Source organism: Pyrus communis, chromosome 1 (genome assembly GCF_041283825.1).
Source record: "Pyrus communis isolate YQ-2024b chromosome 1, ASM4128382v1, whole genome shotgun sequence".
NCBI classification, from domain to species: domain Eukaryota; kingdom Viridiplantae; phylum Streptophyta; class Magnoliopsida; order Rosales; family Rosaceae; genus Pyrus; species Pyrus communis.
Genome location: NC_142565.1, coordinates 17242237 through 17375496, shown reverse-complemented (window position 1 = coordinate 17375496; position 133260 = coordinate 17242237). Strand labels below are relative to the sequence as shown.

General features: G+C 39.1%; 4 protein-coding genes, 4 long non-coding RNA genes, 1 other non-coding gene and 2 pseudogenes across 11 annotated transcripts; 9 read left to right on the top strand and 2 right to left on the bottom strand.

Annotated features, from left to right (window-relative positions):
• Positions 1–13400: 13400 nt before the first annotated feature.
• Positions 13401–14789, top strand: LOC137719900 (receptor-like protein EIX2; annotated as a pseudogene).
• A 3210-nt stretch (positions 14790–17999) lies between these two features.
• On the top strand, positions 18000–19557 carry LOC137721051 (uncharacterized). 2 transcript variants are annotated; one of them, XM_068460171.2, is made up of 5 exons: positions 18000–18436; positions 18620–18670; positions 18792–18925; positions 19048–19139; positions 19242–19557. In XM_068460171.2, exons 1-5 carry the CDS (start codon positions 18017–18019, stop codon positions 19412–19414), a joined length of 870 nt encoding a protein of 289 aa, XP_068316272.2. In that variant the 5' UTR covers positions 18000–18016; the 3' UTR covers positions 19415–19557. The 2 variants fall into 2 exon arrangements, with proteins under 2 accessions (XP_068316272.2, XP_068316273.2); XM_068460172.2 differs by having other exon boundaries at positions 18004–18436; positions 19253–19557.
• A 17305-nt stretch (positions 19558–36862) lies between these two features.
• LOC137721215 (uncharacterized) lies at positions 36863–40889 on the bottom strand. Its single transcript, XM_088699324.1, has 2 exons — positions 40453–40889; positions 36863–37461 (listed from the first exon to the last, which is right to left on the bottom strand). Exons 1-2 carry the CDS (start codon positions 40696–40698, stop codon positions 37234–37236), a joined length of 474 nt encoding a protein of 157 aa, XP_088555450.1. The 5' UTR covers positions 40699–40889; the 3' UTR covers positions 36863–37233.
• Positions 40890–76596: 35707 nt separating this feature from the next.
• On the top strand, positions 76597–86371 carry LOC137719452 (4-alpha-glucanotransferase, chloroplastic/amyloplastic-like; annotated as a pseudogene). The gene is made up of 14 exons (XR_015966042.1): positions 76597–77279; positions 77582–77670; positions 77763–77823; positions 78754–78832; positions 79387–79523; positions 80162–80320; positions 80416–80492; positions 84481–84620; positions 84705–84736; positions 84831–84905; positions 85532–85604; positions 85712–85800; positions 85890–85934; positions 86060–86371. The product of XR_015966042.1 is annotated as a 4-alpha-glucanotransferase, chloroplastic/amyloplastic-like (transcript).
• LOC148699284 (uncharacterized) lies at positions 80637–82553 on the top strand. Its single transcript, XR_015966069.1, has 2 exons — positions 80637–81539; positions 81683–82553. It is a non-coding gene; the product is annotated as an uncharacterized LOC148699284 (long non-coding RNA).
• A 1663-nt stretch (positions 86372–88034) lies between the features above and the next one.
• LOC148699283 (uncharacterized) lies at positions 88035–89406 on the top strand. The gene is made up of 2 exons (XR_015966058.1): positions 88035–89032; positions 89108–89406. It is a non-coding gene; the product is annotated as an uncharacterized LOC148699283 (long non-coding RNA).
• A 224-nt stretch (positions 89407–89630) lies between these two features.
• Positions 89631–89711, bottom strand: TRNAL-AAG (transfer RNA leucine (anticodon AAG)). The gene has a single exon. It is a non-coding gene; the product is annotated as a tRNA-Leu (tRNA).
• Positions 89712–95183: 5472 nt separating this feature from the next.
• On the top strand, positions 95184–97944 carry LOC148699282 (uncharacterized). The gene is made up of 4 exons (XR_015966031.1): positions 95184–95332; positions 97316–97374; positions 97469–97537; positions 97576–97944. It is a non-coding gene; the product is annotated as an uncharacterized LOC148699282 (long non-coding RNA).
• A 949-nt stretch (positions 97945–98893) lies between these two features.
• LOC137719653 (uncharacterized protein At2g39910-like) lies at positions 98894–111626 on the top strand. Its single transcript, XM_088695138.1, has 7 exons — positions 98894–99133; positions 110220–110303; positions 110441–110631; positions 110706–110718; positions 110800–110930; positions 111072–111173; positions 111273–111626. The coding sequence occupies exons 1-7, from the start codon at positions 98894–98896 to the stop codon at positions 111406–111408; spliced, it is 897 nt and encodes a 298-aa protein (XP_088551264.1). The 3' UTR covers positions 111409–111626.
• Positions 111627–122830: 11204 nt separating this feature from the next.
• Positions 122831–129502, top strand: LOC148699281 (uncharacterized). Its single transcript, XM_088695086.1, has 4 exons — positions 122831–122980; positions 123824–123894; positions 124196–124769; positions 129491–129502. Exons 3-4 carry the CDS (start codon positions 124200–124202, stop codon positions 129500–129502), a joined length of 582 nt encoding a protein of 193 aa, XP_088551212.1. The 5' UTR covers positions 122831–122980; positions 123824–123894; positions 124196–124199.
• Positions 129503–130063: 561 nt separating this feature from the next.
• On the top strand, positions 130064–131200 carry LOC148699280 (uncharacterized). The gene is made up of 2 exons (XR_015955661.1): positions 130064–130191; positions 131035–131200. It is a non-coding gene; the product is annotated as an uncharacterized LOC148699280 (long non-coding RNA).
• The last annotated feature ends 2060 nt before the right edge of the window (positions 131201–133260 follow it).

The window sequence follows — 133260 nt, the reverse complement described above, 5'->3', positions numbered from 1 at the left end:
AACCCTAAACTCATTAATACAATTATTAGTTTGTACATGTGTTTTTGTTTCATTTGTTACAAGATTTTTGTGTTTATAGTCTACTGTTAACCTTTTTTTGGCATATTGTCGATTAGCACTGTAAATCTTAGTCATATTTTCATACACTTATAAACAGATGCGTTGCCACGTGGTATCACGATTTATAAGTATTACTTTCACTTGTAAATTAGAGACCTTAAGTTTGTATATTGTGAATGACGAATTTTCGTGTTTAAAGTCTATTGTTAGCTTTTTTTTTTTGGCATACTGTCAATTAGCACCGTAAATCTTAGTTATATTTTCATACACTTGTAAGCAGATGCGCTGCCACGTAGTATTACAGTTTATAAGTATTACTTTCACTTGTAAGTTAAAGACCTTAAATTTGTATATTGTGAATGACGAGTTCACAATTAATTTACTACTCCGCATTTTAGTATATAAAAAAATTTAAATGTATTAGGTTCGATTCACAAGGTCTCAATGTTAACGACTTCACATTACTCTAGTGACCTTAATTGTCATTTCACAAAATAAAAGTAGTATTTTCCTTCTTCTTTTTTCCCACATGACGTAACACATGAAATATTGATCGGATCCTTCCCTATCAAGTTACGAACAAACCATCACCAAATAATGGTCCTATGGCCAGGAAGATCTTCGCCCAATCCTTTTTGTGAGAATTCTGGTGATCATTCAATCATATTCGTTTATCGTATATCGTGTGGTGAGAAATTATTATAATTTTTTATTTAAAATTAGAAAAATTGACTGCACAATATACGATAAACGAATGTGATTGGAGGATCTTATAATCCTCACAAAGAGAATTCAACGAGGATTCTCTCTCGGTCTCATGGACCCTTTTGCTATGGGATACAAAACTCCACGCGGCCATAAAAATTAATTTTCATTTATTTGTTTAAAGTTTTGATTTTGCTACAAATATTTTTGGGTTATGATTTAAGAACGATTAATCATTAATATATCTATTTCTTAATACATTTGTCATTTACAATTAAAAAGAAAGTATCATTTTTGGCCATAGCTATGTGACCGTTACCCGATAAATATACTAAATAAATATAAATACTGTATTCAGGCCATGAAATTTAAACCTAGTTACAATACTGATAGCAGGATGATAATCTTCTTTGAATTCTCTTTACAAGGATCTTAAGAATTCTTAGATCATATCCGTTCATTGCACATCATACGGTCAACTTTTATTAGATACTATTAGTGTTTAATTTTAAATAAAAAATTCAAAATGATTATCGATCACACAATATAAGATAACCGATAAGATGTGAGGATCTCTAGAGGATTTGGATAGGATTCAAATCCCTTACAACATTCATCATCTAATGATTAAATATAAAAAGCATGTGGCTTTACTACAATGGTGAAAAAGTGTTAAACTTTTATATGACAGCGTGAGTTCAAATCTCGTTAATAGTTAATATTTAATTTAATAAAATGTATTATTTAACCAAAAAAAAAAAAATATAAAAAAAATTAAAAAAGAAAAAAAAGTCCACGTCATTGTCATGGATCGAGTTACGGCCGCAACCCTCGCTTTAGAAAACAAAGAGAACAACAACGTCCACTCACCGGCGCAGTTTTAACGCCGCACAGTTTAGAAAGACCCACCATGTCAGTGTAGACATCGAAATTTCAGTAAAATAAATGTTAACCAATGTATTAAAATTACAACATTTATTTACTTCACCAACCTCACACACTTACTTCACCTACAACATCCACTTACTTCACCTACAACCTCCACTCACTTCACATACAACCTCCACTTACTTCACCTACAACCTCCACTCACTTCACCAAAAAAATGAATGGTGGTGATTCACTCTCAAAACCTATAAATAGGCTTCTCCATCAAGAGGAATAAAAACCAATTCACAAATACATTTCTCTACTCCCAAAATGGAAGAGAATACTCCCCACACAGGGGGGACCAAAATCTTGAAGCCTTAAAGTTCTAAAGCTCTCAAGAAAATCCCGAAGGATCAAGAAAGCACTCTTCGTTCTTCGTCAAATCCTCCTTCAAGATCAAGCCCCAACGGCCCTTGAAGAACTCCCACCAACTCAAGATCAAGCCCCGACGGCCCCTTGAAGAAAATGTTCATCATTCATCATCCGTTCATCCTAAGATCAAGCCCCAACGGCCCTTTGGATCAACAACCTCAACAAATCCACACATCCAATCGTTCTTCAAGACTAAGCCCAAAAGCCCTTGAAGATCTGCTCATCCATCAACTTTCAAGATCAAGCCCAAAAGCCCTTGAAGAAATCCATACACCCATTCTTCAAGATCAAGCCCAACGCCCCTTGAAGATTCATTCATCAACTGTTCATCTTAAGATCAAGCCCCAATGGCCCTTTGGATCAACAACCTCAACAAACCCATACACTCATTCTTCAAGATCAAGCCCAACGCCCTTTGAAGATCCGTTCATCAACTGTTCATCCTTAGATCAAGCCCCGACGACCCTTTGGATCAACAACTCATCCACAAACCTACAGCCTACGAAGATAGAATCAGAGGACCAAATTTGAGAGAGATCGTAACCCCAAAATCATTAAAAAAAAAATTATTTTTGTACACGTATTCTTATTTCTTGTTTCAGGAATTTTTCGTGTTCACAAATTTGGCACGCCCGATGGGACATCTCTACCTCTCATCTCTATCCTCAAATCAAGCATGATATTCCACGTGATTGATGCAAGAACTTCCTACAGCTTGCTCTTAGGAAGACCTTGGATCCACGCAAATGGGGTAGTGCCGTCCACCCTTTACCAATGCCTAAAATTTTACCGAGAAGGAGTGAAGGTGATCCAAGGTGACACCAAGCCATTCACCGAAGCCGAATCACACTTTGCAGACGCCAAGTTCTACATGGACGAAGACATGGTACCCGAAGCTCTTCCGGAAGAGATCAAATCCACGGGCAAAGCAGCACCTAAAAAGCAGGAGTGGCAAGCCATGCCTAAAAAGCAAAAAGAGCAGGCCGTGCCATCTTCAAGCAAAGACGGTGACGAGTTTGCTAAACCTGCAACAACCAAAGGGAGTAGGATGCCGTCAGAAGGACCGAACGCACCCATATTCCGGTATATCCCGATGTCAAGAAGAAAGAATGGTCAATCTCCATTCGAAACTGGAACAAGAAAAGCCGACACACAGTGGCACATGGATAATGTAAAGTTGCTCAAGACGAATGCAGTTTTGCCTCTGACACAGCTAGGGGGTGCTAAGGCCGCAAGACTACCACAAGGCTTCATAAAAGCTCTACCAAAGAAGGTGGAATCAAGCTTTCTTCCAACCAAGAGGACCGAGGAAGGTTTCGACCCAAACGCCTACAAACTCATGTCAAAGGCCGGGTACGACTTCGCTTCTTCTGAGGCGGCTGGAAAGAAGGTTTCAAACACTGTCAATGACAAAGAACGTGACCTCACCAAAACTCAAAAGAAGTTGAAGGAGCATGGTTACGGAGTTGACAACAACAAAGCCGGACTTGGCTTCACACCAAATGCACCCGTGAAGATTTCAAGCAAAGTGAAGAAAGCTAGCGCTCAACACATCAGCGTGAGCATTGAACAAGACCAAAAAGAGCCTAAACCCGCCCCTCGGACGTCGGTCTTCGATAGGATGAGCCATTCAAGCTCCAGAATTTCAGTGCTTAATCGCATTGGTAGTCAAGACCGAACCTCTGTCTTCAAGAGGCTTAACGCGCCAACATCCCAAAGCTCTGTTTTTGAAAGGTTGTTAAAGCTTAAGAAACAAAGCAACACAGCTATCTCTCCTCTGCGACGATCAACTTCGGAAAGATTTGAAGATAATGAGAAGCCTTTTGGAAAGAGGAAGACAACACCAAAGGAAGAAAAGTTCGATGGGTTAGCAGAAAAAGGCGACGTTCGAAGCTTGATTCTTTCAAGGATGAAGCGCCAAGAAATCCTAGAGATCGACATCAAAAACTCCTCGTTCGCACGAGCCTAAAAGGTGACAACAAACGTTCCTTGCCTGCACGAGTTGAAACTGCAAACGGCACCAAAAGCTCCTTGTCTGCACGAGTTGAAATTGCAAACGATACCAAAAGCTCCTCGTTCGCACGAGCCTAAAAGGTGACAACAAACGTTCCTTGCCTGCACGAGTTGAAACTGCAAACGGCACTAAACGTTCCTTACCTGCATGAGCTGAAACTGCAAACGGCACCAAAAGCTCCTTGTCTGCACGAGTTGAAACTGCAAACGACACCAAAAGCTCCTCGTTCGCACGAGCCTAAGAGGTGACAACAAACGTTCCTTGCCTGCACGAGCTGAAACTGCAAACGGCACCAAACGCTCCTTGCCTGCATGAGCTGAAACTGCAAACGGCACCAAAAGCTCCTTGCTTGCACGAGCTGAAACTGCAAACGGCACCAAAAGCTCCTTGCCTGCACGAGTTGAAACTGCAAACGACACCAAAAGCTCCTCGTTCGCACGAGCCTAAAAGGTGACAACAAACGCTCCTTGCCTGCATGAGCTGAAACTGCAAACGGCACCAAAAGCTCCTTGTCTGCACGAGTTGAAACTGCAAACGACACCAAAAGCTCCTCGTTCGCACGAGCCTAAAAGGTGACAACAAACGTTTTGAAATTGCAAACGGCACCAAACGCTCCTTGCCTGCACGAGCTGAAACTGCAAACGGCACCAAAAGCTCATTGCCTGCACTAGTTGAAACTGCAAACGACACCAAAAGCTCCTTGTCTGCACGAGTTGAAACTGCAAACGACACCAAAAGCTCCTCGTTCGCACGAGCCTAAAAGGTGACAACAAACGCTCCTTGCCTGCATGAGCTGAAACTGCAAACGGCACCAAAAGCTCCTCGTTCGCACGAGCCTAAAAGGTGACAACAAACGTTCCTTGACTGCACGAGCTGAAACTGCAAACGGCACCAAAAGCTCCTTGCCTGCACGAGCTGAAACTACAAACGGCACCGAAAGCTCCTCGTTCGCACGAGCCTAAAAGGTGACAATCAAACGCTCCTGGCCCGCAAGAGCATAAAATGTGTACGGCAAAATCATTATCAAAATCACCAAAAAAAAAAAAAAAGAAAGGAAATAACACATCTTGGTGATATATACGTACTGAATAAAATAAAGCATGTCCATTGATCTCTAAGAAATTACAAGTGCGTACAAAACAAAAAAAAAAAAAAACAAAAAGATGGAGCTTTCACAAAGGTTGTTCACGTGAAGCCCCACTACTTGGCAAAACTCCAGGAGCGAGAGGCATCGAAGATAGATCATTCGAGGCCTCAATACTTGGTGGAACGCTAGATGACGCAGGAAAAATGTGCCTCTGGAAGAAAGCCGCAAGCCTTTGACGGTCACTTTGAATTCGACCTTTAGATTCTTGCAGCTGATCAAGCTTCCTCTTCATGCTCGTCGAATAATTATTTGCAAGCACGTGCAAACCTCTATTCTCGCGCTTAAGCTGTTGGATCTCTTGTTTAAGATTTTCCACCTCCGCCATCAATGATTCAACTTGACGGGATCGAGCAAGTAGGCGTTGGCCCATGTTGGACACGGAGCCTGCACACTGAACACTGAGAGCTAGGGACTCTTGAACGGCCAACTCATCGGACCGTCCTGAAAGCAGCCTACTATCTCTAGGAGTGAGGAGGTTCCTAGCTACTATTGTAGTTGTTGTTGCATCCTTCATCACAGAGTCTTCACCTGTAAGAGGGCCACTAGAAGATAAGAAAGACGGGCACCATACATTACCCTGACGCGGCGCACCCGTATCACTGCTGAGACTCAAATCTAAGCAAATGTTAGATGGGTTAACCATTTTCAAAGGTGTTAAAAGAGAAGGGTTGGATGAAGTAAAATCTCAAAGGGCCGTTAAAACAAAATACACCGGAGACGATTTTCACGAATGGGCAATCTTCAAAGTGTGCATGTTGGAGGTGATCGATACCTCTATAAAAATAGAGGCGACACAACCACCGATTCAAAAAAATTGAAGAGACACCACTCTTCAAATCTTAAAAGCCGGATTTTCCTGCGTAAAGTTCGGCAACGCTCTTCAGACACAATCTCGGCTTTTCAAATAACACGTGCAACTTTGTCAAAGATCTCTGACAAAGTTGAAAACGCGTGGAGGTCATTATCCCAACTACCACACTTTTGCCGACAAGCGTGGGTGACAAAGCCGCATCCGCACTACTACTTGCCATTAAAATTTCTATATATGTCAACATTCATGGCAAGGCATACATCCAAAAACGCATGACTCTTCTTCTCGGCCGAGAATGTAGCTGCAACCAAACCTCTCAACATGCTCAGTTTTCTTCTTCCCTTGAAAACACCTATTCAACCAAGTCTTCAAAAGAAAAAGTATCTCATATCATCAAGGGCGAAAGCAAAGGTATCTCATATCATGCTTTTTCCCTGTCTTTTCCTTTGCCCTTGTTCTTGCCTCCAAGACAAGGAGAAAGAAAGCAATCAGTCGAAACCCGAAATCAAAATTCTGATCTGGAACTGATTGCCTAGAACCTTTGCCTGGTTGCTTACCTAGCGTTGCTCTCGAGTGCTCGTCTTCAACTGTTGGTGAGTCTTGAATTCCCTCAGCGCAGACTTCAGGACAGGCGACGAAGTGTCGGCTCTTTACATTGAAGCTGCCAAGCATAGATGAATTGCTGAGAAGTGATGCCTTGAAAGACCATTTAAAGGCAAAGGGTTGCGCACCACCTCGACTATGTAAAAGAAACAAGCAGAGAAAAATGCGGTACAAGGAGCTGGAACAAACAGCTGGAGCACGACGCCTTCCCCTGCAGCATCATCCAGACAGAAGAGTTTAAGTCAAATCCAAGCTCGACATCATTGTTCTAATCAAAGAGCTCGAGAAGCCTCAACAACCCTCCGCTGGCGCCGTCACCAAAGAGTAAAGCCTCGCCGCGCGACGCCGTTAAATCGTCAACACTTCTTCAAAAAGCAAAAGTATCTCATATCATGCTTTCTCCATGTCCTTCCCTTTGTCCTTGTTCTTACTCGCAGGGCAAAGAGAAAAAGAGCAATCAGCCGGCACTTGGAGTCAGTCTTCCGATCTGGAACCGACTACCTGGAATCTATTCCCTGGTTGCTTACCTAGCGTTGCTCTCGAGTAGTCATCTTCAACGGTTGATACACTTCCAGAGAAGGGACCACATCTGCTTGGAGAACAGCTAAGACGAGTGACAATGAAACATCAATCTTGTGGATCGTCAGCAAACGCAACAACTGCATATGCTGAGTCATCCTCTAACCCTCTTCAAATATGAATTGGAAAGATGAACAAAGAAACAGGTCATCACATCCACCTCGTGCTTGCCTGCCATGTGTCTGAATCCTGAAACCGCTCATGGTCCTATTTTCACTCAAGATCAAGCCTCGATGGCCCTTGAAGAAATCGCAAGTCCGATTCAAAATCAAGTGTTCACCACCCTTGAATCAAATTCAACTCCAGATAAAAGGAGTAAGTTCAGACCTTCGGGGGAGACCAAAAGAATCCTCCAGCCCAGTTCAAGATTAAGCCTGTGGAAAATCAACGATTGGAGGAAACCAGAAAATCTTCCAGTCGAACTCAAGATCAAGCCTCGATGGCCCTTGAAGAAATCACAAGTCCGATTCAAAATCAAGTGTTCACCACCCTTGAATCAAATTCAACTCCAGATAAAAGGAGTAAGTTCAGACCTTCGGGGGAGACCAAAAGAATCCTCCAGCCCAGTTCAAGATTAAGCCTGTGGAAAATCAATGATTGGAGGAAACCAGAAAATCTTCCAGTCGAACTCAAGATCAAGCCTCGATGGCCCTTGAAGAAATCACAAGTCCGATTCAAAATCAAGTGTTCACCACCCTTGAATCAAATTCAACTCCAGATAAAAGGAGTTAAGTTCAGACATTCGAGGGAGACCAAAAGAATCCTCCAGCCCAGTTCAAGATTAAGCCTGTGGAAAATCAACGATTGGAGGAAACCAGAAAATCTTCCAGTCGAACTCAAAATCAAGCCTCGATGGCCCTTGAAGAAATCACAAGTCCGATTCAAAATCAAGTGTTCACCACCCTTGAATCAAATTCAACTCCAGATAAAAGGAGTAAGTTCAGACCTTCGGGGGAGACCAAAAGAATCCTCCAGCCCAATTCAAGATTAAGCCTGTGGAAAATCAACGATTGGAGGAAACCAGAAAATCTTCCAGTCGAACTCAAGATCAAGCCTCGATGACCCTTAAAGAAATCACAAGTCCGATTCAAAATCAAGTGTTCACCACCCTTGAATCAAATTCAACTCCAGATAAAAGGAGTAAGTTCAGACCTTCGGGGGAGACCAAAAGAATCCTCCAGCCCAGTTCAAGATTAAGCCTGTGGAAAATCAACGATTGGAGGAAACTAGAAAATCTTCCAGTTGAACTCAAGATCAAGCCTCGATGGCCCTTGAAGAAATTTCCAGCCCAATTCAAGATCAAGCCTCGACGGCCCTTGGGTTGACATCTACATTAAGGGACTTCAAAACGCATCTTCTACACGAGACAAGCACATGTCTACGACGCGCCTTGAAGTGGGGGCATTTGTAGACATCGAAATTTCAATAAAATAAATGTTAACCAATGTATTAAAATTACAACATTTATTTACTTCACCAACCTCACACACTTACTTCACCTACAACATCCACTTACTTCACCTACAACCTCCACTCACTTCACCTACAACCTCCACTTACTTCACCTACAACCTCCACTCACTTCACCAAAAAAATGAATGGTGGTGATTCACTCTCAAAACCTATAAATAGGCTTCTCCATCAAGAGGAATAAAAACCAATTCACAAATACATTTCTTTACTCCCAAAATGGAAGAGAATACTCCCCACATAGGGGGGACCAAAATCTTGAAGCCTTAAAGTTCTAAAGCTCTCAAGAAAATCCCGAAGGATCAAGAAAGCACTCTTTGTTCTTCGTCAAATCCTCCTTCAAGATCAAGCCCCAACGGCCCTTGAAGAACTCCCACCAACTCAAGATCAAGCCCCGACGGCCCCTTGAAGAAAGTGTTCATCATTCATCATCCGTTCATCCTAAGATCAAGCCCCAACGGCCCTTTGGATCAACAACCTCAACAAATCCACACATCCAATCATTCTTCAAGACTAAGCCCAAAAGCCCTTGAAGATCTGCTCATCCATCAACCTTCAAGATCAAGCCCAAAAGCCCTTGAAGAAATCCATACACCCATTCTTCAAGATCAAGCCCAACGCCCCTTGAAGATCCATTCATCAACTGTTCATCCTAAGATCAAGCTCCAACGGCCCTTTGGATCAACAACCTCAACAAACCCATACACCCATTCTTCAAGATCAAGCCCAATGCCCCTTGAAGATCCGTTCATCAATTGTTCATCCTTAGATCAAGCCCCGACGGCCCTTTGGATCAACAACTCATCCACAAACCTACACCCTACGAAGATAGAATCAGATGACCAAATTTGAGAGAGATCGTAACCCCAAAATCATTAAAAAAAAAATATTATTTTTGTACACGTATTCTTGTTTCTTGTTTCAGGAAATTTTCGTGTTCACAGTCAGCAGCCGGTTACTCCAGCAGGTGCTGGACACGTGTCGGTCAATACATCATTTCGTGTAGGCCTGGCAAACGGGTCGTGTCTATCGTGTTCGTGTCGTTTTCGTGTAACACCTATTATCTTAACGGGTCGTGTCGTGTCACACCCGTTATCTTAACTGGTCCTTAACAGGTCGTGTCACTTTACCCCCTGATCCGTTATGACCCGTTAAGAAAAAAAAATATTTTTTTAAAATTTGCACATACCACACATTGCCACATAAATATTACTTCAAAACATTAAAACATTTCTCGTTCAAGTACTATATCTACACTCGAAAATCCAAGCATATACAAACAATTTTGACGGTTTGGATCATTGAAATTAGTTTTGGAGAATTCGTAAAACGATAGATTGACTAACACTTAGAGTTTATTTATACTTTCATTAAGTATAACATAAGATTTTGTGGTATCCACTTGTATAAATATTTTAAATTGAAGATCGAATTCATTCATTGTATTCATATAGGGTCAAGGAGTGTAGTTATAAAAAATCATCAAAATCGGAGTTAAAATAACCATTAAATCGTGATTTTTCGTTTATAACCGTTGAAAAGCTTTGTCTCGTTACTTGATCTCTGAATGTTTATTTTTTTTTTGTGATTTTTTGCTGATGTGATCTCCAAGCATATACAACAATTTTGACGGTTTGGATCGTTGAAATTAGTTTTGGAGAATTCGTAAAACGATAGATTGACTAACACTTTGAGTTTATTTATACTTTTATTAAGTATAACATAAGATTTTGTGGTATCCACTTGTGTAAATATTTTAAATTGAAGATCGAATTCATTCATTGTATTCATATAGGGTCAAGGAGTGTAGTTATAAAAAATCATCAAAATCGGAGTTAAAATAACCGTTAAATCGTGATTTTTCGTTTATAACCGTTGAAAAGCTTTGTCCCGTTACTTGATCTTTGAATGTTTTTTTTTTGTGATTTTTTGTTGATGTGATCTCCAAGCATATACAAACAATTTTGACGGTTTGGATCGTTGAAATTAGTTTTGGAGAATTCGTAAAACGATAGATTGACTAACACTTAGAGTTTATTTATACTTTCATTAAGTATAACATAAGATTTTGTGGTATCCACTTGTGTAAATATTTTAAATTGAAGATCGAATTCATTCATTGTATTCATATAGGGTCAAGGAGTGTAGTTATAAAAAATCATCAAAATCAGAGTTAAAATAACCGTTAAATCGTGATTTTTCGTTTATAACCGTTGAAAAGCTTTGTCCCGTTACTTGATCTCTGAATGTTTTTTTTTTTGTGATTTTTTTGCTGATGTGATCTCCAAGCATATACAAACAATTTTGACGGTTTGGATCGTTGAAATTAGTTTTGGAGAATTCGTAAAACGATAGATTGACTAACACTGGACAGGTGCATGCATAATAGCTTCCAGTGCATCAGTCTTGGTGGCATAGGTCTCGTCTGCAAGGATCACAAGTCTCCTAGAAGACACAATGCTCAAGCTTACCACCTGAGAGTTCATAGTAATACATAGGTGTTTGCCATCTATCATCCCTGAGTCCACCAAATATATAGCACCACTGCAAAAATCATTTACATCCACGACTCCCCTTTTTTCCAGCAGCATTTTGCAATGTTCTCTTCCATAACCAATTCTTCCACAATCGTAAAGCATTAAAGTAATAATTCTTTTGTTACTGAAATATGCCAACATTAAAGCCATGGACTCAATGGCAGCCATCAATTTTATAGGTTCTTTTGAGCCTCCCACCAAATTGACCACATAATGCATCCCAATAATTCCAAGAATAATAATTAACAAGTAGCATAATGCATATATAAGCTTCACACTAAACCATTGTTGCCCAGGCATCAAATAAGGATTCAACAATGGAAATACTTTTGACAATGTTAAATGCATATTGTCAAACAACTTCAGAAACATCCACAACCTTAGCAAAAACTCTTATGGATTTGGATGATTTGGTGAAGAGGTGATTTTTCAATTGCTTCACTGTTTTAGCACTATTTACAACTGAGATTGCAATAAGATCAACACCTCCAAAGATTTTGAATTCAATGTCACGCCAATCCAGAGTATACCGAGTTAGGAGCTCATAGTTCCTCTTGACCAGCTTAAGTCTATGATCAAGCCACTGAAATTGCACTAACTCTTCATCATCTTTTGCTATGCAACCAAGTCCTTTAGGAGTATCAAGAGCAACCTTTTTTAACCTCAAAACCCATATTATCAGCACGCAACTCTTGCATTCTTTCCTTTATTGCTAGCTTTGTGTTATTATAAGATTTCCCAGTAACGGCGGGCAATGTGGGTACAGAAGAAACCGTAATCATATGCCTTGCCAATTCAGCCATGTATTGGGGAATAAAGCTCTCTTGTTCAATGGGAACATTTGTACCAACAATAAGGAACATAACTACAGTAATATTAGCTCCATTATGCTCCTTGGACCAATTTTCTTCATTATTTGTTTCCAAATTGAAATTAGAACAGTGGAGCTGGATGGCAAGACAACCAAGTTGCTTAACTAAGGCTTTCTTTTTGTACCGCTCAATCTCATAAAGCAATGCCCCTCTTATGTTGCTATACACTACTAACAAGTGCAAAAGTCTTTGAACATTGAAAAGATTATCCATGTGCTTGCCCTCCTTGCACTGAAGATAGAGCTTCAGCTTTACAGCTTGAGCCAATGCATCTCCGAGATCCCATACTGGCCGAAAGTTGAGGTTACTAGTGAACGACACAGGGAAATTAGCATGTAGATCGACAGTTAAGGAACCAATATTGATTTCCTGGTAATCCTTGAGAGAGAATATGAATTCAAAATAGGTGCCCATAGTGCATTCACCTTGTCTCTTGGACTTTTCATCAAAATCATGAAATAAGATTGAAGCAATTGGTAGTGCTATCCATCTAACCCCCACATTCTCAATTGCCTTCGCAACATGATCGAACTCCACATTTTGAAATTGGGAAAGGTCATCCTCAACTTGTGGTCCACTTGTAGCATATTGGTGAAAAGTAGCAGAGATACCTTGATTTTGACTTACTAAAAGCTCAACAACAAATGTGCAGCCACAGGAATTCCAGATACAACTACTGTTCTCGAAATTGTAGATATCTTTCCAGTGAGATATTTCCATTTGGTCTTCACTCCCTTTCTCAGACATTTTCTCAAACACTTCCAATGCATAAAAATCTTCCTTCACAAATTTTCCCACAAGATACCAATTAACCTATCCAAATTTATCTTTTAGGTATGCATTATAGTTATCATTCAAAAGAAAAGAGAATTTAGCCTCCGAATTTGTTGAAATGATACTCAATTTAAGAACTACCTTAGGCCCAATTTTCGTAGTATCGGAGAACAAAGGCTTATGGAGTAGTTGCGGGCCAGAGGTCATTGTCTTCGATTCCGGAAGAAAAACTGTAGATGCAGCGGAGTTGTTCGAGTGTGGCTTGACGATTGAATTTGCCAGTGCTCGCAACATCGGTGAAGATGAAAGCAATGGCGGAATGGAATGGTCGTGGATTGTCGATGGAATTCGCAGTGGGTTGCGGTCGCCATTTGGAGATTTGTGGTGAATGACCTCGATCGATTCAACTTCCTCGGAACACATCGAAGCTGGATCAAAATCTCCCACGACGCCGAGAGCCAAGTCACGGCGTAACTAAGTAAGGCCACTGCAGATTTCTTCGAGTACAGGATTCACAGCCTTATGAATGGCGGCGAGTGTAGAAGCCACAACTTCGCAGACCACAACATGCACCGAAGCTTCGAAGGAGTCAATTGCTGCTGAGAGGCGCGCATCCATGGCAGGAAGACAGGTCGAGTGGGCGTGTATAGGAGGGAAACCAGGATTCGAGAAGGATGATACCATTGATACAACCCAATTCTCAATTCCCTTAATCAACCTGCAAGTAGCACAAGAAAGCTATGGAAGAAGAGAGAAGGAGAGATGGAGGAGCAGAGCTCCAAATATTTTTGTATTTAATATCTTTTTTATCAAATTTACCACTGGGCAAAGCCATTACACATTGGACTATTTATAGTACTCAGAACCCCCACTACCAGCTAGCAGAATCTAACAAACTTTCCTAATTGTCTGTAATAGTCTCATTTAACTAACGAATACAATGACTAACTATGATTAAGCTAATCAGGGTCATAACACAATGAAACTCAACAACAATGGATTCATGGGAGAATTGCCATCCTCATTAAAAAATTGCACAGAGCTAAGAGTTCTTGATGTGGAAGAAAATAAATTGTCAGGATTGGTACCTGATTGATTAGGGGTTAGCCTTTCAAATTTGGCCATCTTTATCCTTCGATCTAATCACTTCAACGAAAACATGTCGTCACAACTATGTAATCTAACACGCATTCAACTTTTGAATTTCTCTATGAATGACATCTTTGGAACTATACTCAAATGCTTCAACAATTTTACTACTTTGGCTAAAAAGGGAAATTCAAGCTCAACCATCTCTAGCTCATCTACAGGCATGACTGTAGAATATATACCAAATGATGGATCCTCAATATTGAAAGAAAAACTTTATGAGGATGAAGCATCATTAATATGGAAAGGGAAACTGTCCGTATACAAAAGTACTTTGGGACTTCTAATTAGTCTTGATCTTTCAAGCAATAGACTAACCCGGGAGATCCCTTGTGAAATAACTGAGCTTGTTGGATTGGTTTCTTTAAATCTGTCGAGAAACCGTTTAACAGGTCAACTAACTCCAGAGATCGAAAGGTTGCAATCGTTAGATTCTCTTGATCAATCAAGAAACCAAATATATGGTAAAATTCCAACAAGTGTATCTCAGATACATGGTCTCGGTGTGTTGGACTTGTCAAATAACAATTTGTCTGGCAAAATTCCAATTGTAACCGTCTTTGTGAATAAAGAAGATGAGGATGGACTTATAACGCAAGGATTTTACATCAGTATGGCGATCGGGTTTGTTGTTGGATTTTGGGGTGTTTGTGGCACATTGATATTTAACAGGTCATAGAGATATGCATACTTGAAGTTCTTAAATGTTGTAAACGATTGGGTTTACATAAGGGTGGAGTTGATCAAAAAACAGAGAATGCTTTGATATAGGCAGGGTAAGTACAGTCACACATGTATTACAAATACAGACCTACATCATCATTTTCTCATTTCTGTCATGATTAAACTTTTTTCCAGTGAAATATTGTCTTTAATCCCTCCTAACGACTGATGTTGTTTTACCTGCACTTTTTAAGATCATGCATATCTTTGTGACACTCCTACATCCGCCATCCAGTTGGAGACGGAGATTGGTGACTGCACGTTTAAAGTTATGATGGACAACTGTTAGTGTAAAATGCCTCCGTAATAAGAGAGCATTGCTCGAAACAAATAATTTGTACTTGATTTTGTGGCCTTGTATGTGCTGTGTTGTTATCTAGCTTTGTCTTCGGGGGCTGGGTAAGGACCTTGTACTGTTATTTGTAAGAACTTTTTAATTGTTATTTGTAAGACTTGGTACTTCTATGAAATGTTTTATTTCACATTAATTCTTGTATCAATGTCGACACTTGCACAATATATTTTGAAAAAAAAAAAAAAAAAAAAAAAAAAAACAATACAATGTTCTACAGAAAAGCCTATCTAGGATAGCATCTCCTGAAAATTTTCTCTGCCGTTTTGTTCCAGGGTTGTGTTTTTATGCAAAAACCTGTCAAATTTATTGATTGATGTATGTAAGACATAATTAGTCAAATCACCCTTACAACCAAATCTTTCATAGTAAAACCCACAGAAACTCAAATTGAAGGAAAAAAAATTCACAGTACTAGCTCTAACTAATTTTTAAGTGTGAGACTTAAAATAGAGTTTTACCATTTAGTATTACGGTCTAATTGTACATTACAACTGAAGATCAAGCTGCTAATGATCCCTAATCGTGTACAACTGCGACTGAGATTAACGTGAGACCGCTAGCAAGGGCCTCTTAAGTTGTTTTTCGGGACCATGTCCATAGGAATGCTGGAGGTTTCGTCTGAAAAATCTCGCATGCGATTAATCCCAAAATAGTTGATATTCTAGCTGCTTGTGAGGGTCTTCGACTGGCATCTCAAAGAAACTGGCAGCAAGTTATCCTAGAGTGTGATGTACTTCAGGTTGTTCAAGCTATTGGCAACCTTAACTATGACACCTCTGTTGATGGATTGTTAATTGAGGATATTAAGTCAAGTTTACGGGGTTTTGAATCCGTTAGAGTTCACCAAGTTCGTCGAACCGCTAATTATGCGGCACATAGAATGGTCAAGTTGACCTTATTTTCTAATTTTTCTAGTTTTTGGTTTGAGGAACCTCCGGATCTTCTCTGGGATTCCCTCCTCCAAGATTGTATGCTTTCTTCAACTTATGAATAAAATTAGCAATCGTTTCCTCTTCAAAAACAAAAAAAAAAAAAAAAAAAAAAAAAAAAAATCCAAAATTTGTGAAGAATAGCAAAATGGTAAATAAATCAAAATCAGCCTATTTTTACTGTAGCTTATGAAAGGCGTCAATTCTTCCCCAACTTTAGACTATAGTAATGATACATGTAATACCTATTTTAAAAAATAAATGAATTAAAATAATTCTTAAGATGTATAATTGGTGCGTTAATGGAACTCACACAATAAAATAATTAAAAAGTTAATTGACATCACCTTTTTTCATAGCGTCCCCAAATGAGATGTCAAAATCCTATGTGGAATGCCATTATGCATATTTGCCATAAAAAAATCTTTCCAATCGAAATGTTATTTACTGATTGGATTTGAAGGTTTTGAGATTAGAGTATCTCCAAAGGAGATGTCAAATTTTAAACATAAAATTTGAATTTGACAGCTTATGTGGTATTTTGACATCTTTCAAAATTTTGCTCTCCATCCTGTCAAATTAAATATTATATTATTACACTATTTTCTTTTCTTTTTATTTATTAAACTATTATTTTATGCCCCTCCTTTCTAAACTTTTCCTATCATCTTCGTCGCCACCGAGTCTTCCCTCTCGTCCACCCTCTCGTCCACCCTCTCACCTTCTCTTCCTTCCAATCATTCACCATCTTCGTCCTCGAAGTCTTTGGGACGCCTTTCTTCGAACAACTTCAGTGCAACAACTCGGCCTACCAACCCTTACTCTGGACCTCCCAATCGACGACCCAGAACGTGATTTGTTCAAATCCAACGGCAGGGACGCTGTCGTTGCTTGGTTTGTGCTGTTTTTCCCAAATTACTCACCAATCCCGCATTTTCCAAAACCCAATTTGCAACCATCCCCAAAGATTAATGATGCAACACCAAATGCAGAGGGGGCAAACCCGTCGTCTCAATTACCTGCCCCAACACCTTACCAATCTCATCAGGACCCATTTCAATTGGCCTCACAACCTTGTGCTTAGAAACCCGAGCTTCGATTTCTTCATATGGAATCTGCCCTGTTTCAATTATCTGATCAAATGCCCAAAGCAAACCCTTTTCCTGAATTTCACCATACACATTCCAAAACCTCCCTAAAATCCCACTTTCCCCCTCTCCAACCTCCACCACTGATTTGTCCGAAAACCCGTTTCCGGGCAAATCAAACGCAACTGCACAAGCCACTTTCGACAATTCAATTGAAAAAATATAAAATTTGGCATAAAACTTCAACTTATCACATTAACCATCAATTTTAATTTGACATCAAAAGATTCAATAAAAGTACGCCATGTGGTAATAAAAATAAAATAATTTTATAAAATGAAAAAAAAATATAAAAGTACAATTAATTTATGAAAATAAAAGCAAAACGTGGAAGAAAATAAAAAGAAACCTCCGTCACCCTCCACCAGTCCTTCCGCACGAACCGCACCGTCCGGCAACCCCACTCCTCCACACGACTACACCCCAATCCCATTGGTTGATTGGGATGAAGTCCTCGACATTGGGCGCGTGAGAGAGAGATGAAGAAAGAAAAGAAGGGTTGGTGGTGGTTGTGGAGATGGTGACTCTGATGGGCTTTCATTGTTTAGTTTTCTAGGTTTCAATTTTTTTTTTTCCTAAAATACAAAATTGCTAGTATACTGGAATAGATATGAAAAGACTAATGTGCCCGCCCTTCAATTTAACAGAATATGAACGAATTCAGATAATAGGGGGTTAATTCGCTAATTTCAAAATATTCAGATCCTTAATTTACTAAACAAATAACTGCGGGGTTAATTTCAATTAGGGTGTTAATTCAGAAGGTCGAATGGCTGTTTTGTTTACCCAAAAAATTGGGCATAAACGGAGTGCCCAAGAAGAAACTCTTAGTGTTGAAATGACAAAAAGCCCCTTGTGCCTAACCGGAAATTGCGAGGGCAGAGTGACCCTGAGGCCGCTCTGTCATCTCTTTCTCATAGGAGAGAGACAGAGTAGAGAGAGAGAAGCAATGGCAATGTTCGTGGGTGAGAAATTGCAGCTGACGAGTAACCCTAGGATTAACCAAGACGCCAACCACAGCCTGGAGGGCAACATAAACCCTCGCCGTCTGCCCCACCATCTCAGGCTGCCGCCTCGACGGCCCAGCTCACTGCCCGTCCAGTCGCAGTATGTTAACGGAGCATCTGGGCCGTCAGTTTCATCGCTTTACACTGAAACTCTCGGATCTCCATCACTTTCTCAGACTTCACTTCTTCACCTCCCTCAGTGGAACCTCACCCACCGCCGCATCGTCTTCCTCAATGTCGTTGCTTGCGCAGTAACTCTCTCTCTCTCTCTAAGTTCATATATTTATGCTTTTGGAAGCGTAATTCCGCTCTGAGTTAACCTTAATCTGCACAAGCAAACCTAAAAATTTCTCTGCAATTATTTGTCCTTGAATTTACAGCAATTGGTGGGTTTTTCTCATTGAGTAACATTTTGATTTTTGTGTTCTGAATAGGTAGCAGTTTCCGCAACGTGGCTCTTCTGCTCTGCTATCCCCGCCCTACTGGTTCGTAATCTTTGAATGCTCGATGGTTTTAATTAGTATTGGCAATTGGAAAATCGGGTATTGTTTTTTTTGTGCAATCGTTGTTAGTAAAGTGACTTTTGCAATGTGGTTGTTTCTGAAGGCTTTCAAGAAGGCAGCTCAATCACTTGAAAAACTGATGGATGTTATGAGGGAAGAGCTTCCCGACACATTAACTGCTGTTCGTTTATCCGGAATGGAGATTAGTGAGCTCACTATGGAGCTCAGCGATCTTGGGTTGGCATTGCTATTCCAACGCTCTTATGTCGTTGTCTTATGATGAATGAAATCTATCACTTGTTTAATGTTCTTTAAAAAGACATTCCCTGTGGACTCATTCGGTTTTGTTTGTTGTCCAGACAGGAAATTACACAAGGCGTTAGAAGTTCCACTCGAGCTGTTCGCGTGGCGGAGGAGAGGTTGCGCCGCTTGAAAAACATGGCTCCATCAGGTTATCCATGTTTTCTATAGTTTCCTTTTGTTGTTGTTTAAAAAGTGAGTTTTCAATTTGGTCTTGGAGCAGTGGATGTAAAATTCATCTTTACTTGCTTAGCATCGGTGCAGGTAGTAAGTCAGAAAACTGAGGTGCCAGGGCCCATTTTGGCTAAAACTGCAAGAGGCATACGGGAGGGGATCCTGAATGGTCGTGCTCTATGGCAAATGTTTTTCACTCTTACCCGGTTTTCTAGGTTGGCACTTAACTATTTAACAAATCGAACTAAGTAGTAGGGTAGATCACAACACATGCAAGAGCATCACGGTGAGCCGCATCAAATTTTTGTGAATGTACATAACTTTTCACATTTTCATTTTTCAGTTTAATAATTTAGGCTTTTTTTTTTTTAACTTAATGAGGATTTTCCGTTTCAGAGTGTTGCTTCAAGATAGACATCCTTTGATTTGCTTCTTGCTTTGTGCTGTTACTGTTAGTACCTCGTAGATTTGTATGAGAACACCTCCGCAATGCTTTCTACTTGACCAAATAACATCATCTCCTTGTTATAAACTCCCCCCTAATACTTAACAGCTTAATTAAAGTTGGTGAATTCAAAGTGTGCAATGTTATAATCTGATTTTATTTTGTGCTGTGATTGCTGATTAATTTTGGGCATTAGGTACATAACGTATTGATTTATTCTGAATATAGAATTGTGCCCAAATTGTAAAGTGTGCAATGTTATGATCTGATTTTATTTTGGAATTGAGACATTAGAGCTTAGTTCGTTTGGATGAGGGAATTTAAACTTGCATGGAACTTAGGGTAAATTTTTTGAGTATGCAATACATTTGAGTAGTTCATTGGTAGTGTTCCTGTCGTTTAATTTTAACAATTGAGGATAAAGTTGTTAGTAATTTGAAACGTAGCGTTAAGGGTCAGTGTGTTGTATATCCAGGGCTAGAACGAAAACTAGATTGAAAATATAGTTGAATGTGAGGTTGCTAGATTTAATATATGTAATGGTACCATATTACTGAAGAGATTGGATACTCTAGGAATCATAAGACATGAACCAAAAGTAAGTTGCGGTTAATGTCAATATCAGAGTGCCTTGACTCGCTCAAGGAGACGAGGAAGTGGTCAATGTGATTCTAGAATGCAAGAAGGATATATGTGGAGGAATACTTTGAGAAATCTTCAAACGCTGAACATTTGCTATTGGAGAAGAAAGCGTAGCTGTGAAGCTAGTGATAGATGAGATCAAGAAAAAGCTTGATGTGTTTGTGGAAACCATTGATAATATCATATAAGGAAGGCAAGGACAGTGATTCTGCAGAGAATAATTAGGCATCCTGACCAATGAAATACCCTTTCAGTATGTGTTTCTGATCACTGTTATCTTCCTGGTGGTCTATTAGTCAAACATATGCACCATGCTAAAGCTAACTGTCCTCTTCCTGGTGGTCTATCACTGTTATCATACTGAAATACCCCTTCAGTATGTGTTTCTGATCACTGTCCTCGTCCTTCAAAACCGTTTTTTCCCTGTTCATTGCATTTGGAATTCAATTACAAGTTGTTGGTGTAATGAAGCATGCATTTATTTGTTAATCTTTCATAATCCAGATGTAAGTTTTCCCAAAAAATTTCTTCGAAAGTTGGTTTGTTAGATCCTTTATAATCCAGATGTATTTTGAAAGGGCGTTAGGGTTAGGGTTAGGGTTAGTAATTTGTGAAGAAATTGAATGCGGGTTTGGAAGAAGAGAGTGTAGACGTTGAAGAGAGAGAAGAGAGGAGAGAAGGAATTAACTCGTTTACATACGAGGGTAACTTGGGCATTTTAAGATGTAGGAAATTTTCGTTTTTTGTTCGATTGTTGTGCATGTCATGTGCATGCTGTGTGCATATTCAAAAAATCCTATTTATGTCCTAAGATTAAGAAGTCTTATTTCAAGATATTTTCCAAAATTCTATGGTGCTCTAGGCGTTTTTTACCCAACATCTAACGGTTAAAATGCTAGTGAGCAAGGGCTTTTTTTTTTTTTTTTTTTTTTTTTGGAAACTGGAAATATTCATAACCAGGACCGAAGCCAAAAACACAGGGAGCCCTACCAGGAGGCAACAACTAGAGAAAACAAACAGAAAGCAGTGAAGAGGGGAACAAAGGCTAAAGACACGGCACCAAGTGCAAAGCGTCGCCCTCTACACTACCAAAAAACAATTACGGAGGATGGTTAACCAATGTAGACGGGAGGCCATCCTTGTTCAAAATATGCACCAACGAAGATGGGGGATGGTTAACCAATGTAGAAACGCATATTTTCCCTGTTACTTCTCGACACCAAACGGTTTGGTTGAATAAAGTCGAGTCGTATCGTTCACACCAGCGGTCTGCAGGGCTGGTCATTTGGAAATGGGGAAAGAAAAGAGTAGAGACCGACATTGAGATTCTGACTTGCAAACTTGCAAGAGATAAAGCACCAACTAAAACAAAACAATTAGGCTTAAATGTTATAATGGTCTCTGTGTTTTAGTCAATGTATTAATTTAGTCCCTGTATTTTCAATTTGGGCAATTTGATCCTTGTGTTTATTTTCGTTAGTCAATTAAGGACATTTTCATCTAATTTCTGTAAAAAGATTTATAAACTACTATAAACTTATTTATAAAATTATGTATTTGATTTATTAAAAGAAAAATTATTCTTCTCTCAACTTCCCGACCTCCTTCCTAAAAGTACCCCCTTTCTTTTCTATGTCACAACCTTAATTTTTTTTTTTTTTTCAGATTGAAAGTTTTATCTCTTATGTCTTTTTTCTCATTGATTTGCATTTTTCTGTAAAGAAAAAGAGTAATTATATCTCTTATAATTTTTCTTATGAATTTTTTAACATAGATTGAATGAAATCTTATTAATTGGTTAACATAGACAAACATGATGACTAAATTAGCCAAATAAATAACACGATGACTAAATTAACCATATAACTATAACACATGAATCATTTTGACAATTAAGCCAAACACTTAAGTACAAATCTCATCAAAGACTTCGACCGCCGGCATAATCCCCTAAACAGTTATTGGTTTCCGTGACCATTACCATGTTTTTTCCTCGTGGAATTTTAAAACTCTTTTTTTTTTTTTTTAACAATTAAACTTTCGATTTCCTCGCAGCCTCACATTCTTGTACCACTACCCGTTCGTTCACATGTTGACACATCTAGTTATGATCAAAGAAATTGACAAAAATAGTATCGTAACAACATTGAAATTTCATGATCAGAATCAAAAAAATTAAATGGTTTTGCCTTGAGTTTAGCCTTTGATAGAAATATATGTATACGTAGTACCACTTTTTTAACACAATTTTTAAAGCACATTTTTGTAAGACTCACTTCATAATTTATTTTAACAATCTGAACCGTCTATTTTTTAGCATATCATTCATAGATCATCCTTGCAAAAAATTAGATGAAATCCAAAACTATTAAGGTATTCATTTGTAGTTAACAAAAATAGAAGAATACGGTTTTACAAAGAAATTCTAAAGCTTTAACCCAACGGTCGTATGATTTTAGATTTTGGTGATTTTTAGTAGATATGATCTTTGAGTGAAGACTGAAAAATAATATACGCTCTAGTACTACAATCACGTGAAGACTGGCGCTATGCGCAACACATATAAGTAGGAGTTGCCTATGGCAACCTGTACGACAAGACTGAAACCTACAATGGATCCAAATTAGGTGTACGGTGCGATGTGCACATACACGTGAAAGACTGGCCCTGGCCCAGGTAAGTACCAACACCAATGCAGCAAATGATGAGCAAATAACATTCATATAGTCATGCCACAGCCATTTAACAATTCTAATCAATATCGTACTGTTCATGACCATAAATATAATTAAGGCATCTCCTCATTGTAAGCTTACTTTTGCCCATAGGATTATTTCATCATTTCCCAACAATAAGGTGTTTCTTGTAAACATTAATTTAATCATGGCAATCGCATGAAGAATATAGTAATGGTTGTATATATGGAAACTAACCAATATATATATATATATATATATATATAAAAAGAAAAGACCCATTCACAGATCATGTCGTTGAATCGAACCCGCCTTGTAGATTCAAGAGTCATTGCGATGCATTTCGCCTAAAAACGAAACCATTTAGGTAAATGTAAAGTGGTAATGAAATTACGTGTTTTCGTACAAAGTACGGATAATAAAGGAACTATCCTAAAATGGTCTAATTTTGGAAAACGGAAGGCGGATTCGGAATCAGCGCGTTCAAATACGTTAAGGAGGGTCCCTGTCAAATTTTACAAAAAGTCAACGGTTAACCCTAAAAGTCAACCGATGTATGTATTATTTGGGACAACTCACTAATCAATATAGGCCCACTAAGCCCTACATAGTCTTTAGTAATACTGATTTTAATATTTAAGATCAATTCGTAGCATATTGTCCAAAAGTCAAGTCTTTATCAAAGGTGAGGTCCACAACCCTACACAAGTCAATCTGGAACATCCGCCCATGGATTTCTGATTCGTAACTTCCCAAAGTCAACACTATGCTTCTAGAACAACATACTAAAACTTCTTTACGATCCAACGATTGGATCTCCGCCAATCGCAAATTCAAGTGGCGGTCAATGTTAGATTTTACAAACTTTAGAAATTCAATTTGGGAAGATCTGTACGTCAAATTCCTGATCCATAAGTTTCTAATGTCATAAATATTACGTACTATCACATATTAAAGTTTGGTGCCAATCCAACGGTTGGATCGTCCATTCATATAATAACCAAGTAGCGGCCAACTAGGTTGTCCACACGAAACTATATTCAAACATCAAGATTTCACTAAATGGATGTCAATTATGGAATCAAGGCATCAAATTAACCTAGGATGGTCAGGTGGGGTCTCGGTCCACGCGTCACTGGACACAGCGGCCAACCGCCCCAACTCACCGAAAAAAATCAACTATTTCAAAAAATTACCAAATTTCACATAAATGAAGATCTCAATTAGTAGAGCAAGTTTTATACTTGTGGCCAAGTTCAATTTGGCTAGAAAAATCCCCAATTTCACTCAAATTCGCTGGAAACCCTAGAAATGGGTGGCTTCGATCCATCACCTCCGGTACTCCGCCCTACTCAAACATGTTTGGGCTTTGTTCTTGACCTCTAGCGGAGTGTTTTGGTGGTGGTAATTGGATGAAATCATTTCAGAATTGGTGGATCTTGGGCAAGGGTTTCTGCAGCACCCACGAGTTCAAACTTCGTGAAATCGTAACCAATTCTTGTCGATTTTGGCTAGAATGGGATGATGGGATGTTGTGATGAGGTTTAGTGGTGATGGGAGGTTGAGGAAAGCCAAAAAAATGGGTGGAAAACCGTCGGGAAAGTTGCCGGAACTCGGGTCAGGTCGCGGGTCTTCAAAGGGATCCGATTCCCTCTTTTTTTTTCTTTTCTCTCCTTTCCCTTCCCTTATCTTGTTTTTGATTGGGCAGCCCCCCAATCCCTCCTTTTCTCTCATCTCCCTTTCATCTCAGCCGTCCATCTCTCTCCTTTCTCTTATTTCCTTTCATCCCAGCCACACACATGGCACATCACATTGCTCCCAAAAATCTGGAGCCTAGAGTGAAGGTTAAATTTACTACTAGAGTGAAGGTTAAATTTACTAGAATGCCCCCAACTTTAAATGTTAGTAATTCCTTCGTTATAGCTCCAAATTACGTTCCGTTTACACTCACGTGCTCATATCGACAAGTACTGCGCAAATATGCTAAAAGAATGAGTCATACATCTCTCTAAACAATGGTCAACGGAAGTCAAAATCCTTGCCTCTAGGGGCATTTTCATCAATTCACACTTTTAAAATTTATATTATTGTAAAATTAAGGACGGGTTGTCGCAATCTACCCACCTTAAAAAAATTTCATCCCTGACATTTGAAATAATTTGCTATACAAAAAATATCCAAATTAGAAGGAAAATACATAAAGAAGAAATCAAGCAGCAGTTGTATAAAAGAGAACGTCATTCCATCGCGATCGGAGTGCAATGATTCCTCTTTCATACCCCCAAACTCCTACTTTCCTTCTCATTCAGCACAAAACCATAGTATAATATCTTTAGAAAAGCATAAGGTCAAATATATATATATATATATATATATATATAATAACAAGTCATCAAATATACATATATAATATCGTGAGAAATTTAAAATTAGTTGTACTGAAATCCAAACTGAACATAGAAAAATTTCACACGTACTCCGAAGATATGTATGTAGTAAATTTGGGTTAAGCCCAAATAAAAAAATAAGTAAACTAACGTAAACGACCTAATTGTCCCCTTGCTTAATGAATCTAACATATAAGTTATTGATACTACGGTCTGCAACCCGCAATACCGACAACTCATTGTTGTCCTTAAAAACAAGCAACAAATTCCTGAGGGTGCAATATTACCATCATGCCCCCCATTGGGAAATACACATACAACGCCTGATCAAAGCCTCAACCGTGCTCAAGCACTACCCTCTCGGGCAACATCGTTAATATTATAAAATTTTCTATATTGTAATCTTGATCATTCAAATGCTTGTTCATAATACTCCTCTGTTAAACATATGCTATACATAAAATCTCCATAGTACGTCTCAACAGCGTCATACCCAAAATAAAAAATTGTAACCATAGTTACAAGCAACTAAAATAAAGATAACTATATGTTACAACCGTGCTAATTGTAGAACAGACAAAATGCTATATGTCCACTAAGGTCTGGATAGTTCGTTCAGATTGGTCGTTAGTCTGAGGATAAAAATGTGATACTGGACAAAAACTTAGTACTCATAACCTTCAAAAAGGCTTCCCAAGACTTGGAAATAAAACGCGTGCCACAGGAAGATACCATAGTGACATGCACACCAAGTAGTCAAACAATGTAGTTCACAATGCCTTAGCGAGCAGCTTTATATTGAATTATTCTCGAATTTAGTGAAAAACTGTGTTGAGAAGGCTAAAAGAACAATCAAGAATCTGAGGGTCAAAACAAGTCTATTATATCTTAAAGTACAAGATAACTGGATTGAATGCATAACACCTCACTACAAGCGTAGTTTCCGAAATATTCAATCACCAACGGTAAAAGTTTGTTTAGTAGGGTATTTGTTGGGTGATTGAAGAATTACTTATCACAACTACGTTTTAATATCCGAGCAATTCTTTTAGATGGTTTCTCTATTTCAAGAATAAAACAAAGTGTAGTAGGGTAGACACATACCCAAGGTTGGCTGGAATGCCTTCCAACACATAGGGGTAAATATGGAATTACAGTCAAAGTAAATGCTGATCGAAACACTAGAAAATCCGATAAATTCAAGAATGAGCAATTTTACGAAGAGTTCAAAAATGTTGTCAATCTGGACCAAAGGAAAGTGATTTGACTTGTCAAGTCGATCTATAAATATTGAAACAACATTATAATCTCCACATGTATAAGATGTCTTGTACTGGGAATTTACGGTGACATCTCCCCATCTCAATTTGGATACAAGAAGTGATTATAACCACTTAAACTATTTCTTGAAAATTTGGAAATAACGTCAAAATCGATACTCTTGAATCCCAACTAGAATGGGATAGGACAAGCTAAGGATATTCAAGGGTAGATATGTCTTTTGCTGCAGTAATTCGCAATTACGTTTGCACAACCGGGGTAATACACGATAGTACGATTGTAGTCGTTGATTTAGTTCTTCCATCGTTGTTGTCAGAAGTTTCAAGAGAAAGTGCATTTGAGAAGTTTGTGAGATTGGTGAAGGTTCTAAACACGTTTCTCCACAGAAAAGTGTTATCTGATTTTTGAATGAAGAAGATGATTGTTGACTCTAGGTCATGTATATGATGGTTCATTTCGAACGGTTCTAACCATTGGAAAATATAAGTGATACTCTGTCATGCTGCCCCTACACAGCTGAAACATTCAAAGAACACGTCATCATGGATTTCGAAAATGATCAATGTCAACAAAAGGTGTAAAACAAAGGTGAGATGAGACAATAGTTCAGTTGTCAGAAACTTTATTCATATCCAACATCACAAAGCAAGCTAACTTTCCTCAGTCAATGAGTGAGGAAAAACACCATAGCCGACAGATCGCTAACAAATTGTCGATAAAATCGACAAGACCAAAGATATCTCGAATTTCATAACACTTCGTGAGAAGTTCAACTTTCTTCCGTTACAACCTTTTGGGAAAAAGAAAAGAATATCATCTACTAAGATCACGTCTCCCAAGAAAAGTACCAATTTGAACAACTAACATTCGAGAAATTTGGTATAAAGTTGATTGTCAGTACTTAGGAAGTTTGATCTCGCTGCTGAAGTAGTTGGAAAAGTCGTTTGTAAGACTACAACGAATTCAACAACTACGGAAGAAAACTCAAGTTCCAAAAGTGGTCGGGTAGACCATTAATTCGAAGTATGGGTTAACGATTTTTAAACGTCACCCGATGCAGTTGCTAGAATCTAGGTACGACCTTAAGATTTGGCCTTTTGCCTTCGCGGTTAGGTTTGAGGTTCCCTAGTGAAGTGTTGGGTTGGATAATTCCTAATCAATAAGCTTTTGTAACTAAGCTCTCTTAATGATGTTGGAGTTGTTCGAAAGATACAAGGAAAATTGGTGTGGTACAAGAAAGTTGATAGATGGTGTACTTCACTTCACATTTGGTGATATCTTAGGTAAAATTTGAAGAAATGATGCCAGAGATGTATGTCCTTGAAATGTAACGACCCATCCCTAAAAATTATGATTTTTATAATTTTTAAATGTGAATTTACGGAAATGCCCTTCGAGGCAAAGACATGGACTTTTGTTGACCGTCTTGTCACATCATGTAAGGTTCATTTTCTTGGAATATCCTCATAGTACTCATCGTTACGGATGCGTGGGCGCAAACAGAACACAATTTGGAGTTATAATGAAGGAGATATTAACGTTTAAAGTTGGGGGCATTTTAGTAAATTAATTATTTCTAGAAAGCTCCAGATTTTTCAGCTTAATCTCGAAAACCATGTGTGTGGCCCAGATTTAAAGACAGAAAGGATAGGTGGTGGAGATGGAGTATAAAGTAGAGAAAGGAGGGAGGAACCGGACTAATCATAAAATGAGAGATGAGAGGGTGACCAATCAAAGAAGAAAGAAATGAGGGGAAAGAAGGGAGGTGCAGAGTACCCAACCAATTCGATCCGTACACCCATGACAACCCAGTTTCAAACTGGTGGAATTTTCCTGCGATAATCATCCAATTTTCAAGCAATTTTCACCCATTCACCACCACCAAACCTCATCACCACACCCCCAATATCCATTTCTAGCTAGAATCAACACGGATTGGTTGAGATTCACGAAGAAATACTCATGGGTGACGCGGAAGCCATTGCCCGAGATCCACCAATCTTGAAACGTTTTCCTTCAATTACCACCACCAAAACACTCCTCAAGAGGTCAGGATCAAAGCCCAATCAATGGTTGGAGCGTCAGAGTTGATTTGAGGACGAATCAAGAACACTCAAATTCTATGGTTCTGATAGGTTTTAGAGAAATTGAGGCTTTCCCAGCCAAATTGGACTTAGTCACAGGTATGAAAGTTGCTCCACTCACTAAGATCTTCATTTTTGTGAAGTTTGAAATTTTTTAGAAATAGTTGAATTTTCAGCCGAGTCGGGGCGGCTGATCGCCACCAGCGGTGGCGCGTGCGGCAGTGCGTGGCCAGGGGGCCGTCGATGCCATTTTTAGGATAGATTAGATGCCTTTAGTTCAGTTCTGATAATTTTATGACGTAGGTTGATCGTTAGAACCTAAATTCTCTACGATACGTTAATAGGTCATTATATGAATCGACGATCCAACTGTTGGATCGTAATGAAACTTTAGGATGTTGCTCTTGAAGCATAATGTGGACCTTTGGAAGTAACGGATCGGAAATCCATGATGCGGACCTTCCGAATCGATTTACGAAGGGATGTGTTTTATGTAAATTATGTATTCTATCGATAAGAATTCTGAGATGAAGTTTGATAATTGTTCTAGGCGCCGATCGTTCGAGACGTCTCGATATTCATGCTAGGGAGTGTAGCATGGACCTCAGGTGAGTGGGCTTTTGGTTTTCTATATATATATATATATACGTTTCCCAGAAACTGTTTTAAATGGAATTTCATTTAAAATGCCATGTCATATTTGCTTTACGTTTTAGCATTTGCATAATATTGCATGATGCTACGGAGGCCTAGGTAAGTTCAGGTAAGTACATATTGATGGTATGGTTGCATGATAGTTGGTTATGAGTTGATGCACATAAAGCTCATTGTCCTACACCCTGGTGTTAGTGCTCCACCCGAGGCTAGGGCCTAGCCTTCACGTGATCGTTCACCTCCCGCACCGCACACTCACCTTGGATCCAAGGTAGGTGCCAACCTGTCATACAGACCATATTAGGTGGTTTCGACTCGTGTGCAGGTTTAAAGTCATACAGGTCACATTAGGTGACTCCGGTTGGATTGATGGGCAATAGGTTCAGCCGTACAGGTCACATTAGGTGACTCCGGCTGGCATATCATTTTTACATTGATTTATATCACCTGACTTACATATTTACCGCTGAGATACTTGACATGGCATATATACTTTGATTTACACTGTTTTTTAACAAGATTTTTAAATACGTATGTATTACTATTTTCTGGGAAAATTATAAGGTTTTATGGTGAGGGGTTAATATGTTTAGAAAGAGAAATGCATTTTCAAAAGCTTTGTTCTTACCCACTCATGTTTTTTGTTTTTGTGCCCCTTTAGGTTTTAGCTGCTGAAAGTTTTTATCGACAAGGATTCTTGGCGAATCTCAGTATAGATGGCTACCTCTGAGGGTATGATCCTTACCCACACTACTGTACTTTACTTATGCTCTAACGTTGCGTGTGAAATGAGTTCATTCCCGCTCACAGCGCACTCTTATCTTTAGACATTATTAGGTTTAAATTTATTCACATTTTCCACATCACTATACTTTATGGCTTCGTCATCTTCCAGGTGTCGGCCAATACAGCTCGATTCGGAGTCCTAGTAGACATTTTGGGTCGGGCTGTGTCATGAAATGTACCATACTTCCTTTCACTATGCCATGTGCTAATAGATCTTCACAGCTGTCTCAATATTCAATTCGCTTTTACAGCAGAAACTAATTTGTGCTTCAACTAAAATTTGCTTGTGGAAGTAATCGAAAAGATGACTGATCGAAGTGGTTTTGGTTACCTAAGTGGGAAAATATGGTTAAAGACAACTACAAGTTTATGGTCCTCCTACAAGGCTTGTTCCTAAGTTTCCACGATTTTACTTTCTTCAGCTTAGGTTGTCACTTCTAATCAGTCTATCAGTCGCGCCGCTAATTAACACAATTATGATATTTTGATATTGTTTGTTACCTTGAAATTGTAAACCAGCGTTCTGGCATAAAGGTATCACTCCCAAATACCAGTACATGTACCCGGTATCAGAAATCATACCACCTGAATACTGGTTGAAAATTCCAGAATATCGGCTGATGTCGTTAATTAGTAGCGCCACTATAGGCTGATTATAGGTTAGAGCCCGCTCTAGTGGATGGTTTTGGACGATTGGTAATGAACTGGTCCGGTGAGGTTGTTTCATTGATTCTAGGGAAAAAGAATACTTACTACTTCGGGGATTTCTACTGCCCGTAAGTATAACAACTCGTACACCTATGCCTGTTCTCGTCGAAATGACGAGTACATCACCAAAAGAAATTCGGGAAACTAGTATTGGTTGGTACGTCCTAAGGCTGGAAAAGGAATTTGCTAATAATCTACTTTAGGACGGGATTAAACGTAACTCGATCTTCCTCCTGAAGATTCAAAATTATAACTAATGTACTTGAGAAGATTAGTGATATCGAGGACCAAAAGTGATTTTCTCCTGGATGTTCCCCCCATCGAGTGCTCACTTTAGTACCAGGTTGTCGCTCAAGACAATTTTGGAATCTTAACGAAGTAAACTTTTGTAGGAATTCTAATCGATGGTGTGCTATCAGATGCTATCGTGGAATCAAAACTATCCTTGGTTCCTAACTTGGAATGGTTGGTAGAAATAACTAGATGGTAGTGGGATTGATTGGTAAAACTCTGGTGGCACACAATTATCGATACATTAGCCTTGCTTCAGGGCCATCAACTTGCCTCAATTCAGGATTTTTCCTTGGCAGGGAGATTATTCATTTAAAATTTAGAGGAGGCTGCCAAAATGTTCCTCTAAAAGGTCGATAAGTTGACCAAGTCACTCAAAACTTAGAAAAAGCTAACATATTTTTCGTGCTTGACAAGGTGGCAAGATTCGAACATTAGGCTCAAGAACCGAGAACGCTTACATCATGCGTGTGATGAACGCAATACTGCCCAAACTTATGCTCTGATACCAAACTGACACACTCCAACTCGAAATGTCCACTTGGACTCTGAACCGAGCCATGCTGGCCGATACCTAGAAGGTGACGAAGCCATAAAGTGTAATGATGTGGAAAATGTGTATAAACTTAAACCTAAAGGTGCCTAAGTAATAGAGTACGCAGTGAGAGGAAATGAACCCATTTCACACATGATGTTAAAGCATAAGTACATAATAGTAAGATAGGGTAAGAATTATACCATTGAAGGTAATCGTCTACACCAAGATTTGCCAAGAATCCTCGTCGACATGTAAGCTCAGCAATAAAACTTGGAGGGGTGAAAAACAAGGGTAAGTGGGCCTAGAAACAAATCTTTGTAAAAACCTTTTCGAAAACATAATAACCCCTCGCTATAAAACATGTATAGTTTCCAAAATACACATACTACGTATGGTAAGAAAATATTTACCGTAGCCTGCAAAATCTCAAGAATTCATTACGGCACAATATCTCGTCAATAAGGGCATGACATCCATAATCACAAAATCTCACATAAGCAACATATTATATCGGGTGCTCATCGACACATGCTAACACACGAGTTCATGCAGAGGTATTCTGACATGAACAGGACTGAGTGTAATAATAATATGTGCTCTAGTACTACAATCACATGAAAACTGGCGCTATGCACAGTACATACGAGTCGGAGTTGCCTATGGAAACCTGTAAGACAGGACTGGCACATACAATGGATCCAAAGTGAGCGTACAGTGCGATGTGCACATACAGGTGAAAGACTGGCCCTAGCCCGGGCGAGTACCAACACCAGTGTAGCAAACGATGAGTAGATAACATCAATATAGTCGCGCCACAACCATTCAACAATTCTAATCAATATCGTACTTTTCATGACAATAAATATAATCAAGGTATCTCCTCATAATAAGCTTACATGTGCATCCCGTAGGATTATTTCATCATTAACCAATAATAAGGTATTTCTTATAAACATTAATTTAATCATGGCAATCGCATAAAGAATTTATTAATGCTTGTATATATGAAAACTAACCTATATATATATATAAAGAAAAGACCCACTCACAGATATGTAAATATAACGTGCTAATGAAATTATGCGTTTTCGTACAAAGTACGGCTAATAAAGGAACTATCCTAAAATGGTCAAATTTCAAAAAACGGGCGGCGAATTCGGAATCAACGCGTCGAAATACGCTAATTTTGCAAAAAGTCAACGGTTAATCCTAAAAGTCAACCAATGTATATATTATCTGGGACAACTCACTAATCAATATAGGCCTGCTAAACCCTACATAGTCTCTAGTAATTCGAATTTTAATATTTAAGATCAATTTGTAGCATATTGTCCAAAAGTCAAGTCTTTATCAAAGGTGAGGTCCACAACCCTACATAAGTCAATTTGGAACATCCGCACATGGATTTCCAATCCATATCTTCCCAAAGTCCACACTATGCTTCTAGAACAACATACTAAAACGTTTTTACGATGCAACGGTTAGATCTTCGCCAATTGCAAATTCAAGTGGCAGTCAACATTAGATTTTACAAACTTTAGAAATTCAATTCGGGAAGATCCATAAGTCGGATTCCTGATCCGTAAGTTCCTAATGTCAAAAAATATTATGTACTATCATGTATTAAAGTTTGGTACAGATCTAACGGTCGGATCGTTCATTCATATAATAATCAAATGGCGGCCAACTAGGCGGTCCACTACGAAACTATATTAAAACATTAGGATTTCACTAAACGGATGTGAATTATGGAATTGGGTCATCAAATTAGTCTAGGATGGTCATGTAGGGTCTCAGCCCTCGCGCCGCCGTACGCAACGGCCAGCCGCCCCGACTCGCTGGAAAAATCAACTATTTCCAAAAATTACCAAATTTCATAGAAATGAAGATCTCAATGAGTAGAGTAAGTTTTATGCCTGTGTCGAAGTCCAATTTGGTCGGGAAAATCCCTAATTTCACTCACACTCGCCAGAAACCAAAGAAATTGGTGGCTTCAATCCATCACCTCTGGTGCTCCGCCGCACTCAAACCTGTTTGGGCTTTGTTCCTGACCTCTAGAGGAGTGTTTTGGTGGTGGTAATTGAATGGAATCGTTTCAAAATTGGTGGATCTCGGGCAAGGGTTTTCGTGGCACCCACAGGTTCAAACTTCGTGAAATCTTAACCTATTCTTGTTGATTTTGGCTAGAATGGGATGATGGGATGTTGTGATGGTGGTGATGGGAGGTTGAGGAAAGCCAGAAGAATGGATGGAAAACCATTGGGACAGTCGTCGAAACTTGGGTCAGGTCGCGGGTTTTCAAAGGGATCCGATTCCCTTTTTTTTTTTTTTTTTTTTTTTTTCTTTTCTCTCCTTTCCCCTCCCTTCTCTTGTTTCTGATTGGGTAGCCCCCCAATCCCTCATTTTCTTTCATGTCCCTTTCATCTCAGTTGTCCATCTCTCTCATTTCTCTTCTTACCTTTCATCCCAACCACACACGTGACACATCACATTGCTCCTGAAAATTTGGAGCCTTCTAGAGTAAAGGTTAAATTTACTAGAATGCCCCAAATTACGTTAGTAACTCATTCGTTATAACTTCAAATTACATTTCGTTTACGTTTACACGCTCGTATCGACGAGTACTACGCAAATATGCTAAAAGAATGAGTCATACGTCTCTCTAAACAATAGTCAACAGAAGTCAAAATCCTTGCCCCTAGGAGCATTTTCATCAATTCACACTTTTAAAATTTATATTATCGCAAAATTAGGGACGGGTTGTCACACATTATGAAGTGAGCCCCCAAAAAATGTGTCATAAGTTGTGTAAAAAAAAGGGTGTCACGTATCCATTCCCATGAGTCACACATTAATTATAGGAGTAATGCTAGGGAGATCACATGTTTATACAATATTATATATCATCCGATGTGGCATGTGCACTTCACTTGCCATATCAGATGTGGTCTCCTTAGCATTTTCCTAAAGTTATACAAACGAGTGTAGAGAAATCTTGCTACATGGCTATACCTTAATGCTTAAGTGGTAGTTATATAATGCTAGGGAGACTAAATTTATACACATAATTTGCAAATTAAATGATGTGTCACCAATAAAAATGAGCATGTTCATCAATGCTTAAGTAATAATCTAAGGATAATGCTAGGGAGACCAAATTTTACACCAAATTTGCAAACCAAATAATGCGTCACCAATAGGAAATAAGCACATTAATCAACACTTAAGTACTAATCCAATCATCAACATCCACATTATTTTGTTTACAAAATTTGGTTTCCCTAGTATTTATCAACTTCCATATTATTTATTTTACAAAATTTAGTCTCCCTAGTACTACTTGAAAAACAAAGAAGAAGCAGCAACTAGTCTGTGCATTTATATGTTATAATATTATATTTTACAAAATGAGAGATGCTATTAGCACTCTAAAAGCTTCATCATGCATGCACTCCATATCTATTTTCTCATTCATGTGTATATAAATGAGTATTTACATAAAACTAAGGCCTAAAGAATTAGATTAATAAAAATATATAAAAAAAAAAAAAAAAGGTAAAGCAATATATGTTAACGCTCAAATCTGGAGAAGCTAACAAAGATCAGTATGGTTGTGTGTCAATCCTTAGGGGTCTCAGTGTTGGATTGATAAGAAGTGAACATCAACGTTTAAGTGGTTCACCCCCTCAAAATTGGGCTACGTCCACTGAATCTCTTGTATATATTGTGTTTGTACCATACTTGACCAATCCCAAAACTACCAAGCACCGGTCAACTTCATACCTTTAAGGATCCACTGAAGGGTTCATGATAAGGCACCCTTACCGAAGCACAAGAGTTTACCTCCAACCAGGAGGTCAATCACAGCTTGACACATGTCAACATCAAAATAAAGCTCATAGATCCTTACTAGGTGACCGGAGCAACCGAGCGAAGGTTACAAACTTGACACTTTACGTTGTTTTGAAGTTTTCACTGATTTTGTGCATCAACATATTGAATAAAAGGTTACAAATAGCTCTCAGTTCAATACAGTCTATTTTCTCTTTTAATTTGTCTGACTTTCTCTTTTAATTCGTCTAACCCGTTCTAAAGAGTACTCGTCCTCTTTGTATAGGCCCTCAATGTACCCCAAGTCTCTGGGTTTGAGTCTTCCTCTGTCTTTGCACTAATGTGCCAAATACGTAGACTTGACCTGCTAGCTGCCCCTCCATTCTTTAGTTGACCCGTGAAAACTAAGTGACATCCGTTCAAGTCCACTTGCATGTTTTCTTGAACCACGCGTACCAAGCACCTTGCTCAGCCTCTGGGGTTGGTGGGAATCCACACTCGAGTCCTTAATCTATCAGCCTTTACATCCCTCATAGGCTTTTGTTCTATTTAATAGCCGCCACGTACCCTAGAGTTGATGCCTGAGTATGTATGTCCTTAGAACTCCACGTTGTAAAATTATCAATACACCAACTTGCTCCCGATGATTGGAAAGTACTTTATGAGGAAGCGCTCGGTTTCGTTGTTGGCAAACAATCTAGACCCCGAGCGATCATCTGTAGCGTTCAGGATCATCCTTCCCAATCTTGTTGGGCCTTGGCCTTTCTTCCTTTGGACCAGTGTTCATTTCGGCCTCTTTGCGGTCAAAAAGGACCCCGCATTAACAATATAGTCGATTCCATTTAGTTTGGACATGCTCTTTGCAAGTAAAAGCAAAAGCTAAAATCGGTTCTGTGGGTTCAATTTTGTTTGGGTTCGAGTTTGACTGAATTTTTGTCACCTCGATTTTTTTTCTGGAGTTTTTTTCATTCAGTTTAGCCCAATTTCTTAGCTTTTATGGCCACCCAACTTATTTGTTGTGCATACACATACAACGAACAAGAACCTCTTCTTCTTTTTTTATTTATTTAACAAACGATATTATTACATTAAGTGGGAGGAGTTGGGTTTAGCCTCACAATAAGATAGCAATAATTTAGTTTAAATTCGCCTTTGGCGAAAATCGAACCTAAGACCTGTCGCTTACAAATGAAGATGAATACCATTAGACCATAATACTAAGTGGTAAACATGAACTTTTTTAAGATGCATATAAAATTAGGTTACATAGAAAATAGGGTTGACTCGAAGTAAGATTTAAATTACATGTCTTACTCAAGACACATGCTTTGTTCGCCTTTTAACTTGGGGCCAGCTCTGCTTGAATTTGTTCACTTCTGATTAGAAAAGATTAATTATTTGGTAGCACAATCTGGATGACAAATTAGCTATACATCATGTTAGTGGAGGCTCAAAGGTAAACTCTAAACACAACTGTTCCGTCCAATCACTTAAATTCTTTGAGTTACAGATGTATCCGTCAAAAAATAACCTTAATCCAATTTCCAATTTAGCGAACAAATTGGCGCCGACGAATGATACTTGCCGTTGATCTGGAAGAGCTCCTACATGCTCGGATATACAGAACACTGTAAACAACTCCGTCGTGAGTTCTATCTACGGCTGTTGCCTGTTGGTGAAGTTTGCTTCAAGTTGAGCAGACAAGATGAAGATACATTAAAATTCATGTCAAGTTTCTTTTGTCTTTCCTCTTTGTGGAGTTGAAGAACTCTCAGAGGTGGAGTCAAACCCTAGACATTTGAGAAATGCAATTCTTGCCAGCCTAAAATAGTCGCAAGGGTGGAAGTATATGTGGGTTGCTGCTGCTGCTGATGCCTCCTCCATTTCTACTATCTCCTCTCTTCTCGTTGTTCTACTTGTGCTTGTTACTATCTCCCCTTTTATACTTTCTCCTACCTGCCAAAATCTTACAAACTCTCATTATTCGTACATGTAATTACCTAATTTCTAATCCCAACACAAGCTATTCAAATAAAACATGTTTTATTATAACTAGCCTCATTATTTATGGCATTTTTTGTTCACCAGTTCAATTTTGGGCGTCTAATAACCATTTACTTTTCAGTTTTTTAATTTTTAAAAAAACTTAAAATTGAAAACATAAAGTCAAATTTTAAAAACCAAACAAAAAACTTTATGTTTTCAGTTTTCATTATTTAAAAGTTGAAAACTGAAAGTAATTACCAAACTGGTTTTCAATTTTTTTATTAAAAAAAAGACCCTAAAAATTTAAAAAAAAAATGGCAATCTAATTGCCCCTTTAGTTTTAGTTTTCATTATTTTTTAAAACTTCTTTATAACTATTTACAATTTTCAAAAAAATGAAAAATGAAAACTGACTACCAAAACCTAAAAATTGAAATCAATTTTTGAGAACTGAAAAAAAAATAGCTTTTGGTTTTTTGTTTGAAAGTCGTTATTAAATAACATTTCAATTTAAATAAAATAAGTGAACAAAATAAAAAAAACTAAAACAAAATAATTATCAAACGAACCATAATTTTAACAAATTTTGTTAACTCTTGTATGTATAGATATAAACAATGAGAATTTTTTTAATAATATTTCAAACTAAAAAAATACATGATTGAAGAAGTTATCACAGACCCAGGTGATGAAGGATGAGGAAGTTGATATCTGAGAAATGGAAAACTACAAAGAAAAGTAGTTTATAATTCATCTCCAAGGATTTGGATCCTCTCCTAAGTTTAGAAGGCTGAGCCTCTTGAGCAAATCACACGGACCGTTAAATTTTGATTCAACAATTACAAATAAAGAACCCCTCTAAAAATTATAATAATTATAACTGTTTGATTAAAATTCTACAGACCGTATAATTTGCTCAAGATGCACAGCCTCCTAAACTCAGAGAAAATATAAATCCCTTCTCCAAACCCAAAACATAGAAAACATAAAACAAAAATCAATTTATAAATTATCCTCGTGGGTTGTGGTTAATGCAGACGGCTGTTGCCTGTCCTGCACTGCACTCACGTGCCTTGCTTAAGTAGTCCCCATGTAACATGTCGATATAGTTTGTTATTTTTGAAATAAAATTATCTCCCCTCTTATTTTTTCTTCGCTTTTCTTCCCCCTTATTTGAACAATCACAATTAAATCATGTTAACATCTTATATTAATTTATTTATAGAAAGCTAAAGACAAAATAAAGAATATAAAAAGAGGGAATGGAAATAGAAGGGAAAAGAATTAGTCGGTAGTTCAGCTACAACAGTCCACTCTTCTGAAGCTAGAAATGACTTACAAAGACATTTTACTTTTCTTGACCATCATCATGCAAATCATGAGCATTAGAAATCAAACATAACAATTCACCAGCCCCCAATTATTAGACCACTCCATGATGGTTTATGGTTTGTGATTTTTAGACATTATCCAGACTTTTACGCGACACTTTAGTTTACGTAATAAAAGAATTTCAATCAACTTTATATTTTGGAAAAGATCTAAACAAATATTAGAAACAAACTACCAAGCTTATGGTGGCATGATCTGAACATTCCTCCCATTGTGATTGAATTTCGTTACCAAAAATGCAACTTATAGGACATAAATACACCAATCGATGACATCTCGTGATAATAATATAAGCACATGTTGAAGAAAAAAAACATGTACGTAGTAGACTCAACAACTATATGAAAAAGGTAAGACACCGCTTTATGAGTTAAACTGGGCCACTCAAGGATTTGAAGCGCAAACATTTTGTGGCCTCTATTGGATGGTTCTTGTTTGTGATTGAAATCGTTAAATATTCAAAATTCTTATATAAATTTCCTTTTTATATAAAAAAAAATAAAAAAGAAAAAAATTACTTCAAATCGTTGTCAATCAACTATAAAAAATAGATAGTTCACAATGCTTTATAGTACGATCTGTAGTTGATTGCTAAAACAATTCTAGTTTTAATTGATTTTTATTTTTAAACTATTACATAATAACTTATAATATAAATAGCTCCATCATTAACAAGAAATTTGCCTCAAAATGTTTGTGGAATATCAAAAAAAAAAGTCTAGAGTGACCATAGAAGAAGAAGATGGAACCAACCCAAAGTAGACGACGAAACGTTATGAATGGTGATTTTTCCATGTTCAACACATAATTATGCATTTTTCGAATGAAGTACACATGACTCGGCCAATCTTCTTTTATTTATTTTTTTTTTTATAGAAATTATGAGCAAATCATACCATTTATGACGAAGTATCCAAAGAAAAAAAGTGTTGTGTCAAATTAATTAGGCAATTGTTAGAAAATAAATATAGTATCTAAGGATACTCAATTAAGTGGCTGGGACTAATTCCAAGCCGTATGCAACACACGTTACGTCTTAAATTCGATTTAAGACACTGATAAGTAATATGATAGTTGTCAGAGAAAGCTGAAATGTCGAATCTTTTTAACTCCGAAATAATAAATTGTCGCGATAAAACCACTAATTAATTCTTTTTTGCAGAAAGAAAAATAAAAATGGCGAGCGCACAAAATGAAACTTCCACGTCTTTTAACACCCACCCCACCGAAATTAGAAAAAGTAAAAACAGTAATATTGTAAGTTTTTCATCATGGCGTTGTATTATTGGATCTGAATACGATGTGCCGGTGAAATTGTGATTCATGGTACAACGGATTAGGCCTTTTGAGTTTAGGCTAATCAGTTCCAAATAAGGAAGCAGTAAAACCGATTAGAAATCTCTCCATGATTAGGGATCTTTCTTTTTCTATCATCCTTTTCTTTCTTTTTTGTTACATTAGAAGGGATTCAACTCTTGAAATATCCAAAAAGATAGGCAAAACTAGTATAAAACAGTAATTAAGGAACACGGAGAAGTCAACTGAGGGAAGAAGATCCAGATTCCGTACCTGGGAATTTTGCAGGCCGTTGGTGACAAGCGTAGTGGAGGTGGCGGTGCCATCGGAAACTAAGCGACTGGTGGAAGATGAAGGTTTGGTGGTGGTGGTCGTGATGTCATCATTGGAGAGATCTATGACTAATAAGCTGAAGCAGTAGAGAAGGATGAGGAGGAAGACCATCACCATCACCTGGATCCATACCAGCCATGGGATTCTGTAGCTTTCTATAGTAAATTCATCCCCAAAATTGTACATATTCAAATATTTGACCCGCTGCAAGTACAACAATTACAAACTGCACAAGAACAAGATGTGCTGCAAAGACAGACAGAGAGATGTTGCAGTAGTCTTGCAAAGCAAATCAGAGATGGGTTTTTCCTGCAGAAAAAAAAAAGAAAAAGGTGAGAAATTGGTTTCTTTGCTGGGGAGAGAGAGAGAGGAGAGAGGAGAGAGAGTTTGAATAAAGAACTGGATGGTGAAAGGGTAGTAGAAGTACCGTATTTATGAAGGTGCAGCTGAGGAGGTTTGGTTTATTGATGTTGAAATATATATGATTACAATATATCCAGGCAACCTCCAACTGACGCGCAAAAGGAAACAGTCGTTTTAACCATAGCAATTTACTTTCACTATGTTCTAGTTTAGTTGTGTATTGTACGGTCTGGTAATATTCTTTTTCATTTAAAAGTGAGAGGTATTAGGTTCGAATTTCATGAAAAGTGAATCCGATAACAAATTAGACTACCTATTATGTGGTTTAACCAAAATTCACCTCCTCCTAGTGTAAAAATATAGATGTATTAAAAAAAAAGGTAAATTACACAAAACTACCTCAACTATTGGGTCATTAACAGTTTCATACGTCGTCTTTAAAAAGTTTCAATGTCATACCATATTTTCAAATTTGTTACAATGTCATATCTTCCGTCAGTTGTCTTGCAATTCATTTGTTAAATGCTAACGTGGCTTATGACGTGACACACTTTCTATTAAAAAACTAAAAAAATATTATTAAAAACTAAAAAAAAAATTCATTTAATATTTTTTAAATATTAAAATGATTATTAATTAAAGAAAAGTTATTTATTAAAAAAAAAACCCATCTTCATCTTCTCCGACCCCCCTTCCCTGCAACCCACCCTTTTCTTCCTCCTCACGTCTTCCCCTTCCTTCCTCCTCCGCACCCACCCTCGCACTCACTACCTACAACCTAGAAGGAAAAAAAAAAAAAAAAAAAACCATCTTCATCTTCCCCGACCCCCTTTCCCTGCAACCCAGATTTCGTTTTCCGCCCATTCCGCGAGTGGAGAAATTGGGCATGGAGAAAATGGGGGGAATGAGTATGGATTTAAAGATTGAGGTGTGTAGAGGAGGGTGCAGAGGGTAGGTGCAGAGGAAGAGGGAAGGGGAAGACGGGAGGGGGAAGAAAAGGATGGGTTGCAGGGATGGGGGGTCAGGAAGATGAAGATGGTTTTTTTTTTTTTTCCTCTCTCTCTCTCTCTCTCTCTCTCTCTCTCTTCTTTCTTTCTAGGTTGCAGGGGGTGGGGGGAAGGCGAACTTGGGTTTTATTTATTTATTTTTTTTTATAAATAACTTTTCTTTAATTAATTATTATTGTAATATTTAAAAAATATTAAATGATTTTTTTTTTAGTTTTTAATAATATTTTATTAGTTTTTTTAATAAAGAGTGTGCTACATCAGCATTTAACAGAGGAATTGATAGACAACTAACGGAAGGTATGATATTGCAACAAATTCGAAGATACGGTATGACATTGAAACTTTTTAAAGACGAGGTATGAAACTGTTAATGACCAATAGTTGAGGTAGTTCTGTGTTATTTACCCCAAAAAAAAAAAAAAGATTCCTCCCTCCATCAGACCAGGAAACTCAAATTTGCAACCACAAGGGAAAGGAAACTATTGGAAAATACATCCCACAAGTAAGAGTGTCGAAAAAACCACATAGATGGAAGGTGGTGGTGTGAACACCCGAACTAAAACTCTACATACCTTCCAAAAAAGCGGCAAAACGTGGTGAAAAGAAACAATTGTAAATCCAGGAATATGTGGGATTGAGAGAAGCTGGAACCACTAGGGACAAGTAGAAAACAAACTAGATAGAGCCATGGATGTGGAACAACAGCATGGAGAAGAGAAAAAGGAAGGTCAGAATTGGGAGATTGTCGATGGAGGATTAAGGTCAATTAAATGAAGAGGAAGAAGAAAACCAGGTCGAAAAATAAGGTAAAACACAGATTGGCAAAGAAGGAAATGAGGGTAGAAGAAATGAGGTAAGGAATAAAGGAAGAAGAAAGAAACGGGTTGCCACCGACCCTCGCCATTGCTAGAGTCAACGCTTAAATGAAGCAAAGGATTAAAGATCACTCACACAAAGTGAAAAAGACTCTCAGCACGAGAGAATAACTCTCACCTAATGGGAGAAAAAGCTTTTATGACCAAAAAGAAAATTATACATATATTGAGTGACAATGATGATAATGCATTATTGCTTTGGAATGACAATGACAGTAAACCCGTTTGGTAAACTTTTTACAGTTTTGATAGATCTATCATCCTTCCCCACTTATTAGTGAAAAATATATTGTTATAAAAAATAAAAATAAAATAGATCTATCATGTCACAAACCCACATTATCTTGGAGGCTCGGAAATATTTAGAAAACTAGAATTACAAAAAGGGAAATTTTATTTGAATCCATCTAACCTCTTTCTACATCCAACTTACTTTGTACACTCATATTAGTTTTAATTAAATTATCAATATCTCTTTAAACCCAAATTTATTACCTAAATTACCCTCACAAACCCAATTCAATTTATAAATTTATCTTTACACCCATTTAGAAATAAAAACTCAAAAACCAGTGTTCTACATCTCATTCAAGAATTATTTGATGAGATGAGTGAAAAGGATGAGGTCACTTATGGGTCATTAGTTTCGGGGTACATGTTTCATGGGTGTGTTGACAAATCCGTAGTTGTTTTTCGAGATAGTAAGACGCCAAAGTTAAGTAATTAGAATGCTGTGATTTCTGGTTTAATGACCGGCACAAAGAGGCATTAAATTTAATTCGCGTAATGCAGGCATGCGCTTGTAGACCAAATACCGTGACACTGTCAAGTATTCTTCCCACAGTATCGTAATTATCAAATCTGAAAGTCAGGGAGGAAGTACATGCTTATGTTGTTAGAAACAATTTAATTTGTCTACGAACAAAGGGATTTTGATCAAGCAAAAATCAGTGTGCTACAAGTGCTATTATACATTGATACTCATGCAAAGTCGAGTTTTCTTTACTAGGCACAAAGGGGTTTTTGATGAGTCGATATTTTATTATATATTTTGTCCTATTTTTAGTATTAATTTATTTGTTATTTTGGTAAAATTTTGATACTTTGATTTATTTTCTTAATATAGGACATTCGACTTCATCTGGAGCAAAAAGTAATCAAACCTATGCATATGTTTGTGTGCCTTTCAAGATGATTGTGTCAAAATTCTAGATTTTTCTACCAAGCCGTTTGACCATGGTGATGAAATTAAGGCCCAGCGCGTAGCTTTCCCAGATTAACGTTTTTGGATGTTTTGGGTATTTTGGAGGTCAAGATGGTATATTTTGAGGAAGATTCATTTTGAGGATTTGTAGGGGACGTCTTCAATTTTCAAAAGTGATATTTTGGGACCAAATCGGAGTTGATTTGGTCAGTCAAAAGTGTGATTTTCTAAGAAGTCCGAATTTTAGTTCAAATAAGAAACCTTATATTTTCTGTTTTATTATTTTATTATGTTTCCTAGTTTTATTCTAAGACCTTTTAGGGTTTTATTTTGTAGTAGTATAAATAAGATATTTAGCCATTAGGGTTAAGGAGGAGAAGAGTGGAGGAAACGCACGCACTACTTTACAGGGTTTTTGAAGTTTATTTTCAAGGTATTTTCTATCCTTATTTTTAATAATATTTTGTTTATGGTTGTTAGTAACTAATTCTTGTTTGCTAAGGCGAGTGTCACATCCCGGCCCGAGTAGGATCACTTCCCAAGCCCGACTTCACCGTAGCACGATATTGTCCGCTTTGGGCCCTGACCACGCCCTCACGGTTTTGTTTTTGGGAACTCACACGAGAACTTCCCAATGGGTCACCCATCCTAGGAGTGCTCTCGTGCGCTACTCGCTTAACTTCGGAGTTCCCATGGAACCCGAAGCCAATGAGCTCCCAAAAGGCCTCGTGCTAGGTAGAAATGGGAATATACATATAAGGATCACTCCCTTGGGTGATGTGGGATGTCACAGCGAGGCCACAAGCCTTAACAAGAACATCCCGGCCCAGGATGGATCACTTCCCAGGCCCGCTCCAATACCGTAGCACGATATTGTCCACTTTGGGCTTACCATTCCCTCACCTAAGGAGGGCGTGTTGGCCGTCACGCCCTCCTTAGGACGGTGTGTGTCAAAGAATATCTAGTAGTTCTTTTTAATTTGCTTATGATATTATGCATGCATGTTTTGAATTATTAATCACCATTTTAAACTATCTAAGTGTCTTAGTTATTCGCGACCATTAAGATATTTAGAAAAGTAATTTGATGCAATTTTGGTCGGAAGGTTCCCTCAAATTGGCGTTGGCTTCTTATGGTTGATAATTGTAATTTCACTTAGGATAAACACCACGTCTTAAGGGTTGCATGGTTTTTGAAAAGGTTTTCATAAAGTATAATGAGTCTTTCATGTGCATATTTAATCCGAACGTCCGAACGGGTTGCATGTTAGATATACGTTCTATGTTGGAGGTTCTAAGTAAGATATATATTAGGAAAACCTAACCTTCAAACATATGCATAGGTAATTCATAAGTAATTGAAAGACCTACATATGATTATTAAGGTGACGGCAGAACCCTAGGCTTTTACAATTTTAATTTTCAAAAATTGTTTCCTTTTAGTTTATTTTATTTTGGGACTTTATTTAATTATTTTCTATTAAATTCGCTTTTATTATTTTAAATCATAAAATCAACTTTTTCTCAAACTTTGTTTTAAATAATTAATTAAGATTTGATTTAACATAGATTATTCATTCAATCCCTGTGGAGAACGACATTGCTAGAGCCATCTATACTAAAAATACCTTGTACTCTTGCAAGTATTGTAAGTGTTTTTATCCCTACTTTTGCAGATAGTAAAATACCTATCAATTTTGATCGAGCAAAATGTAAGAGCTTAATCATTTGGACATCAATAATCTCAGCTAATGCATCCCACAAAGATGTTGATACATCTCTTGGTCTCTTTTATGAGATGCTAAATAGCGTGGTTCAACCAGAACAAGTGACATTTACAGCATTATTAACAACTTGTGCAAATCAGTGTTCTTCAAAATCATCATCCATCGGGTAGGGTTTAAAGCGACATTTAGCTAAAATGAACATAGGATAAAGATTGCATAGTGCTAGGGTTTGATTATTGAATGTGGGTTTATTGACAAATTTTAATTTTATTGTTAGTTTTATCTTGTACTTAATGGTAATTATGCAATAAAGTAAAAAAAAAAAAACAATTGACATTTTAAATTTAAGTTGGGTGTAGAAAGAAGTTATATGGGTTCAAAGTGTACGAATTGTATTATAGTGCAACTTATGCAAGTATGAAATGGTTATCAATTCGATGATGAATTTTAGGATTTACTACAATACTTACATACAATTAATTTGATGATCAATTTTAGGATTTACTACAATACTTATATACAACTAATTCAATGATCATTTTTTGGATTTACTACAATACTTATATGACATTAATTTGATGATTGGTTACAATACTTACATGCAATTAATACAATTATTATCTGACGATTAAATAATAATTGTGTTAAATACATACAAATATTCTAGCCAAATCCATCAATTTGAGTTTTTTAAACCTAATCCAATTCACTTGTAAGTGAGAGGTCATAGGTTCGATTCTCGCCAGAGGTGAATTTGAACCACATTATTGCTAGCTCATTGTGAGGGTAATACCCCTTCCCTTTTTCAAATGAGAAATGCTAAGAATATTCTTGGAATATTCTTTGTGTTGACTTTATGAAATTTTCTCGGAAACCCTCCTAGGTGAATTTCAACGTCCCAAATCCATTTTTGACATCCATTTAGGAAAATTCTGAAGTTTTAACATAGTTGGCCACGGGGGCGTCTCAGTTGACTTTTTAAAGTTAACCGTTGACTTCCCGTTGACTTTTTACAACATTTTGCTTAGGACCCATGTTGATTCCGAATATGTTGTCCGTTTTTCCAAATTAAATCGTTTTAGTTGAGTTTTACTAATGGGACCTAACATTATGCTTAAGTTCAATTACTATCGAAGACTTCGACTTTCTTACGTCGAAAGGATATGACATTGCAAGTACTTGTTAATGGGTCTTTTGTTTTTATGTATATATATGTGTGTGCGCGCGCGCATGCGTGTGCATGCGTGTGTGTGTGCACGTGATTTTCCCAACAACTGCTTTTATATATCATGATGTGGCATGCCATGTTTAGCTTTACAAATAAACTTTTCGTAATATTTGTGAGCATAAACTTGTAGCATGACATCCTTGTGTTTTATCTGCTCATTATTACATGTTTGCACGATGTCTATTAGTTATTTGTACTATCCTGGGCCAAGGACTAGCTTCTCGTGTAGTTCACATGCACTGTTTACATTCGCTTTGGATCTAGAATTAAGTGTCAGCCTGTCCTTTTGTTTGATGTTTTGGGCTCGTACACTACTACAAAAGGGGATATTACTGTCGGATTAAAAACAAGAAACACCACTTACTGTCAGATTATTAGGCAAAATCCGACATTAAATCCTGCAATGTCGGATAGAGGAACCAACACCAATGCTACCGTCACAAAAAGGGTATTGACGTCGCTTAGGCCCCTTAATCCGCCACCATGAAGCAAAGTAATATAAAATAAAAAGGAACAAAGGTGTTGCTTAAAACTGACATAGGCATTGACGTCGCTTATAAGCGACATAGAAAGGCGAGATGATGTCGGTTCAAACTGACATTAAGTAACAAATAAATAATTAAAATATCACACCTAGTGTCGCTTCCAACTGACATCACTTGAGTTAAATAAATAAAATACTCAAGATGACGTTGCTTATAAGCGACACTAGATATATTAAAAATAAAATTTTTTATAAATCTTCACGTCAGTTTTTAATTAATAATAATTACAAAAAATTATATGAAAATAATTCCAACTAATATATCATTTATAGGCCAAGTCAACCATTAACAAAAACTCATAACAAACATTTGATAACTTTTTATTGAAAGAACTGTTTTATATTAATAATCATATATTCAACTACATATATTCAACTACCTATGATATGTCTTATAACGCTAGTTTTTCATGTCCACTTTAACCAATTGTCAAGGAGTTCGAATGTAGTGCTACGAACATTGATCCACAATTATTATCTTTATTCTACCAAAAAAAAAAAAAAAAAAAAGATAACTTATATCAAGCACAATATAATTGTCAATTGGTAAGAAACTCAAACAATGAAAATCAGAAAATAAACATAAGCTCTAATGAAGAGCCTTGCATAATTTTTGCTCAAGGTGTGAGCATAGCAACCACCAATCTATACCATGAATAATGCAAGTGAGTAGTTGAAGTGAAAATTAAACACACCTCCAATACATTCTTCAATTTTTCTCGTACCACCCTAAGATCATAGGATGCTCATAAATCCAAAGAATCTAAAAAATATAAGGAAAGTAAAACTATATGCACAGTTTAACAATTCTAATGTTTCACAGTTTCAGGATTATAAGGACAACTATATCACATAAACTGAACCATGGTAAGGTATAGAGTTGGCTCTGTTTCAACAAAAAAAATATTACAGGGAATAATGGTAAGATTGGTGGTTGTTTGGAGTGTATGGGCCTAACAGAGCTAGAGAAAAGGGCGCAATTTATGTGGTTCCAGGAGGTGCACAAATGTGGAAATTTCCATATGGCAGGAGGAATTACTTGTTCAAGTATCTTTGTTCTCAACATCAAATAAGAAAGGGAAAAAAAAGGAAAAGAAAAAAAAAAATACCTCTGGGGTCATCCAATATGGCTTTCTAACAACTGAATGTGTATTAGCATCTGCCTCAGTCAGTTTTGTCGCAACACCAAAATCAGCTAGTTTCACAAGTCCCTGAAAAGGATGCCTTATACAGATCAAGAAATACAATAAGTTATTACTAAAAAGGAAAAGGTACACAAGCAACATATGGTACATCAATATCTTTGCACCCTTGATATCCCAATGGAACAAATACTTTACAAGAACATGATGGTAACCATATATGAAAACTCATCTAGTAAAAAATGAGAAATACACATGTAAGTTACCTCTCTAGTTGTCAAAAATGAGAAATACAATGTTTTGGTGATTTAAATTTTGCAAAAGTGAATTTAATTCCCTAAGCATTACACTCAGCTTGCATCTCATTCCAAGGGCATTCAGAATGTCTGGTGTTAGCAGGATAGCACAGGGCAACTCAGCAACAACATTTCATAAGAAAATTGTCAGTTGACAGAGAGACCTTCTTACAAACTGTTCTTTATTACATTGGAGCTTTTCCCTTAACATCTCAATCGGAACAAGACATGGTCATGCACATACCTAAGAAGCAAAGTGGATCATCCCACTGATTTTTTATCACAAAGGACGTATTCCAAATCTATGGGTTACCAAGATTTATTCAAGCTTAAGTTATTTAATGAAATTGAGGGAAACATCTTCAATTTACTAACCTTATAATGGCCCCTGAACTAGTTAAGTAGAGAAAATGGAAGCTGTGATCATCACGTAGAAACAACATCCCTGTTGAGCAGCACCTGGGTTTAAAGAAATGGAAAATCCAAGTGGAGCAGGTCAGAAAAAGAGTTCACAGAGGCATAATTGGAGAAAGAAAAGGTCTTTATCAATAAAAATCAAAAGATGCTTCATAATTGGACATAGAAAATGAGGAAAGTGATAGGACGAAACAAAGAGAAACCCCAATATCTTACCTGATCACAAATCGGTGAGAGAGCTTTTGGGAAAAAGGGTCAGAAAGGATTTGGAGGTGGAATTTGCAAAGCCAAGACGATGTTGCAGTCCTGGTGTCGGCCGACGATCAAAATTTCTTCTTGGGTTTTCCGATGGACGGCGAAGACAGGTTTGTAGTGCGGCGGTTGTGGTGTGTAGCAGAAGAACCCATGGTTTTCTATTATGGAGTTAAGTTCAGATTAGTGAATTTTGAGGGGTTTGTTGTTGTAGAGGAGAGGAGGACGTGTGGAAATTTTTGGATGAAGGAACAGATAGAGAGAAATGGAGAAGATTTTGATGAATGCAACTCTGAGAATTTGAGAATGAAATGAAGGATAGAGGTTAGGATTTTGTTTCTGGAGAGGAAAGGCAGAGTTGCGAGAGAGATGAAAAGGAGGGGAGAGAGCTGTACTCTCTTTGGAAATAGAAAGTTAAAGTTTTTGGGCGCGATGCGCTCCAAAATTTTTGACTCCCGTCTCCTCCAAATTTTTTTTTTTTTTTTTTTGGAATGATTCTAGTTGTTTTTTGTTTTTTTTTTGTTAAAATGTATGATTCTATTTTAATTTATTGTTTTAACGGGATATGCATTCTATGAAATAAATTTCAACGATCTAATTGTTAAAATATTTGCATTCTATAAGAGTACAATGAACGAATTCGATCTTCAATTTAAAATATTTGCACTAGTGGATACCACTTATGTTCTACTTAATGGAAGTATAAAATAAACTCCAAGTGTCTGTTGAATCTATCGTTTTGAAGGGATACACCTTCTACAAAACTAGTTTCAACGATTCAACTGTCAAACTTGTTTGTATATGCTCCAAGATTACATACATAAAAAATTGCACAAAACAGACATTCAGATATTAGGTAACGGGATGAAACCTATCGACGGTTATAAATGAAAACTCACGTTTTAACGGTTATTTTAAATCCAATTTTGCTGGTTTTTTTACAACTACTCTCCTCAACCCTATAAGAGTACGATGAACAAATTTGATCTTCAATTTAAAATATTTGCACTAGTGGATACCACAAATTATTATGTTCTACTTAATGGAAGTATAAAATAAATTCCCAAGTGTTTGTTGAATCTATCATTTTGAAGGGATACACATTCTATAAAACTAGTTTCAGCGATCCAACCGTCAAACTTTTTTGTATATGCTCCAAGATCGCATACGTAAAAAATCGCTAAAAACAGACATTCAGATATTAGGTACGAGACGAAATCTTTCGACGGTTATAAACGAAAACTCACGATTTAACGGGTATTTTAACTCCAATTTTGCTGATTTTTTACAACTACACTCCTCAACCTTATAAGAGTACGATGAACGAATTTGATCGTCAATTTAAAATATTTACACTAGTGGATACCACAAATTATTATGTTCTACTTAATGGAAGTATAAAATAAACTCCAACTGTTTGTGGAATCTATAATTTTGAAGGGATACACCTTCTGCAAAACTAGTTTCAAAGATCCAATCTTCAAACTTGTTTGTATATGCTCCAAGATCGCATACGTAAAAAATCACAAAAAACAGACTTTCATATATTAGGTAACGGGACAAAATCTTTCTACGGTTATAACGAAAACTCACGATTTAATGGTTATTTTAACTCCAATTTTGCTGATTTTTTACAACTACACTCCTCAACCCCATAAGAGTACAATGAACAAATTCGATCTTCAATTTAAAATATTTGCAATGGATAGTACTATTTTAATACAGTTTTGTGTTTTGTTTTTTCCCATATGTATTCTAAGTTATATTATCTATTTATTGTAGAATTTAAATTAAGCATCAAACTTATTTGAAGAATATTCCTACGACACATGTGATAATTGATTCCAACAAAACCATATGGCTTAAAAATTTATTCTGACAAAGAAAAAATTTTGTCAGAAAAAATATGATTACTTCCGACAACAGCTAATCACCCCTCGAAAATATAAAAGCATTACCAAAAAGACTTTTTTCCCTCAAAAATATAAAAACATTACCGAGAGAACTTTTTTTCCCTCGAAAATACTAAATGAATTTCGTCAACATGAGTAAACCTTAGGAAATAACAATTCTATGTCCGATAAGAACTTTATTCGTTGTTAATACAAACTGGCGCCAATTCTTCCCTCCAAACAAAAGTGCATTTTCGATGAAACTTGAGACTTTTTCTGAGGACATTATGTACGTTGGTAATAAAAATTTGTTTCTTGCCATGTTACAGACGACCCATATTTTATGGTCACAAAATGTGCTTTTTATGACAATTTTTTGGGGCCCTCGGAAAATCTTTGTCGGTAATGACTACTTTTTTTTGTAGTGAATAAGTGACACACCCCGACCCGGAATGTCCACTAGGACCCCAAATCGAGCTGCGTTGGCCGACACCTGGAAGGTGACGAAGCCATAAAATGTGATAGTGTATAAAAAGTGAATAAATTTGAATCTAAAAGTGTCTAAATACCAGAGTGCGCTACGAGTGGGAGCGAACCCATTTCACACGCGATGTCAGAGCATAAGTAAGGTACAATAGTGTGGGTAAGAATCATACCCTTAAAAGTAGCCACCAATACTAAGATTAGCTATATATCCTCGTCGATACGAACTCAGCAGTCAAAACCTGAAGGGGTACAAAACAGAAAGTGTGAGTAAGCAGTAAAACCAAGCTTCCCCAAACTATTACCTTTCTAACAGTAATAACCCCTCACTGTAATTCCCTTATCGTTTTCTATAGGACAGTACAACATATATACATATATCCAAACCATACTCAGAAATGACCAAAACCACGGTTTGCCATCAACTCCACCATACATTAATAAGTAGGCCAAATGAACTTAATCAATACAAAATGATATATCAGTCAGAGTCATCTACAATGACATGTACAACTTATCCATATCTCATCAATCATGGCTAGCATATAAGTCGGAGTCACCTATACTGACCTGTACGACTTATCCATATCTCATCAATCATGCAATCATGGCTAACATATAAGTTGGAGTCACCTATAGTGACCTGTACGACTTATCCATATCTCATCAATCATGGCTAGCATACGACTTATCCATATCTCATCAATCATGGCTAGCATATAAGTCGGAGTCACCTATAGTGACCTGTACGACTTATCCATATCTCATCAATCATGGCTAGCCAATAGCTCAATAAGTATACCTGCACACAAGTCGAAACCACCTAAAGTGGTCTGTACGACAGGACTGGGTGTAAATAAATACGCTCAAGTGCTACGATCACGTGAAGACTGTGCGAATAATCGCGGGTCACCTATGATTCGGAACCACCTAAAGTGGTCTGTACGACAGGACTGTGCACCTACCTTGGATCCAAGGTGAGCGTAAGGTGCTGGAGGTGAACATCACGTGAAGAACTGTGCCCTGGCCACGGGCGGGAGCACTAACACCGGGGTGCAGGTGTACGAGCTATACTATATCTCAACAAAATCATACTCACTACCATCATTAACATCAACATGTACTCACCTGAAGCTTACCTAGGCGTCCGCGGCATCATATAGCACTTCAAAGCATTCACAATAGTTAGGTTCAGGTAATATCCATATGAATATACCATGATGCAATCTATACCCAAACATTTCATGATATTCCCAAAATATATAATACGGTGTAACATGTACAATCAATAACACCCTACTCCCAAACTATTTACTTTTGAGAGAAATCATCAGTGTTAAGCCCAATTAGACCCTAGTTACATTAACTATTATTACTTACCTTTCCTTACTTCAATTTCTTGATTCTTCACGCATTGATTCATGATCAACATTAATCGCCAAATCATAAAGCTAAATCTCACACTTCCCACCAATGTCCTTCACATTGCTCAATTCACTAAACAAGGCTATTGTCTCAATTATTTAATCTCATTTATTATATGGCTGCATCTAACATCTTGTTAGACTGCCTACGTACCCTAAACAAGGATCAAGCCATTCGTAGTTCGAAATGATTAATTGTAGGTAACAAGTATAGATCACTATAGAAGTGCTTGTGGAACTATCAATTGTATGCCTATGAAAGAAAAAGGCCCACTCACCTGGAGTCCACGCTATGATTATCTTGCACGCACATCGAGACACACGATCTATCGTCGCCTGTGACCAATTATCAAATCACGTCTCAAAGGTTTTACCGATAGAATACATAATTTACATAAAAAATATCCTCAAGGACCTTCAAGAATAATTTGAGACCCATTGACCAAAAGTCAACCGTCGATCAAAGATCGACGATAGGGTCTACAACCCTGTATAGCTCGATTTGGAAGATCCGCATATCAGATTTCCAATCCGCAACACCCAATGATCCACAATATGTTTCTAGAATAACATATTAAAATTTCATTACGATCCAACGGTTGGATCTCTGCCATTTGCCCAAAACCAAGTGAACGTGAACATTTATTTTACTAACCTACAAATTCAATTCGGGAAGATCCGTACATCGGATTCCCAATCCATACATCGGATTCCCGATCCATAAATTTCTATGATCTTTAAATATTACGTATTATAATGTATCCAAGTTTGGTGACGATCCAACGGTCGGATCGTCGATTCACATTTTTATCAAGTAACGTATCGTAACGAATTTAGGTTCCAACGATCAACCTATGTCATTCAAATAACAAAACTGAATTCAAGACATTCGACATAGCCTGAAAATAGCATTGGCGGCCTACTAGCCACGCGCCGCCGCGGGTGGCGGTCGGCCACCTCGACTTGCCGGAAAATCCAACTATTTCCAAAAATTCTCAAACTTCACAGAAATGAATATCTCAATGAGTGGATCAACTTTCATACCTGCCACGAAGTCCAAAAGTGGACGGAAGATGGTCAATTTTGCCCACAAAGTCGGCGGGTGCCTAAAACTTCCCGATGTTGATTCGTCTTTTACAGTGGTCCAACGGGGTCAAGGTTGGTTGGGTTTTTCTCCTGGAATGATGGGCTACAAAGCCCAAGTGGTGGCATCGGCCATCACTTTGCCAATTTGCCGGAAAATCAAAAAGAGTGGCCGGAGCACTGTTGATTTTTGTCAACTTTCGTGGCCTCAAACCGCCACATACCATGGTTAATCAAGGTGGTTCTTGGGTGGGTTTTGTAGAGGGGAATGAGAGCTTCAAGATGGTGTGGTCGCGTCGAAAAACTCCACCGGAATTGGCCGAAATCGGCCTTGGAAAATAGGAACTTGTGGTGGGTATGGGTGGACGGGAAAGCCACTTCCCTTCTTTTTTTTTTTTTCTTTTTTTTCTTTCTTTCCTCATTTCTGATTTGGCTTCACCCCACGAAGTGGGGATTTAATTTAATTAACACTAAACCTTGAATAACCAATTTCGAACGTCCGTAACTATACCGTTATAATCCGGATTCGCAAACGGCTTTCGCCTATACGTTCGTACCAACGAGTACTACGAGGATATGCTAAAAGAATAAGTTCCACATCTCTCAAGTCGATGGTCAACGGAAGTCAAAGTCCTTACTTCTAGGGCAATTTCGTAAATTCACGCTTTTAAAATAAAATAAAAATGTAAAATTTAAAACGGGTTGTCACAATAAGGACAAGTTTGTGTGGTGTCAAAATAAGGACAAGTTTGTGTCTGTTAAAACCGACATGTCCCTGATAGACTTGATAGTCGTAGAAGGCGGCCTCAAAATAAGACAAGTTTGCGTCGGTTCAAACTGACGTGAGCCTGACATGTCAGTGCACTTAGATGTGGCATTGAAATAAGGAAACTTTGTGTCGGTTAAAACCGACGCTAACACTGACTGAAAAAGCTCTTCCAATCCATTTGCCCTTGCACTCATACTTTATGTCGCTTAAAAGCGACACCAGTATTTAAAAATTATTAAAATGTATGTTTACGTTGATTTAAAAGCGACACAGACATTTTGTGACGCTTACAAGCAACAGTAAATCTGACATCATGTTTAGTTAGTGTCGTAACTGTGTTGTCCGCCACTATATTAAATTAAACCGACACCACCTACTGACACTATAAGGCCTTTTTGTAGTAGTGGTATGTGATGCGACTAGCGCAGCTCACGTGATGTAGTACTAGACTGTAAAACCTACACCCAGCTTGTTTCATTGTCCGATTATGTCTGCAATGGACTTGTATGCCTACATAAATTAATGAGCATTGATTTCTTGTAATAACGGTTTGAGATTTAATGATAAGATACCTTCTTGTTGTACCCTACATCTTTGACTCACTTCTGCTGCAGGGTACCTATTACATACTATTATTATAATATTTTTGGGAATCCATATATTTGTTTTACAGCAAGGGGTTACACTTTTCGAAAAGATTTTACAAAACTTTATTTTCAGGCCCACTTACCCTTGTTTTTCGCCCATTCAGGATTTTAGTAGCAGAGGTTTCGTGACGACGAGGATTCATGGTAAAAGTTGTTACGTAGGAGACTTCTCCTTTTAGTATAAATGTCCTTACTCTTCTTTTACTGCAATTTATATATGCTCTAACATCGCTTATGTGATATAGGGTTCAATCTCGCTCACAAGCGCACTCTAAATTAGTCACTTTTAGGTTTTAAGTTATTCCCATTTTCCACATCATTACACTTTATGGCTTTGTTACCTTCCAAGTGTTAGCCAGCATGTCGTGATTCGAATGTCCAAGTGAACATTCCGGGTCGAAGTGTGGCAAAAACTTATTGGATTGCAAAATTGTTTAATGCGCTACAATCTTGAACTATCTTATGTGCAAAATATAGAAACAAAAATATGACTTCTAATTCTATTTAGGAATTTTCAATTAAGACTCAACTAACTAACCAAACAAACATAGGATGAGTAATTGGATAAGTAAAAAAGGGAGGGAGGAAGAAGCTATTGAAAGAATAATTGAAGTGCTAAAGTGACATGCAATTGAAACGTAAACGAAAACGAAAGGAGTAACGTAAATGAGTTGCAACACACACAAATTTAGCAACTTGTTATGAACACTAAGGCATTAGACTTAATCATTAAATCTCTTATCCAAGTGGATCAAACCGTACATTACGGTTTGCCTAGATAAACTACAAACGAATCACAATGGCTTAGAATCGATGTAATCAGCTCACCAGTGTTGCGATTTGCTTTGGTTTTGTTTGGTAACATCCAAATCCAGATCAAAAACTTACTTGAAAAGTTAAATACTATCCACAAGAGGAACATGATCACTGCACCTATAAATAGTGAGTTTACAAGTAAGCAATTCATAAGGGATCGACTGACTGAGCTGTTGAAGAATGAGGAGATTATGTGGGCTCAGAAAGCAAGAGCTAACTGGTTACAATTAGGAGTTAGAAACACCAAGTATTTTCAGACGTTTGCAAACATTAGAAGGAAAAGAAATGAAATCTCCAAAGGCAAGGATAGCAATGGTCTTTGGTGGGTCAAAGGGGAAGGACTGAAGGAAGTTTTTGTGCAGAATTTTAAACTGCGTTTTCTTTCTCTAGTGTCCCTAGTGAAAACATAGTCCATAATTTTGTAGATAAAATTCAACCCTTCATCACTCAGGAACAAAATTTAACGCTCACTTGCGAAGTAACAAATGAAGAAATTCGGAATGCTGTTAATAGCATTGGTGCTCTCAAGGCCCTCATGCCTCAAAATCGCAAAGACATTGTTAATACTCTGCAAATTCAACACACAACAACCATTGGCAAGTATTCAGGCATTCATGATATCATTTTCTGGAAGGACCCTATCAATGCCAAAGAAATGATTCTCAAAGTGAATTAAAAACTTGCTAGGTGGAAAGCTGACACCCTTTCTAGAGCTAGGAAGTTTACTCTGGCTAAGTTAAATCTTTTGGGTATGCCCATCATGTCATGATACGTTTTAAATGCTCAGATAAGATTACTAAGAAACTAAACAGAGAGTGTAGAAGGTTCCTTTGGGGGTAAGGAAGGGAGGTTAGCTCTTGTTAGCTGGAAGGATGTGTGCAAACCCAAGTCTGTTGGGGGTCTAGGTGTTCAAAGACTGGATCAATTTAACCACGCTTGTTTAGCTAAATTAGGTTGCAAAATTCTTACTGATAACAAAAACTGGTGGGTATGAGTTGTAAAACAAAAATACTTACAACAAGAGGACTTTTTAACTGCAAAAAGTAAGGCAAAATCATTCCCTAACCTGGAAAGTAATTTTCAAAAGTAGAAATGTTTTACTCAAGAGACTAAGATGGATTGTGGAAAATGGTTAGGATATTTTGCCCTGCTTATTTGCTAGCAAATCTGGAATAATGAGAGAAACAATTTTAGTTTTAAAAGTTCCTTTGCGAGCTGCTGTGGTGGGGAGAGAATTTGCTCAGGCTAACCAGAAGAAAAAGAAGAAGGAACTGAACTATTTGAAGCTAAATTTTGATGGGTCAGTGGTGAGTCCCAAGTCTGCTATTGGTTTTGTCATTCGAGACGATTGTGGAAGTCCTATTGTTGCGGGGGCAACCAGTGTAGGACAAAGCACAATTTCAGTTGCGGAAGCTTTTGTGTTGCATGAGGCTCTGCTTTGGTAGCTGCTTGGAATAGGAGTTTCAAGAATGTTTGTGTGGAGGGGGATCATAAGCTTGTCATTGAAGTGGTTGAAGGGAGATTCCAAATACCACGCCAACTTCGATCCATTATAAGGGATATTAGAAGCTTGGCGTCTTCCTTTCAGAACATTTCTTGGTATCACATTTTTTTGGAGGCCGTTTCCTTGCTGATATTATCACTAGTTTAGGAATTGGTGTTTTTGATACTTGTGTTTAGGATCGTGCTCTTCCTATCTGTGCTCCCTGGTTTTGATTTTGATCGTCTTGCTACTGGTTGTTCTTGTCGGTTTTTCCTTTAGTGAAGAGATATATATATATATATATATATGTATGTATGTATATACGTATGTATGTATACACCACACACATACATGTTGCAATCATATTTAGAATAGGAATATGGTTGTGTAAATCCTAGGTAATCTGGGAAAGTATTATATATTCCTATTAGGATTAGATTACCTATTAAATGTTATAATCCTAAAGGGAAGTGTTTTACCCTTTTTACTATTATAAATAAAGGCACAATAGAGTGAATCAAACACACCTCACAATTAAATCAATCTCTCTTCTCTCTCAATATTGTGGAACCCCTCTCTCTTTCTAAACTCTAGATCGTTCAATCAAATAGGCCTACAACACGTTATCAGTATGCTCTTGCCAGAAACTGAGGAATTGATGCATCGTAGGAGGAGGCTATCATCCACCACATTCAAGGGCTTGTTCGTTTTCTGTTAATCAGGTACGCTTAAAATAAAGGAAGATATTTGAAACGTCCATGAAGCATGAAAACATTCCTCATGATGCATGAACCTCCTATGTTTACATTTTCCTTCTGATATTTATATTGTATATGTTCATATATTTTTCAATATATATATTTGTTTCATGCATCGCACAATTAAATTGTTATGTGTAATTTGTGAGTCAAATTATATAAAATAAATTAGAAGCATATTTAGGGTTTTTTTTTTTTTTTTTTTTTTTTTTTGAAAAAGAAAAAAAGAAGGGAAATTGGACATTGGATGGCACCACCCCTACGGCACAACATCGGTAGCAGCCCTCTGGGCTATGCTGCATCTACTTGGACCCCCAGGCCTTCAACCTGATATTATTTTAATATTATTTTGCTTCTACAATCGACCCGGTACGACCAGATTTATTGAATTAATTAAAAGTGACATGCAGTCCATTAATCTGATAATGAATCCAAAATTATTGACCTGAAGATCACTTTTGGACATTAACGATTCAATAATTTATTTTTATACTTTGAACTGTCACAGACTTTCGTAGTAACGAAGCTCTCACACTTGAGTTCCTGAAGAAACTCAAATCCACTATACTTAAATCAGCATATTGCATTCTGTGTTTCTTGCAGGAACCTCTCATTATGAACTAATTGTTCATAAAAACTAAATTGAATCTGTAGTTTCAAATTTAGTGTCTTTGAAACCTGAAGTTTTCATTCAAAACATACCACATGAAACCCATAGTTTTCATGCATAAATTAAACCACAATATGTCTATAGAACCTGTATGTTCTACGATATATGTTTATGGCTTACCATATGACTAATCACGTTTTCTCCCTCCATTTTGGGGATATGTCGAACTTGAACAAGCTCGATTTCTCCGCTCTAGAAGTATCTGGAAGAAACTATTTGAAGTGTGTTCAAGGCGTGAAGCTCCATCTCACTGCAAAGGGCACTAGGGCCACCATTGAGGCACATATCGCTGACAAACTTGTTGACGAAGCTTAGAAGGTTACTGTAATGATCTTCATTCGAAGACATATCCATGATGCATTGTAGACTGAGTATCTTGCTAAGGAGGACCTACACACCCTCTGGCTTGCTCTAGCCGATCGTTTCGATCACCAAAAAAACATATACTTGCCTGAAGAAAGACACGACTAGCAACATCTTTGCTTCCAAGACTTTAAGTCTGTGAATGAATACAACTCTGAAGTTTGTAGAATCCGTTCTTTGTTGAAATTTTGCAAAGTGGAACTAACCGAATTAGATCTCCTGGAGAAGACTTATTTGACTTTCCATGCCACCAATGTTGTCCTGCAACAACAATATCGGGCACAAAAATTCACCAAGTTCTCGGATTTGATCTCTGTTTTACTTCTCGCTGAATAGCAGAACTAGCTTTTGATGAAGAATCATCAAGCTCCACCCACTGACTCAAACGCCGCGCTTGAAGCACATGAGACATATTCTAGTAGCCATAGATGACGAAAGAACCATCGTGGCTATGGCAATGGGCAGCAAGCCCAACCATGGGCCCAAGGTCAACAGAGTGCCGCACCTAAGGGAAGAATTGCGACCCAACAGCGTCCACCACTTGCCCCTAAGGTCCCAAACTTCAAGAACAAAGGCAAAGCTCTCGTTCAGGCTACTTCTCCTGAACTGGACATGTGCTATTGTTGTGGATCAAGGGATCATAGGTCACGTGTATGCCGAGCTTCCCCTGAGGCCATTGCCAAGTATCATTCTCGTCGTGAGTCTAACTTTGCACATGTTGTCTAATGGTACAATCTTGACCATTAAGGAGGCAATCTATTCTCCACGTTCCGGCAGAACGTTACTGAGTTTTAAAGATATTCGAGATAATAAATATTATCTTGAAACCACTGAAGATCATGGTTCTGAATTTCTTTGTATCACTTCATACGAATATGGCCAGAAGCATATTCACGAAAAGTTAGAACATCTAGCGATTGGGTTGTACATCACAACCATTTGTAGCATAGAAGCCCACAGTGTGGCCAGCCATATGCCTGAGTTCCAAGACACTTTGTTACTTTGGCATGATTGTTTTGGACATCCTGGACGTGACATGATGCGTCGTATCCTCAAATCTTCTCACGGGCATAAGTTACATCCCTATGTTGGATTTCTGTCATGCAAAGCGTGTTATTTAGGGAAGTTGAATATTCAACCCTCCCATACAAAGATTATTCACGACCCCCCTAAATTTCTTCAGAGGATTCAAGGGGACATTTGTGGACCTATCCAACCAACCTATGAACCATTTAAATATTTTTTGGTGTTGGTTGATGCATCGACAAGATGGTCACATGTTTGCTTGTTATCCACACGCCACTCCGCGTTTGCTAAACTCCTGGCTCAAATCATTAAGCTAAGGGCTCACCACCCTGATTATTCGATTAAGTCGACTCGATTGGATAACGTTGGAGAGTTTACGTCACAGACTCTTGACGATTATTGCATGTCAGTAGGGATTGATGTGGAACATCCTGTGCCTATGTTCACACCCAAAACGGCCTGGCAGAAGCTTTCATAAAGCGTTTTCAATTGATAGCTCAGACTTTGGTTATGAGAACCAAACTGTCGGTATCTGCTTGGGGCTATGCAATATTGCACGCAGCTATGTTGGTCCGCCTGAGGCCACCGCTACCCAACCACATTCACCGTTACAGTTGGTAACTGGATAGGAGCTTGACGTTTCGCATTTATAGGTGTTTGGGTGCCCTATTTATGTGCCAATAGTGCCGCCACTACGTACCAAAATGGGTCATTAGAGAAAAATGGGAATCTATTTCGGTTATGATTCACCATCAATTGTTCGATACTTAGAACCCTTGATAGGAGATCTCTTTATCGCACGTTTTGCGGATTGTCACTTTGATGAGACAGTCTTCCCATCGTTAAGGGGAGATAAGCATGCTAACATTCCTGTATAACGCCGCAAATTGTCGTGGTATGCTCCCACTATGTCTCATTTAGATCCTCGCACTGCCCAGTTTGAAATTGAGGTGCGACAAATTATAGATCTTCAGAGCATTGCTCAAAGCATGCCAGATGCTTTTAATGATCTAGCAAAGGTGACAAGATCACATGTACCCGCTACAAACACACATGCAAGGATAGATGTACCCTGCGTACGTCAACAACCTACCTGGGAAGGCTGGATCGTCCCCGAAGGTGGGGAGGCCGCACCTTCCATGTAGCAAGGTACATTGGCAGCTAGCCAATCATCTGCTTCGACCCTGAAGCGTGGCAGACCCCTTGGTTTAAAGGATTCCCAACCCCGAAAAAGGAAAATGGCACCAACTAGTGACCCTAGTTTGAATTCGACCATCGCTCACTCGTCTGTTCCAACGCATAAGGTTATTCTAGATTATGGTGATGCTTCAGACGAAACATGCCGGCTTCCCGAGAATCACTAGATTTCAATCCACTACACAGTATTGGATGAGGCTTGGAATAAGAATAAGATGATTGTCGACGATGCATTCGTGTACTCAGTAGCTACGACATCATGCTTAACGATGACATTGAACCACATTCCATCAATGAATGCCGACATAGAACCGATTAGTCAAACTAGAAACAAGCAATCCAGGTCAAACTCGATTCGCTTGCGAAACATAAAGTGTTTGGACCTATCACCACCACGCATGAAGCATGTTGGCTACAAGTGGGTTTTCATGAGGAAGCATAATGAGAAGAATGAAATAGTGCGATACAAAGTATGCGTCGTAGCGCAATACTTCTCTTAGCTCATTGGGATTGATTACAAGGATACGTATTCCCCTGTAATGGACATTATAACGTTCCGTTACCTAATCAGTTTAGTAGTTTCCTAAAAACTGAATATGCAACTTATGGACGTGGTAACCGTGTATCTCTATAGGGATCTAGATATGGAAATCTATATGAAAGTTCCAGAAAGACTTCTATTGACTGGTTCAAATGGTTCTAGACCACGGAACACTCTCTCAACTAAGTTGAGGAGGTCACTCTACGGATTGAAACAGTCCTGGCGAATGTGGTATAACCGTCTCAGTGAATATTTGACAACTCAGGGTTATGTGAAAAACGAACTATGCCCTTGCGTGTTCATAAAGAAGTCATATTCCGGATTTGCAATTGTTGCAGTTTATGTCGATGACATGAACTTCATTGAGACTCCTGCAGAGCTTGAGGAAATTGCTGCACACCTGAAATCGGAATTTGAGAGGAAGGATCTTGGGAAAACTTGATATTGTCTCAGCCTGGAGATCGAGCATTGTTCGGATGGAATCCTAGTACATCAATCGAACTACACCTAAAATGTGTTGCGTCGTTTTAATGAGGATAAAGCAAAACCTTCAAGTACACCCATGGTCTATTGGACTTTAGATGCTGAACGAGAAATTTTCCTTCCAAAGGAGGATGAGGAAGAGATTTTGGAACCCGAAGTTCCTTACCTAAGTGCAATTGGGGCTTTATTGTACTTGGCTTAGTGCACTAGACTCGACATCTCATTTGCTGTGAATCTATTGGCTAGATACAACAATGCGCCCACACGCAAACACTAGAATGGTGTTAAAGACATTTTCCATTACCTCAAAGGTACTATGGATTTGGGATTGTTCTATACACACGAATCTCTGAGTGTTGCCACCCCCTATAGCTCTCAGATTGATTCTCGCCTTGTTAGTTACGCAGATGCTGGATATCTGTTTAACCCACATAGAGCACGTTCTCAAATGGGCTATGTCTTTACTGTTGGAGACATCACTATATCTTGGAGGTCTACCAAGCAAACGCTAGTTGCAACTTCGTCTAACCATGCTGAGATTCTTGCCCTGCATGAAGCATCGGGTGAGTGTTTTTGGCTGAGAAAAGTTATGGGACATATTCGAAGCACTAGTGGTCTTACATCAGTCGTTGACTTTCCTATGACGATCTTTGAATACAATGCAGCATGTATCGAGCAGTTGAAGAAGGGATACATCCAGGGAAACAACACCAAGCATATAGCGCCGAAGTTCTTTTACTCACACTGGCAGCAGTAGCATTAGAACATTGAAGTCAAGCAAATCCGTTCCCAAGATAACATGGCCGATCTCTTTACCAAGTCATTGCCCAAGTCTACATTTCAGAAGCTCGTCCAAGGAATCGGTATGCATAAATTATCTAAGTCAAATCGCTTGTAGTTTTCTTATTTAGAAGTTATGTCTAACTCAGGAGGAGTATCTTGAAACATACTCACATGATCTTAATGTACTCTTTTTCCCTACGATTAAGAGCATTTTTCCCACTGTGTTTTTGCTACCTAAGTAGGTTTTAATGAGGCACCCATCCTGGGATGATCATACTCCGTTGAGTTCACTACCTTCGTCCAGTTTGACGAGCGTTTTAGACATTATGCATATTTTCTTACTTTTCTCCTTAGTCTATAGGTTTTCCCCATTCCTTGGGTTTTACCATAGTAAGGTTTTTATGAGTTTTTACAAATGCATACTTCAAAGTAAATTTGAGACTCACACCCGTTGTGCCGATGACTTCATCAACTATTCTACCTTATCTGCTGAAGATTTGATGCGATGGTTTGTTGAGTATTTACACACTCAAGGAGGAGTGTTGCAGTCATATTTAGAATAGGAATGTGATTGTGTAAATCCTAGGGAATCTGGGAAAGTATTATATATTCCTATTAGGATTAGATTACCTATTAAATGTTGTAATCCTAAAGGGAAAGGTTTTACCCTTTCTACTACCATAAATAAAGGCACAATGGGGTGAATCAAACACACCTCACAATTAAATCAACCTCTTTTCTCTCTCAATATTGCCGAACCCCTCTCTCTCTTTAAACCCTAGATCGTTCAATCAAATAGGCCTACAACAATACACACATAGTAATAAATTATTGTAATAGTTTTGAACTCTTTCCCTTCCCTTAGTAAAATGATTTTTTTTTTCTTTTCCAAAAACAATATAGTATCAAATTAAGCTCATGAGTTCATTATCCTTTCATTTAATCATTGTCGCTATTTCTGTATAATTTATTCAATTCAATAACTAGAAATAAAAGACGTGTTTGAGAGGAAATGAGTTAATTCTCTTTTTCTATGTTATAATGTCCTATATTTATCTTGCAGTATAAACTTGGTGAATTCAACATTATCTTTGAGCATGTTATGCTAATGCTAAGTGTGTCTAATATGTTTCCAAATTCTCATTTTCTAGTATTCAACCATTGTCGTCTATGAAATATAAACGAGTGTTTAAAATTTGTAAGACAAGAATGTTGTACATGTTGGCACCCCCCATGTTATTATACACCAAAAACAGTCGGTGGCTTAACTTGAGTTTGAATAAAAGCAAGCACCTAGATCCCGATGGTTTACTTACATGACTTGTATGGTAAGACTACACATTCAAAGTGACGTTTTAAGCTAATAATACAAGAACATGTGAAGAGAAATCAATTATAATTTTATATTTTAAAACAGAACATCACTGTGCTATTATACACCAGTAATATACAAAGGCCCTTTGAAAGTATTTTTAAAATTCATTTAAAGTGTTTTGTTTAAGATGCTTTAGAATTAATATTTAATAAAAATGTAATTGATGTTGTATCTTATTTTATCTGACAAAGGGAATAGGGCCGGCGGCAAGGGTAGACAAATTGAGAGAGATGTGTTTGTAGAATTGTAGGGGAATGTTTGTGTTATCCCTCCTACATAGTGCCTTTATTTATAGTAGTAAAAGGAGAGAATGAATTCCTTCATCCCCAATGAATACAAGTTGTAATAGGAAATGATAACTAGAATAAAATCTAATCTAGGATTTACACAATCACACTTAAACTAGGAAAGTTTACAACACTCCCCCTTGAGTGTGTAAATACTCAAGGTAGATTTAGCATTATGCAGAAGTTGAGGAAGTCGACTCGTTGACACTGATTCTAAGGAACAACGCTTATTCTCAATAAGGTATGAACTTGCATAAAGAAGTAAGTCTCACTAAAAAACCCTATGGCTATGGCAAAAACCTGAGGAGGGACAAAATCCAGTCTAAGGAACAATGCGTGAGAAATGCAAAGTCAAAAGAACATGTACGGGACGTCATTAGGGATATGACCAGCCCAAGGTGGATGCCTCGTTAAAACCTAGTTAGGTAGCAAAAACCTAGAGGGAAAAATGCTCCTAATTGTAGGGAAAAAGAGTACGTTAAGATCTAGCAAGTATCTTCAGGATACTCCCTCTGAGTTTGACACAGTTCCAAAGAGAAATAGCAACGTTACAACTTAAAAAGTTTACGAATACCAATTCCATGAACAAGCTTTTGAAACGTCGTCTTCGTCAATGATTTGGTGAAGAGGTTGGCTAGATTGTCTTGTGAACAGATTTGCGTGACTTCAATCTTCGGAAGCTCTTGTTATTGATGTGAAAATAAGAACTTTGGCGCAATATGCTTGGTGTTGTCTCTTTTGATGTAACCCTTCTTAAGTTGTTTAATGCATGCTGCGTTGTCTTCAAAGATTGTCATCGGGACATCAACGACGGGATAGAGATTGCGGGAGCTTCGAATATAGCCCACTACTGCTCTTAACCAAAAGCATTCCCGAGTTGCTTCATGTAAGGCGAGAATTTTAGCATGGTTAGACAAAGTGGCAACTAAGGTCTGTTTAGTTGACCTCTAAGAGATTGTGGTGCTTCCAACGATAAAGACATAACCCGTTTGAGAATGCACCTTGTGCAGATCAGATAAGTATCTTGCATCGACATAACCAACAAGGCAAGAAATAACTCGAGAAGCAGGGGGTGCGGTATCACTTGAGGATTCATAGGGATAGAACAAGCCCAAATCCGTAGTACCCTTAAGGTAGCAGAAGATGTCTTTCACGCTAGTCCAGTGTTTGCCCGTTGGTGCATTACTGTATCTTGCCAAAAGATTAACAGCGATGAAGATGTCGGGTCTAGTGCATCGAGCTAAGTACAATAAAGTGCCTATCACACTTAGATAAGGAACTTCAGGCTCCAAAATCTCTCCATCATCCTCATTCAGACAGAAAGGATCTCATTTTGCATCTAGCGATCGAATGATCATAGGAGTACTCGAAGGCTTCGCTTTATCCTCATTAAAGTAGCACAACACCTTCTAGGTGTAGTTTGATTGATGTACTAGGATTTCATCCTAACAATGCTTTATCTCGAGACCGAGACACGAGTTTTACCTAGATCTTTCATCTTAAATTCTAATTTCAGGTGCACGACAGTTCTTGCGAGCTCTTCAGGAGTTCTAATAAGGTTCATGTCATCGACATATACTGCAACAATCGAAAATCTAGAATGTGACTTCTTAATGAACACACAAGGGCATAGTTCGTTATTCACATATCCCTGACTAGTCAAATACTCACTCAAACGGTTATACCAATTTTTCCGGATTGCTTCAAACCATAGAGTGAACGCATCAGCCGAATTGAGAGCATGTTCCGGGGTTTGGAAATATTTGAACCAGTTAATGTAAGTCCTTCGAGAACTTTCATATAAATTTTCGTATCAAGATCCCTATAGAGATACGCAATTACTACGTCCATCAGCTGCATACTTAGTTTTTTGACGCAATTACTACATCCATCAACTGCATACTTAGTTTTTTTGAAAACTACCAAACTACTAAGGTAGCGAAAAGTAATCACATCCATAATGGGTGAATAAGTTTCGTCATAGTCAATGCTGAAGTGTTGTGAAAAACCTTGTGCAACAAGACGAGCTTTGTAACACACAATTTCGTTCTTCTCATTATGCTTCCGAACGAAAACCCACTTGTAGGTAACTGGCTTCACATGTGGAGGAGTAGGAGTTACAGGTCCAAACACATTACGTTTTGCAAGCGAATCAAGTTCAACTTAGATTGTTTGTTTCGAGTTTGACCAATCAGTTCTACGTTGACATTCATCAATGGAACACGGTTCAATGTCATCACTCAACATGATATCAGTAGCTACTGCATATCCTAATGCATCATCGACAATTATCTAATTTCTACACCACACATCATCTAAGCTAGTATAATAGACCGAAATCTCACGATTCTTGGGAGGATGATTCGTCTCTTCAAGAACACTTCCATAATCTAGAATTTCCTCATGAGTTGGATAGAATGAGTAAGCGATAATCGGATTTACGGTAGGCTCTTCGGGACCCTGTGCCGTGGATTTCCTCTTCCGGAGGTGTGAATCTTTTAAACCAAGAGGTTTTCCATACTTTTGTGTAAAGGCAGATGATTGGCTAGCCGCTAATGTACGTGGATCACCAAGATTGGCATCCTGGCCTCCAGGAGGGAAGTCCATCGTACATTTGGTACGTCCATCTTTGCAGGCGTATTTGCAGCTGAAATCGGTGAAAACATCTAGCATGCTCTGAGCTATGCTATGGAGATCTAATATGCACTGCACTTCAACTTCAGACTGAGCAGTACGGGGATCTAAATGAGACAAAGCAGGGGTCGTTCATGATAATTTGCGTCATTCTTCATGAACATTGACGTTTTTATCTCTCTTTAACGGTGGGAAGACTGTCTCATAGAAGTGACAATTCGTGAAACGAGCGGTAAACAGATCACCTATCAAAGGTTCTAAGTAACGAATAATTGAAGGAGAATCATATCTGACATAGATTCGCATGCTACGCTGAGGCCCTAATTTTGTACTTAAGGGTGGTGAGATCGACATATATACAACATAACCATAAATGTGCAGATGCGATATGTCGGGTTCGTATCCAATAACCAACTAAATGACACAAAATGGTTATGTCGCAATAGGCCTCAGGCAGACCAACTTTGCTGCATGTAATATTGCATGGTCCCAAACAGCGATCGGGAGCTTGGTACGTGTGACCAATAATCGAGCAATCATTTGTAAGCGTTTAATGAAAGCCTCTGCCAGGGCGTTCTAGGTGTGAACATAGGGTATGGGATGTTCAACTTTAACCCCCGACATGCAATAGTAATCAAAAGTTTTAGATGTGAATTCTCTAGCATTATCCAATCGAATAGAGTGCCTCAGAAATGGTCAAGATTGTACCATTGGACAACATTATACGTGTCTTACCGTATCTTTATATCAGGTTGGATGGGCTTGAGAAGGTTGTCAGAGGTGCATTCTTAGGTATGAAGTTAGTGAAATAGATGTGTTCACGCAAAACTGTGTGCGTTGTTGCACTGTCTGCCAGACAACTAACTTCCCCACTAGTTATACCTAGAATGAAAAATTAATTTGAATCGGTCACATGCATAAAAGTTCTAAAAACAAATATCAATTCAAAATAATTTCATTTATTCAAGGATTGTAATTAATTAAAACTTAATATCCAAAAATAAATCACCAACAAATAATTCAAACATAAAGGAAAATTGTTCAAAAATCAACCAAAAAACAAAGGGGGGGTTCGGCCACTAGGTGGAATTCGACCCCATTGTGCAAATTTAACTTACTAAAATTGTTTATGTCTAAGATTCTAATCTTCCATAGGGGTGGTATCCTTCAGAAACCTCCATCTTTGTAGTCTTTAGTTCGTCCACCTGCACAAAGTTTGATTTAAACTTCTTACAACGAGAATAATATTCAGCTATAACCTTCTGGGGAGCTCAGCAAACACGAGACCAATGGTCCTTTGAACCATAACGATAGCACATATCCACATCCATGGTCTCAGGTGCTTTGCCCTTATTCTTGAAGTTCGGGGCCTTGGGAGAGAGGTTTGAGCGTTTATGGGCTTTGTTTCCTCCCTTGGATAGGCCTTGACTCTGTTGACCTTCATGGGGTGGCTTCCGAGAACTTAGTGAACTTCTGAGCTGTATATTGTTGTTGCAGGACAATATTAGAAGCAGAGAAGGTCGAATAGGTCTTCTCCAAGAGATCATCTTCGGTCAAAATTTCATTACAAAACTTGAGAAGTGATCAAATTCGACAAACTTCAGAACTATATTCATTCACAGACTTAAAGTCTTGGAAGCGCAAATGCTGCCAATCATGTCTTGCTTTAGGCAAAAATATGTCCTTTTGGTGATCAAAATTATCAGCCAAAGCGACCCATAGTGCACATGGATCATTCTCAGCAAGGTATTCAGTTTGCAAGGCATCATGGATATGTCTTTAGATGAATATCATAGAAATGGCTTTTCCAGCTTCGCTAACAAGATTGTCTGTCTCTTCTTCAATGGCAGGACGCAAGTTCTTTGCAGTGAGGTGGAGCTTCACATCTTGGACCCATTTGAGTTAGTTCCTTCCAATGACCTCTACATTGGTGAAGTCGAGTTTGTTCAAATTCGACATGTTCAAAGTAGATAGACAAGATGTGGTTAGTGTAATGGAGAAACAAATTAATCCATTCACATAGGAGTAGAACATTTAGGTTCTAATAGACATGTATTGGTTTAAATTTACATGAAAAAACTTCGGGTTTTCATGGGTGATATTTTTAAAGAAAACTTCAAGTTTTCAAATAAGGTATGTTTATAAGAAACTTCAGGTTTCAAAATAATTATGAACTTCAGGTTCGTATGTTCCTGCAAGAAACACAAATATATACACAACAAGATGCAACAAAAATATGCAAACAGAACTTCGGGCCAAAATTTAAAGTGTGGGTGATATATATATATAAAACCCAAATTGTCTAAAAGTATTAAACAACGAGGCTTAGGGCCCAAAAATATAGGCCAAAGCCCAAGGGGGGCTGAGCAAATTTGGTCCGTGTGACCTGATAGGAGCATATTTAGGCAACTTACTTAGATTGTTTTCGTGCATTTATGTTGTTAATTCATAGTTGTTTTAGTAGTTTAAGCTATTTTCGTGTGTTTTTAGGTCCTAATGGCAAAAGGAGCAAGAAAGTGCATTTTGAGGCTATTTGGAGCATTTTTGGGCATGGATTGGATAGCTTAACAATGGAGCAAAGAGGATGGATGAAATTGAAGACTAGAAGAGCTAGGAAAGGCTACAAATCTGGTGGAAGAAGTCCTAATACAATGAAGATGAGGAAGAAGCAAGAAACAAGGAACCTTATCCAACCTTATCCAACCTTATCTTATCCTATCCTAGAAACCCTATCCTATCCTATCTCTAACATTATCCTATTCTATCCTATCCAAATCAAATTGGGACCTAAACCTAGCTACTTAGGGAGAATCAATTACACATTTAAACACCTATTTCAGTTTCTAGAAGACTCATCCATACCATTGCCGCAAATCACCATTCCTTGTAGGTTTAGGAATCACAATCCTTTTCCTACTCCTATATCACATGTCCTAGGCCCTTTAGGATTAGGAAATCTGCCTTAAACACAGTTTCTAGAACACCTAATCCTATCCCTACATGTGTGCCGCACCTAGCCTTCTAGAACTCCCTAATTCCTAGCCGAAATTCCTATTCCCAATCCCACTTGATTTCTGCCTTGAGTTAACCTTTTTACAATGGGATTAGGCAATCCTTTTCCTTCACTAAGTGTGCCAAACTAGCCTATATAAACAGCTTTGTCGTGCCATTTAATCACCACCACCCTTCACACAACAATCATTCATTCATAAACACAACCATCCTTTGCCGTGACCTTGCAACCACCCATCCATCATTCCCCTACTTCCATACCTCCATACACCACCATCTACCCTTGCCGCACCACCATACATACCTAAATCCATCCAAAAACCTAGAAAATCATCCACAAACCCACCATAGACCCTTTGCCATGACTTAGCAAGGAGGAGGAGAAGGAAGACCAAGCCTTGGGCGTTTGTGCATTCGAGTTGGAGTGTTGGACGTTTCTAGGTGTAATCTATCCTTTATTGTTAATGTTTAAATCTATGTTGCTTTGTTTTGTCATGAACATGAGAGGCTAAACTCGTTTTAGCCTAGGGATGCTTTGAAACCATGATTACATTTATAATATGAGTTGATTAAGTCCAGTTGTGATTTCATAAATTGTGAACGCAATTTACTTAACCGTTTGACGAATAACTTATTCTTGTATGTTTATTAGGGAGGCCTACTTAATTTGCATGCTTGAATTTGGGGTTAGAATATTAGGGTGTTTCACATAATCGTCACAAACTAATATTCACAAGTAGTTAAGGTTGTTTTCACAATCATGTTAAGTAAATTCTTGGCATAAGTTTCATGCAATTCATAGTAACGAGTGCTTCGTCAATGCTTATGGTTTTCAAAGAACTTAATGATTCTTGCTTGTATTCTATTATGCAATTCATGTAGGGAACTTGTGGGGAATGCTTTGGGTTGTTGTATGCAATCATCCAATTCAATAACGTGAGGAAAATCTTAGGGTTAATTAGTGCAATTCACGGTTAATCTGGGGTGTTGAGGTTCATGGTTTATCGGAAAAGCAACTGGAAATCAATTTATGTTAGAAAGTATCATGTGTGGAGAAGTATCCCTTGGCTATCCCATCATCCATTAGTTTTTCTTATTTTCGTCCAAAATTTGTTTTAAAGTTTTAAGTCACTTGTTTTCTTTTAAATTCGTCCAAAATCAAAACCCCCTTTCTTATTTGTTCCAAATCTGTCCAAAAGAGTCTTTTTGAGTCTTTAGAGTCAAAACCAAGTGTATTTTCGTCCAAATTAAGTCCTAGAGTCTAAATTGAGTCTTTTTGGTTGTTTTTGGTTGTTTTGAGTCTTTAAAGTTTGTTTTGAGTTATATAAGTTAGTAAGAGTCTTGTGAGTCTATTTAAAGTGTTTTAAAACATATTTTTACATCTTTGAGTAAATTTTCATTAGATTAGCAATCCATCCTAATCCCCGGCCTAGAACGATCCCTACTTATATCTATACTACAATTGTCAAAAAAAGGGTTTAATTTGAGTGCTATCTTTTATCACATCAAATTTTTGGCACCGTTGCCGGGGATTAGCAATTTTGCTAATCCCCCGTTGTTTCTTTTTGTTTTCTTTTTGTTTTAGCTACTGACCTAGTTTCTTTTCTTGTTTATAGGTACTAGTTTATGACTCGTAGTTCTCAACCTGTTAGTGCAAACATCTTGGATTTTGACGACGATTTTGAGCGCACTTTGAGGAAGAAGAAGAAGAACCCAGAATCTAGTACGGCTCCCAACCTTGAGGAGGAGGAAGAGCCAACGCCAAGGGAGGAAGAAGAACCCACGACACAAGAGGAAGAAACCATGGCAGTGGACAACCGTACAATCAAGGAGCTTTCCGCTTCGGGAATGGCCAATGTCGCACCCTTGTGCATCCAATACCCAAGGGCGGCTCAAGACAAGACCGACGAATTTGAATTGAAGTCAAGCTTGTTGCACCACATTCCAAAGTTCCATGGACTGTCCATGGAGGATCCCAACAAGCATTTGAAGGAGTTCGAGGTGGTGTGTTCGAGCATGACTGCAGTTAACGTTGATGGTAGCATTTTGAAGATGAAGGCTTTCCCGTTCTCACTTTTGGAGAAGGCCAAGGATTGGTTATACGAGTTAGCACCCGGAACTGTCACCTCTTGGGAGAGCATGAAGAGGGCGTTTCTTGAAAAGTTCTTTCCTAATTCAAGAGTCATTCTCTTGAGAAAGAAGATTAGCGGAATTCAACAAAGTCAATGGGAGTCTTTTCCAACATACTATGAGCGTTTTAAAACCCTTGTTGCATCATGTCCTCAACATCAAATAAAGGAGGAGCTTCTAATTCAATACTTCTATGAAGGTCTTCTTCCTATTGAAAGACAAATACTTGATGCTTCGGCGGGAGGAGCGTTGGTGGATAAAACCCCTATGGCAGCCAAGAACTTCATTGCAAACCGAGCTCTCAATGCACAACAATACGAAGGAATTGGGCAAAGGGACCCCCCACGGCAACAGTTGAATGAGGTAAGTTCTCAATCCGATCTTCAAACTCAATTAGCTAATCTTACTTCTCTTGTGTCTCAGATGGCCGAAGGAATGAAGATCCAAAGTCCAATTGTATGTGGCGTATGTTCTATTCAAGGTCATCCTTCGGAAAAGTGCCCTCAATTGATTGAGAATGGTGGGTGGGAGAGTGTAAACGCCATTGGGTTTCCAAGCCAAAATCAACCAAGGAATGATCCATATTCCAATACATACAATCCGGGTTGGAGAGACCATCCAAACTTCAAGTGGAGGGAGCCTCAACAACCTTACCAACAAGGAGGCTTTAGGCAGCAACCCCCGGGGTTTTACACCAACACCCACGGCCAAGACCAAACCCAACCCCAATCCGCCCAAAACCATCAAGGTACGTCTTTAGATAATGCTATGATTCTTAAGTTACTTACTAGTTTGTCTCAGGGGCAAGAAAATCAAAACAAAGTATTGCAAAACCAAGAAAAGGTATTGCAAAACCACGAAAAGGCAATGCAAAACCAAGACAAAAGGATGGACCACTTAGAGAAGCAAATAGGGCAGATTGCGGAGTTTGTGGGACAATTCCTAGACCAAGGCAAGCTCTCAAGCTCAACCATTGTCAATCCAAAGGGAGGGTTCAAAACGGCCAACGCAATCACCTTGAGGAGTGGAAAAGAAGTTGGCACTACATCCACACCATCCAAAACAAGTCCTAATGAAGACGAGACGTTGCAACATGAAGAGGAGGCTGCAAACAAGCCCACGGCAAGGACACAATCCCCTTTGCCGCAAGCACCTAAGGACACTACTTCATCCAATGCATCCCATTCAGCCACCAAAGGTAAGTTGGGTTCAAATTTGATTAATTCTAACCCCGTTCCACCCAATGTTCCTTTTCCTCACAGATTTTTGCAAACAAAGAAGGAGGAGGATGAAAAAGACATCCTGGAGACGTTTAGGAAGGTGCATGTCAATATCCCACTCCTTGATGCAATAAAGCAAATTCCGAAGTATGCTAAGTTTTTAAGAAAGATTTGTACAACAAGGAAACAGATTCGGGAGAAGGAGGTGGTACATGTAAGTGAGAATGTCTCTGCAATGTTGCAAAGAAAGCTGCCACCTAAATGTAAAGATCCAGGTAGTTTCACTATCCCTTGTGTAATTGGTAATACAAGGTTCGAGCATGCTATGCTAGATTTAGGTGCATCAATTAATGTCATGCCATACTCTGTTTATGCATCTATGAATCTAGGAGAGCTTAAAAATGATGGTGTTATTATTCAATTAGCCGATCGATCTAATGCATACCCAAGAGGAGTTTTGGAAGATGTTTTGGTGCAGGTAGACCACTTGATTTTTCCTGCAGATTTCTATGTGCTTGACATGGAGGATTCAACCCACTCTCCACCATCACCACTCTTACTTGGACGACCTATCATGAAAACAGCCAACACCAAGATTGACGTGGCCAAGGGAGCCTTAACTATGGAGTTTGGTGGTGATACGATTAACTTTAAAGTTTCTGAATCCATTGAGAATCCTAATGATGTTCGTTCTTGTTTTGCCATTGGTACAATTAAAAATATATGGCAGGAACGTTCAACACCTATCAAGAAGGATGCGTCTAGAACCACCATCGAGGAAGGAATTGGAGGGAAGCACAAGAAGCACGCCATTGCCCTACAAACACCCAATCTGGCCGTACTTAAGGATACAATTGGCGAGATGGTGGCTGCCCTAGGGGCATTGCCACAACATCCTAGTAAGTCTCCAATCCCAATTCCAATTCCCATTTCAACTAATCGGTTGTTACCTTCTTTGGTGCAGGTTCCAAATCGATTTCAAGGTGGTGGGAGCATTTACATGGACTTCCGGAACCAAAATACCACCATTAGGGAGGATCACTATCCCCTCCCATTCATAGAGCCATATTACGAAAGTGTTGAAGGGCAAGTTGTGGAGGACATTCCACTCCATGCCGTGGGCTCCAAGTGAGGATAAGAAGAACGTTCGTCCGGCTGCACGACGTTAAAGCAAGCGCTTCTTGGGAGGCAACCCATGCATTCAACGAGAGAGGAAGTGGGCAATTCACCAATTCAAGCTACAAAATCAGATTTGCGTTCCTCAATCTCTATCTCTTTATTATTTTTACTTTTGTCATGTTAGTTAGTTTATATTGTTTGTTTGGATGTGAGTCTTTGTGTGAAACATTGAAGACAATGTTTGATTTAAGTGTGAGGGGGGGGGGGGTAAACAAATTGCTTTTGCATGATTTTACATGATTTTCGTGAGATTTTATCACCTATCACTTATAATGTTGTTTCACACTGTTTTTAAGTGTTTTTAGAGTGTTTTGGAGTGTTTTTATGTCTTTTGATCAGAAAATCCGAAAAATTTACAAAAAAATTACAAAATAGTTTTGAAAAACCCAAAAAGAGTTGTTTTTAAGTTGTTTTTGTGTGTTTGTTTGTGTCTTAGGTCACCTTCCAACACAATGATGAGGATTTGGTTTTTAATTGCATGACTATTAGAGAATGTTGTAAACATGGCTGGAAGTGATTTGTGCTTTGGTTTATGCTTGGTTATGGTTATAGTTTATGAATTCACATGTAATCACAGAAGGAAACACTTACAACAATTGAATCATGAAAAAGAACTTAGTTTTAATTAATTTTTTTGGCAGGATAAAAGAAGTACTTTCAAATACTATTGAGACTCAAAAATATTTTTTTATTAATTTTATTTTAACAAACGATATTATTTATACTATGAGAAGAAGAAGAACAAGAAGAAGAAGAAGAAGAGGAGGAGGAGGAGGAGGAGGAGGAGGAGGAGGAGGAGGAGGAGGAGGAGGAAAAAAAAAAAAAAAAAAAAAAAAAAGCTTAGCCTCGCAGTCGAGATTCATACAACATTTGGAAAGAGACAACAACTATACATACTCCAGCTCTTTCTCTCTAACGCCTTCATTGATTCATCATCCACATTTCCTCTCTCTCTCTCTCTCTCTCTCTCTCTCTCTCTCTCTCTCTAATGTGAAGTCTGAAAACCAATGGCCTTGAAATTGAATAGCTCTCTCTCACTCCTCCCCTCCACTCTCTCTCCCAACCTCTCTTCCAACTCCTCCTCCTCCTCCTCCCCCTTCCTCTTCTCCCCCACCCACTTCCAAAGCAAAACCAAAATTATTCCATTCCTCCAAAACCACTGCCCAATGAAATCCGCCGCCCTTTCGACTCTTGCCGCAGAAGTCGGCGTCGGAGAGAACCTGCCCTTCGACTACGGCGACATCTTCCCCAAGGCCGATCCAAGCGAGCGCAGAAGAGCGGGCGTGCTGCTGCACCCGACCTCGTTCCGTGGGCCCCACGGCATTGGCGATCTCGGAGAAGAGGCGTTTCGGTTCATAGATTGGCTTAATGAGGCCGGGTGCTCCCTTTGGCAGGTGATTCCGCTTGTCCCTCCTGGTCGGAAGGCCAATGAGGAGGGATCCTTACTCTGGTCAGGTATAAATATTCATCCTAAGAACCCAATCGCTAAGCTTATCAGCTCCGATTCATTTCATTACTCTGGGACGCGAAATAAATTGAATTGTGATAAAAACGAAGCCGATATTTGATGATTCGAAATTGCAAATTTTAGGTAATTAAGGGGCCGTTTGATACCATTTCGTTTTCACTTTTCAGCTTTTAGTTTTCAGTTTTTGAAAATAGTGAAAACAAAAACAATTGAAAACAAAATGGTTATCAAACGTCCCCTTAAGTTAATTGTGGTTGATGGATGGATGGATGGATGGTGACTTTTTCAGGATGCAAACTGTGGTAACACTTTGTTGATATCTGTGGAGGAGCTTGTTAAGGATGGTTTGTTGACAAAGGAAGAGCTTCCAAAACCAGTGTGAGCCTGCCATTCGCTTTCAGTATTACTTTCTCTCTCTCTCTCTCTCTCTCTCTAGGATGGTATTGTGACACTCATTCAATTCAATGCAGTGATTCTGAGCGTGTGAACTACTCAACTGTTGCTGACATTAAGGATCCTCTAATAACTAAGGTAAACAATATTGCTACTACTAGAGTTTATGCGATTCCGATCCATGACTTTCACTTCAGACTGCCTAGTGAACAATTTTTTATGTCGGACGGTGAAACTGAAGTTGTTATTGTGGTTAGACGAAAGCAGCCTGGATAACTACCCATAAATTTCAAAAGGAGCAAAAAATTTAGCAGCTGTTTAGTATTATTGTGTAATTTAGTTACATTCATCAATTTTGAAAACTATAAATTGTTTTCAAATTGAATACAACCCCTTTTTTAACATTGACTCTTCTACTAAAATTACGACGTACCAATCTTGATTGTGTCTTTGCCATTTGGTGAAACTAGCAAGTGTTGTCTACCCATATTATCACCAACATAATTCTTAGAGTTTCTCAAGGTACCTTTCTTGATTTTTTTGTTTTCTTCTTTTTTCATGGCCGGGTTTCTATGAAGGCCATTGAGCCAGTTGGATGTATTTTCCATGAGACTTTGATTGTCAAGAGGTGTCCATTTTATTAACTTAAAGATTGCATCAGTTTAAATCTTCTCTCTAATTGACCATTAGATCTGTTCTTAAATTGATGATGTGGCAACTGCGGGGCCTATTTTTGTGCTGATGTGTGGAACAAGCTCTTCTTCATTCCAGCATGCCCACCACTACTGGGCGTATTCTACCATGCAACCAGTTGTATAGCCCCTCTCTATCCACGTTTCAGGATAAGTGATGTGGGTTATGTAGTCGCCATATCCCCAATTTAACAGCATACTTAACTGTTTTTCGGATGAAAGGTTTAAATTGATGTAATTTAAAACCTCAGTGTAAATTGCTAAAATTGAAATCTCGTGACCAGATTTGGAAACCATCCCCAATTCTTGGGGGCTAAAATGTAGTTGATCCTTTTTATATACCAAGAGAAAATTTCTTAGTTGAGTTCAATCTCAGGCTGCATAGAGGCTTATTAGGAGTGAAGGTGAACTTAAAAGTCAGCTTGAAGCTTTCCATACTGACCCTGATATATCAAGTGAGATTTCCATCTTGCGCACGAATAATTGTATCTTACATTTTAACTGATATATGAAGTGGGATTTTCTTTCTTCTTGTGCACTAATTGTATCATATATTTTATACTGTTGCTGACAAGTTTGTATATGTTATGATTTGAAACTAGCTGTAGTAAAATTACATTAAACTTAGTTCTGGACAATCTTCAGATTGGCATAATTCTAATTGTTCTGGGTTCTTTCAGTTTGAATGCATGCACATACATTAATACATGCAGACATATATAATCACACACAAAAGGACACAGGTGAGTGTGTTGACACACACAGAGAAATACCATGGATGGTGTTGGGTTGCCACTAGTTTCTTTATTTTACTTCAAGAAAGTATTTAGTTTTTGGTTTCTAACTTGGTGAAAAGCTATCCCGTTTTTCAATTTCTTGAACTTGGTATCTTAAGTGGTCCCTGGTGCAGTTACTTTGCACTAAGAGATTAAGAATGCAGAACCAGGGTGCTGCTTGTGTGGAGATTTGTATCCCTTTCAGTTGTGATTCTTGTTTCATAATTTTGTAGGCTGGCTTGAGGATGCAGCTTATTTTGCAGCAATTGACAGCAGTTTCACTGCTTTCAGTTGGTACGAGTGGCCTGAACTTTTGAAAAATCGCCATCTCGCAGCACTGGAAGAAATTTACCAGAGCAAACAGCATTTTGTGAGATCTGGGTGACTGACTATTACTTATTGATTAATAGTTTGCTGTTGTCTATATACCAATGTATTAAAAGCGTGAGGTGTGGGCGAGGCGTCCGAGGGATAGCCCGGCCTAGGCTTGAGACGAAGCTTCGCTGGACCTAAATTTTTTAATATATACACTGAGCGTACATGTATATTATATTAAAAAAGAAGAGAATTATTAATCAATAATCACCCTGAGCGCACATATATTTTATATATATATATATATATATAAAATAGAGGATGAAAAGCACAATGAGCACACATATAACAATGCACGCAGATAGCACACACATCCATTATATAAAAAAATAAAAATCAGAAAAAAGGGGAGAGAGACGATAGTGCAAGGAAGATGTATGAGGTAGTTAAAACTCTACCCAAAATTTGGGTTTGGGAGTTAAAAAAAAAAAAAAAAAAAAGGCCATGAGGCAAGCCTAGGCGGCTCCGGCGACGCTTTTGGCCCACTCCCTCAAAATAGAGGCGACAACCCTCACGCCCAGCCTCAAAGGGTGCCTAGGCACGTCCTGAAGCGAGCCTTTTAAAACATTGATATATACTTAAGTGTTAGGAACTCCTTCATTGCCCATTTCCCCTCACCGTTTGTTTGTGCAGATAAGTATCTTCATTGCCGAACAATTTTTGTTCCAAAGGCAATGGCAGAAAGTTCACAAGTATGCACAGATGAAGGGAATTAGTATCATGGGAGACATGCCTATTTACGTAGGTTATCACAGTGCAGATGTTTGGGGCAGTAGAAAGCATTTTTTGCTGGTGAGTAATTTTTAATTGGTACAGGAACATGTTCATGCCACAACATGCTGTACCAGGTGTCAATTACTGTTACCGATCATATATTAGTCTTGCAGAACAGAAATGGTTTTCCTCTTCAAGTTAGTGGCGTTCTCCCTGATGCTTTCAATGAAACTGGTCAGCCATGGAACAGGTTTATACAACTCATACATAATCCTTCAATTTTAGTTGTGGTCAGTTGTGCTATTCTATAGAATATCATTGGGCTTACTGTAAGTCTAAGAGCAACTTCGGTGCCTTCCTCCCAGGCTATACACTATTCAATCCACCTTATGAACAGTAACTGCCCTTAATGAACAGTAATAGCCTTGGCAATAGCATTTGCATATCCATCGTTACATTTTAATAACTCTGACAATAGGCAATAAAATATTAGTATTTTTTTATTTATAAAATAATACAAAATAATTTTAATTGTAATTTCGGATAAGATTTTTAATCGTTCTCGTTGCGCTACGTGTCATTATCCGAAGTATTATTAAATAATACAAAATAATTTTATTTGTAATTTCGAATAAGATTTTTAATTGTTGTCGTTGCGCCACTTGTCATAAAATCTGAAAAGACAATTATTGGGGATGGATTTCCGATAAATTTTTTAATCGTACCCATTATGCCACGTGTCATTATCCAAAAATACAATTATTGGTGATGGATTTCTGATAAGATTATTAACCAATCACGTTGCGCCACGTGTCATAATCTGTTTACAATCTTTGAGGATAGATTTCCATAAGATTTTTAACGAATGATGGCATGCCACGTGACATTATGTACAACCTAATTCTTTCTAAATCCTCCATATAATCCACCATCCATCCTCACAAATCTTACACCAATTTTCTCAAGATCTTTATCATTATTTATAGTTTCTGCTTCATTCTTTACAAAAATCTGTATCATTATTCATAGTTTCTGCTTCTTTCTTACAATGTCTTCTTCTTCCTCAATGATGATGTGGGAACTCGATCAGGAAGAGGAAGAATTGTTTAACCAATCAGAAGGAATGTTCAATCATCAGGGGCAAAAAATGAGAGGGAAGAGGATGACGAGCGTAGAAAGAGAGATGACGAAGTAAGAATGAGCAGAGCCTCAAATTCTCGTCGAGTCATCCAAGCTGTGGCTCAGATCTGCAGGCCTAGCCGTTCCGGAAACCTTGATAGAAGCAGGCAACGACGAGGTATGGAACTCTTAAACGATTATTTTGTCCTTAATAGTGCATTCCCTGATACGTACTTTAGACGTCGTTTTAGAATGGAACGACATTTGTTTAACAAAATCATGATTGTTGTTTGCAACCATGATTCTTACTTTGTGCAAAAGAATGATGCTTTTGGTGCTATGGGTCTCCTTCCTCAGCAAAAAATTACTGCTGCCTTGCAGATGCTTGCATATAGAGTATCTGCAGACCAAGTGGATGAGATAATAAGGATGGGGAAATCAACCATTCTTGAGTCCTTGATGAGGTTTTGTGGAGCAATCGAATCTATCTACACCGCTGAGTACCTCCGCAAACCTAAAAACATGGACTTGGAATGGTTGCTGAAGAAGGCCGAGATGCGTGGTTTTCCTGGGATGATTGGAAGCATTGATTATATGCACTGGACGTGGAAAAACTGTCCAAGTGCATGGCAAGGCGCTTATGGGGACAGAAAATGAGCAAAAAGTATCATTCTGGAGGCGGTGGTATCTTTTGATACATGGATTTGGCACACCTTTTTCGGGATTCCGGGAGCTCAAAATGACATCAACGTCCTTGCCCAATCCCCAGTGTTCAACGATGTCCTGCAAGGAAAGGCACCAAAAGTCACGTATGAGGTCAATGGACGTATGTACGACGGGCCATACTACCTAGTTGACGGCATTTACTCGCGATGGTCAACATTTGTCAAAACAGTGCCACGTCCGCGAAGTGCAAAGGAAAAACACTTTGCAAGCTGTCAAGAGTGGTCCAGGAAGGATGTGGAGCGTTGTTTCGGTATCCTCCAAGCTCGCTGGGCGATCGTCAGGGGTGTTGCCAGATTGTTTGATGTAGAGTCGTTTCGATCCATCATGATGACGTGCATCATTCTTCACAACAGTATATCGTTTAATGAGCCTTTCATTGTAACGTTTATCCCTTTGTAATGGCTCATGTTGCACGGGCTCATCGGTGGCGTCATGAGCACAATATATACATGTTTTTGAATTGTTTATCGTGTCTGGCTCATATTCATCAACGGCTTCATAATCGTATTCACCTTCCACAATTATGTTGTAAAGAATGATGCGCGTCATCATGATGGATCAAAATGACTCTACATCAAACAATCTGGCAGCACCCCTGACGATCGCCCAACGAGCTTGAAGGATACCGAAATAACGCTCCACATCCTTCCTGGACCCCTCTTGACAGCTTGCAAAGTGTTTTTCATTTGCACTTCGCGGACGTGGCACTGTTTTGACAAATGTTGACCATCGCGGGTAAATGCCTTTAGCTAGGTAATATGGCCCGTCGTACATACGTCAGGTGACCTCATACGTGACTTTTAGTGTCTTTTCTTACAGGACATCGTTGAACACTAGGGATTGGGCAAGGACATTGATTTCATTTTGAGCTTCCGGAACCCCGAAAAAGGCGTGTCAAATCCATGTATCAAAAGATACCACCGCCTCCAGAATGATACTTTTTGCTCCTTTTCTGTCCTCATAAGCGCCTTATCATGCACTTGGACAGTTTTTCCACATCCAGTGCATACAATCAATGCTTCCAATCATCCTAGGAAAACCACGCATCTCGGCCTTCTTCAGCAGCCGTTCCAAGTCCATGTTTGTAGGTTTGCGGAGGTACTCAGCGGTGTAGATAGATTCGATTGCTCTGTAAAACCTCATCAGGGACTCAAGAATGGTTGATTTCCCCATTCTTGTTATCTCATCCACTTGGTCTACAGATGCTCAATATGCAAGCATCCGCAAGGCAGCAATAATTTTTTGCTGAGGAAGGAGACCCATAGCATCAAAAGCATCCTTCTTTTGTATAAATTAAGAATCATGGTTGCAAACAACAATCATGATTTTGTTAAACAAATGTTGTTTCATTTTAAAACGTCTAAAGTACGTATCAGGGAATGCACTATTAGGGACAAAATAATCGTCCAAGAGTTCCATACCTTGTCGTTGCCTGCTTCTATCAAGGTTTCCGGAATGGCTGGGCCTGCAGATCTGAGCCACAGCTTAGATGACTCGACGGGAATGTGAGGCTTTGCCCATTCTTACTTCGTCATCACTCCTTCTACGCTCCTCATCCTCTTCCCTTTCATTTTTTGCCCCATGGTGATTGAACATTCCTTCTGATTGGTTAAACAATTCTTCCTCTTCTTGATCGAGTTCCCACATCATCCTTGAGGAAGAAGAAGACATTGTAAGAAAGAAGCAGAAATTATGAATAATGATACAAATTTTTGTAAAGAAGGAAACAGAAACTATGAATAATAATAGAGATCTTGAGAAAATTGGTGTGAGATTTGTTATGGTGGATTATATGGAGGATTCAGAAAGGATTAGGTTGTACATAATGCCATGTGACATGCCGTCATTCGCTAAAAACCTCATGGAAATCTATCCTCAAAGATTGTAAACAGATTATCACACGTGGCGCGACGTGATTGGTTAATAATCTTATCAAAAATCCATCACCAATAATTGTATTTTCAGACAATGACACGTGGCATAACAAATACGATTAAAAAATTTATTGGAAATCCATCCCCAATAATTGTCTTTTCGGATTTTATAACAAGTGGCGCAACGATAACGATTAAAAATCTTATCCGAAATTACAAATAAAATTATTTTGTATTATTTAATAATACTTCAGATAATGACACGTGGTGCAATGAGAACAATTTAAAAATCTTATCTGAAATTACAATTAAAATTATTTTGTATTATTTTATAAATAAAAAAATACTAATATTTTATTACGTATTGTCAGGGTTATTGAAGTGTAACAGTGGAAATGCAAATGGTATTGTCGAGGCTATTACTGTTCATTAAGGACAGTTATTGTTCATAAGGTGGATTTAATAGTGCATAGCCTGGGGGACTCCAACGCTGAAGAAGCTCTAATGTTTGAATTAAAGCCCTCTCTATGATTGGAAATCAATGGAGAAAGAAGGATTTTCATGGTGGATGCGCCGCATACGGAGTACAAAATATATATATGACGAATTCAGGATAGACCATTTTGGAGGACTCGCCGGTTTTTGGGCTGTTCCTTCTGGTGAGAAATTACCAATTGTATTTCTTGTGCTTGTCTCCTGTAACATATCTATGTTTTTATTACACTAATATATGGTGTGCACAGAAGCAAAAGTTGCAACGGTCGGACGATGGAAGGTCAGGTTCCCATATTTTTCTTTTTCTAGTTACGGTTCTGTAATTTACTATCCCTTCATTGAAACTGAAACTTTTATGTTTTGAATGACGGTAGGAAGGACCTGGAAAATCCTTTTTTGACACCCTAAACAGAGCTGTCGGGAAGATGAACATAATAGCTGAAGACTTGGTATGTTAAGTTGTTTGTATACGAAATTACTTTTTGATGCCATATCCAAAAAATTTGGAAAGATTAATGTGATATCTCAATTTTTTGTTAACATATTTTCAGATCTATCTCAGATAGAAGATGAAAAGTAGATTGTTCCATGAAGTTAAATTTCGAATTAGGCTGATCTTATGGAAACTAAAATTGGTTTTCTACTTGCACAGTTCTGATTCTTTGAAATTAAAATGTCAAAGCGAGAGACAATGACACGATTGAGAAAGGTCATTGCAATTGATGATTGCTATTTTCAAATAAAAATTTTGCCCACTTTCAAACAAGTAAAGCTTTTGGAAAGTGTTGAACCGAAAAATTTATCATGGTATGAAAGTAGGAGGTCCTGTTTCCTGAGTTCAGTACCTTACAGTCACGTTATCTACGTTAAACTCCTTATGTTGGAATCTAGTGGTGGAAAGGTCCACATTTGAGGGGGAGTGTTGTTGAAATATAAAATAATTGTTGACATCCAAACAACTTGAACTTTTGTGAATTGGGATAAAGCGTGTGAAGATTGTGTAAGTACCCATTTATTGTAATTTTCTTGAGTATCTTCTTGATGTGTTCTCATATCCTCCACTGTGGCATGGCAGGGAGTTATCACTGAGGATGTAATTCAGCTAAGGAAATCCATCGGGGCACCTGGAATGGCCGTCCTCCAGTTTGGTAATGAGTTTCTTTTTTTTCGAGTTGATTACATAACTGTATTCTATAATTAGCTTTAAGAAATAACCTTAAGCTTAGATGTATTCTCATAACCTCCTGCTCTGTAGGTTTTGGAAGTGACGGTGCTAACCCTCATTTACCTCATAATCATGAGCCCAATCAAGTTGTTTACACTGGAACTCATGATAATGACACGGTAAAACATTGTCGTGGTTTTTCCAATCCCATGATTCTGACATCTGTTTATTCTTATCCCTTCTAATAGTTTGTGTTCTTGTCTTATAGATTCGAGGTTGGTGAGATGTTTTGAAGCAAGAAGAGAAGTCCAATGTGGGTTTTTCTTTTTCTTTTTTGTTGTTGAAACTTCTCCCTGGCATACGTAGCTCTGCATTACATGTGTGAAACAAGATTTAGCTACTTTTTCATGTTTCTATAAAGTTTTATTGTTATTCCAGGTGCTGAAGTATCTTTCAATCACCGAAGAAGATGATATCCCATGGGAACTCACAAGGGCTGCATTATCTTCTGTGGCCTGAACAGCAATCATACCTATGCAAGATATTCTTCGGTTAGGAAATTCTGCGAGGATGAACATTCCTGCTACACAGGTAATAAAAATAAAATCCAAACATAGATGCAGATAGATTGGTAATGGGCTCCTGGGCGGTAGAATGGTTAGGGGATAGAGATCAATGCAGGCCGAGTATAGGCCAAATCAGATTATTGTCATGCTTGGTGTGCTCATATCCTAGCCTTTTCTGTTTTATGGTCAGCATAACAAAGTCAATTCATTAATCTGACATTAGTTTGCAACTGCTTGAAGGCGAGAGAAAATCAGCATCCATAATCTACAGCCGCCCATACATCGACAACATATCCCTCAGTTGCCAAGCTTCCGACTCCAAGCTATCAAAGCTCGTGGAACTAGGTATCCTCCAACCCCAGTTTCCAAACTGCGCATAGAAAGAAAAATATCATCAACATGTAGTGTGAATATCAGGTACTTTCATCTTGCCTAAATTAGCGCTTTCATCTTGCCGCCGACCGCTTGAGTCAGAGACACAAATTGGACTTATATGCAGATATTAATCATGAAAGCCAACAAATTAGTTGAATAAAAACGTTGGAATCATATAAAGTTCAGTTGAATAAAATCACCCCAAAATAAAGTGCCATCTCGATTTTTGTTTATTTCTTTGTTCTCTTCGTTTAGATGAACGCAGGAGGGAAATCTTTCTAGTGGTAGATTGCCATGGTGATTAGGGCTTCGTCTTGAACCCACTATGTCCCTGGTTATTGCTCAAAATCTAAATCTAAATCTAAATCTAAATCAATTGAGTCACAAGCCCTGATGTTGAGTAACATAGTTGCTGATGCAGCAGCTTGTACAAAACAATTCACCACATTCTCTATTTTCACTGCTAAATTGGTACAAAAGTGAGAAGATGATACAACCTGGAAATTCGAGGATCCATTGTGCATGCGAGCATGCGCTGATGCGTGCACGAATCCTGGACATTCCTGGCCACACCAGTGCGGGTGACAGTCCTAGTTCTCATGATGTACATGGTAGTTTCGGATCACACGGGCTTAGGCTTGTAAATGGAAATGCATGAATACAAAGGATAAAACAGTGATCATTGCAGCCCTTAGGATGTGATACAGATGGAATGAATATACCTAGTCATCCAGTAGGGAAAAGGTAACTCGCAGGTTTCATAGCCTGCAAAATAAGAAGACCGAGTGTACCAAAAAGATCAAGCAGTAAACGCAAGTCAGATTTCGTGACAGCAAAGTAGTTTGAATCAAGCAGCTTTCTCAATTGCACCTTGCATGGGCTTATAAGAGGTTTGGCTTGAAAATTAGCTATACGTGAGAAGGCGTGTTGAGAATGAATATCATATTGATGAAAAATTCATCACACGTTGATGAAGGCAAGGACCTTGCATGAAAGTAAACTTATTATAGGAAACTAAATAGGAAAGTCTCGGAACTTGGGGTAGCATAAACATATTGTCATGAAAGAAAACAATTAATCTTAGGAAAATGGTTGTTAACCTGTAGAGTGAAAAGATGAGCAGATAGGCCAATCACTTTGTCATCTTTCAGACCTTGTGCTGCAAATCCAGCCATTGCTACAACCGCCAACCTAAAACGCCATAAAAGTTATGGATTCAACATGATGCCTATCGCAGAATTGGAGGGATACACTAGGACTACATTCGCAAGCAAAGGAACTAAGAAAATGCCTTCTACTTAAACGAAAGATGATGCAAGAGAGACAAGTAATATTCTGACGCACCATGTTCCTATCTCTTCCACAAGATCAAAGAGGGAGGTTTGCAAAGACAACTTTCCTCTATTGACTTGCAAGTAGCAAAACGCATACTTTCATCTGAACTATACAAAATTCCGTAAAAGAATCATTGCAAAAGTATATATATAGGAATACGAAAATGGCTCCTACTTAATCACTGTTGAGATAGTTGATGTATAATTTATATGTGGACTTACAGAGAAAAGGAGATGTAATCAAATTTACCCCAGCAAGTTGACCAGCAAGAAGACCTAAGAATCCTGTTATCCCCACTACGGTGAATAGAAAGGCCGCCTGTAAGTATCACTGAACAATATTAACACTTCACAGAAAACTGGTCTGATACAAAGCCCGTGTTTCATAAAATTTCGGATTCACAAAATGGCAGTGACAGACAAGAAGACAATGTTTGCACAAAAGGCCATAAGAATAAGAAGCTGTGACGAAAATGTTAAAAGATTTTGGCACATGATGAAAGAATGCAAGTATTGCAACCCGAACCAGTAATACTTGCATCATTTCTGACACTGGGAACTGCAAGAGTTTCTGCATTTTTAATCCCAAGAGTTGTCAGCTCCATAAGCGATGTCTGCACGGTCCAATGCATGCATAAATGTTGAATCCACTTGAAATTAGGATTTGAAATCAAAACAATTACGTAAATAAATGGTGTAGTAATTAAGAATCATGATAGAATACACTTTGAAAAGATGATGATCATGTAAGCTTTGTTAGAGCTGCTCACTTGTTTAACGCGTGCTTAAGGGATTGAGATCATAAGAGATTAGGATTGACTATGTTTGTAAGCTATCAAGGAATGTATGTGGACTGATATATAGCTAAAGTAATTCTGATACGAGTAGATATATCTGTACTGATATGAATACTATGGTTTCGTGGTGATAAGGGTTACCAGTTTGATAGTTTGATAAGGATTACATGATGGGAAGTATCCTTATCAAACACCACCATTTAGGATATATAACAGGGTCCCCTGCTCTCACACTAATTACGCACAAAAAGATATCAAGCCCCATTGATTGTAGCAGTGCATTCGGTCTGTGTTGAGAGTAGAAGAACCCTCAGTTCATTGCAGCAATGGCGTCACAAGGTTAGTGGTTAATTTGGTACTGTGATTTACTTATTCCGCATATATTGATCTTACAGATCATTCATTCAAGTATAGTACTTGTGATGGAGACTGACGGTACGCTGCGAGACATATGGCTGAGAACTCAATTTTTTGGCCCAACCAATTTCACTAGCTGATCAAGTGCCTCTTTAACCGCACTGCTATCTTTCTGCAGCAACCAAATGCGTATACATTACTTGCTTATTGTCAACCGTATCCTTCCTCTTCTTGTCAATACATATATAGCAATGCCAATTATGCCAATGGCCAAGAGATTAATATTGTAAATTTTGAGTTGGATGTTTTTATTTTCCTCGGAGAAGAATCAATGATTCAAATGCATTAATGAATTATTTAGGTTTATATAACGAGTGATTTTCCTCAGAGAAATTACTAACTCCATTGCAACAAATAATGAAAAAAAAAATAAATGAAAGGGAAGAAGAAGAACCTTTGCAATGGCGGATTGGAGGGTGTTGAGGTCGACACCAGGAGCAGCTGAGGAAGAAGCTCCAATTCGCAAACTAGAGAAAGACTAGAAAAGAAAAGAAAAAAAAAGAAAAAAAAAAAGTATTATTGTTGACAGTGGGATTTGAACCCACGCCCTTTCGGACCAGAACCTTAATCTGGCGCCTTAGACCAACTCGGCCATATCAACTGTGTTGTACTTCTTATCCCCTTAACTTTATTTCTTTAGCCGAACAGTTTGGGAAGTGAGCAATACGACACTATCCATTGATGAGTCAGGTCATTATCGAGTCACTTGATAAGAATTCGTTAAGATATCGGGTTCGATATGACACAATCCGTTAAGATAACGGGTATGACATCAAAACAATACAAATACGACAACCATGACCTCTTTTCCAGGTCTACAATGAAATCTTACAAAAATAACACCAAATAATAATATCTAAAAAAAAATGACCCCTTTTGAATAGTTTTGGACATGATTAATTAAGATAACGAGTGACAACAAACATGACACGTTTTCCTGGTCTATAATGAAATCTTACAAAAATAATACCAAATTATAATATCCAAAAAATGACCTATATTCCAAATGTGTCCTCGTAAGGAGGGTTAGGGTTAAGATTTCTTGTGGAAAGGGTTATGACGGCGCAGGGTGGTCTAGGGTTTTCAATGGGATTTTATGCAGAAATAGTGGTGATTCGGATAGTTTGCTGTGCGATTTTATGTGACATGTGTAATTTTTCCAGAGGGTGTAAGGTGTGACGGCGGTTATGGCAAGGGTTCAAGCAGCAGGTCGGTGCAGAGTTCTTGCTACGTTGCAGCGCGTAATGGAAAGGGGAGTAGGACAGAGTATGGAGTCGTTGGCGAAGCGCTTTGGGTCCAGTGTTTCCCTGTCGGAGAAGGAGAGGGGTGAAATCAAAATTGAGAAGAATGATACTGATGGAGCTTATTATGGTTCCATCACAGTATTGTGGCGAAGGTGTTCTCAACTAAGGCTATCAATGAGAATGGTTTCATTGATCAATTTACAATTCTTTGGCGCAGAAAGGAGGGTGTCTCAATTCGGGCTTTGGGAGGGGCTCGATTCATGGCTCGTTTCGTGGGTCGTCGCGATATGGTTAGGGTGCTGGAGGCAGATAAGCCTTGGGTTTTTCAAGATGATTTAGTATTGGTGGCGGATGGTGCTCGCCATACTAGGTGGGCGGAACCTCTTTTCCTTACTATGATGTGGGTACAATTGCATAATGTACCCCTGTTGAACATGACGGAGGCAGTGGCATCTGCCATTGGTGGCTTGATTGGTTCGGTTCTCAAGGTGGATAAAGATGATGGGTGGGACTGTATTGGAAGGTTTCTTCGTGTGAAGATCTTATTTGACATTCGTGATCCTCTTATGTGGGGAGTGAATGTGGAGTTCCCGGATGATGGCGAGATATGGGTTGATTTTCGCTATGAGGGGCTGCCTAATTATTGTCTTATTTGTGGTAAAATGGGACATGTTACTAGGTGGTGCAAGGAGGAAGCTGTTGGGGAATGTGCTTCAGTGGAGGATGTGGAGGCTCTATATGCATTTAAGGGCCTTGATGCTGAGTTTAACCTGAGGGGGAAATTGGTTTGCGGGAAGGGGTCAACATGTGAGGGTGGGGTTAGGTGAGATGCAGAAGGGAGTGAGAGAAAGGAATGGGTCGGCCTTTAGCTCATCTCGGAGGAGGTAGGTTGATGGGGCAGTACTGCTCAATAGCATAATCGTGCTAGGGAGGCGGATGAGAAAAAGTGACAGTAGGTGACACGAGAAAGGGCATTTGATGCGGGATGGATTGGACCAAGGGGAGTGGTTACTCCTGAGGCGGGCTCCATAGTGTTGGAAGAGCCTCCCGAGGAGGTTGTGGTTGCGGAAGGTGGTACGGGGACTACTTAAAATGGTATTGTCATTGATCTCAATCTGCTGGTGGTGTTGGACCAAGAAAATCACCCCTCTACTTTGGTAGAGTCGGGGGTGGAGGGTATGGGGACAGATGGTGGATTATTGTCTCAGGATTCTAATCATTTAATCTACTACCCATAATTGAGGCAGTTTTGAGAGGTGGACCAAAGAGGAGCTGTGAGGATGATGATGATAGGCATGTGGTGATCGTTGAGGATGGTTTGTCTCATGTGAAAAAGAACCCCAGGTCTGAGAAGGATCAAGCTGAGGCCACCTACGAGAGGTCTCCACGATCGCAATGAATATCCTATGATGAAATTGTCAGGGTATCGGGGGAGACCTAACAGTTGACAATCTTTTGGAGCAGAATTGGCTTCACTCCCCTGAGGTAGTGGCTCTCATGGAAACTAAGAATCAAAGTCGAAGATATCAGTACTTAAGGCGGAGGCTTGGAATGGCATGTATGCATGCTATAGAGCCTAGGGGTATTGGGGGTGGTATGTGTGTATTTTGGAAAGATGCTAATGATGTGGTATTAGTTAACTATGGAGAGTTTTTTTTTTTTTTTTTTGAAATTATGATTGAGGATGGGATTCACCATAACAAGTGGCGGCTTGTAATAGTTTATGCAAGTACATATGATAATAAAAAGGGCTCAACAATTTGCCATTTTGTCTGATTGTTTAGCAAATTATTTGGAACCATGTCTTTTAATGGGAGATTTTAACGATTTATTATCAGAGTTGGAAAAGGATGGAGGAAACATGCGGACGACAGCAAGTATGAGGTTATTTCGGAATTTTGTTACTACCTCACGATTGTTAGACTTGGGGTTTGAGGGGTACTCGTACACATGGCGTAATCGACGTGACGAGGGATTTATTAAGGAGAGAATTGACTGGGCACTTGATACAAATGATTGAGTGAATTGTTATCCGAACGCCGTGGTTAAGCATGTGGTGCTGGAAAGGTCGGACCATGCGATGTTAGTCCTTTCTACAGAGGTGGTGCAACCTTGTAGGAAGAGACAGTTTATGTATGATCCTCAATGGAATGAGGATGAACAATGTAGTGAGGTGGTGAGGCAGGAGTGGGGTAGGGTGCATGACGGTGCTCCAGCACATATACTGGTATCTAACTTGAGGAAAGTCAAGCATGGTTTGCTTTAGTGGCGTAAGAAGTCTGGAAGGAATGAGCAAAAGAAGATATGTCGGTTGAAGGAGGAGCTTCGAAGTGCTTATCAACAACTGGTCTTTGATGGAGTCCGAATTAGAGCAATGGAAGTGGAGCTTAAACAGGCCACTGAAAATGAGGAAACCTATTGGCGTACGAAGTCAAGAGTGCAATGGTTGAAGGAAGGGGATAAGAATACAAGGTTTTTTCATGCACAAACAATGAAACGGCGATGAAGGAATACTATCAGAGGGTTAGAAGGGGAGGATGAAACATGGTGTACGAATTGTATGGGTATTCAAGGTATTGCCATCCAATATTTCCAAACTTTGTTCACTACGATCAGGAACTCTCATTTTATGGAAGTTATACAATGTGTGCCAAGTAGAGTGGGAAGATTAGAAAATGATTTGGTGGTTGCTCCGGTGTTGGATGTGGAGATTGAGCATGCTATCTATCAGATGTACCCAACCAAATCACTTGGTCCTGATGGGTTTAATGTTGGTTTCTTTCAGCATCATTGGGAAACGGTGGGTGGTGTGGTCATTGGTATGGTTAAAACTTTCTTTCAGAATAGTTGCATGTTAAAGGAATTGAATCACACAAATATTGTGTTTATCCCAAAGGTAGATAATCCAAGGAAAATATCCCAATTTCGGCCAATATCTTTGTGCAACGTGGTGTATAAGATTATTTCATAAGTTGGGTTTTGATGATATATTTTGTCAGTGGGTGATGGAGTGTGTCCAAACGGTTTCTTATAGTGTGATAGTTAATGGGGAAGCATCCAGGAACATAACACCATGTAGAGGTCTACGGCAAGGAGATCCTTTATCGCCATTTTTATTCCTTATTTGTGTCGAGGGACTACCTGCATTTCTACAAAATGAAGAGAGGGTTGAGAGAGTTAGGGGTATGACGGTTGGCCATAATGCCGCACCTCTTTCTCATGTGTTTTTAGCAGATGACTCAGTCTTATTTTGTCAAGCTATGGAGATGCAGGCTATTAATATTAATGGTGTGCTTCAGAAATATGCTGAAGGTTCGGGTCAACTAGTGAATTTGGAGAAAAGCTTGGCTTTCTTTAGCTCTACTTGTTCCTCAACGTTGAGGAATCGGTTATTAGAAATATTGGGAATTAAATATCAGGTGACATTTGGTAAGTATTTAGGTATACAAGCAAATTTTGGGGTCTCTAAAACGAAGGTGCTTGAAGACATATGGAATAGGCTGGAAGAGAGAATTAATGGTTGGGCGGAGCAGTTTTTATCAGTGGCTGGGAATGAGGTAGCTTTGAAAAGTGTTGCGACTACTTTGCCTAATTATACTATGTCATGTTTTCAACTTCCAATTCGGTTGGCTACGGAAATTGAGCAAGTAATTGCTCGGTTTTGGTGGAGAGACCAGAAAACACACATAGGGGTTCATTGGATGACTTGGAACAAATTAGCGGAATGTAAGACTGCGGGAGGCCTTGGGTTTAAGGAAATTATTTCATTTAATTTAGCCATGTTAGCGAAGGTTGGGTGGAAAATTCTGTGCAACCCGAATTCTTTATTAGCGAAGACCCTTTAAGCGAAATATTATCTTTCTTCGTCTTTCTTGGATGCTCTGGTGGGTAAGATACCGTTTGGTACATAGACGGGATGCGACAGGATGAAACGGAGGTTCCGTGTATGTTTGGTACGCGTAGGACGGAACAGATAAGATATCTTTCAGACCGATTTCGAACAAATCGATGGGAAAAACCAAGTGGGTACCTCTCGAATCGGCGAGTGATAGTAATTTGACAAGATACGTTCATCATCAATATCCAAGCAAGCTTTGTCCCACATTATGAGCCATAGATCTTCATCTGGGTCGAGATCCTTCACGATTCTGCATGTCTGGCAAATGGGTGCGCAGGAAACTTGATCGGAGAAGTTGCGGCAGCAGAAGTTCATGAATTGGTAACGGTCTTTGTCAGAATTGGACTTGTTGGGATCCCGAGAAAGTTGGTTGGTCTGAGTATCGATACAGGTAACCATGGGAGAGGAGGGGTTTTAAAGATTTTAGTGGATATAGAATCGAGGATTTGTGTTCCACAGATGTGGAACGAGTCGTTCCAGGGGGTGAGGTGGAACAAAAATTCACCCAAAACTCGTCTCATGGAACAGCGCATTCCACTCGTTTTAGGTGCACCAAACGTGGGATGGAACACCTTGTCCCGCTCTGTTCCGTCCCGTCCCACGTACCAAACGGTACCTAAGGTCGCGTTTGGTACGCGGGACGGGACGGAACAGAGTGGGACGAGGCGTTCCGTCCCGCGTTTGGTGCTCCTAAAATGAGTGGAACGCGCTGTTCCACGGAACAGATTTTGGATGATTTTTTGTTCCACACCCCCACCCTGGAACGGGTTGTTCCACGTCTGTGGGACAGAAATTTCCAATATTTTTAGACAAAAATGCCCTTGGTCTTTTTCAAAATTTACAACTTCAAAATCAGTTAACAAACCCTAAAAACAAAATCTCTTCTTCTCAGCCGTTTCTCTTCACCTCTGCATCCCTTTCCCCTTCGCAACCTTCCTGCTCATCTTCATCCCTTTCCCCTTCGCAACCTTCCTGCTCATCTTCTTCTGTGCAGCCTCGCAACCTTCCTCCTCGTCCCCTTCGCAACCTTCCTCCTCGTTCTCTTCCGTGTAGCAGCTCTGCGAACTTGGTGGTCCTCAGGTATCTCTCTCTCTCTCTCTCTCTCTCTCTCTCTCTCTCTCTCTCCTCTGTATTTTTGGGTAACTTGAATGTTTGAATTGGTGATCACAAAATCAAGATTTGTTTGTCAGTTACAGTATTAATAAGTGCCTGATTTCATTTGTAAACTATTTCTGTTTACAATAAATATGGATTGGTAATTATTGGATTTATGGATTCGTAGTTTATTTCCCAGCTGAATTAGATAATTTTGGTTTTGATTATTTATGTTGGTTGGTTTGCTTTAAGAAAATTGTTTTATTATTTAATTAGTAGTCGATTCTAATTTGGAGAAAATCTTGTGATAGGGTTATTTGGATGATACAATGAAAGTTGAGGTGATTTTAGGTTCTGGGTTTCTCTCAGATTTTAATATTTTTATGGGTTTGCGATTTGAATGGAGGATTTGCATTCTGGGTTTAGCTAAGATCAACAGAGAAGGAAATGGGAGTTTATTAATTCAAATGTCGAATTGTCGGTTTCGAATGAAAAGGAAAAGGACAGGGTAAAGAATTAGTGTTGAGTGGGATCTTAACAACCCAGTAAAAAATATTACAAACAGGCATCTAGGGATTGACTATGCTTGGTTTTTTGTTCTGTCCTGTTTCTAATGACTTGGCCACTGACAATCATTTAGCAGTCAATGCATCTTTTTATTTCATTTTCTCCAACAACCAAGAGAAGGGTATCGAGTAGTAGAGCAGTAGACCAGGCTTTTATTAGCTGGCCTCTTTGCTATGGATTTTGGGTTGATTTTGGTTCGTTTATTAGTAGTAGAGCAGGCTTTCTGCTATTATACATCTGCTTAGAGCAGTTGGTTGTTTGCTTTGAAGAATATTGATTCACTAAAACACCTAATTTGGTATATACATAATTTGGTATATATCTCCCATTCAATTCAATTTCTGAATTGGTATTATTATGAATTTAGAAGGATGACATAAAGCTAGCTTATGTGGTTAAATATAATTTCATGACGTTTTAGTGCTAGGTTTAGATCAAATGTTTGGATTAGGCCTAATGAAGGGACCAATTCAGTGTTCAAGAGCTTGTAGATATAACAGAATTCGTAGAAATGTACTCTCATCTTTGAAAAACGATAGACGTGACCAATTTTTCTCTATAGGAGGATGACATAGGTATAGGGATGTCAAGATTTGGACTCTTTTCTTGTAAGGACAAAACACTCATATGCTCTATCTATGAACCACTGATATGATCTTCTTAATAAATATTGATTTGTAAACTGTGAAAGTTCGAGTTAGGTTTTTCTTTTTGTAACAACCAACAAACATCTGAAAACTGCCCAGTTAAGGTCCTCTTTTGTGTGGGTGAGTTTATTAGGGAATAGGATTTTCTTTCCTCTCTCTCAAGCCCTACTCTTGATTTTCGGAGTTTCTGTTTTACGTTTTTTTTAATGGTTTATTGATAAAATATAAGGATTTGCCTTTGCAAAGAAACTGTCGGTGCATTTGAAATATAGTGAAAAGATTAGGTTGTGAAAGAGAAGACTACTAGGGAAGTACAGGAGTTATGGTGCTGATTAGTCCTCAAAACAAGTGAAACCATTATTGCTGTTGTGCAAAAATATAAACTGTGTGAGTGCAGTTGTTTTAAAATTATTTGCGTGTGGTTTTTTATAGTTTTTCTTTTTTCCAGTTTGGATTAAAATGGATTTTGAATTTTTGAGAAGAAATTAAAAGGGTCGTTGGAATTTTGGAAACCTTTGTGTTTTTGGTGAACACGCAGACAATCTTGAAATTTGTGTTAGAAGACTAATGTTTGTATATAAAAATTGCAGCCATGTGGTAAAGAACAATGGTTCATTCTAAATGTCAATGGACTAATCCATGTGTTGACTGTGTTGAAAGGCACAAATTTTTTTGACATGTTTGGGTTTGATCTCATGTGGATTATTGGAAAAACAAAATGGTATTGATCTGACAGATTGTTGGTCTCTTACAGGTCTGAAGACTAATATTACGAATCGTGATTCTAAATCAGCCCAATATCGTTATTTATCTGTGAGTTTTGCATGTTTATCAGCTTATATGGTTTGGATCTTTTTTTTTTTTGTTGGATCGTTATTGTGCGTGTTTGATGCATTTTGTTTTCCAGATTCGGGAAACTGTCCCTTTCAGATTTTTGGAATTTCGATTCTGATTCTTGGAACTCTCTGTGCTAAAGGTATATAAATGTATTATTTGTTTTCTTTGCAGCTAAAGTTAGTGAAAGATACCGATCTGATGGGTATTTGGACCACCTTGGATGACTCACAGAAGCCAGATTTCATTAAAGTGTTTATGGAGAGCCTTTGAGGTTTTAGTATTTGTGGTTTTAGTATGGGGAACTTTATCAACTTCTAAGTGTTTTAGTATTTGTGGTTTTAGTATGGGGAACTTTATCAACTTCTAAGTGTTTTCATTATTACTTTAGCAAGACATTATTTGTTTTTTAAGTCAGGACGAATGTTTGATTTCGGAAATTTCATGTTTAAGTTATGCATATTTCATTTTCTTTGTTTAAGTTCTAAATGTTTAAACCCTAAAATGTTTACGATATGCATGATCATTAAACTTATATATTTTTCAACATTTGTCATGTGCTCTTATGTGGTTTGCCTTATTCCTGCAATGGGGAATATTTAGAGGGGTGTCCTTCTAAACAAGGCCAATTCTAATGTTTGTAGAACCTAAACTCCCTAAACAACAACCCACAATTGAAAGGACCAAAATTAGGGACTAAAAATTGAATTGGGGTGTGGGTTTTGCAATTTGCACAATAAAATTTGATGGGTTTGTGGTGAAAATTCGAATGGAGGTGTAGAAAACGGGAAAAATTACAAATTTTAAAGGGGTTTGCATGTGAAACACAATATATACCTATTAAAATTTGGACCAAGAAAAACAAATAATGGATAATAGTGTTCAAATTTGAACAACTTAAAAAAAAAAAAAAAAAAAAAAAAAAAAAAAAAAAGAGTCATGTCCCGTTCCGCCCATAAAATTGTACCAAACAACAGCGAAACATGGGTATTTTAGTCATTTTAATCTTTTGGTTCCGTTCCGTCCATGTGCTACCAAACGCAGGACGGAACAACCATCTTGTTCCGTCCTGCGCGTACCAAACATAACACAGAACATCTGTTCCGTTCTGTCCCGTCCCGTCCCGTCCCGTCTGCGTACCAAACGCTACCTAAAGGAACTTCTTAGGGGTGGAAGGGTATTTTGCAAGGCCGGAATATTGAAGGGAGGCTTACAATGGAGGGTAGGTGGCGGCCGAAATATTTGAATTCAAGTGGATCCATGGTTACCTATTCCTTGTTCGTTCTGCCTTGCTTCGAGATCTCCGGAGATGCCGCAGTTGGTTGTGGATCTGCTGGCACCAGACAGTACATGGAAAAAGGGTGTGATTGAAAATTTCTTTAATATTGATGAAGCCTGTGTTATTTTAAGCCTGCCGATTAGTAGATTTGGCTGTCTAGATTGTATTAGTTAACATTATACACAGAATGGGTTATACTTAGTTAAATTGGGATATAAGATGGCTCAGGAGATAAAGAGTAATGGTGAACTGGGCCGTAAGGGGATGGGTCAGTCAAGTGAGGGACATCTTAAGGACCCCATTTGGCTTGATGTGTGGCAGTTGCAGGTACCCCCGAAGCTCCGGCACTTCATTTGGAAGGGATGCAAAAATATATTGGCGGTTCGAGTTAATTTACAACGCAGGGGGATTTGGTTCGAGACTTGTTGCCCACAGTATGGGGAGGATACAGAGACACAAGTACATCTCTTCTTGAGATGCTCATTTGCTAGAGTTTTTTGGTTTAGATCACCATTACAATTGGATGTGAATTTGGTGGAGGGGGTGATTTTTTAGAATGTTGGAAGTGGTTGAGTAAGAAATATAGTGACGAGGTTGAGGCAGATAAGCTTATGCAATGGGTGGTATATGGGTTGTGGCGTCTTTGGAAATGTAGGAACACCGTGGTCTTTAAGAAGGTTATAGTGGAGCCTCAGTCAGCATTGGAGTCTTTGTTTCGACTATGGAGTGAGCTTGAGGGAGAAGGAGGGAGCAAAGACTTGTCACAAGGCCGTAGCATAGGGTAGGGAGATGGTTCAGGAGAGATGGGTGAAGCCTCCATTTCAAACCATTAAGGTTAATTGTGATGGTGCTTTGTGTTCTCGAACGGGGATTGGTGGATTTAGGTGGGTGGCTAGAGACTTTATAGGGATTTTCCAAGGGGCCGGAGGTGTGGGGGTGTCTTGTGTGGGTCTAGTTTCTTGGCAAAAGTGGAGGTGGTGAGGTGGGGTTTGTTGGCTTGTATGGAGAGTGGTTATGGAATGGTTCAGATTGAAACTGACTCGAAGATGCTTGTGGAGATGTTAAATGGCCTTCTTTTGCCAGAGGCTAGCATTGAAGGAATATTATGGGAGATTGAGTATAGTAAAAAACCAATTGGATTGTGTGGAATTTCTTTATACTCCTTGAGCCTGTAATGAGGCTGCACATTTGGTGGCAAAGTTTGTCACGCGTATAGGGTGTTCTCATTTGTGGGATTGCTTGGAGCTAGAGTGGTTATTTAATACTCTGGCTGTTGATGTAAACATTTATGTTCATATCTAATAATATTATCCTTTGACAAAATAAAAAATTAAAAAAGGACCTATTTTGAATAGTTTTGGACATGATCCGTCAAGATAACGAGTATAACATCAAAAGGACATGAACAAGACAACAAACATAACCTGTTTTCCAAGTTTACAATGAAATCTTACAAAAATGACACCAAATTATAATACCTAAAAAGATGACCCCTTTTGAGTCATTTTGGACTCAAAAAGAAAAGATTATCTTTACTTTTGAATAGTTTTGAATATTTGGGAGAAGGTAGAGAGAAAGGGTCAGCTAGAGAGAGAAAAATGACTATGTGTTTCTAAAATTATGCATTCACCTTGAGCTTGTGCCTTTATTTATTACATGCCCTCCAAGTTATACAAGTAATACAAGAGAAGAAATTCTAAATCCTATATGATTTGTACCTCTAATTTACATAATCACATTGCTAGAACAATACTATCACGTTTTTATTATAAAAAAAAAAAAATTAATGTAAATGCATGTATTCTTGCCACTCCAAAATTTTCCCAAACAATTACACTATGTTTGGATGAGGAAAATAAACTTGGAATTTGGGTAAAAATCAGAATTTATAAATTGACATGCACCTATTCCTTTTTTTGGATTCATAAACATAGAACATTAGAATTTCCTAGGGGTGGAAAAAATTCCCAAAAATCCCGAACCGAACCGAAAAAATCTCGATCCCAAACCAAAAATTTCCCAAACCGAAATTCCCGAAATTTTCAGGATGCTATCCCGAACCGATCCCAAAATTTTGGTATGGGATTTGGGATTGGCTTCTCGATATTTCGGGAATCCCATACCGAACCGAAAATATATAATATTAATTATTATATATATTATTCTTTTATAATTGATGCTAGTAGTTTCTAATTCATGCTCTGCAACCTGGAATGCCCTACACCTTGCATATTTTTCATGTTTTGTTTGATATTCATGTGGATTTTATTATTGCTGCTGCCATGGTTGATGATTTTAGAATGCTTGATTCTTTTGTCTCTCAACATATTGCAAAAAGGGTTTAATTAATTTGAATTTTGACTATGATAAAAACAGTCAGGCATGCCAGTGTTCAATTAAATGGTAGTGTGAATGAAATGAAATTCCTAGTTCATGAATGTGTTCTTGAATTATATATTTGAAGAACAATTCATAATTTCATATTTCAATTTGGGATTCCTGATTTGTCCCAAAATCCCGAAAATATTTCGGGATTCCCGAAATTTGGGATTCCCGAAAATTTGGTTTGGGATTGGTCTTCAAATTCCCGTCTTGAAAAATTTTGGTTTGGGATTCGGGATACTAGTTTCGGTATGGTATCCCATACCGAACCATGATTGATGTTTTCCTTCTTTGTGCTAGAATATGTTTAGTATAATGGCACAAGTAAGGGTGTCGAATCCACAGGGACTAATTGGACCTATACAACTACTTGTTTTGCAAGAACTCTATAAGAGAAATAAAACTAATCAACTTAGGCAGATTTGTTGTTGTAACTTGAAAGCACAAGAAAATGAAGTAGACACAAATAAATGAATCAACAACTAATAAAATGAGATAGCACAAATGGAGATGAAGCTAGGGATTCGGTTTCACCATTGCTAAGCCAAGTCCATGCTTGTTAAGTCAGATTATACTCATCCATCTACCTATTTCTTGGGTTTGTTTCACTTAGATATGATCAACCATATGATGTGTGGATTTGATCAAATGTTCCTAATCATGAACCTAAGTGTGATGTGCAACTTTGGTCCCTAATCAAGAACATGACACGCACAAGAAACTTTCATAAAACCAAAGGAAACACTCGGCAGGTTGTTTGCAAAGCATTCCCTTCATTCATTCACATATCCACCAAGAGTATGCATGATGTGTGCTTTACTCTTGGCTAAACAACCTGTGGTTAAATCAAATGGTGATCAAACATTAAAATCAACACACAAAGTCACAATTAAATCAGAGAATGAAACAAGAAATAGATGGATCAACTGAGCATTCTAAAATAACTACATGGCAATCTTGCAAGGCTACATCGAATCCCTAGAAAGAGATTAGTTACACTTCATGTTTACAGAATGTTTGATATAAAAATATACAACATGAATGAACATAGAATTAAGGAGAAAGAACCCTTGAAGCAAAACTGATGTCGAAATCCCTTAAGAGTTGCCTTCGGTGTGGTGCTCCAAGTGTGTTGTAAATGAAGGTGGAGCGGCTAAGGTTGAATGGTTTCTGCGAATGGGAGAGTGTATGGAATGAAGCCGAGAAGAAGTTGTGTAGAAATGGAAGGGGATTTGCGGCAAAGGGGAAGTGTTTGTGTTGTGTGTTGTGTTGTGAATGGAATTTCTGTGGTGAATGAAATAGTGTGTTTTTGTGTATGAATGCATGGGTTTTTATAGGGGGAATGGGAGAATATGTGGATGATTGTTTAAGAGTGAATGTGGCTGTTATGATTGAGATTGCATGTGGATGAAATAATGATGGAAAAACAACTAGAAAAATAGGGAATGGATGTGGAAGTGTGGCTGCAAAGATGAAGAAAAGCTGGAAATGTTAGGGGGGGAACTCACGGCATTGATTGTGTTTGATTGAATGTGCATGTGAATTAGGTTGTGAAAGCATGTGGATTAAAGGGGTGTGAATGCATGTGCAATGAGTAATGAAATGGGAAAGCATGGTTGAATGATTAAATGGCTAAATTGGATTAAAGAATGGGAGTGATGCACGGCAAAGGGTGAATGGGTGATGTGTGAATGTGGTTGATTTGTGGTGCAATGATGAAAGGCAAAGTGCATGTGCAATGTTGGAGAATGAATGTGTTTGCATGTGAATTAAAACTAGAGTGAATGATGATGAATGCATGTGGATTAAAGAGGGAGAATGTGGTGTAATGATGAAGTGGAATGCTGGAAATGCAATGGGAAGGTACGGTTAAGGGTTGTGGTTTGTGTGAAGTGTGTATGGATGGTGGTTTTGCATGGCTTTGATGGGTTGTTTGATTGGGCTAGAGGTTTTGCATGGCTCAAAGGATTGTTTGATTGGGCTAGGCCCTTTGTTTTATGTCCAAAGTGCATACAAGGCCTTCAAATTCGTCCAACACTTTGGCTCCAAGCATATGCTATCCATTCCAAGCCCAATTTTGCTCCAAAATGCTCCAAAATGCATCTTTTTGCTTCCTTAGCCATATGAACCTAAAAACACACGAAAATGGCTTAAACTACTAAAACAACTAGGAATTAACAATATAAATGCACGAAAACAAGCTAAGTAAGTCGCCTAAATATGCTCATATCAGATTCCCCCACACTTAGCTTTTGCTAGTCCTCGAGCAAAACAAAACAAAAGAAACCAAAAACAAAACAAAACGAACAAAACACAACCTACACCTTCCAACAATCGTCTCAGGGATTTCCAATGCACATGACAAGTTAAAAATCATTATTCCCACAGGTTTTAGCCATCTTTACACTTAAGTACATTCTTAATCATAGTCACCACATACTAGTTCACAATTAAGCATTTAAAACACATTTCGAATGTAGTAACCTGCCTTAGAGAATTTCCTCAATTCCTTACTAGAATGCACTCTATTTTCACACAGATTTTCTGACTATACACCCTACACTAGGTACATGTGAGAAGATTGATGTAAACATGTAGACGAACACTCACATAGGTTATAACAAGGAAAGCATTTTTTGGATTTAATGACATGTATATATATATGATCTCATGAATGGAATGATACTACTTAGAATGAGAACCAGTGATTCCATAAGCTCATATCAATTCCAAACTCCACATTATTGAACACATAACGATCAAGATAGAAGCATAAGGGTTGAAACGGGGCTAAAGGTGTTTGGCTAACAAAGAAGGGATATGGAAAACAAAGGTTCTTAAAGAAATAGCGAGCAAAGCATTTGGATTAACGTAGAATTCACTTTTGAATGAAAACTCAATCTTTTGAACAACAAGGGGGAACAAGCTCTTTTTCCTTTCTTTCTTTTCTTTTCTGTTTTTCTTTTTCATATGTTTTTCACAAATTTTTTTTTTTTTTTTCTTTTCTTTTGACTCTCAAAACATACATAAACACTTAAGAACAAAACATTCTCTCCCCCACACTCATTTTCTTTCATAATGTAACTCAAAAGGAATTCATTTAAGTCATGCTCACTATCATTTAAGAACAAGGGTGTGGATTGTCCTAAACTAGGCTAGGTAAGGATAATGTGGGTTAACAAAGAATAAAGGCTAAACGAGGCTCAACGGGGTTAAAACTTACAACAAATACGAAATATGGGAAGTAAGGCTATTTGGCTATGGTGGCAACTACACAACTTCATCTTGATATATGTTATGCAATTCAATGTCATGCTTTGAATGAAACGGATATAAGTTCTAGCATTTAGTTCTATCATGATACAATTGCATTCTAAGTAGCAACCAAGCAAGAAATAATGAGATCATGCAACAACTTTAGAAAACAAAGAATCACAGAATATAACTCTCCAAAGAAGGTAATGGCTCGAGTCTCACAGGGTCGTAGCGTTTGTTTGAGTTCCTTCCTTCAAGCATGTTACAAAAATGAATTTTTCTTTTATGATTGCATGTGAAGTCATACATTATAACCATAACCAAGCATATACCAAGAGTAAATCAAACTTTCATCCATGTTTATAACTCTTTTTAACAGTCATGCAATTACAAACCAAATCCTCGTCATTGTGTTGGAAGGTATCCTAAGACACAAACACACAAAAACGACTCAAAACACTCTTTTTAGGCTTTTCAAAACATGTTTTTCAAATTTTTATGTGATTTTCGGAGTTTATAAAACTAAAAATACTAAAACACTCTAAAACAATTTAAAAACACCTTAAAACAGCAAGGAACAACATTTGAAGTTATGGGTGATAAAATCCCACGAATTTGCATCAAATATACTTAGTTACCCCCCCCCCCCACACTTAAATCAAACATTGTCCTCAATGTTTTAAGCATAGATTCACACAAAACATAAGTAAACACACAAAAAGCAACTAAACATACTAAACATGGCAGAATGTAATTAACAAAGAGAAGAGTTTAGGGACGCAAATCTGGTTATGGAGTGTAAATTCCCTCTTCTCCTTGGTGATTGCATTGAGGCTTGATCTTGGTGATTCCACAGGCTTACTCTTGAACTGGTTTCCGCCCATCGTTGATTTTCCTTTGTGCTACTCTTTAACTGGGCAGCAGGATTCTTTTGTTCTCCCCCGAAGGTCTGAGCTTATCCCTTTTATCTGTTTCTTTGTTCAATCTTTGCAGGAGTGGTCCCTTCTCTGGAAGTGTATCAACCGTTGAAGATGACTACTCGAGAGCAACGCTAGGTAAGCAATCAGGAATAGATTCCAGGCAGTTGGCTCCAGATCGGAAGACTGACTCTAAGTGCCGGCTGATTGCTTCTCTTACTTTGCCATGCGAGTAAGAACAAGGACAAAGAAAAAGACAGGGAAAGAGCATGATATGAGATACTTTTGCTTTTGACCTTGATGATATGAGATACCTTTGCTTTTGAAGAAGCGGTGAATGAATCAGCATATTTCAATCCGCCGTTTCCTTCTGGGTCATCTGTACTCCAGGCATCTGGTATCATCTTTGGGGAAGAAGAAAGAATTGAGTATTTCGAAAGGCTTTGCTGGGAGTGCGCCCTCAGAGGTGAGGGAGAGTTGGGCATTTTCTTCAGGTTTGCCTTGCCATAAAAGACGAAGGTCGACATATATAGAGATAATATCAAGTGGTGGTACTGTTCTTTTACCCTTGTCGACAAACGTTTTGATCCCGCAAATCCGGCTTTTTGAAATAGTGAGCGCCTCTTCGATTTCTGAATACGCCTCTTCAATTTCCGAGCAGGCGCCCCTTCGCTTTCTGAACGACACGTAGTAGTGCGGATGCGGCTCCTTTTGACAAAGCTGCACGCGTTTTCTGAAAAGCAGAGAAAGCGTCGCCGAACTTTGCGCTTGTCGGCTAAAGATGTGTAGTTGCGATGATGGCCTCCACGTGTTTTCTGAAAAGAAGAAATCTTTTGACAAAGTTGAACGCGTCTTCAGAAAAGCCGAGAAAGCGTCGCCTAACTTACGCCAGAAATTCCGGCTTTTTGAATCGATGGACGCGTCGCCTTGGCTTTTTATACAGGTATCAATCACCCCAACATACACACTCTGAAGATTTCCCATTCTTGAAAATCGATTCCGGCCCTTTGAGATTTAACTCCATCCACCCCTTCTCATTGAACACCTTTGAAAAATGACTAACTCATCGAACCTTAGCTTAGATTTGAGTCTCAGCAGCGATCCGGTTGCGCCCCGTCAAGGTAATGTATGGTGCCCTTCTTTTTTATCTTCTAATGGTCCTCTTTCAGGTGAAGACTCCATGATGACAGATGCAACAACAGCTACGATAGTAGTTAGGAACCTCCTTACTCCTAAGGACAGTAGGCTGCTTTCAGGACGGTTCGATGAGTTGGCCGTTCAAGAATCCCTCGCTCTCAGCGTTCAATGTGCAGGCTCTGTGTCCAACATGGGCCAACGCCTGCTTGCTCGTTCCCGCCAAGTGGAATCATTGATGGCAGAGGTGGAAAGTCTTAAGCAGGAGATCAAACAGCTTAAGTACGAGAATAGAAGTTTGCATGTGCTTGCAAATAACTATTCGTTGGGCATGAAGAGGAAGCTTGATGAGCTGCAAGAATCTGAGGGTCGAATTCACAGTGACCGTCAAAGGCTTGCGGCTTATCTCCAGAGGCACCTTTTTCCTGGGTCATCCAGCGTTTGGCCAAGTATTGAGGCTTGGAATGCTCTAGCTCCGATGCCTCCCGCTCCGATGCCTTCTGCTCCGATGCCTTCTGCTCCGACGCCTTCTGCTCCGACGCCTCGTAGTGGGGCTTCACGTAAACATCCTTTGTGAAGGCTCCATCTTTCTGCCATGTTTATTTTTATTCTTTTTTTTTTTTTTTTTTTTTTTTAAATCAGATCAAACGGCATGGAATTGATCTTTGAATGGAGGGTGATACTTGAAATGATCCGGTAATGGTTTAAATTCTAGAGTGGATGCCTGAATCATTAACAACATATTAGTATAAAAGAAAATTGAAATTCGGGGAGGCGGCTTACCTTTGTGCTCCGACATGAACTTAAAACACCCCTTCGAAAGTTATGACATGTCCCGTGTCATAAAACCCTTTTTCATAGCAACCCAATAGTTTGTCTACAAACATAGCCCTCATATACATTCGTATTAGTAAGCAAAAACACACTTAACCAAAACTAACACAACTTAACACAAAAAAAAAAAAAAAAAAAAAAAAAAAAAAAAAAAAAACAAAAAAAAACACAAACCTTCCATCCCACACCCAAACCTAACCAAAGCATTGTCCTCGATGCTTAAAATTGTATGTAATGCAAGTAGGCAAAGAATATGGAATGGTGACAACATAAACACAAAATGAAGAAAGAACACAAACCACACTAGGTTGCCTCCTAGTAAGCGCTTTATTTAATGTCTAGGCAAGACATGGTAGCTTGTTCACGGTGTTGTAAACTCAAGAAAATCTACAACTTGATAAACTTGCTCTTCCTCCACTTTCTCCAAATATGGTTTCAATCGCTGCCCATTGACTTTAAAAGAGGTGCCATTCTTCATGTTCTCTATCTCCACAGCTCCGTGGGGAAATGTTTGCAGCACCTTAAATGGTCCCACCCACCTAGACTTCAATTTACCTGGAAAAAGTCTCAAACGTGAGTCATACAACAGTACTTTCATACCTTGGTGAAACTCCTTCCGTAGGATGGCCTTGTCATGATAGAGCTTAGTCCGTTCCTTGTAGATTTTGGCATTCTCATATGCTTCATTTCTGAGTTCTTCCAACTCATTAAGTTGGAGCTTCCTTGCTATTCCAGCATCCTTGTAATCAAAGTTGAACTTCTTGATGGCCCAATATGCACGGTGTTCAAGCTCCATTGGCAAATGACAAGCTTTCCCAAACACAAGGCGATAAGGACTCATGCCAATGGGGGTCTTATATGCTGTTCTATATGCCCATAGTGCATCATTCAACCTCAGTGACCAATCCTTCCTTGTAGGGCTTACGGTCTTCATCAAAATGTTCTTGATCTCCCTATTGCTAATCTCCACTTGTCCTGAGGTTTGAGGATGGTACGGGGTTGCCACTTTGTGGTTGATGTTGTACTTCTTCATCAAGGATTTAAAGGGTTTGTTGCAGAAATGGCTGCCACCATCACTAATAATAGCTCTTGGGGTTCCAAACCTACAAAAAATCACATCTTTAAGAAAATTCAAAACAACCTTATGATCATTAGTTATTGTAGCAATGGCTTCAACCCATTTGGATACATAATCTACTGCCACTAATATGTATAAGTAACCAAAAGAGGATGGAAATGGTCCCATGAAATCGATTCCCCAAACATCAAAGAGCTCCACCACCAAAATGTTGTTCAATGGCATCTCATTTCTTCGACTAATGTTCCCCATTTTCTGGCACCTATCACACTTAGAACAAAAATCAAAAGCATCTTTGAATAAAGTAGGCCAAAAGAAACCAGATTGTAAAACCTTTAGAGATGTCTTTTTGGCACCAAAATGTCCTCCACATGCCAATGTATGGCTGAACGTTAGAATGCTTTGTTGCTCACTCTCTGGGACACACCTCCTAATGATTTGGTCAGGGCAATATTTAAACAAATATGGTTCGTCCCAAACGTAGTGCTTTACCATGGCAAGGAACTTCTTTCTTTCCTGAAAAGAAAGGTCATTTCTAATTATACCACAAACAAGATAATTAACAAAATCAGCATACCATGGTTCTTTTTCTTGAATAACAAGGAGTTGTTCATCTGGAAATGATTCATTTAGAGGCAAAGGTTGTCCAACTCCATGGTTTTCATTGAGCCGTGACAAATGGTCAGCCACAACATTATCACTTCCCTTCTTATCTCGAATTTCCAAGTCAAACTCTTGTAGTAAGAGTATCCATCTAATTAAGCGTGGCTTAGCATCCTTTTTTGTCATCAAGTACCTAAGGGCTGCATGATCGGAAAACACAATAACTTTAGATCCAACAAGATATGACCGAAACTTCTCTAAGGCAAAAACAATAGCAAGCAACTCCTTTTCAGTTGTGGAATAGTTAAGTTGAGCATCATTTAGAGTCCGGCTTGCATAGTAGATCACGTGTGGGAGCTTGTTCACCCTTTGCCCTAAAACTGCACCAATAGCATAGTCAGAGGCATCACACATTAATTCAAAAGGTATAGACTAGGGCTGGGCAAACGGGTCCTGGACCCGCGGGTAGGGGCGGGTACCCGTTGTTTGGGGCGGGTAAGGGCCGGGTCCAAAATTTCTAAACACAAAACGGGGCGGGGCGGTTCGGGTATACCATATTAACGGGGCGGGGCGGATCTTGAAATAGAAGTGGACGGGCCCCCGGCCCGGCCCGTTTCTAGAATGAATAATAGAAGCAATTGTTTCCTCTTCATAGTCTTCTCGAACTCTCCTCCCGACTCCTCTCATTTCACTCAGACCTCTCTCCTCCTAACTCTCTCCGATCATCCTAGCTCCATACACCACCGCTACCATCATCACTCAGACCTCTCTCATCCTAATTTGCTTCTATCTTCCTCCCTCCGTCCGCTGCCATCATCATCAAGCTTCGATCTATTTTCCTGACTCACTCTCTGGAAATCAGTTTCTCTCCCTCTGACAAACTTAAAGGGACGAACAATGAAGTCGAACAACTCGTGTACCCAGCAAGGTAAATATTTTCTTCTGCTTCCTTTCATTTGCTGCGATTTTCACATGGATCTTGCTTGTTTTTTGGTTGTGATTTGATTGAAATGGTCATCTGGGTCTGTTTTTATTTGATTTTTGGAGCTGGGTTTTTGTTCTTTTGGGATTTAGTTTGGTTTCTCTATTGAAATGTGTTGGGGGTGAGTTGGATTTGCGGTGAGTGAGTTCTCTGGGTTTACATTTTTATGTTCAAAATGAAATTAAGGTTTTCTAGATTTAGGGGTTTTGTTGAGTTCTTAAATTAAGGTGCTCATAGTCCTCTGATTCCAGGTCCCAGACCATCATCGATTCACCATCGAGAACACTGCTACCATCATCATGCTAAAATTTAGGAAATTCTGAATTAGGGTATTTTTATTTATGTGAATTTTTGGTTTAGGAATTTAGGAATTTTTTAATTAGATTTGTAGATGCTATTCCTTGTGCACTGACGGCTCTTGATCACTGGTCCGCCGAGATCAAAGTATGTTTTTTGTTATATGGTTGTTCAGCTTCCAGTTTTGTTGTGTTTAAACTACGACCGGTCACTTTCTCTGTAATGTAGCAAATGTATTGTGTTAAGGCAGACGGATGATGCTCATCCTCCATGCTTTGTTTCAGGGGCACGACATGATTAGCTTTATACATATCGCGAAAAACGTGAATGCTGCCGAACTTGGTTGGTTTCAAGATGTGATCCTTGATGCATGCTGCCAGAATATTGCTTCTAGTGATGAAATATGGGAACTTGTGGTCGAGATGTCAATGCTTATTGTGACTTGTACCCAGCAAAGTAATCCTCGTAGTCCATGGTATTCTTGTTTGTCTCTATGCTATATGTTCATTACGCATTTTACTTTCTGTGGATGTTGTTTTAAAATTGAAGGAACGATATGGAGGTTTGTAGTTAAAACTTTTACCGATGGACAGCAAAATCTACATAATACACTGATCGTTTCCTCATGGTGTGTAAGCTTTGAATTGTTATGTCAACATCAATAATTTCTACCATAGTTTTGAAATTATTTTGCTTTTGCTTTTTGCAGGTTCTCAAACAGATTGAAACAGTTATAAAGTTAACATGGGTTAGGAACACACACTATGTGGAAAGGTAACTTGATTGAATTTGTATGCAACTTTGGTATTTTATTGACTTATATTTTCAGCATCTCAAATCTTTGCTTCAAGACCTACTCCACTTCCAGATTGCACCAATTTCTTCGTATTAAGTCATTGCTTTGCTTGGTTTCAGGTTGGTGGACGAACTTGCTGTTTTGTACAAAGAAGCAGCATTGAAAAGGTCTCGTGAAGGAATTAGAGATCTTGTTATTCGGATACTGATCCTGCTCCACCAGTAAGGATTAATCCTTCTCCTCATATTTATATGGCAATTGTATAAACCTCCTCCTTTATAATTGTTTGTTCATTCAAACCCCCTTCCTGTAATTGCCAGATGCAAAGGCATGCAGTTCGAAGCAGCCTGGGGAAAGCACAGAGATGATCCAAACTTAGCGACCATTGGTGCCAGTTTAGGTGAACGAAAAGCAACGGTAAATTTACCATCATGCAGCATATTTGCAATAATGTAGCCAAGCCTTGTAGGCTACTTAATCCATATTTGGTAGTCAGTAACTTGAAAATATTAGCACATAATTTGCGTAGGACGGTTGATTCATCATGCTTGATATATAATATGTTCATAAATTAATTTTGTATGTTGATTTGATTTTTAGATGTTGGAAGATGTAATATTATTATTTTGGATGTATTGTTAATCTATGAACTTGGATGTTGGACTTTGTATTTAGATTGGATGTGAATAATGGTGAATTTGTGCAAAATCTGCATAAATGCAGTATGTGACTTTCTGCAATTGCAATCTATGCAAATCTATGCAGTTTGCATTTGCAATCTGTGCAATTTTGTGCAGATTGCAATCTGTGCAATTTTGTGCAGTTTTGTGCAGATTGCAATCTGTGCAAAATTCAATCTGTGCAGTTTTTGTGCAGATTGCAATCTGTGCAGTTTGCAAGTACAATTCTTTTTTTTTTTTTTTTTTTCAAACAAACAAAAAAAAAAAAAAAAAAGGGACCCGTGGACCTGGCTCGAACCGGCCCGTTTCAACCGGGTCGGGTAATGTCCGGTTCTTATATTAGAAAATGTAATCCCCGGCCCGGCCCGTCCCGTTTCCTTTAAACCTAGGTCCGGTCCGGTCCCTTCAAAACTGGGCCCGGCCCGGCCCGTGCCCAGCCCTAGTAAAGACCAATCTGGTGCCATAATAATAGGGGCCGAGGTTAATTCATGTTTCAAAGTATTGAATGCATCCATACAAGCTTTATCAAAATGAAATACAACATCTTTAGCTAACAGATTGCATAATGGACGAGTGATCATTGAAAAGTTCTTAATGAAACGACGATAAAAACCCGCATGTCCCAAAAAACTTCTTACTCCCTTAACGGTTGTGGGAGCTGCCATATTGGTGATGATGTCAATTTTGGCTTTGTCCACCTCCATTCCTTGGCTAGAGATTACATGCCCCAACACAATTCCTTGTTTCACCATAAATTGGCACTTTTCCCAATTGAGAACCATATTTGTTTCCTGACATCTTTGAAGTACTAAAGAGAGATGGTTAAGACATTCATCAAAAGAGGAACCAAACACTGAAAAGTCATCCATAAATACCTCAATGAATCTTTCTACCATGTCAGAAAAGATTGCCAACATGCATCTTTGGAATGTTGCTGGAGCATTGCAAAGTCCAAAAGGCATTCTCCTATATGCAAATGTGCCAAACGGGCAAGTAAAGGTAGTTTTCTCTTGATCCTCCGGAGCAATTGCAATTTGATTGTAACCTGAGTAACCATCAAGAAAACAATAGTGTGAGTAACCTGCCAATCTCTCAAGCATTTGATCTATGAAAGGCATAGGAAAGTAATCTTTTCTAGTGCTAGAATTCAACTTCCTGTAATCGGTGCAAACATGCCAACTAGCCGTGGGCTTTGTGGGCACAAGCTCTTTGTTTTCATTCTTCATCACCGTGATTCCCACCTTCTTAGGTACCACCTGAATAGCACTCACCCATTTGCTATCAGAAATGGGATATATGATCCCCACATCTAACAACTTCAACACTTCATTCCTCACAACTTCCTTCATGTGTGGATTGAGCCTCCTTTGTGGTTCACGGGTTGACTTTGCTCATTCTTCCAAAAGAATCCTATGCATGCACATGGTAGGGCTTATTCCCTTGATATCTGCAATAGACCAACCAATAATTGATTTGAACTCTTTTAACACCCTAATTAGTTTATCTTCTTCATTTGGGGTGAGGTCAGAAGTTATGATAACTGGAAGAGTTTCAAATTCAGCTAGATATGCATACTTTAGATGTGGTGGAAGTGGTTTAAGTTCAAGTTTTGGTGCCTTAACAGTGGAAGGGGTTAAATGTGACCTCGATGGTTCTAAAGGCTCTAAAAGAGGTAAAATATTCAAAGGATATGGTGCCAATGCTTCCAAGGCAGCTACCTCTTCCATGAGTGCATCTTCTTCATCAAACTCATCTTGAGATTGACTCAAAACAGTTTGTAATGGTTCATTAGATTGTGCCTGCAAGAACTTAGAGAAAACAAGCGAATCAAGCACATCAATGGCATAACAATCAAGAGATGAAGAAGGATGTGAAAGACACTCAAACACTTTGAATTGAACGGTCTCTCCTAGTTCATGAATGTGTTCTTGAATTATATGGTAGTGTGAATGAAATGAAAGTGTGAATGAAATGAAATTCCTAGTTCATGAATGTGTTCTTGAATTATATATTTGAAGAACAATTCATAATTTCATATTTCAATTTGGGATTCCCGATTTGTCCCAAAATCCCGAAAATATTTCGGGATTCCCGAAATTTGGGATTCCCGAAAATTTGGTTTGGGATTGGTCTTCAAATTCCCGTCTCGAAAAATTTTGGTTTGGGATTCGGGATACTAGTTTCGGTATGGTATCCCATACCGAACCATGATTGATGTTTTCCTTCTTCGTGCTAGAATATGTTTAGTATAATGGCACAAGTAAGGGTGTCGAATCCACAGGGACTAATTGGACCTATACAACTACTTGTTTTGCAAGAACTCTATAAGAGAAATAAAACTAATCAACTTAGGCAGATTTGTTGTTATAACTTGAAAGCACAAGAAAATGAAGTAGACACAAATAAATGAATCAACAACTAATAAAATGAGATAGCACAAATGGAGATGAAGCTAGGGATTCGGTTTCACCATTGCTAAGCCAAGTCCATGCTTGTTAAGTCAGATTATACTCATCCATCTACCTATTTCTTGGGTTTGTTTCACTTAGATATGATCAACCATATGATGTGTGGATTTGATCAAATGTTCCTAATCATGAACCTAAGTGTGATGTGCAACTTTGGTCCCTAATCAAGAACATGACACGCACAAGAAACTTTCATAAAACCAAAGGAAACACTCGGCAGGTTGTTTGCAAAGCATTCCCTTCATTCATTCACATATCCACCAAGAGTATGCATGATGTGTGCTTTACTCTTGGCTAAACAACCTGTGGTTAAATCAAATGGTGATCAAACATTAAAATCAACACACAAAGTCACAATTAAATCAGAGAATGAAACAAGAAATAGATGGATCAACTGAGCATTCTAAAATAACTACATGGCAATCTTGCAAGGGTACATCGAATCCCTAGAAAGAGATTAGTTACACTTCATGTTTACAGAATGTTTGATATAAAAATATACAACATGAATGAACATAGAATTAAGGAGAAAGAACCCTTGAAGCAAAACTGATGTTGAAATCCCTTAAGAGTTGCCTTCGGTGTGGTGCTCCAAGTGTGTTGTAAATGAAGGTGGAGCGGCTAAGGTTGAATGGTTTCTGCGAATGGGAGAGTGTATGGAATGAAGCCGAGAAGAAGTTGTGTAGAAATGGAAGGGGATTTGCGGCAAAGGGGAAGTGTTTGTGTTGTGTGTTGTGTTGTGAATGGAATTTCTGTGGTGAATGGAATAGTGTGTTTTTGTGTATGAATGCGTGGGTTTTTATAGGGGGAATGGGAGAATATGTGGATGATTGTTTAAGAGTGAATGTGGCTGTTATGATTGAGATTGCATGTGGATGAAATAATGATGGAAAAACAACTAGAAAAATAGGGAATGCATGTGGAAGTGTGGCTGCAAAGATGAAGAAAAGCTGGAAATGTTAGGGGGGGAACTCACGGCATTGATTGTGTTTGATTGAATGTGCATGTGAATTAGGTTGTGAAAGCATGTGGATTAAAGGGGTGTGAATGCATGTGCAATGAGTAATGAAATGGGAAAGCATGGTTGAATGATTAAATGGCTGAATTGGATTAAAGAATGGGAGTGATGCACGGCAAAGGGTGAATGGGTGATGTGTGAATGTGGTTGATTTGTGGTGCAATGATGAAAGGCAAAGTGCATGTGCAATGTTGGAGAATGAATGTGTTTGCATGTGAATTAAAACTAGAGTGAATGATGATGAATGCATGTGGATTAAAGAGGGAGAATGTGGTGTAATGATGAAGTGGAATGCTGGAAATGCAATGGGAAGGTACGGTTAAGGGTTGTGGTTTGTGTGAAGTGTGTATGGATGGTGGTTTTGCATGGCTTTGATGGGTTGTTTGATTGGGCTAGAGGTTTTGCATGGCTCAAAGGATTGTTTGATTGGGCTAGGCCCTTTGTTTTATGTCCAAAGTGCATACAAGGCCTTCAAATTCGTCCAACACTTTGGCTCCAAGCATATGCTATCCATTCCAAGCCCAATTTTGCTCCAAAATGCTCCAAAATGCATCTTTTTGCTTCCTTAGCCATATGAACCTAAAAACACACGAAAATGACTTAAACTACTAAAACAACTAGGAATTAACACTATAAATGCATGAAAACAAGCTAAGTAAGTCACCTAAATATGCTCCTATCAAACCACCCCTAGAATTTCCGCGTAGAACTAAAACTTGGAATTTGGGACCTCCAATTTTGAAGTTTAAATTCCACGTAAATAGGTGTCATTTCCCAATTTCTATGATTGAGAGTTTAAAAATAACAAATTTCGTATTCAATTCCATTGTTCTTTTACACTGTGTTTGGATGAGGGAAATAAACTTGGAATCTGGATTAAAGTCCCAATTTATAAATTGACATGCTCAAATTCCCTTGTTTGGATTCATAAACATAGAAATTTAGAATTTCCACGTGGAAAAAAAAAATTTGAAATTTGGGATCTCCAATTCCCAAGTTTAAATTCCATGTAAATAGGTGTCATTTCCCAATTTCTATGATTGAGAGTTTAAAAATAACAAATTCCGTATCAATTTCATTGTTCTATTAGGTTAACCAAACAAGAAAATTAAAAAATTCTAGAAAATAAAATCTTATCATTTCAATTTCGTTATTTTAAAATTCCTTAGTAATCTTGACACACCCCGACCGAGATCAGGGCATGCTGGCCGTCACATGGAAGTGACGTAACCATGTGCACAGTGCGGAAGCTAATAAATAATAATAAAAGTACGAATAAATAAAAACCAGCTATACACAAAGTAAGAACATACATGTGCAAGCGTAAGTGTGAAAACAAAGTTCAGAGCACGAAGACCTAATGCAGTCCGGGAGAAACAACACTACATAAACACACCCAAATGTGGTCCTACACTGGTGATAATCTGTCAGATATGCCGGGAAAATCCTCTGGGGAGCCACCAAAAGTGCTAGCCAACTAGAACCTGGAGGGGCGCAAAACAGAAAGCGTGAGTGGGCAAAAACAAAGCTTTTCAAAAACCCTTTCATAAACAAAGTTCTAACCCCTCGCCCTAAAACCTGTATACTTCCCAGAAAATATAATATACATACATATAAATCATGCTCGGAAATATACCATGTCAAAGGCCTCTAAATAGAATGCAAGTGCTCAGGAAATGTCAAATCAATGCCATGTAATCTGTCAGCTGGAGTCACCTAACGTGACCTGTACGGCTGAATCTAGAGCTCAAATCTCCATCTCACTAACTATACCTGCACACGAGTCGGAACCACCTAAAGTGGTCTGTACGACAAGACTGGGTGTAATATAAGTACACTCAAGTGCTACGATCACGTGAAGGCTGGGCGAATAATCGCAGGTCACCTACGAGTCGGAACCACCTAAAATGGTATGTACGACAGGACTGTGCACCTAACTTGGATCCAAGATGAGCGTGTGGTGCGGGAGGTGAACATCACGTGAAGGACTGTGCCCAACTCTGGGCGGGGGCACTAACACCGGGCGTGCAGGTTATGAGCTCTCTATGCATCTCAAACCACTACTGAATATAAGCATAAATCATACTCACCTGGCACTTACCTGTGCGCCCGCAGCACCAACATACAAATATATATATATATGCTACTAATAATGCATAAACAAACGGCAAACATAATGCATGGCATGTAAATGTATAAACGTTTCCATTCACTTTCTGGGAAAAACGTAAGTATATAGGTATATACGAAAAACCAAAAGCCTACTCACTGGTATGTAGAAGGGTCGTAACCCCCTTGCCTCGAGTGACCACGCTCATCCTCGGGATAAGTCTCACCTATATGTGAAACAACTATAAAAACGTTAATTTTAAAGAACATAACCAACCTTACGAAATAACTTCTCATACAATGCTCAAATGGGGTGTATGAATACACCAACGTGATCTACTCAACCTCAGGAACATCCCCATATTTTTAGAAAAATTTTCCGACGCCACACGCGCCCCCACGCACCGGCCAAGGCACGGCCACACGCGTCGCCCACGAGCAGGCACGTGCCTGGCACACTGACGGCGTCAGTTAACGCTGTCAGGAATATTCCGTTAAATCTAACTGATTTCTTAACGCCGTTAGGAATATTCCGTCCAAATTGACGGAATATTCCGTCATCTTCTCTGGCCAAACTCCGGCGCCGGAAAACCGGGAAATTTTTAAAACCTTGTATCTTCTTCGTTTTTCAACCAAATTTCACAAAATTGGTACCATAATGAAGCTTACAACAAGAGGAACAAATCCATACCACTTTCAAGCACTAAAACCCAAGGAATCTTGTCGGAAAAACACCACCAACTCCAGCCAAACTTGTAACTCACGATCCTGACGTCCAAAACCTTCAAACGAACCACCTCGAGCCTCCTAAGGACCTCACCAAGCTTCCTACAAGCTTGAAATTCCCAAAAACACAAGAATTAACGTGTGCATGAACAATGACCAAATCGGGGGATCCCGAGTTCGACGTGAGAACGAAAGTATCCTTACCTGAAATGGGTATGGTTGAACTCCTAGGGACTTCACGAGCACGAATATGTAATTTGTTTCCTCGATCTGTGAAGGTTTCAAGGGTTTTGGTTGTCGTCCGTACAAATGGAGATAGGAAAGGGAGAAAGAGAGGGAAATGGACAGTGATACGAGACAGGGAAAGGAGTGAGGGAGTGTGGGAGTGTGTGTGTGGTCCAAAATCAGCCAAACAAAACCCAAAAACAACCACACAACGAAACAAACATACTAGGGGCAAAACCGTCATTTCACCCCTGCGGTTCGAAAAATCTGGAACGAGCTGTCACAAATCTTAAATTTCTTCATCCAAACAAAGTGAATACATAAGACACATACACTAAAAGATAAGAAAAAATTCAACTGCCCCCTGCTTATTTGATACCCTCTCCTATGAAAAAAAATTGCAATACCGACTCCATTCGTGATTCCATCAATCACTCGTCTATCAAAAAAATGAGTTAGTTGAACCAATCTTCTTATACACTTAGTTAAGAATAGTACATAAAAAGCATCTATGTAACCATGATTATATGACCAATCATTATTACATTTATTATTTTATCCCTCAAAATTTGAATTTTATTAAGAACATTGTTAACAAATAAATTAAATAGAATTTGTTGTAATTCACAGGCCATTCATTGTGGATGGCCACCTATCCCACTACCAATCCACTGTTCATCCCACCACAACTTTGTCTATAAAATGGATGAAAAGAAGGAGAGCAAATACACACAGATAGACATACGGCTGGTAGAGGAAGAAAGAAGAGAGGAAGAAGATAGGAGATAATAGAAAGAGTTATCTATGTAATCTTATTATTCTAGATAATAATGAAAGCACCACTGTTGCCCCAAGGATGTATTCCAATCACACTAACTGTAGAGGAACCTCATAAATTTTGTGTTTTGTTTATTTATTCCACTGCACACACCGTCAGTTTTACAAGACGTTATTATCATGAGAAGCTCTCGTGTCAATGGAAAGCACAATGCCACAAATCCTGTTCACCTTTGTCGCTTGAAATCTCACAGATAAGAAAATCTTTTCATTTCATCTTAAAATCTTTGTACTACTGATTTTCCTGAAGCATATATATATATATATATGTATGTTGTTGTATGATTGTATATAATATAATCCTTTGCAAAAGCAAAAGAGTACAAACTCAAAATTCGTAGGGAATCTGGAGCCATGTAAACAACCTCGAAACTCCAACTTGCAGACCTCAGATTGAAATACTTTCTTCTTCAAAGTTGTTTGTCCGCCTAGTACCTACAACATATTAAATTTTCAGAAAATTCCAATGGTGCGATCATCGCAGATGCTTGAAATATCAAACCAGTTTCCAATTTCCACAGAAAATTGGACAGGCATCTTATGAGTACCAAACCTCCATTTCAGTAACTCAGATAGAAATTGTTTGTTCACAAAAGTTGTTTGGTATCCTCTTATCCATATCATATTAAAATTTGAGCTAAATCTAACAGTTTGATCTTCTCATAAGTTGCATACACTCTTGACTCCAAAACTTATGGGAACCGTTTCGACTTTTTCGAAATTTACCGGAGGAGGAACACCAATTGGAATTTATTGTTACTATTACTTCGTGCGTAAGTAAAAAGACTTAGAGTTGTGAAATGAAAAATAAAATAAAAAGAATGAAACAAAAGAAGTGGCAGACCAATAAAAAGAAAAAGCAAAAGATGGGGACTTAATCGTTGCATTTTCTATTTTGGCATATTTATGTGCATGGTGTTGGTTTAAAGCCCTATCACAAGTTATATTTATTTATAGTGGGTAGAATTATTACCCTTTGCTTTAAAACTTTGATATTTATTTGAATGGTGTTGAATCAAAGCCCTTGTCACAAGCTTTATTTACTTAAAAGCAATTTATCTACCATGGTTGGAATTACTGCCTATTGCATTAATTTATTTATTGTACTTCTTTTTGTTACGATGAGTACATACTGGACCCGAAGTTCCTTGATCAGATTAGAACTTGAAGTTTCTTGATCCCCATCACATAAAATGATTGGACTCGAAGTTCCATTATGCAAAAAGATCAGGCATGAAGTCCTTAGATCCTCAAGATCGGGCATGAAGTTTCTTGATAAGTACCTTAAGTTTGAAGAGCTGAAGTGCCATAACTTAATTGTAATAAAGGCCATGAGAGTCTTAATTCATAGGCTATTAAATAAGGACCAGAAGTTCCTTGATGTATAATACATTTTGCTGGAGAGTTTACATCTCAAAGTTTCGATAATTATTCCATGTCATTGGGCATTGATGTTGAATACCATGTTCCTTATGTTCATACTAAAAAATGATTTAGCAGAAGCATTTATTAAGTGGATAAAATTGATTACCCACGCTCTACTCATGAAAATGAGATTGCAAGTTTTTCTACACATGGACATACCATTATACATAATTCACTATTAAGTTTGGTTGAGACCAGTTACCAACCATCAATATTTCTCAATACAACTCATGTTTGGGCACCAGCCAAACATTAGACATGTACGAGTTTTTTTATTATATTATCTACGTGCCTATTGCACTGCCATAATGTACTAAAAATGAGGCCTGAAGGCAAATTGGAAATTTATGTTGAATTTGATTCCACATCTTTCATTCAACATTTGGAACCCTTGACTGGGGATATGTTTACCGGGTGGCTTGCAGACTAGGATTTTGATAAGACAATTTTCCCACCATTAGGGGAAGAAAATAACATCGTTCCAGAAGAACGATGAGAAAATATCATTCCAGAAGAATAATGAGAAAAAACTGTTCCAGAAGAACAAAGAGAATTTGTCTTATTTTGATTCATGAAGCAATCAATATAAAAACAAAGTGAGAATAATTGAATGATGCAACGATATGCAAATCAAATGCCAGATGCATTTAATGATGCAACAAAAGTAATAAAATCACATATACTTGTTGCAAATGTGCTTACATGAATTGATGTTCCTGTTGGACAAAATAATGTGGCAACAAATCTGTTACTCGCCTGAAGCATGACAGACCCTTAGATTCAAAAGGTTCAGTACTTCGAAAGAAGAAGAATATGACAATACTGAACTATTGCATTCCTAAAGCATAATTGTTGCATATCGGAAGCATGGCAGTCACTGTATGGATACATGTCCCAAAAAGGACAATCTGCGGACATGGGAATATTGATGTCTCATGCATGAAGCATGATAGACATATAGGTTCCAATGACTCAACCCCAGAAGTGGAGATTAAAATCCCAGCTCTATAACGCTCTAGAGGAGGTTATGATTCGCATTCTCTAAATTATAACTATCCTGGAAGAAATAGTGTAATGCCCTTGAAAAGGCAATGGATATCCAAAGAAATGAAAAGCTTTTATGCATGTGCATGCACATGAGAATATGGGATCAATGATTGATGACAACCAATGGTAATTTTGGTTTTTACAGGTAGCTACTAAATTCATCAATGAGCTGTATTGATATTGAGTCACGTTCTTTTGTTCGTCGATGAAAGGAAATATTATTTGCCAAAAATGGAGAAAGGTAATTCCATTACAATCTTGTAAGAACGTGGAAAAATGGACCTATATATATGTGACAGCCTGTCCCGAAATATTTGTATTGATGGCGTGAAATTACTAAAGTACCCTTGAATGGTTGTGGTGTTGTGTGGTTTATGTGACATCCCGTCCCGGGATTATTAAACGCACGTGTGAAATTACCTTTTTACCCTTAGTTCGTTTTTTTTTTGTCACGTTGTGGGTTGTTTTGGTGTGGTGTGGCATATGTTGGACCACACACACACTCCCACAGACAGACACTGTCTCTCTCTCTCCTTCTGTCTTCTCTCTGTCTCTCCCGTGCTCTCTTCCTCCCTTCTCCTTAGAAACGGTACGGACAACCCCAAAACCCCTCAAATCTTAGTAGATCGAGGGAGCCAGGTACACCTTCAAGCTCGTGAAGTTAAGAGGAGTCTAGTGGTACCATTTTCAGGTAAGAAAACTACCATTTTCACGTCGTTTCGAAGTGGTCCGAATTGTGTACTGTTCATGCAAAGTTTGTACATTAAGTTTTTGGGTTTTCTGAACTCGTAGTGGTGTTTGTGAGGTTCCCAGGAGTGTCGGAGAAGCTCGTTGGACGATTTTGGACGTTGGGAAGGCCTGGTTCGAAGTTGGCCGAACTTGGAGTTTTTGGGCAGGTATAATCTCTTAGTTTTAGCCCTTAAAACTTGTTGGGACTTGTTCTTCTAGTGTAGGGCTTTCATTTGGTCCAAAAATCACGAAAAACGGTTGAAAAATGAGTGAGAAAACCTGAGTTGCAGGTTTTCCCAGTTTCCGGCGCCGGCGACGTTGCCGGCGATCGAAGGAAGAAGGCGACGGAATATTCCGTCAATTCTGACGGAATATTCCTAACGCTGTTAACGGAACCAGTTAGATTTAACGGAATATTCCGTCAGTTTGACGGAATATTCCTGACGGCGTCTGTTGACACCGTCAGTGTGCCTGGCACGTGGCCGCGCGTGGGTGGCGCGTAGGTCCGTGCCTGTGCTGGCGCGTGGGGGCGCGTGCGGGGTCCAAAAATTTTTCTAAAAATATGGTTGTGATCCTGAGGTTGTGTAGAGCACGTGGGTATATTCATTTGTCCATTTTGAGCAATGTATGAGAAGTTATTACGAGAAACGGGTTATGTGCTTTAAAGTTAACGTTTTTATAGTTGTTTCGCATCTAGGTGACACGTACCCAGAGGACGAGCGTGCACACGCGAGACAGGGGGGCTACGACCCTTCTACATACCAGTGAGTGGGCTTTTGTTTTCCGTATATACCTATATACATTTATATTCCCAGAAATTGAATTAAAAAGGGTTATTTGCCTTATGCCATGCACTTTATTATTTATCGTTTATGCATCTTTGCATGCATTATTTGTGGCATACATATACATATGCATATGTCATATATATTTATATGTGGGTGCTGTGGAGGCATAGGTAAGTGCCAGGTAAGCGTTAATTAACGATTGCATTACATAGTGTTTAGAGATGCTTAGAGAGCTCATAACCTGCACCCCCGGTGTTAGTGCTCCCGCCCAGAGTAGGGCACAGTCCTTCACGTGTTGTTCACCTCCCGCACCATACGCTCAGCTTGGATCCAAGCTAGGTGCATAGGCCGGTCGTACAGACCACATTAGGTGGTTCCGACTCGTAGGTGACCCGCGATTATTCGCACAGCCTTCACGTGATCGTAGCACTAGAGCGTATATATGTATTACACCCAGGCCTGTCGTACAGACCACATAGAGTGGTTCCGACTCGTGGGCAGGTTCAGTTGTTGAGTTTGAGATTGAGCTCTATATGCAGCCGTACAGGTCACGTTAGGTGACTCCGGCTGCCAGATGTTATGTTATTGATATGATTCATACCTGAGCACATACATTTCATTACGAGGTTTTGACATGGCATATCTTGAGCATGATTGGCATACCCTTGAGCATGTTGGGCATATCTATACATACGTACATATGGTTATTTTCTGGGAAGTATACAGGTTTTACGGTGAGGGGTTAGAATGTATTTTATGAAATGGTTTTCAAAGAGCTTTGTTTTTGCCCACTCACGCTTTTGTTTTGCGCCCCTCCAGGTTCTAGTTGCTTAGCCGTTGCGGTGGTTTCCCTTGAGAGCTTTCCGGCGTTCTGACAGACACTCCACATTGTAGGGTCGCCTTCGGGCGTACTACTGTTGTCGTTTTATTTGGACTGCTATAGACCTGCTCTGAATTTGTATCGCACTAACTAGCACTTATTTTAGTACTTGTATGCTAGTTTTTTTTAATTATTCGTACCTTTATATTACTACTCTATTAGCTTCCGCACGTGCACATGGCTACGTCGCCTTTGTGTGACGGCCAGCACGCTCCGATCTCGGTCGGGGTGTGTCAGTTTGGTATCAGAGCCTAGGTTTGGCAGTCCTGTGTCCTTGTGAGTATTCTAATGATTTTGGTGTCTTCTGTCAGAACTATGCCGCCTCGTCGGGAACCCCGTCGCTCTTCTGAGCCTAGTTTCCCCGATATTACTCAGTTGGGGGAAGCTTTTGCTACAGCCCTTCAGGCAGTGATGCGCCCTCCCCAGAGGACTCCTCTGGAGACTATGTACAATTTGAAGCTGGATAAGTTTAAGGGCAGTGAGGGACCCGAGAGCGCAGAGCGCTGGCTAGAACACATAGAGAAGACCTTCCGGGTGCTGCATAATCAGGGGAACTTGCCTATGGAGAGGTGGGTCGAGACGACCGCTTGGTTTCTGGATACGGAGTCGGCCGCTTGGTGGGAGCAGGAGCTTCGTAGGTTGACTCCGGATCAGAGGGTTGATTGGAATGTTTTTACGAGGTTGTTTAGGAGAAGGTATGTTCCCCCTGAGTACATCGACCGTAAGAAACAGGAGTTTTCCGAACTGAAACAGCGGAAGATGTCAGCGAATGAGTACTACCGTAAGTTTACGGACTTGTCCCGTTATCACCCTGATGTCGCTGGTAATCCGGCGGAGATGCTCCGTCTTTTCCGTCTGGGCACCAGGAAGAAGTGGCGTTCTATGGCGTCTACGGTCCACAGCGAGACTTACCGGGACTTTTATGAGATATTGTTGAGGATCGAGGATTCCGAGAATATGTCGAGCGATACTGATGAAGAGAAGGACGGCAACCAGAAGAAAGATGACAAAGGCAAAGGTCAGGCATCGCTCGGGCCCCGTCAGACTCAGAACTTCAAGAGAGGTGGAGCTAGTTCTAGTTCTTCGAGTGGTGGCTTCAGTTCCACTGGACAGGGTCGTGGAGGTAGATTTGCTGGTGGCGCTAGAGGCCAGAGGCAGGGCGATGGTGGGCGAGGCAGAGCCCCAGTTTGTCGTAGGTGTAACAACCGGCATTTCGGCGAGTGTAGACGTGGTAGCAACGGGTGCTTCACATGTGGACAGGTGGGACATAGAGCGGCGAATTGTCCCCAGGGTCAGCAGCAGCAGAAACCACATCAGACCTTTATGCCACCGCCTGCACCACTCCAGCAGATTCAGGGTACTAGTAGCTACGGCCAGACGGGTCGAGGTGGTGCTTACCACTATCAGGGTGATGCTGTCCCTTATGCTCCTGGGCAGTATCAGTATCCTCAGGATCCCTATCCCCAGGGTGGCTATCCCCAGTATTCGGGCGGCTATATGCCGTATCCTCCAGCCCCAACGGGTGGTTCACAGTGGTATCAGGGAGGACAGTATCAGCAGGGGGAGATTGCCACTAGCAGTGCAGGATCTTCAAGACAGTCAGGCCAGCCCAGTCAGGGGCGTGGTGCTCAGGGACGCGGTGTTCAGGCAAGCAGAGGCCGCGGTGGGCGTCAGCAGGGACAGGGGCGTCTTCACAATATTTCTCTGCAGGACGCTCAGAACAACCCAGACTTGATTATGGGTACGTTGAACATTCTTGGTTGTTTTGCTAGAGTCTTAATTGATTGTGGAGCTACACATTCCGTAATTTCTCATACGTTTGCTCAAGCGACGCAACCTCGCCCCACACCTCTAGGGTATGATTTAGAGTTTGTTATGCCTAGAGGAGAGAGTTGTGTCGTAGATTGTGTGTACCCAGGATGTCCAGTGATCGTAGAGGGAGTTGCTTTGTCAGCCGATCTTATCCCGTTAGATATTGTGGACTTTGACGTGATTCTGGGCACGGATTGGTTACACTTCTATCGTGCCAACATTGACTGTTACGGGAAGGTAGTTACGTTTCACCGACCTGGACTACCTGTGGTTACTTTTGTGGGTGAACAGAGTGGGGTGAGATATGGCGTTATTTCGGCGCTTCGAGCGAAGAAGTTGTTAACTAAGGGTTGTCAGGGGTATCTGGCTCATGTGATGCTGGAGGAGGCTGTTACTAGCAGAGTGGAGGATGTGAGAGTGGTCAGACACTTCCCTGATGTATTCCCCGAGGATTTACCTGGTTTACCCCCAGATCGAGACGTAGAGTTCACCATTGAGTTGCTTCCAGGTACTAATCCTATTTCTTTAACTCCTTATCGTATGGCTCCCGCGGAGTTAAGGGAATTGAAAGTTCAGCTGCAGGAGTTAGTAGATAAGGGATTTATCCAGCCTAGTACTTCGCCTTGGGGCGCTCCAGTGTTGTTTGTGAGGAAGAATGATGGAACTTTGAGGCTGTGCATCGACTACAGGCAACTCAATCGGGTGACGATTAAAAACCGTTATCCATTGCCTCGTATCGATGATTTGTTCGATCAGCTGAGAGGTGCTTGTGTGTTCTCTAAAATAGACTTGAGGTCTGGTTACTATCAGCTGAAGATCAGTAGGGATGATGTCCCTAAGACGGCGTTCAGGACTCGTTATGGTCATTACGAGTTTCTGGTTATGCCATTTGGGTTGACGAATGCACCAGCCGCCTTTATGGATTTGATGAACCGAGTATTCCAGCCTTACTTGGATAGATTTGTCATTGTCTTCATTGACGATATTCTGGTGTATTCTAAGTCGAAAGCGGAGCATGTTCGACATCTTACTTTGGTGTTGAAAAGGTTGAGGGAACACCAGTTATATGCTAAGTTTAGCAAGTGCCAGTTCTGGTTAGACCAAGTTGCATTCTTGGGGCACGTCATTTCTGCTCAGGGTATTTTGGTTGACCCTCAGAAGGTTGCAGCGGTAGAGAGTTGGGAGCAACCGCGAACCGTCACCGAGGTGAGAAGTTTCCTTGGATTGGCAGGGTATTATCGGAGATTCGTTAAGGATTTTTCGGTGATCGCCTTACCACTGACGAGGTTAACGAGGAAGAATGTCAAATTTGAGTGGGATGATAGGTGCGAGCGGAGTTTCCAACAGTTGAAGCATTGTCTCACTCATGCACCTGTTTTGGCACTCCCAGACGATAATGGTGATTTCGAGGTTTATAGCGATGCTTCCTTGAATGGTTTGGGATGTGTATTGATGCAGCATGGTAGGGTGATTGCTTATGCTTCGCGGCAGTTGAAACCTCATGAGATGAATTACCCTACACATGACTTGGAGTTGGCTGCTATCATCTTTGCGTTGAAGTTGTGGAGACACTATCTTTATGGGGAAAAGTGCAGGATCTTTACAGATCACAAGAGTCTCCAGTATCTCTTTACTCAGAAAGAACTTAATCTTCGTCAGCGAAGGTGGTTGGAGTTGCTCAGCGATTACGATTGCACGATTGATTATCATCCTGGTCGTGCGAACGTAGTGGCTGATGCACTTAGCAGGAAGTCACAGGGCCGTATTAATGCGTTGTACGCTAGTCGTGCTCCTCTTTTGGTGGACTTGCGTACTACGGGAGTAAGGCTAGAAGCCGAAGATCGAGATGTGGCATTACTTGCTAATTTTCAAGTTAGGCCGATACTTGTTGATCGGGTGCTTGAAGCCCAAGTAGCTGATCAGGAGACTCAAGAACTTATTCAAGCTCGAGAGCAAGGAAGGAGGCGAGACCTCAGAGTTCGTGATTCAGATGGCATGTTGATGCTTGAAGGTAGAATGTTCGTGCCTAATAGTGTGGAGTTGAAGAAAGAAATTCTCGATGAAGCACATATCTCGGCTTACGCTATGCATCCAGGAGCTACGAAAATGTATCATACCATTCGACCATTTTACTATTGGCCGGGTATGAAGAGGGAGATAGCCGAGTATGTGAGCAGATGTGCTGTTTGTCAGCAAGTTAAAGCAGAGAGGAAGAAGCCGTTTGGGTTGTTGCAGCCACTTCCCGTTCCGGAGTGGAAATGGGAAAATATCACCATGGATTTTGTGTACAAGCTCCCGCGTACACATAATGGCTTTGACGGCATTTGGGTGATCGTCGATCGACTCACTAAGTCGGCTCATTTTATTCCTGTGAGAGAGAAGTATTCTCTGAGCCGTTTAGCGGAGTTGTTCATTTTGAAGGTTGTGAAGTACCACGGTGTCCCAGTGAGTATTGTCTCGGATCGTGATCCACGATTCACATCGAAGTTTTGGGTAGCTTTCCAGGAAGCTTTGGGCACGAGATTACTTTATAGTACGGCATATCATCCACAGACCGACGGGCAGTCAGAGAGAACTATTCAGACTTTGGAGGATATGCTGCGAGCTTCGGTGTTGCAGTTTGGTGATGCTTGGCACCAGCGGTTAGATTTGATGGAATTTGCTTACAACAACAGTTTTCATTCAAGCATTGGAATGGCGCCATTTGAGGCCTTGTATGGCAGAGCTTGTCGCACACCGTTGTGTTGGTCAGAGGTTGGCGAGAGAGTTTTAGTAGGTCCAGAGATTGTTGAGGAGACTACTCAGAACGTTCAGGTGATCAAGTCTAACCTGAAAGCAGCTCAGGACAGGCAGAAGAGTCTAGCGGATCGGCATGCTACGGACAGGGCATATGAGGTCGGAGATTGGGTATTTCTGAAGCTTTCACCGTGGAGAGGTGTTGTGCGGTTCGGAAAGAAAGGGAAGTTGAGCCCCAGGTACATCGGACCATACGTAGTCACAGAACGAGTTGGTGAGGTAGCTTACAGGTTGGAGTTGCCTCTGGAGTTGGCTAGAGTGCATAATGTTTTTCACGTGTCCATGCTCCGACACTATGTCGCTGATCCATCTCATGTGATACCTCCTCAACCGCTTGAGATTAACCCAGATTTGACGTACGATGAGGAACCGGTGACGATCATTGATTGGAAGGAGAAGGTTCTGAGGAACAAAACAGTGAATTTAGTGAAGGTTCTGTGGAGAAACCATTCAGTTGAGGAAGCAACGTGGGAGACAGAAGATCGGATGAGGGATTTGTACCCTCGTTTGTTCTTTGGCTACTAGGGGTGGTTACTAGGTTGTTTTGAATTTCGGGACGAAATTCTATTAAGGTGGGAAGGTTGTGACATCCCGTCCCGGGATTATTAAACGCACGTGTGAAATTACCTTTTTACCCTTAGTTCGTTTTTTTTTGTCACGTTGTGGGTTGTTTTGGTGTGGTGTGGCATGTGTTGGACCACACACACACTCCCACAGACAGACACTGTCTCTCTCTCTCCTTCTGTCTTCTCTCTGTCTCTCCCGTGCTCTCTTCCTCCCTTCTCCTTAGAAACGGTACGGACAACCCCAAAACCCCTCAAATCTTAGTAGATCGAGGGAGCCAGGTACACCTTCAAGCTCGTGAAGTTGAGAGGAGTCTAGTGGTACCATTTTCAGGTAAGAAAACTACCATTTTCACGTCGTTTCGAAGTGGTCCGAATTGTGTACTGTTCATGCAAAGTTTGTACATTAAGTTTTTGGGTTTTCTGAACTCGTAGTGGTGTTTGTGAGGTTCCCAGGAGTGTCGGAGAAGCTCGTTGGACGATTTTGGACGTTGGGAAGGCCTGGTTCGAAGTTGGCCGAACTTGGAGTTTTTGGGCAGGTATAATCTCTTAGTTTTAGCCCTTAAAACTTGTTGGGACTTGTTCTTCTAGTGTAGGGCTTTCATTTGGTCCAAAAATCACGAAAAACGGTTGAAAAATGAGTGAGAAAACCTGAGTTGCAGGTTTTCCCAGTTTCCGGCGCCGGCGACGTTGCCGGCGATCGAAGGAAGAAGGCGACGGAATATTCCGTCAATTCTGACGGAATATTCCTAACGCTGTTAACGGAACCAGTTAGATTTAACGGAATATTCCGTCAGTTTGACGGAATATTCCTGACGGCGTCTGTTGACACCGTCAGTGTGCCTGGCACGTGGCCGCGCGTGGGTGGCGCGTAGGTCTGTGCCTGTGCTGGCGCGTGGGGGCGCGTGCGGGGTCCAAAAATTTTTCTAAAAATATGGTTGTGATCCTGAGGTTGTGTAGAGCACGTGGGTATATTCATTTGTCCATTTTGAGCAATGTATGAGAAGTTATTACGAGAAACGGGTTATGTGCTTTAAAGTTAACGTTTTTATAGTTGTTTCGCATCTAGGTGACACGTACCCAGAGGACGAGCGTGCACACGCGAGACAGGGGGGCTACGACCCTTCTACATACCAGTGAGTGGGCTTTTGTTTTCCGTATATACCTATATACATTTATATTCCCAGAAATTGAATTAAAAAGGGTTATTTGCCTTATGCCATGCACTTTATTATTTATCGTTTATGCATCTTTGCATGCATTATTTGTGGCATACATATACATATGCATATGTCATATATATTTATATGTGGGTGCTGTGGAGGCATAGGTAAGTGCCAGGTAAGCGTTAATTAACGATTGCATTACATAGTGTTTAGAGATGCTTAGAGAGCTCATAACCTGCACCCCCGGTGTTAGTGCTCCCGCCCAGAGTAGGGCACAGTCCTTCACGTGTTGTTCACCTCCCGCACCATACGCTCAGCTTGGATCCAAGCTAGGTGCATAGGCCGGTCGTACAGACCACATTAGGTGGTTCCGACTCGTAGGTGACCCGCGATTATTCGCACAGCCTTCACGTGATCGTAGCACTAGAGCGTATATATGTATTACACCCAGGCCTGTCGTACAGACCACATAGAGTGGTTCCGACTCGTGGGCAGGTTCAGTTGTTGAGTTTGAGATTGAGCTCTATATGCAGCCGTACAGGTCACGTTAGGTGACTCCGGCTGCCAGATGTTATGTTATTGATATGATTCATACCTGAGCACATACATTTCATTACGAGGTTTTGACATGGCATATCTTGAGCATGATTGGCATACCCTTGAGCATGTTGGGCATATCTATACATACGTACATATGGTTATTTTCTGGGAAGTATACAGGTTTTACGGTGAGGGGTTAGAATGTATTTTATGAAATGGTTTTCAAATAGCTTTGTTTTTGCCCACTCACGCTTTTGTTTTGCGCCCCTCCAGGTTCTAGTTGCTTAGCCGTTGCGGTGGTTTCCCTTGAGAGCTTTCCGGCGTTCTGACAGACACTCCACATTGTAGGGTCGCCTTCGGGCGTACTACTGTTGTCGTTTTATTTGGACTGCTATAGACCTGCTCTGAATTTGTATCGCACTAACTAGCACTTATTCTAGTACTTGTATGCTAGTTTTTTTTAATTATTCGTACCTTTATATTACTACTCTATTAGCTTCCGCACGTGCACATGGCTACGTCGCCTTTGTGTGACGGCCAGCACGCTCCGATCTCGGTCGGGGTGTGTCAGTTTAAGTTTTGGATGTGGACAATATGTTAGGTCCCTAATATTTTGGAACCAATTAGGAACTTAGACTTAGGTTTTTTTTTTTTTTTCTTTTGTTTTGGTCGGCTGCCATTTGGACCACACATACTCACGCACACTCATACCCTTACCCGTTGACACTCTCTCACACATTCCTCTCGCATTTTTTGGCATTTCCACACAACTCGTACAGACAAACCTTCAACCAACCATTTCAGGCACGGATCGAGGTTTAAAAGTTAACATTCAAACTCCTTGCAAGCCTAGGAGTTGATCCATACCTTTGTTTGGACTTAAAACCTTCGAAAACCCTAGTTTCTTACGAGCTCCGATTTGGTTACGGTTCATGCAATCATGATCGTGAAGTTTTTCAAATTTTTTTAAGCTCCTAGGGAGCTTTAGAACGTCTTCACGAAGCTCAGAGAAGAAAAACAAAGTGTTTTGCACGTCGGGAAGTTGAGTTAGGCGAGTTTCAAGTTTGGCTGAATTATCGTGGGTTTTTCCAGCAAGATTCCGTTGGATTTAAGTCCTAAAAGTGGTAAGTTTTGTTCTACTCATTGTAAGATTCATTTTGGTACAAATTTCATGGAATTTGGTTAAGGAATGGAAAAGAAATGAAGTTTTAATGTTTTTCCAGAAACCGACGAAAATTCAAGTTGCAGACGGCGGTGGACGGCGGCGACTGGCGAGGCTCGTCAGAGAAGGAGACAAATATTCCGTCAGAGTTGACGGAATATTCTAACGGCGTCAGGTAACGCCGTTAACTTCTGTTAAGGTTTTAACGAAATATTCTTAACGACAGTTAACTATTCCGTTAAGGTTGGCAGCGCGTGGGTGGTCGGAAAATTTTTCTAAAAATACGGGGATGTTCATGGTGTTGAGTAGATCACGTTGGTATATTCAAACACCCCATTTGAGCAATGTTTGAGAAGTTATTACCGAGTTTTGTTTATGTGCATTAAATTAACGTTTATATAGTTGTTTTGCATATAGGCGAAACCTATCCTCAGGACGAGCGCAGTCAATCAAGGCTTAGGGTCTACGACCCTTCCACATACCAGTGAGTGGGCTTTTGGTTTTCCGTATATACCTATATACTTGAGATTTTTCCTAGAAAATTGATTTAAATGAAATTATGTTTGAAATGCCATGCCTAGTGATTTATGTTTAGACTATGAATTTGTATTATATGTGTATATTGTGATTTGACGTGGTGGACGCTCAGGTAAGTACCAGGTGAGTTGTAGATTGTTTATGTGAATTGTTGATTATGTGAGATGTGTTGAGAGCTCATAAACCTGCACCCCGGTGTTAGTGCTCCCGCCCAGAGTTAGAGCACAATCCTTCACGTGATGTTCACCTCCCGCATTATACGCTCACCTTGGATCCAAGTTACGTGCACAGTCCTGTCGTACAGACCATTATAGGTGGTTCTGACTCGTAGGTGACCCGTGATTATTCGCACAGTCTTCAAGTGATTGTAGCACTAGAGCGTATTTATTTACACCCAGTCCTGTCGTACAGACCACTTTAGATGGTTCCGACTCATGTGCAGGTATATTTGTTGAGATGTGGATTTGAGCCGTACAGGTCACGTTAAGTGACTCCGGCTAGATGGATGACCTCTAGATTCAGCCGTACAGGTCAAGTTAGGTGACTCCGGCTGACATATCATTTGCATTCATTTATATTACCTGGCTTACATATATTTTATGTTGAGATATTCGACATGGCATATTTGTGAATTTTGGCTATTCTGAGCAGGGTTGTGGTATAGTTATATATTCTATTTTCTGGGAAATTATACAGGTTTTATGGCGAAGGGTTAGAACTTTTGAGAAATGAAATGATTTTGAAAAACTTTGTTTTTGCCCACTCACACTTTCTGTTTTGCACCCCTTCAGGTTCTAGTT

Coding starts and splice junctions, on each gene's coding strand:
- LOC137721051 (XM_068460171.2), top strand. CDS start 18,017: ATGACAAAAAGCCCCTTGTGCCTAACCGGAAATTGCGAGGGCAGAGTG. Junction 18,437..18,619: donor TCAATGTCGTTGCTTGCGCA/GTAACTCTCTCT, acceptor TGTTCTGAATAG/GTAGCAGTTTCCGCAACGTG. Junction 18,671..18,791: donor CTGCTATCCCCGCCCTACTG/GTTCGTAATCTT, acceptor TTGTTTCTGAAG/GCTTTCAAGAAGGCAGCTCA.
- LOC137721215 (XM_088699324.1), bottom strand. CDS start 40,698: ATGTACAATTTTGGGGATGAATTTACTATAGAAAGCTACAGAATCCCA. Junction 37,462..40,452: donor ACGGCCTGCAAAATTCCCAG/GTACGGAATCTG, acceptor AGATTTTGGCAG/GTAGGAGAAAGTATAAAAGG.
- LOC137719653 (XM_088695138.1), top strand. CDS start 98,894: ATGGCTCAGGAGATAAAGAGTAATGGTGAACTGGGCCGTAAGGGGATG. Junction 110,304..110,440: donor ACTGGTCCGCCGAGATCAAA/GTATGTTTTTTG, acceptor GCTTTGTTTCAG/GGGCACGACATGATTAGCTT. Junction 111,174..111,272: donor ATACTGATCCTGCTCCACCA/GTAAGGATTAAT, acceptor TGTAATTGCCAG/ATGCAAAGGCATGCAGTTCG.
- LOC148699281 (XM_088695086.1), top strand. CDS start 124,200: ATGCCGCCTCGTCGGGAACCCCGTCGCTCTTCTGAGCCTAGTTTCCCC.